Below are 144,179 nucleotides of genomic sequence, written 5' to 3' on the forward strand. Positions count from 1 at the left end.
ACGTCCTTATTCGAAACCGCGTTATTCGGGGGACTGCTGTATTACATAGGCATGCATATGTATTGATGATAACTACCATAGTGTTATAAAAGCTGAATTATGTTCCGAAGGCGAGTCTAATTCTAACTCAAATGACAAATGAGATGGTATAACAAAGGTTCCTTTCACCACTAGGTGGAATAAATCGTTTTTTTAATTAGGCCATTACAAATATTTTATAAAGTTTTGTCCTTCCGGTGTTCGGCCACTGAAGGGGGGGGGCGAAAAAAAACAAAGTGAATTTTTTAATCGAGCAAAAAAAACATGGATTTTAAGAATTTTTATTTAAGGTTTAAACGTGAAAACCGAATCTATTCTTGCTTATCATATACGTTATTATTTTCTATGTAAAAATATACGAAAAAAGACAAAAACGAAGGAAATTTTTTTTGGACGATTTTCGGAAATTCCATTGTTCGAATTTCCATTTCTGTTTCGTGCTAGAAGCGTTAATTCAACTCGGAGACTCATTTTTCGAGTTTTTCATACTGTAGAGCCCACAGACAATTGATTTTTTAAAAAGAAATTCGACTCATATCCTACAAATTATTTTTTTGCACCCCGATTTTTCAAGCCAATTGCCAAGGGGGGGGGGGGGGGGGGTGGTAACTTTAAATATGATTTGCAATGCCCTTATTTAAAAAAGCAAAAGTTCGTATCACCCCAATAGGTGAATTCGCGGTCACCTATATTGTATTATTAAACTTCTCCGAAGACACCATCCTTGAAAAATTACGCACTTTTTACCCAATTGCTAATGTCCGCGTTTTTTTCGAAATTTGACCACTGTGCAGCCTGATCCATAAAGGGTTAAAACGTCTGAAACACTCGTTTGGTTGTTCATATGACCTCAAATTGGGATTGTGCAACGTTTGGAGAAGATTTGGAATGAAATACCGTGCGTGCCAGCTGTAACGCTCTTCAACGACGATTGCGGCTGGTAATTAAAGAAAAGACAGAAAGATTAGAACTGTACTCATTCAAGACAAATGTTATGGATATATACTTTACACGAAATATACTCTAAATTAAAATTTAAGCAAGCGTCTTATTTTGTGACCATTTTCCTTACTGACAGTTATTATTGCTCACCCTGTAAATCTTGAGTGCAACATTTTCCACTAATATACATATTTGGGAACCTGAGCCTGAACATTGAACTTAAACCACAAAAGTGAATGTTATATCTATTTTGGCTTTAATTATATTACCCAATGCCCATTGCTAAATCGCACGCAACAAATGTTGACAAAGAGAATGTCTCACGATAGCAATGCGCATGCAAAAAAACCGAACTTATACTGTACAGAAATCGTTAACTTACCTAATTGTACTTTCTTTTCCCATTCCCGTTGCAGCCAGGACAGCCGTGACTCGTTCTCGTCCGGTTGGGACCTATCGAGTTCATGCGATAGCCACTACTGTGACCAGGGACACTATCACGGCTACGAGATGGGCGCCGGAACGTACGCTTCGATGATGGGCTCCGGTCCGGGACTGCTTCGACGGCGATACTCCGTACCAGAAATCATTATGCGAAAGTAAGTTGAATCGGACCTTCATTTTTTTCCTAAAATATCAATTTATGTTGACTCGATTTTAATTCGATTGACTTTGTTCATCTTATAACAGTAGCAAAAATACTACGGTCTCATAGCAAGCATCAAACAATTCCAGCGGAACGTGTTCTAATCGGTTGATTTCTTTGTTTTTTCCATTCTGACTGTTTCTCCCCCTCCCCGGTTACATTTCTTTCGACCTTCCCCATCGCAGGCATACCTTGGCCCAGCAGAAATCGTACGATGAGCCGCACGACACCAACCACAACAGCATTAGCATGAGCAACAAAAACTGCTACTACTCCTCGCCGTATCACAGTCCGACGCCGCCAACGCCACAGTTCCACCACCAGCAGCAGCAACAAGAAAGTCCGCATCGGCGAGGTGGGCCAATGACACGTGCTAGAAGCAGAGAATCCCCGGTACCCTGCCGTAAGCAGCCCGAATCGCCGCTGGCAGCTCCGGTTCTAGTTCACCGGAAATCGATTACGCGAGCGGCCAACAGCGTAGAGAGCGCACCGAGCAATAATGGGAACCATTTTCAGACGCTGGCTTCCACCGGGTCCGAGTCCAACTTGGCCACGATGGGCCAGCGGCAGGCGTCTTTAGGTGGTATTAGTCGTAGCCAAAAATGTAGTAGTGTTATTGGTATAAATAGTAGCACTAATAACAATAATAATAACTATATTGGTCCTGTCGGTAGCAATGGGGTGGTCAACGGGGTGGGTGCAGGTGCCCTGGGAGCGGGTTGCGTGCTGGGTGTGGGTGGTGCCGCTGCCGATTTTTCGATGAGAAAATCCACTCTGCTGCGAAGAATGTGGAGTAAAGAAATGCGACGTTACGACCGGTCCGGCAGTTGGTCACCACCGCTAAGACGGACGCCGCGACGTATCTACAGTATTGAGAGCATTATTCCGCCCGACGGGCTGGGTGGTGCTGGTAGTGGTGATGGCAGTGGCGCTAGCAGTGAGGGTGGTGGCAGCAGCAATATGACAACCTCGGCGACCTCCTGTAAGGAATGTGCGAAGTTGGAAAGTCAGTACGCTAACAGCGCTAGAGGTGGAAAGTTAACCGAAGAGTCTCCGAAAAGGCTGCGGCTGGTGACCTCCGTGAAAAATAATAACCTTCAGAAAGAGGTTGACGGCGGTAGAAATTTGCTGTCCAGTGAGGGTTTAGTGGATGACAGTGCGGCAGGTTCGAAGTCGGAGATTTCTGTTGGCAGCGGGACTACCAACTCCCCGATATTACCACGTAAGGAGGGAACAGTGAATGGCCGGAACAGGCGAAACTGCGTCTTCATGAATGGTTTATCGGATAATCCTACCAGTGCCGCCAATGACATTGAGCTAGACGAAGCGGATCTTTCCAGTAGTGCATCATCTGTGGTGTCCCAGGCGTGTGCCCTGCCAAATCGTTCGGCTGGCAACGCTGGCATTATCCTTGAAGGCAGCGAGGAAGGTACGTTAATCGATAACGAACCAGAGGTCGAACCCGACGACGAAGACGCCAGCAGTACGAATTTGAACGTGCAGGATAACGAAAGTGATCTCAGTGAGTTTCTGAAGGAAGAAGCATATGCCCGCACAGAGGATGCTGGCGAAACTCGTCGGGAAGCTGCTGCTCAGCGTGGGGGTGATCCTAATGTTGATGTATATCCTGGAGAACGTGCTGCGATTGCTGCTGGTGGTGCGCCACCAGGAGCTCGTGCTGTGAAGGTCAGTGAAAAACAATCGAATGGGGAGGAACACTTTCCGCTGAAGAAACAAATTGTGCGGCGTGGTAGCAACGCGAGTAGCAGTGCGCTAAGCATTTCCGGTGAAAGTACCGATAGTGAAAGTGTGACAAATGACACCAACGAGAAATGTGTGCGGGAAATGAAACAGTTGACAGCTCTCACGGGAGCTGATTATTTGAAGAAGGAAGAACAATTGGATGAGTACATTTCTAGTCTGTTGGTGGACAATTTAAACAATCTGCTCTGCACGAAAGAAGTGTACGCGAACAGTGCTGCCAAATGGACGACGACAACGAATGGTGACCAAACGAATAATAATCAGCCGCAAGAAAAGGGTCAGACTTTTGATGAAGGTGACAGCAAAATTGCGAATAGTAACGAAATGAAACAAAAACTGCCGGAGAAATATATTAACGGTGGTGGTGGAGTGGTTTGTAATTCACCGCCCGCACCGGGGAGTAAACACCAGCTCGGCAGGCAGCAGGATAAAGAGAACGAGAAAGAGAATGAAGATTGTGTGAATAATAATGCTTCGGAGGGTGGCGGCAAACTTGCAATCAATTATATACGTAAGAAAAATGGCGAAAAAATACACAATGCCAACGGTTTCTATTTGGTGCCGAAAAATGGTTCTCGAGAGTCGGATGGGCAGTCGGAAATAGATCTCAATGGAAAGTATTATTTCCCCGCGTACGGTTTGGAAACGGATCCATCGGATCACACGGACATTGCTTCGGAACCGGAGATGCAGATTATCGGCAAAATTGGGACGGGATCAACGTACCATGGGAATGCTAATCCGAGGTCGATCATAGTGTCCCGTATATCGGCTTTTCCCCGGACGGAATCGATGGAAGTTCAACCTTCGAACACCTCAGCGGAAGAAGAATTTGATGATCTACTGGGCAACAATGGTTCCGATTCGGACACTCCAAGCCTGGTCGACAGTTTGGATGAAGTCGAAATAACCCCACGAAGACGTCATGACCGGAAAAAGAATCAACATTCACCGGCATCGGTGGGCACGGTAGTAGCTGAAAGTGTGACTAAATCGGAAAATACACTCTCGGAAAAGTCACCGCGGCATGAAAAGGGAGAAGCTTTCTTCGTACCTATACAGGACACCAACGTGATAATCAACGAACACATTGTCGTTGCTGATACGATGCCGTTACTGATCAAGGAACGACTAAACAGCCGCCATCGATTGATGGTCTGGAAACGAGAACAGGAAAACCTCAAGCGCCATCGCAAAATGATGAGAATGATCGAGCAGAAAAAATTCTACGGAGAACCAGCGATCCAGGTCATCAGCACAATCGACCGAGCGCTAGGTCGTAAAGAAATCATTGCACCGGAAGACAAAAAACGTATTTTCGGCCAATCTTCCGGATCTTATGCCGCAAGACTACCGAAAACCAAAAAGAAAACCAGCGCTCTTCGAACAGAGCTGGGCTTGCTGGAATCCTACAAGATCGATGCCAGGGGAAATATGCAAATTCAAAATCCAGCTGGTGGAGGCGGCTCCAGTGGAAGTACGTCAAGCGCGAAGAAAGTCGCCAAAAGTCCCTGGGGCCAGGCTGCGGAAAGAAGACAAGCTCGTGCAACCGCGGAAGCACCACCAACAACGTCGACGAAATCCTCCGGCGGACAGTCGATCACAATGACAACAACAGCATCGTCCAGGACACCACGAAAAACAACCATCGAGTCGAGAAAAAAGCAAGCCCCAAAAGATATTCAACATATGACTCTCTACCAGCAAGCGGATTTAACACCGGATATCGAAGGTGGCCCAAGGCGAATGTATCAGAAGACGGAGATCCAAGAGGGAGATAAGCATATCGAAATCCTGGAGATTGTGGAATGTGGCGATAGTGCTCCTCGAGGTAGTGGTCCCCGACACCGGCAACGAGCAAAAAGTGCTGGAAATCGATCCGGTCACAAAAAATCACTCATTCCTATACCGATCTACCGATGGGGTCGGAACAGAAGGAGTAATTATTCCCGGGAAAGTAGCCCCCTTTCGACCGCCGGCGGTACACCGAAAGTCGATCGCATGATTGCTGATTACTTACTAGAGGCGCTATCGAATCCGGACGATGTAGGAGTAACATTCATCAAAACCCCAGAAGAGCTCAAAGACAAGGGCAAGCGTTCGCCGAACGTTCGGAAAAATAATCCCGCCAACAGTAGCACCCCGAAACGATCGGCCAACAGCGGAAAATACACCCAACGATTCGAAGTGATCCCCGAAGAGCGCAGCTCGGTTTCGGTTGGATCGTCTTCCGAAGAACTTTCCACCGGCAAAAAGAAACATTCGTCGCCGCGCCGGGTAAGCTTCGACGAGCATCATAAAATTCTCAATGTCGATGAGTTCGAACCGGGCAAGCTGGCGCCGAAAGTGGCCTCGGTATCCCCCCGGCCCTCACCGAAGCCATCGCCGAAGAAAGTGAACGCCACGACGTCGTCGGTTTCCGCATCGGCACCCTCACCCAAGGCACCTGCACTGAAAAAGAACACCACCATCAGCCGCGGAAAGGCGGCCATCCAGAGCGATGTGGTCGAGGAGAAGGGCTGGATCGGGTTCACCACCCAGCACGAGGATCTGGCCACTCCGGTCGGCGGCGACAAAGACGAAGGTATTTATTAGCGTACGTTCTTTGGTTGATTGCGATTTTCGTGTTGCTTAACTCTGTCATCATCGGTACCTACTGGTTTTCGGTTGAAATAAGCTTTCACATTTCCATGTTTATCCTCTCAAAAATGTTCAAAATATGCTAATCTTGCTCCTGATACTATTGCATTTAAAATTTTTAGGGTGCACTTTAAAGTTTGTGTGTTCTTTTGCATGCTTTCTTACTTTGCTTTGTAATGTAATCTCCCATTTACATATTTTGATTCCAGCGTAGCTATTCGGCACTGTGTGAAGTTGAAGCAGCTATAATAACCCACAAATTGCCACCGAAAATAATTACATTCTGTAGTATCCGTGTTTTATAATAAGAATGGTATCAAAAGGTTATCATCAAAAGGTTTACCCATTTCACACCTAAAATTTCGTATTCTACCGTTGACTGGGGGAACATAAAACATTTTCAAGCTCGCAAATGAGTGCTTGTTTTTTGTTTAAAATAGTACTGAAACCAATCTGATTTATTTATTCAATGAAGCATAAAATTTTAATTTTCGATTTGATTGAAGATCACCTTCAATCACGTTAAGATTCACCTCCAATCTATGCTCAAAAATTTTTTTAGGATTTTTAATTGAGTGATTAACAAAGTGAAAATAATACAAAATTCGTAACTAAAGTTTTGCAAATACTGCAAAAAGCTAGTAAAAATATGTGGACAACAAAACCTTGCGGTAATTGATCCATACTGTTACACACGTAAAATCAAGCCAGCAATAAGGAAGGTTAGCCCAAGTCACTCCAATCGAACGTAGGTTCCCAACGAGAGTCAATCGCTTTAGGACCATTGCCATGCGGTTCTTCTGTGTTACAGAAAACCTGCTGTGAGAATCGACGATCATCGTCACGAACCAGTCATGTTTTATAATCCATACGAACTGATTTTATTTTCAACTGCTTTATCCGGGCTTTACTACCATGTTGCCGGCCGATTATTTGCTTCCACTTCCTTCTTCCTCGTAGGTAAGCAACCATGCGTCGCAGTTCGATTATTCGTCCATATAGGCGCATGGTACCTACTTCTATTGAGGTGAAAATGAAACTTGTTGAATTAGCCAGAGGGGAATTTTTGAGTCCCAGTTTGACAAAAAGAAGCAGAATTGTTCAGAGATACTGTATTAACAGCTGAAAACCCGAAAATCTAAAGAATGTCAGGTATCATTCGGCTCACAAGGAAACAACACCATCGGTAACAGGCTTTGACTCAACCATATTATTTATGGTTGCTACCACATAGTGCAGTCCTGTCGATCCACAACTTCACTACCCATACAGGTGTAGCCTGAGCAACTTTTTTGAGAAAACTTTACTTAAAATTTGTATGAAAATACATTTTCACACATGTCAATGGAGACGCATGGTGCATGATAATAGTATTGAAGAACAGAAATAGCACAGCAAAATGTCTGGGATACCGATTTGATAACGCGACCAATGTTTCACAATCTTCACTTTTATCTACCTAAAATGGTTATTAACGCATTTCCCTGGTTCGACAGTGACCGCTGAAAGCGACGTCGACGGGCAGCAGCAAGTTGAGTCATCACGCAATGTGTCAAACGACTCGGTTCTGCTTGCACGCCGACTGTTTACGGAGGTTTCAATTAATTGGGCGCTCAGCTCCTTTGAATCAATGAAATCTCCAGGTCCGGATGGCATACTACCCATCTTCTTAAAAAAGCGGACGTGATTATAATGTCCGAGCACATCAACCTCTTTCGAGCCAGCTTTACGTTGGGACATATCCCGGCAAGCTAACGGAAAGTCAGGGTGGTGTTCATAGCTAAAGCAGGCAAAAAAGATAAAACCATGCCAAAAGTTTTCAGACCAATTAGTCTGACATCAATACTTCTCAAGTTGATGGAAAAAATCACGGATAATCACATCCGTAATGAGTTTTTAAAGAACTGCTCTCTGCATGGCAATCAACATGCATACCAACGCGGTGGATCTACAGAAACCGCACTGCACTGCCTAGTGACGCTGAATGAAAAGTCACTCCAATACCAGGAGACGGCACTTTGTGCTTTTCTTGACATTGAAGGCGCTTTCGACAACACGTCCTTCGATTCATTTAATACCAGTGTTGCGAAGCCCATACTCGTGTGGTCTAATTTTCTCACACACACGCGTACTCATTCGAACGAACGCGCCGGCATAAGCGTCCCTTTCGGACTCTCGCTCGTACTTATTCATGCATTGCGACGAGTTTTTGCGAGCGTGTGTTTAGCTGACAGCTACGGTCGTCACTCGTTCTTCGTTGCAGCCCAGGCTGCTGAACGCGATTACTCGCGGGGATTACCACTCCCGCCCGTGAGTAGAATCGATGGCGAGAAAGAAGGTGAAAAGAAAAAGTAATGCTTAACTTGTATACCAGTGCGCCACTATGCCTCACGGGCAGTTGATTTTTTACTTACTTACTTATGTGTCCATGTCCGCGGGTCCGGCGGAACAAAGGGATGAAATCAGAGATCTCCACTGCTGACGGTTACCCGCCATGGCTTTTACCTGTCGCCAGGACAGGTTCTCGTCTACGGCCCGGATGTCGTTGGCTAAGCTCCGTCGCCATGAGCCTCTGGATCTGCCTCTTCTACGCTGTCCTTGTGGATTCCAGTCGAGTACTGCTCTGCAAACCTCATTCGCTCCTTTCCTCAAGGTGTGTCCGATCCACTTCCACCTACGTTCACGAATTTCTGTGGCTATCGGCCGTTGATGACACCGACGATGGAGTTCCTCATTGGATATCCAGTTATCAGGCCACCAGGCACGAATGATGTATCGCAGGCACCGGTTAATGAATACCTGCAGTTTTTGTGTTGTCTCCGCTGAGACTCACCACGTTTCGCAGGCATACAACAGTACGGATATAACGTTTGAATTAAAGATTCGGGTTTTCGTACGTAGAGTGATCTGGTTTGAGCGCCAAATGTTTCGCAGACCTGCAAAGGCACCCCTGGCCTTCCTGATCCGTGTGGCAACTGTAAGACCTGCTGCCTGGGAGCTCTCGGAGAGGTCGTCTAATTTGCTCTGCATATCGTTTTGGCGTTGTGCGAGTAAGACAATGTCGTCGGCTAGGTCGAGGTCATTTAGCTGCTCCATCGTTAGAGGATTCCGAGGCAATCCTCGATTTGGTCTACTGTCAATTGCTCCAACTAATATCTCATCCATAACGATGAGAAACAGAAGCGGTGCTAAAATGCAGCCCAGTCTCACGCCAGCAATAACCCTTATGGGGTCGGACAAGACGCCGTCGTGCAAAACCTTGCACGAGAACGCCTCGTACTGAGCCTCAATGAGATGGACTAGCTTATCTGGAACTCCTCTACGCCTAAGTGCGCCCCAGATGTTTTCGTGATTGAGTCGGTCGAACGCCTTTTCGAAGTCAACGAACACCAGCAGAAGAGAGTCCTGGAATTCGTTGATCTGCTCCAATATAATGCGGAGCTTTGTGATATGGTCTACACATGATCGGCCAGCACGGAATCCAGCTTGCTGCCGCCGGAGAGTAGCATAGATCTTCTCCTGGATCCGATTGAGGATTACCTTACAGAGTACTTTGAGAGTAATACAGAGCAACGTGATGCCACGCCAGTTACCGCATTCCATTAGGTCTCCTTTCTTAGGGACTTTAACCAATATGCCCTGCATCCAGTCCACCGGAAAAGTTACGGTTTCCCAAATATTGCTGAAAAGCTGATGCATCATCTGGACTAACAAAGATGGGTCAGCTTTGAGCATTTCTGCTGAAATACGATCTATCCCTGGCGCTCTATTGGATTTCATACTCTTGATGGCTGCTACAATTTCATCCAGCGATGGTGCCTCCGAGTTCACGCGATTTATTCAACGAACTGTAGGCGTCGTACGCTGCTGGTTTTGTTAGTCTCTGACATTTGAAACTCGGAAGAGTTGTTCAAAATGTTCAGCCCATCGCTTGAGCTGTTCTGTACGGTCAGTCAATAGCTGACCAGCTCTGTCCTTTAGCGGCATCTTTGTATTCATCCTGGCACCACTAAGGCGGCGAGAAATTTCGTACAGCAAACGGATATCACCATTGGCGGCGGCGGTTTCTCTTTGTTCGGCTAGGGAGTTAGTCCAGGCTCTCTTGTCCCGCCTACAAGCACGCTTAACAGCCCTCTCCAGTTCGGCGTATCGTTGACGGGCAGCTGTCTTAGCCGATCTGGTCCGCGCTCGCTCAATGCCGACTTTCGTCTCTCTCCGCTCGTCGATCTTCCTCCAAGTTTCATCCGAAATCCACTCCCTCCGCCCGCTGCGCGCTTTGCCGAGCGTTTCATCACTGGTCGTGATGGAGGCGTTCTTGATCCCGGTCCATTGCTCGGTTCCACCAGGTGGCAACTCCGAGGCTCGACATTCAAGTTGTTCGACGGAGGCCCTTTTCACCTCAGAATTCTCCAATCGGCGGACGTCGTAGCGGCATCCAACTTTTTCCTTCCGTCGTTGGACACGTGCGACGCACAAACGTATCTCAGCGATAACAAGATGATGGTCGGATGCAATATCAACGCTGCGTTTGTTGCGTACATCAAGAAGGCTCTTCCTCCATTTCCGGCTGATGCAGATGTGGTCGATTTGGTTTTCTGTTCGGCCGTCGCGGGAAACCCACGTGACTTTATGTACTGGTCTATGGGGGAAGAGCGAGCCACCAAGGACCATGTCGTTATTACCACAGAATTCTGTAAACAGCTCCCCGTTTTCGCTCATCTCTCCTAGGCCATGGCGTCCCATGACGCGTTCAAGGTCCGCGTTGTTTGAGCCAATCTTCGCGTTGAAGTCGCCCAAGTGATTTTGGATGTCCTCCTTCGGGATTTTCTCAACCACGCTGTTTAGCTGGCTGTAAAAACTCGCTTTCTCCTGCAGGTCGGCAGCATCTGTTGGCGCATAGCACTGGATTGTCGTAAGGTTCCTAGCCCGTGTTCTGAATCTGGCAACAATTATTCGCTCATTTATCGGTTCCCACTTCATCAGGGCCGCATGTGCCCCTGGTCTCAGTAGAAATCCAACTGCTTTTCCTCGAGTAGCGTTTTCACCTCGTATGCTAGAGTAGAGCAAGACTTGACCGGATGGTGTCTTGTGTTCGCCAGTACCCGGCCAGCGGACCTCGCTCAGCCCCAGGATCTCAAACTTCAGGCGGCTAGCTTCCCTTGCAAGTTTAGCCAGCTTACCTTGCTGGGCAAGGGTCAGTATATTCCATGTTCCGATTCGTGTGCGTGTTTTCATGCTAAAGGTCGTTGCCAATAATCCACAGAGATTTCTTCTTTCGTTTTCGGTAACTTTTTTATGTTCTGGTACAGTAGGCTGTTAACCTAAGGTCCTTATCCCGCTGATGGGGCTGCCATCTTAATGTGGGCGGGAGCCACTGTGCCTCCTTTCCTGTTAACATACGACAACCGAAGTTGCGTGCCCCAGCCAGCACCTCGTTGAGTAGGAATAGGAGTTAATGAACAGAGGTTATGGAATGTACATGTTCACCCTTTGCCAGCCGGGCAGTTGATTGCTCAGGAGTTTTTTTACTCGCGAATAAGCTATGCAGAAAGACGATTTGGGGATGTGCATGGGCGAGTGTGTAGGTAGCAGAATGTCTACACACAGCAACGGTGGCTGTTTTGTTTAACGCTAGCGTCTGCGCCGTAAGCGTTAAATTCTATGCTTCTCATACTCACTCGCGTGAGAGTAGACAACATTTATTTATTTATTTTCTATTTGATGGGGCTTTCAACCGTTGCGTTGGTTGGTTCGCCCCAATGTAGACAACATTTTCCTCTCGCTCGATTCGCAACATTGATTAACACGGCTCTCCTTAATAACGGAACTGATCGGCTGACAATGAGCTGGATTCAAGCAATGTTGTCAAGCAGGGAAATCACATCCTCATTGGGAGATACGTCGATCACAATCTCAGCGATCAAAGGATGTCCTCAAGGAGGAGTTCTCTCCCTCTTGTTTTGATCACTGGTGGTTGAGGCACTCTTCCACAAGCTGTCACAGCATGGTTATGAGGTCATGGCGTATGCCGACGACGTAGTACTTATTGTCAGAGGTAAATTTGAAGCAGTGCTGTCTAGTCGTATACCAGGAGCTCTAAACAAAATAAAAAAAAATTACTTTCCCCTACCATCCCTTCATCAATTGTAGAAGCACCGTTTCAAAAAAGGTTCATAAACTTCACTTTCCAAAAAAATATCATGGATTTTAAATACCTTGTGGCGAAGCTATTCCCGATGTCTCACTGTTCCTGTTGTCTCATTGTTGACCACTCTTTCCCTACACATTTAAATAATCAATTTAACAAGAAAAATACACAATTTAGTATGAATACGATAACTGAATCAGTAAAAGAATTGTCCGAATTATATTGTTCTTATGTTATCAAATATCTGAACTCAGAGAACCTTGGTCTATCTCGTTTCATGTAAATTTTTAGGACAAAGGTGGCGAAATATGGGCCCGTCACCCTATTTACCGACTCTTTCGCCAAACTAGGTACACTCAAAAAATCAGCACGTCCAATTTGCGTGGAAACATAGGTAACTCTCAACCATCGCACTTTTCATGATACGCTCACGTAAATTGTTGGTAGCTTGCACTAACCGGTTTACGAGCGATCCCAGTAAATTTTATCAATTTTCCTATTAACTAGCACCTGAAGTCCACATAAATTGCTGTGCACAAGTTTACATGATTTTACACGTGGATGACATGTGTCGATTTTTTTAGAGTGTATGGTAACTTCCGTTCAGCAATTAACGTTTCGAATGTAAAACACTGTTCTCTGACTGGACAAAAACGTGGCGTGTACCACTTGGTTCGACTGCTAATTTGGGTCAAACTTCTACGGCGAATCACGGGGGGCCGGAGGGAAGAAGTTGAGGTGAAAAAACTCGCAAAATACTCCTCTGCACACCTCGGGGGGTGGAAAGGTCAGACGAAAACCACAAATTTTCATTAAAACTTGTGGCTTTCGTCAAACCGCTCCCAGCTTGCTGCTCCACGAATGGAATGCAGGTCAACGAGGATTCCGAATGTAAAATATGCTACTTTCGTGTTTGACATACACTTCGTATGCCACTAATCGCAGTAGCTTCCGACCGACGATTGTCTCATTTCGTGGGTTGCTTGGTTTTTGGGGCAGGTTTTTAATGTGCGGTTTTTATAGCGAGCTCACAATCGACAACCATTAGACGTTGTTAAGTGCTGATCCAGTTTGTGCTTTTGCATGCCGTAAAGCTTCGCTGTTTAATGTAGTTTTAGTTTTGAAGTTCTCTTACTTTAGTTTTGTTTTATTTTCACAGGTCTAACACTCTTTCGTGTTTTGCACTGTGCCGGTGCACTTCTGTTTCGTTTTCTACTTTCAGTATTATCGATTTTTTAACCTCAAAAGTTGAATTTACTGTCGTTAATAATTGCACATGTCATAACGTTTGCAGTTCGGGATTGCTGTTGTTGTTCTGTTTGCATACTTAATTTACGAGTTGTTGTTTTTAGTGTAGTTTGATGCCGTAAATCATACGTTACTCCTTTGTATTTCAGGGACGTACTAAATACATACAGATTGATTTCCAAGTTCTTGTTGTTGAATTGTAAAAAACTGACCCTGACCTCGTTTAACCGAGTGTGATAGCTGATATGTGTAGAAGTTGCATAATAAAGTTAGAATGTTTATTAGATTTGTTTGACTTTAAGTTTCCCACCAATCACAATCCTTGAATGCAAAACACTCATCACAATCATTTTCAGACGTTGACCATATTCCACTAGCAGAGCAGAAAGCACTGAATGCCAATGGCCACCATCATCATTTGCGTTTACCCGTCACTCCTAAGCATGATCGCAAAAGCATTGTAAAAACCATCACTACTGGCAACATTGCACGCCACGACAGTGGTAGCAAACCAATGCGGCACCAAGACACCAGTTCAATTTCCACCCGGCTTCAAACTGTCGATCATATTCGCCATCATCAAAGTGTAAACATCAGCGTAAATCATAGCGATTCTGTGCCAGTGGTGTCTGTCGATCACGTACGATCAACCGTAGCTACCGTCGGATCGAATAGTAGCTGCAACGGCACGGCTGGCTCCGAGAGCATTGTATCGATGTTCGGTCGATCAATGCGAAGTGGAACCGTTAACCATCTAGCGATCGCCACTGCAACTCCCCGTAAACTGACCAGCGGTGAATTTTCAGACGAATCATGCTTCACCGATAGTCTTAACGGAAAACCATCACCCAAACGACACAACGAGTTGACCAACTTTCGAGAACTGGCCATCCCAGTGCCACTGGAACAAGATTTGAAATCATCCCGACACGGAGGTCACAGTGTCAATGAGTTGAAATCTACGAACGAATCCGTTAAAGAGGTAAACGTAGCGAACTTTTGCGACTGTAGTGAATCATTATATCCCTATCGGCAGATCCGAGAAGAGAATGCTTGGCATGTTTACGAGACAGCCGACTGCAAAGTAATTCAATCGAAGATTGAATACTACGAAACATCAATTCATAGAACCCCATTGACGGAGAACCATTCTAATGTGTTCGGACATCTTGATGAACGGACTCCCGATTCTCTGCGAGCGGCCATTGTCAAGAACACTCTCGACAACCACGCCATTGTGCGCCATGAGCTAAAGCCAGATGATCGATCAAATCTTACATCGTCGGATACACTTGATAGTCACCATATCCCATTAATCCATGCGTACAGAACCACAACAATAGGCGAGGATCCCCCTAAAACAGCGGATACCTGCAGCAGTTGCTGCTTCTGCAATCCCGAGTTACACAAAAACTCTTGTAAACCCTCGGACAGTTGCTTCTACTGCCAGGCAAAAGCTCAAACGCCCAGTAAATTATTTCCCAATCCTCCCACTCCACCCAACATACAAATGTCACCCATACCGCCATCTCCGAAAACGCCAATAATGGAACTAACACCAACTCCGACTCTTCAGGAAATTTCTCTTCCTCCTAAGAAATTGCCTCAACCAGAAAAACCTCAAGAGAATCCAAAGCCCACGTCAACTTCACCGGAACTCGGCAAAAAACCTGCACCAGAAAAATCAAACCTTGGCGCACCACCACCAACCGACACCAATGGCAGTTCCGGTTCCACCTCAATCAATGGACTCTACACGGAAACAACCAAAAAGACTGACCATACCCACACGAAGACCAAAACGAAGGACTCCGATACCGTCAGTACAAAGTGTTCCACGACGAACGAGAAAATCAAACGCTCCTACGTGCCATCGACGGCGGACTCGGACAAACTGGAGGAACTTTCCAAAAAATCAACCCACAAAAAGTCCGAAACCTCCGTACTGAACCGACCGAAAAATGTCAACAATCTCAACCGAAGCGCTGCCACCGTGCACTCGGTGCAGAAAGAGGTAAAGAACGAACTCAAAACACCCATCAAGGTACTGCCGAAAACCGCCAAAGAGCTAAGCAACCGCAAGGAACGTGACAGAAAAATCGATTTGAATCTACCGCTGGAAAACCCCGTCAGTCATTCACCGCGCAAGAATGCCGAGAAAGCAAAAACGACGCTCGGTTTCGAGAACTTATCGAAACCTCTCGGTGGATCGACGCAAAGCTACGACGAAACGACGTCCTCGTCGAGCTCCACGGACAGCAGCCCGAACTCGAGTCCGTTCAAGAAATGCGCCGCTGCCCTGCCGCCGGCTGCGCGCTGGAAGCACAACAGCGAACGGAACCTGACGCAGCTAACGATGCAGAAGATCACAACGGCCAGCAAGTGGGGCAACAAGTGGCGAAAGGCCGCTCGCCAACACGAACACTCACCGGCACCGGAGCACGTTGGGCTAAGCCCAGCCCGGCGGATTCCGGTCAACGGGGACGAACCACCGGCCCCGTTGACAATGGATAGGATCAATGGAACCGGCATCATTACGGCGAGCTCCGCGATAACCGCCACGAGTACGACCAACGCTGCTACTGCTGCTGCTGCCGCGTCTATCGTTCCTAGCTTGGTCAGTGGAACCAGCCAGAGCATGGCGACCAATCAAGGTACAGTATAAAATAGGAAAGCCACTTTACATTTACATTTCATTGTTTAGTTGTCATTCTATATGCTGACGGTATTCGATCTAGTACAGTGGCACCTGCTTTGTTACGATTATTGCCGCCGCTTTTAGCAAATCACTGTTCTTTTCTGTACTTTTTGATGTTATATTCATTCATATTAGTTGAAAAATGATTTTTGTCGTCGAAATACTGGTGGATTTGTATGTGTTCAAGTAAATTTTACAAACCAGCAACCGAAGAGATTTTTTTCGTCGCTGACAAAAAAAAATAAATGCACCAAGGGATACTCCAACTTTATAACTCTTCTGTAATAGAGAAATTTCGGAGTAACAAACTAAAAAGTGTATGAATCAACGTGAAAGTTTGGATCAATTTTTAATTACTTCTACTACGTTAGTTCCAAACTTGCTAGTTGATTAGTGGATTCTGCTGGATGGCTCGTAAAATTTACAGTTATTTCTAAATGTTAATGGTCTTAATTTTTTTTGGCAGGCTGCTATTGAAATTTTCGATATTACCGGACGTTTGTTATTTCAATTCTTTATAGTGAACTACCGAAACCATCCGTTCCTATTTCCAGTCGTGAGCCACCTTTTGATTTCATGTTCCAATAGTTTTCATTAATATGCCAAGCATGGGCGTAGCGACGGGGGGGGTTTTGGGGGTTCACGCACGTTGAGTCTCTCTGTGCCGGTGTCGGTGGGGTTGTTGTATAGAACCGTTTTCCTTACGACGTGACTGGTTCACTGTAGTTCACCGACTTTCGCCAAATGTACGATGGCAATCTTCCCAAGCAGGGAAGGTTGTCCTTGATTCATGTACCTCCGCTGCTTTTCGCTTTCAGCTTGTACTTCGTCAAATGTCATCCGTAAAGGCGCATAAGTCCTCCGTGAGCATGGCCCATCGGTCTAATTGGGGGTTTGTACATTGTCAGGTTCCTAAGGTGGCTTATGCCTCTTAATCGCAGCGTTTAGCGAAGCTCAAAGTAGGCCCGTTGCACCTGCGTTGCAGTAGTAGTGCGCTTTACATGAGCAGAGCTAAATTTTTTGACAAGACATGCTTATCTCCTACTGAAATTTGGTCTGCTAATCCCGGGAAGGTTATCGGTTTCATAAACCATATTATACCTGACTGGGAATGTGGAATTGCATGGCACGTACGGTAAACAGGTATATACTACAAAAGTTCAAATTAATGGACAAAGTAGTCAAATCCCCTTCAAAAAAAGGCCCGTTACGCTTGAATATGTCGCTGGATGTCCTTATTTGTGCTGTTGTCCGCGGCTAACAGCTATCCTACATACACGAGCTCATCTACTACTTCTGGTTCGTCGCCGTCAACGATTACCGTCCGCGAAAAAAGCACGTTCGTCATTTGGTCCGCGTTAAATCAGACCAGACCGAATCGCAAAATTTAAAAGAATGAGTTAATGACAGCAAACGATCAAGAATTTTCTAATAATCTAATAATTTTCTATAATTACTCTAATAAGACTACATAAATGTTGCAAACAGCCAGTGTTATGAGATAATTTCGAACAATTGATAGCTACAAACCATTCAGAGCAGTAAATTTTGAACGCGTTTTTCTCGAAATAAGATTTTTTTTACTCGGCTCGGTCTGATTTAACGACGACCAATTATTGAGTTATTATCATTCCTGCATTTGGTCTTCAACGCGTTGATTTAAAGCCCAATCCTGCTAACCTTCAGTCTAGCATAGATGGCCTTCGTCGTGGCAAAGTTTCTGTCACCGGATTAGCCACCTGGCAAAGTCATCTGCTTAGCCAAGAAGTTTGCTACATTTACTGAGAATCAAACCTCTCTTTTCGAAATTTGATCGTCGGATCACCTTAAGAGCGATGTTGAGAATCATATAGGATAAGTTGTTCTTAAGCACCCTCGCTGCGTCTCGAAGAGACTCAGTTCTATGAACTTTAACAGCCTCTCCCAGCCGAGATTCGAGCATACAACGTACCTCAATGCCTGCTGGGAAGCCATAACTGTAACTTTGTTATTTAAGCTTGATTTTTTGTTTGATGAGCAAAGCAAAGCCGTGGGATTAAACGTCCTTCTAAGACTTGACCCTTCTTCAGCGACAGACTTCGCAGTCGGCTACTAGAGTACAGGACAGTTACGACAGGGCTAGTGTAAAAATCCTACTGACTTTATCTTGCAGCATCGTCTAGCCGAGATTCGAACATGCGACGACTGGCTTGTTAGACCAGCATCGTACCTCGAAACCAACTAAGCGGCATTTGTCTGAAGAAGAACACTCAATTTCAACCAAAATAGTTTCTAACTGAAAATAATTCCCCATTTCCTGAATAAACTGCTTACGGTTAGGCTATGTCAGATTTGTTCTTGTAAACCCCCCCCCCCCCCCTCCCAAGGAAATTTTCTGGCTACGCCCGTGATGCCAAGGTATTCGAATTCTTAGACGAAGATATATTACACTCTCTATCAGTCGCCATGTATTTCGTTTTGACCCAATCCTCAGAGCTTACCTTTTATTATGCGTTTAAGCCTCTTGCACAGTTTTGCGGTTAACACCGATGATAAAGCTGTCGTACGCAAAACCTAGAAATGTGTGAGACTTCGACATGATGGTTGCACTCCTCTGTGCTTCAAATGGCAAATTCGATTATCCTTCATCTTACTTCAAGCCTCTGAGCTCGAAAGCGAGTCCAATATCTCAGGAGTTATTCTAACGTTTGACGTTGAACTATCAAGGAAGGTATGAATCCCGCTTCGTCAGAAAACTATGTTAAACCATAAGCCGTCATTTTTTTCCGCTCAACTTAATCGTACTTCGCTTTAAAGTCCATAAATGGATGGTGTGTCTGCAAATTTAATTCTCGGAATTTATCGTAGATAGGTTACAAGGTGAACCTTTAGCTATTGTTTATTTAAGCGTCTAGGGGGAATACCTGAAACGATAGGAAAGAAAACGAAAATTATTGATATTCTTTAATTCTACTAGCATGTTTAAGTTTAACCCTAAATACGTATTTTGGTTTCGACGTGAAACCTTCTTCAGTATCTAACTAACTTAGGCTGTCTGAATAAGCACCTCAGTGGACCTGAAACTGGACTTGAAATTGGACTTTACATTCGACTTAGTATTGGATTACAATTCGTTTTAAATTTAAACTTGGATTCGAACTTAAACTTGGACTTGAAATTGGAATTGAAATTAGACTTCGGGTCAATTTAGGCTTGAAACTTGGTCTCAAATAAATTTAGAAATTGGACTTTAATTGGACTTGAAAATTGGACTTGAATTTGAACTTTAAACTCGAATTGAAATCAGACATGCAATAATACTAGAAGCGGGACTTACAATTGGATATGCAATAGGACATAAATAGGTTTTGAAATAACACTTGACAATGTCAAGTAGACATTGATCCTAAAATCGGAACTGAAATAAATTGAAATAAACTAAAAGTTAAGGTGAAATTTTACTTGAAGCTGGACTTGAAAATTGTTCCAGCTTAATAGGACTTAAAATTTTACTTAAAAGCAGCTCGAAAAAAGAGTTAAACTCAAGTTAAAATTTTAAGTCAGAATTTTTAAATTTTACTTGAAATGACACACACTTGAAAAAGAACTTGAATGTGGCCGTGAACTGGGACCTAACATTGATCTCCAATTTGATTTGAATTGGAAACTGAAATTTGTGTTGGGATTAAACTTGTAATTAAATACACAATAGGACTTGAAATTTGACATGACATTGTACTTGAAACAGGGCTTAAAATTGGCCTTGAAATCGATATTAAATAAAGCTTGATATTGGACTTAAAATTAAACTTGATTTTTTGCTTGAAATTAAACATAGAATTAGACTTTACTTTGGCATGAAATTGGACTTAATTTTGAACGTGATTTTCAACTAAAGGTGAACTTTAAATTGAACTTAAAATTAAACTCAAAGTTGGACTTTAATTTGGACTTTAGATTCGACTTCAAAATAAACAGAAAACTAGACTTAAAATTGGCATAAAATTTGGCATGCGATTGGACTAAATTTTAGACTAATTAAGATTTGAAACTTTACTTCACAATTCGCATTGAACTTATTGAGAATGAGGAAAAAACTGGAATAAAAAAAAATGAATGAAAAACATGGCAAAATGGAAAGAAAAACGGGACAGAAATAGTGAAAAAAAACGAAATAGGTGAAAAAAGAGGCACAAATGGAGGACAGAAAAAGAAGGAGAACGGAAGAAAAAAGAAGAAACCCAAGAGAGAACAAATGATAAAGAAAACGAGAAAAATGAGGCCGAAACTGACGAAAACTAAGAAAAAATAGGATACAACACGAAGAGAAGAAAGAGAGAAAATGCGGAAGCAAGAGAAACTAGAACGGAAAAGAAGAAAATGAGGAGAAATGAGAAAAGAGGAAGCACTGACAAAACCGAAAAGGATTCAAAAAAAGACACTAAACAAAACAGGAAATGACAAAAAAACAAAAAAGGAAAAGAGGACATAAAAAAGAAAAAAACGAAAGAAAAGGAGGCGAACAGAAGGACGACGGAACGGAAAAAAGCGAGACAGAAAAGGCTAAAAAACGGGAGTTAAAAAGAGGGAAAACCAGACAAGAAAGAGAATGCGAAACAGAAAGCAGATGGAACCAAACGAAAAAAGAAAAAGTGGTCAAATGGAATATAAGAGTAAGAGAAAAAGATGACCTGAAAATGGACGAGAAACAGAACAAAAAACTGAAAATTAAATTGCACAACTGAAAATTTTCGAAGGAACCAAAGGAAAAAGTACCACGGGGAAAAAGAGGAAAACGGGAGACAAAAAGAAAAAAGGGAGTCAAAAATAGCATAAACGTGACAGAAAAGGAGGAACAGACAAAGACGAAAAATGAAAAAGAAAGGAAATAAAGAGTTAGAAAAGGACGAAAACTGGAAAAGAAAACACGGAAAACAGGAAAACTGACAAATAACAAGTGAACATGAGCTAAAACAGGGCTGAAAAACGCATTAAACATAGTGACAAACAGGATACAAAAAGAGGAAAACGGAAGGAAAAGCGAAGTGGAAGCAAAACTCGGTAAAAAAGAACGGTAAATAAAAGGAGAAAAAACGGCATAAACTTGAAAGAGAAGAAAGAAAAAACTACGAGAAAAAGAATTCCTGCCGGAAGAATGGAACAAACGAAAATGAGAAGAATGGCGCTAAACGGGAAAAAGAGGGCAAACTGGATGTAAAAGCAGAAATATGAGACAAAAAACGGAAAAATGGGACAGAAAAAAAGGAAATTTTTCAAGGAGCTGAAGAAAATTGTAAAACGGGAGAAAAACCGGACGATGAAAAAGGAAAAAAGAGAACCCAAAACAGAATAATCGTGTCATGAAAGCCGAAACACGTGAAGAAAAGAAAATAAGGAGTCAAAAACTGGAAATGAAAAAAAGCAAAAAGTTATGTGAACACGCGAAAAACGAGAAAGAAAACAACAAGAAACGAAGAAAAAACAGGATTGAAAATAAGAAAAAGTTGACAGTAAACGAAGAAAACCGGACCAACGAAACTGGAATTACGGGACAGCAAAAGTAAAAACGATAGGAATTGAGAAAAAACGGAAGAAAGAGAAAGAAAAATGAAACCAAAAACAAACAAAACACGGTACAGGAAAGGTACAGGAGAAAAAACGGCATAAAGAGTGAAAATCCGAGAGTGGAAAAAAGTAAAAACAGAACAGAACGCAAAAACGCAAGCATAAAGGCCCAGACACAATGAATACGGATTTTATTACGTTGCGGAAATTTGCCAGAAAACCCATGGAAAAACTGTCAAGTTGCCGCAACGTAGTAAAAGCCGTATTCATTGTGTCTGGGCCTTAAGTGTCACGTTTATGTCGAACGACGTTCGTCCAACGTCATACGAAAATTTTTTAATGAGGTAAAAAGTGTGAGAGAATGAGCCGAAAAATGACAATCCCAACTTTAAGTTAAACTTCGTATCTAATTTCGTGTTCATGTCCAATACCAAGTCTAATTAAAGTTCAATTTTAGGCTCAATTTCAAGTCAAATTTGAATTCTTATTTTAAGTTTATTTTCCAATGGAATTCCAAGTTTATTCTGAAGACCTGGCGTGCCAAGAACTTTCAAAAGCATGTTTTGGACAGAAACCATTTCCAAGTAATCGTAGGATAGCGGATAATCCATTTTGACCAGGTGCTTCTTCACCGTTTAGCCGGTTGCTCCGATCTCCCAGCCGCGGTACGATGAGGCGACCTTACGTCCTCATCTGCTTCTGCTGCACTTTACGATCGCGACACAGTCGGGCGGCCGAAGCCAGGTTTCCGTTTGACGCTCCTGCCTTTCTTCAGAAAAAAGAGGATCATGCGAATGCTGAATCGGCTGCATCCAGCAGACACGAAATGCCTCACGATGTCCAACTCCTTCGTCCTGGGGTGGCTCTTGCTGTATCAAGAATTCCTCGGTCGTGGGCTACTCGTCATCATTTCGGTCCTGGGCTACTCGTCATCAATTCGTTGCGCGTCTCGTCACACGCAAGTCAGTTTTAACCTGGCCGAGCCAGCTAGCTCGTTAGGCCCCTCTATTCCTGGCGTCGGTGGGGTTGATGAAGAGAACGGATTTCATTGCACAGTCGTTCGGCATCCTTGCGACGTGGCCGGCCCACCGTAGTCTCCCAATTTTCGCCAGGTGTACGATGGGGATCTCTCCAAGAAGTGCCTGTAGCTCGTGAGCCATACGCCTCCTCCACTCTCCGCTTTCCGTTTGTATTCCACCAACAATAGTCCACCTTAGCAACACCTTTCGTCCAAATACGACAAGTGCACGAATATCTTCCGTAAGCAAAGTTACTGTCTCAAGTCTGTAGAGGACTACCGGCCTAATTAGCGTATTGTTCATCGTCAGGTTTGTTCGACGGCGTAAGCTCCTTAATCGAAGCGTCTTGCGGAGGGGACAGTACGCTCGATGCGTCTTTGGATCTCCTAACTCGCATTATTGTCGGAGGTGATTGGAGATCCCACACACGAATTCCCAATACACGAATTCATCAACCACTTCCAGTTCATGGCCTTCAATAGCCACCGTCCGTGGAAGGTAAACGTTGCTTTTTCTAGAGCCTCTTCCTACCATATATTTGGTTTTCGACGCATTGATTTGTAATACTATCCTCCTAGCATCCGTTTTTAGCCTAACGTAGATTGCCTCCGCCATCCCAAGGTTTCTAGTAATGATGTCGAGGTCGTCTGCGAAGGCTAGGAGTTGGCTACTCTTGCTGAAAATCGTTCCTCTCGTTTTGATGCCCGCTCGCCGGATCTCACCTTCAATAGCGATATTGAATAACATACAGGACAGTCCATCCCCTTTCCGCAACCCTCTGCGCGATTCGAAAGGACTCGATTGTCCCTGAAACATCACTCACTCCAGAGTAGCTTTGATCAGCCGCATCAGTTTGTCCGGAAAACCGTACTCGTGCATTATCTGCCATAGCCGTTCGCGTTCAACTGTATCGTATGCTGCTCTAAAATTCACGAAAATATGATGCGTGGACTCGTTGTACTCTCGATATTTCTGGAAGATTTGTCGGAGAGTAAAAATTTGATCAGTAGTAGCACGGGCCCACCTGCCCTACGAATTCTCTGGCTATTGGGGATAGACGACGCAACAAAATCTGTAAGAGCACCTTGTAGGCGGCGTTGACCAACGTGATGCCACGATAATTGCGGCAATCTAGCCGGTCGCCCTTTTTGTAGATGGGACGGGGTACACCTTGCATCCACTCCTCCGGTAGTTTCTCCTCCTTCCAAATCCTAGAAATTATCCAATGAAGTGCCGTTGCTAGCGGTTCTTAGGCATTTTTGTATAGCTCAGTCGGTAGTCGGTACAAAAAAAATATTATTGTCGTCGAGGAGTGTGTCTGGTGCGTAGATTGATAGAACTGGGAGAATTGAACGAAATTGGATATTAGAATACTTAATATAAGGATGAGGTAATAGTTTAGTTAGTAAAACATTCGGATACCAAACGGAAAAACGTGGGTGCGAGCCGCACCTGCTATTGAACGACCCAATATATTTTTGGCTGAATCGAAATTTTCTAGTTCATCCAGTTTATCATTCTTCGCACTAGACAATTCCTCACTCCTATTATACCCGAGGGTCCACTATAGGTTGGTGAAATACGATCTAATTTCTACGGTAGAAAATTGCTATTCAAAGTGTCCAGCGACATTTCAGTCATTTGACAAGTCTTTTAATTTCTGATTATTATTAAATTTAATACAAAAATTCTCAACACCCACTTGATATGATTGTAAAAAAAAAGAATGTTCTTCGAACATCAAGTATTAAATCTCATGACAAATCGCACGCTGAATAACCGCTAACTCACATCAAATTTGTATTCTTATTCACAGGATGGACAGTGACGGTGGCCGGTAACTACAATCCGGACATGGCTCCGGACGTCGAGATGCGCTTGAGCTTTCCTAAGCAACCGACCTCTGCATCGACTGCTAAGCCCTTGGTCAGTGGGATGTCCGCCAGTGGCAAGCGCACCAACAACAGCACTAACAATTCCGCCATCTTGAATGGACACGACAGCAGCTATCAATCGAGCGGCAGCCGAAAGCAATACATCGAAGATGTGCACCAAATTCCAGGTCGCACTGGACAGAACTACGCCCTGCCGGAAAACGACAGCTACGGTGGTAGTCAAGGTACATCCCGCGCTGCTCTCCCGACTACGAATGGATTAAACCCGAAACGCTCACTGTCGCGATCCGATGGAATCGGTAATAATCATTTCTATGTGCGAAATTCAACATCAAATGACACCATTTCCGTGTTTTCAGCTGGCGGCAAAGAGCATCGTCTTCCCAATGTTGGCTCAATGAACAACGTTCCGGCAAGACAAAACCCGAAGAAGGCAGTCAAGGTATCTGAGAAGGTTAATAGTCAAACACGCAGTTCGAAGTGAAGCTCGTCAGCAAAACGAAAAAAAAAATCAATCTACGTCCGTCCAACAAAATCGTTTAAACTTTCAAAAATTCAAAACAATACATTTTCACAGAGACCAACTACTAGGTATGATCAAATAGGTAATTTGGCATATTGACCTTTCGTAATATTAATTGTGGACTGTGATTGAGATTGCTAAAGCGCGTGCATAACTATGTGATTGCCTGTATGTGAGCAGTGTTTTCTATCTACTAACAAAGGGTTAAAAAGTTTCATTACGCTTTCGCTTGCTTTTTATGACAAAAATCTAAATACCTACAAATCATCATCCATCTCCATCAAATTCAATTTCATGGAGAACCCCACTCTTACAAACTACTATACACGATTAATCAAACAAGGAAATCAATTCCTACGTAATTCTAAAACATGTACAAAATTAACAAAGAAAACGCTTGCCGCCGTTACATCACCATTTTTCGTGTAAATTTTCGCTTCGAACATTACAACACTCTTCGGAACGTGCTGCGTGTTTGCGCCTTAAACCGCCTTTTCGCTTATCATGTGTTATCCCACCGGTGAACCGCCGTTTCTATCCTGCACTTTTTCCTACTCCACTATTTTTAGCAAACCATGCAGTGTAGTGTCGTAACATCCGCCACCTCGAAAACGATTGCCAACAAATATCACATGCTCTCGCATCAGCAACAGTTACTGCACGAGCAAACCCGCTATCAGCCGCCTCATCATCTCAACACGTCTTCCTCACAACATCATCAGCAAGGCGCACCATCGACCACCGAACTGCTAGCCGGAGCCGGAGGTGGTGGTGGAATCCGTGGCTCCCGTCGCCAGCGCACCATGTCCATTCAATCACTGCATCATCAAGCTTCCACGCTACATCATGGTGGCGGGGCCGGTGGTGGTGGTGGTGGTGGCAAGTTCTCTTCATCCAACCTGCATCATCAGACAAGCTATCATGATCCATCATCGCTAGGCAATGGGTAATAAATCCAGTTTATTTTCAATGGTAGTATCATAAATCATGAAACATATTACGCTCACGAATAGTTCGACCATAATTATCGTTATTTATCGTACCTTGTCTAACAAGGATATCTAATTTTCGGTACAATGCTTGAATGACCTTTGTTCGTGTGTGCAAAAAATTGAGTAAATTAAAAATGTTACAAAAAGGTTGCCTTCTCCGTTTTTGCAGAACTAACGTGTATAACAACGGCTACCGGCGTGTTTCGCTCGAGAGCATCTACAGTGGGCCCCACCTGGACAACCTCTCGGTGATGGGTAACGCAATCGCACCGGAGCACAAACCTCGGGTACCAACCATGAGTGAACGAGATCTGAAACGAAAGCACCATCCGTGCTACGTGCGGACACAACCATACTTTTCGTAGACGTAAAAACTGAGCTCAAGCAAGTCACTCCTAGTGTCACTAGCGTTGATCGCGCGTTTCGTTTTTGAAACAATCTGCTAAACCTTTTAGTTTCTCTCGTTATTCTGACAGTTGTGTTTGAAATGACTCGGATGGTTAAAGTAGTAAAGCATTTATTTATGGTTCTTTCGAAATATCACTAGTTATGTTCGGATTTTTTTAAGTAGTACGTAACATTTGTTAGTGTTAGTTAACTGTAAGAAAGTTGAAAAACAAAGTATTAACTCATATAACCAATATTGTAAATTATGTATCACCATCAAAAACGTGTCGATTATTTATTCCGAAATTAGATTACCTTGGAATAAAGCACTTGAAGGATACTTGAAGAACATGCCACTTCATTTGAGCTCTCGCACTCTTCTCTGTATGCCAGAATGGAACTTGTGAGTTCAAAATGCCATGGAGTCATGGAGATTGTCTTTTGTAGCTGGCCCCGATTGCTGTAGGTATACAGTTTACGAATTGCTCATATCCAAGAAATTGAGTCAGATTGTTGTAAAACTGTGCCCCAATACGTGTAATATTGGATCTCTGTGAGGTAACATGACTGGACTTTTCTACGATCTCATTTTACGTTCAGGACATCAATTTGGTCCAGTTTCAATGTTCAAATGGTAAAGTTGATTGAAGGGACAACAGGATTGAAAGGAATGTTTCACAACATTGTTTACTTTCAGGACCTAAAATATGCTCTGCATCAGAACTAGTAATATTATTTCTTTTATATAAATTCAGCCTAAAATCTAGTACCGCGTTATCAACAAAATCATTACTCTCGTAATTAATATTTTTATTTTGGCATATGTGTCTAGAAAGGCTACATCTTCCTTATCGCTGCACGGTATTGTACTTTGCACATCGTTAAACTTATGGTTTAAAACGTCACGACTAAACGAAAAGAATTTCAAAAAAATTAAATCACAGCGACCGTAAATACATTGTATCCGATAGTTATTTGGTATGCGATGGTCATTTTTTAGATGATAGAGATATGTTGCAATCGTACTGAAATATTTTGTACACATTCCTCCATTCTTTGCGATTTCAATGGAACTTTGATTATCATATCTAATCTCGATAGGTTTTGCAGATCCAAAGAGATGAATAATGTTGTGCCATCAAGAAGCTTCTTGTACAGTAGCGGACGATTGATAATGCCTCTGCTTCACATGTTGAAAGTGCAAATGATGGTTGTTTCTTGCAAGACCACGAAATTGCTCTTCCAGAAGCCAAGAATACGTGTCCACTCGTAGACTAATCAGGATCCGAGCCAAAATCAGCACCGCAATAACCGATAGGTAACATCCATTTTAACATCTTAATCGTATTTCAACTTGTGTATCGAAGTTCCTCTAACGTGCTTTACGGCAATCCAATGCTCTTGTCCTGGATTGTTGTTGAATCGATTAAGGGCATCTTCTACGATGATCTTAATTCTGGTTTTAATCCAAATATTTAGACCAAGTAGAAAAATGTATTGGCACCGGTGTTGTAAATCTAATTTTATACTGGAGCGAAGTTGTAAATTTTGACGTAGAACTACGTCTTATCGCAGGGTGTCAATCCAAAATTTGGATTCAATCCAGCGTCACCAAAGAATGAAAGATTTTGAACGCTAATAACTCAGCCAATTCTGAATGGATTTTCATGGTTTAGATACCTATCGACTCATAAAAGTTGTAGCATTTATGTGAATTCTATTGAAACATTCTTTTTCAATCACTAATTAGTAAAAATTACCGAATAGTTTCAAGGTCAAATTATCCCATATATTTTCTTTGTGATCGCCTTGCTCCACAGGCAGGGACGACAGTTAAATACACCATCTTTTTACTGTGATTTCGATTACCTTATGTTTAGAAAAAAGCAACAAAACCCCCTCGTCCCAATAGGTCGAAGATTCTTTACGACGTTTAGACTTATACTAATTTGGAATCTGTGCTTGGGAAGTATGCCAGAAAGAGTGATAAAGTCCTCTCGTCCTAACAAGATTTCTTAGGACTGCGACAAACCTAGTCCAGTTTGATGTCTTGAAAGTAAACTATTTTGTTAAAGCATAAAACCACCCCTTCCTTTCAACCTAGTTTATTTTTAAACACTGAATCTAGTCCAAATTGATGTCCTGAAGGTAAAACGACACAGAAAAGTGAGCTGCAGTCCTTTCCTTTTTCTAGATTATATCCACAACTACGAAGTTGCTAATATTTGTGTGGTTTTTGCGTGAGAAAAAAGTGAAGGTAGTATTTTTGCTTTTGCTTTCACGCAAGTTTTAACAATGGGATCGAACAGTTGTTTATCTTACAACTAGGTTGACCCGACGTGGCTAGCCACGATACTTTGGTATCCTTGAAAATTGTATTATTCATGTATTTACAATTCAATAGTGCGTATTAAAATTGATTATTGATTCTATTAATTAAAACACGTGTAAACCACAAACGAAGCAAACGGGGCTTAGATAAAAGGGCAAAAATCTACGAATTGTTAAGAACGTGCTGCTCGAGGGAGAACATTTTGAAAAAGTACTCAATTCTAGAGCCGATACAAAATTTAAAATCAGTCCCGCCTGTACTATGATTGCAAAAAATATTGATTGCATTATACCGGGCAGACGCTTGCTATCTAATTCGCTACCCCTCGTTGGACCACACGGCCGGACAAACTTTTGGATTAGTTATTTGCCTGAAATCGAACCAATACAATACAAAATCCTTGGATATTTCAGATCTAAACGGCTTTTTTGCGGCCCAGTCTCATAAAAAATTAAAATACTTTTGAAAAGAAAATATCTAATGCTACTTCTATTAAATTCTTAAAGTTAGAACCTAAATATTTATATTACTTTATATTGAGATATTTCAGGTCGCGTTCGTAAATCAACTTAACAACAAAATCAGGGAACAATATGTTCCACATAAACCACATTTGGATTAATTCTGGCTTTTTTATTATCAAAGTTTCAATGTGGTCGGTGACAAATCAGACCGGATCAAGTCGTAAAATTTAAAAAAATGAGTTAATGATAGCAAACACTCAAGAATTTTCTAAGCTCTATTTTACTCTAACCAGACCACCTAAATGTTTCAAACAGCTAAAGTTATAAGATGATTTCGAACGATTGATAGCTATAAATCATACAGAACAGCAAAGTTTGAACACGTTTTTCTAGAAATCATGGTTTTGTCACTTGGTTCAATCTGACTAAATACCAACCATGTGTCCTTGATTAAACATCAGACTATTAAGAAAACGCGCTACATCACCTCTGTGTGATTCACCTGAATCAGGAAGGGTTTTAGCAGAGGTGGGCACCGCTAACCGAAATTTTAGCTTCGCTAACAGCTAATCCGCTAAATCAAAACGTTAGCTTCGATAACCGCTAACCGCTAAATCAACCAACAATTTAGCGGAAGCTAACGCTAACCGCTAACAGCTAAATTTGTTAGCACTGTAGAATCAGCATTACTTTGATAAGCGCTGATTTCGGCAATAAAAGAAAATTTTTGTTTCAAAGGTCTAAGAAAAAATTCCTGAGATAATTCCGTGCAAAGAATTGCAGGCATTCATGACAAATGTTTAAAGAACATTATCACTTCGCATATTATCACATTAAAAGGGTACAAAACATTTCCATGTTCCATGACATAGATTCCTCGATTTTTTATTGGAGTTTTCCATTGCTGTGAAAATTTATGTAAATGCTTTCCAAATAATATTTTCTCTTAAGTTTTTAGTAAAAATACAATGAAATCAAAATAAAAGGAATCAGAATCAGAAGGTAGAAAATTTGTAAAAATATATTTTGTAGATAATAATTTTCCTTGGTTGTTGTGAAAAATTTATTGCGTTGAAATTTGGCCGAGCACTTATGCATTTATAAAACGAGTGATGTCCGAGAAAATCGAAAAATCTCCCTTGATGTTTTCAGTGAATGTAAGAGGCCTCGAAGTTTTTAAATATCGATTTATTTGAGTCCGCGTACAAAAGTAGTCCTCTACGGACTTGAGACAACAACTTTGTTTACGGAAGTGCACTTGCCGTATTTGAACGAAAGATGTTGCGGACTATTTTTGGCGGAGTACAAAAGGATAGCGGAGAGTGGCATAGACGTATGAGTTGTAGTCACTATTTGGGAAAAAGTTGGGAGACTACGGTGGGCCGGTCACATCGCAAGGATACCGAACGTAAAATCCGTTCTCTTCAAGAGCTCCACCGGCAACAGGAATAGAGGGGCCAACCGAGTTAGATGGTTTGACCAGGTTGAAACCAACTTGCATGTGCCGAGACGCGTAACAAATTGGAAACGAGTAGCCTAGGACCCAGAAGTACAATGGAGAGGAATTCTTGATACGGCAAGAGCCACCCCGGCTCTTGGCTGGTAAAGTACATACAAAAGTTTGGAATTTGGAATCTTTCGACCGAAGCCTGTGCGATATTTCTTACAAATTTTCCTTCTGCAAAAAAAAAGTTAGCGGTTTATTTAGCGGTATACAAATTTAGCGGAAGCTAACAAAAACGCTAACGGTTATAAAAATTAGCGAAAACGCTAACCGCTAACCAAAATGTTAGCTGAGCTAATTAGCTGTTAGCGGATTAGCGGAAATATGCCCACCTCTGGGTTTTAGTTACTATTCTCGTAAGGAACTCCGGAAGAAGTAAATGTAGATATAAAAATACTCAACGGGATATGCGTTTTCGCGCTTTATATTGATTATTTATTGATTATGCGCTACCTTGGCAGCTTGATTAAATCGTTGGCTATCCTTATTACTATGTGCCAAATCCATTGTTTAGATTGCTCCATCAATCTCAAACGGTTGACGTTTACTTCGAAAATTTGTTTTAAAATCAAATGTTTTATTTAAGCGCAGGACCTGTTGAAATCAGTATCGCATTATGTGGCAGCCCATCAAATTGCCTATTTCACCCACCCACCCACTGACTGAAATCATTGTTACCTTCACAACGCGTGTTGATATCTAGAAAATTTTTTATTCAACAGTTTGCTTGGATCTAACGTTACAGTCAGACACAAGGAAACTATATTACTATAAAATAATATATAGTTTCTTTGTATAGTAATATTTCATCACACATCAGTTGGAGAAAAGTAGATGATTAAATTTTATTGCCAATTATGTTGAGATATGAGCCCATTATATCCCAGCAAACAAGCGTATGTAACAAACGCTATAACGAGCGCTTCCGCCATTTCCGCAGCCTAGTTTTAGGAGTTTATACAACACGTGATTATATGTAAATTTGCTGGTTGCGTTTAACGCCTAGCTGTGCAAACTTGGTGCGTTTTGTCCACGGGCTTTGGCGTTTTGCCCCGCATAATGATTTTGACTCTTGCCAAAAATCGTCAAAAATAACACAAAATACTGGTTTTTGTTAGGAAATCTCACCAGAAGTAAGTGTAAGAAAGATCCCAAATTCTTCTAGAAGTTCAAAAACGTGAACAAACACGCCGTTGCTCTGCAAAATGATGTTTTGCTTAAGCGGTGCATTCTGCACCACTTTACCCTGCCTACACACTTAAAAAAAAGCGCCGAAGTCGGCTAAATTTTGCCGAGATTTGGACAGCCGAGCGTTCGGTAAAATTTCGGTTTTGCAAATCGACGTTTACGGATATTTACTAACGTTTGGCATCATAAAAAATTTTACCGAACGCTCGGCTGTCCAAATCTCGGCAAAATTTAGCCGACTTCGGCGTTTCTTTTTAAGTGTGTAGTACAAAAAGATATCGCAGTGAACTATAATGAACAACAGGAGCGTATGTTTCGTCGTAGGACACCCCCTTTCGAAAAGAATAATCTTTGATGACAAGCCGCGCCTTATAACGTTGCACTTGTCCATTGGTATTAAACCTTGCCTTGAAAATTCATTTGCATTTTTAATGAATTTGCGTCCCTTCGGGAGATCAGTAAGCGTGCAGGCATTATTATCGATGAACGCGTTGAACTTCTCCTGCATTGCACGTTTCCAGCACCCGCTATCATCTCGTTTTAAAGCTTCTTGATACGTATGAAGATCATCCGAATAAATACCACCAAATTCAGTCACCATTGCTACGCAGCCTTCGTTTGTTACATCGTAAACGCCGTCGTCGAAACCTTGGAACTCCTCGGAACTAGTTTCGGAAATGGATACCTGTGGAGTTTTCAAACTAGGAATACCAGCTGACTTAATAGAGCAATCTTTGTACTTGGCCTAGTAACACGTTCTCCCGTCCACTGCGCCTCAACACCTTTGGCCGAGGTTTACTTACTTACTTATGTGTCCGTGTTCGGCAGGACAAATGAATGAAATCAGAGATCTCCACTGTTGACGGTTACCCGCCATAGCTTTCGCCTGTCGCCAGGACAGGTTCTCGTCTACAGCCTGGATGTCGTTGGCTAAGCTGCGTCGCCATGAGCCTCTGGGTCTGCCTCTTCTACGCTGTTCTTGCGGATTCTAATCGAGTGGTTCTCTGCAGATCTCGTTCGCGCCTTTCCTCAAGGTATGATCGATCCACTTCCACATACGTTCACGAATTTCTGTTGCTCTCGGCCGTTGATGGCATCGACGATGAAGTTGCTCATTGAATATCCAGTTGTCAGGCCACCAGGCACGAATCTTGTATATCAAAAGCACCGGTTAATAAATACCTGCAGTTTTCGCGTTGTCTCCGCTGAGGCGCACCGCGTTTCGTAGGCATGCAGCAGTACGGATTTAACGTTTGAATTAAAAATTCGAGTTTTCGTACGTAGAGTGATCTGGTTTGAGCGCCAAATGTTTCGCAGGCCTGCAAAGGTACCCCTATAGTCAACCAAAAAAGTATTCGGACAGCAGCGCATAAATTTTTCTTTTAGTAATTTTGCGCAGTATTTTTGCAAAGAATGGTAACACATATTTTTTAAAACAATGTTTAACTAAAGCATATTTAGATGCACAACAAAAATTCGGGGAAAAGCTTTCCGTTTTGAAGATAGAGTACATATAATTTGAATTGCCTAAAAATGCAGCCAAAAAAGTATTCGGACAGTTAACTATTAGTTGAACTCAATGCCATATGTTTCGCAGACCTGCAAAGGCACCCCTGGCCTTCCTGAACCGTGTGGCTATATCGGTCTTGGTACCACCATCGGGCGTTGTATGGCTACCAAGATATTGAAAGGCGTCTACCTGCTCAACTTGTTGTCTCGCTACTGTGAAGTTGGTGGAATTGTCAATGTTCACTACCATAGACTTAGTTTTTGCTACATTGACTGTCATGCCTGCTGCCTGGGAGCTCTCGGAGAGGTCATCCAACTTGCTCTGCATATCGTTTCGGCGTTGTGCGAGCAAGACAATGTCGTCGAGGTCGTTTAGCTGCTCCATCGTCGGCATGTCGTCGGCTAGGTCGAGGTCGTTTAGCTGCTCCATCGTTAGAAGATTCCAAGGCAATCCTCGATTTGGTCTACTGTCAATTGACCCAAACTAATAGCTCAGCCATAACGATGAGAAACAGAAGCGGTGATAAAATGCAGCCCTGTTTCGCACCAGTAGCCCTTATAGGGTCGGACATGACGGCGTTTTGCAAAACCTTGCACGAGAACGCCTTGTACTGAGCCTCTATGAGATGGACTAGCTTATCTGGAACTCCTCTACGCCTAAGTGCGCCCCAGATGTTTTCGTGGTTGAGTCGGTCGAACGCTTTTTCGAGGTCAACGAACACCAGCAAAAGAGAGTCCTGGAACTCGTTGATCTGCCCCAATATAATGCGGAGCGTTGTGATATGATCTACACGTGATCGGCCAGCACAGAATCCAGCTTGCTGCCGCCGGAGAGTAGCGTCAATCTTCTCCTGGATCCGGCTGAGGATTACCTGACAGAGTACTTTGAGAGTAATACAGAGCAAGGTGATGCCACGCCAGTTACCACATTCAGTTAATAAATTAATAAAGGTCTCCTCTTTTAGGGACTTTGATCAATATGCCCTGCATCCAGTCCACCGGAAAAGTTGCGGTTTCCCACATATTGCTGAAAACCTGATGCATCATTTGGGTTGACAAAGATGAGTCAGCTTTGAGCATCTCGTCTGAAATACAGTCTATCTCTGGCGCTCTATTGGATTTCATACTCTTGTAACCGTTGCACGTTACAGCAATATAGAGTTATATTTAGTTTAGCTATTTAATTTGAATGGTTTTGTTGATCAAACCATAAATTGGCGAATATAACAGTTTCCGATCTTGCATCGATAAATATAGCAGATGCAATATTCACCACTCCTAAATTGACCGGTTGGGGTGTTTGTCCAAGCTAATAGCAGCCATGCGTCCGTGTCGATGAAGCGCGAACCCTTAGGCAACCGAAGCGAAATATATAACGTGGCCCGAATGAGATTGCTTCGAACGCGAGTTCAAAAGGAACCGTTCGAGTCAAGTTGAAGAAAAGGGAAGGCTAGATGACTTGCGTAGGCCAAAACGAACTGAAAGATTGAGTTAACGAACTAGCGATCAATCCCGAAGAGTTTTCGGCCAGGTACTTCCGTAAGTACCTAGATTCCTGGCTTTATCTGAGGACGAAACTTGCAATCACTTCATTCCCAACCGCCAAGTTAAGTGGAAGTGATTGTGCGCGATTCCGTTATTTTTGCATAAAGGTAGCCATTAGTGATAGGGAAGTGTTACATGTGCTAAAGTTTCTATATTCGCAGGAGATAGAAAGATAGGCAACGTGCGAGTGCTTAGTGTGCGAAACCCGATTCGGGTAAAGCCTAGAAGAAAGATAGGTAAGAAATGTGCGAAGGCAATGACCTGTGCGTAGGGCTAACGACCTTTTTCTTTCGAGCCAGACGGCTCAAATTTCTTAGCGTACGAATCGGAGAAACCACACGAGAGCGTGTTCTCCGCACGTTTGCCCCGCCGCTTGTCAGCAACCGCTACAGCGCCCAGCCGGCACCGGCAGGAAGCCGACCCGCTCAACCGTCATTCCGGGAGATTGTCCCGGCCGTTTCGATATCCGCCGGACCGAATCAACCCTTTTCGGCCGGCATTTGCAGTTTTCGTCCAGGGCGGCAAATGCCGCAGAATTAGCACGTGATCGAGTTGGAAATCGATCCCTACCAGCCAACACCATCGCCTGCTAGAGCATCGAATGATCGGTGAATGATTGAGTTGTAACCGCTTGCCAACCAACTCCGTCAGCAGCAGCTACTTCTTCGCATCGCATCGATCAGAGCAGAGAGCCGGTGAGTCCTTTCCGTTTTTCGTCCGCATGCAGTGAAGAAAGTGCCGACCATTGAAAACGCCACGCGGTTAAAGTGACGCCGCTAGGCGGCCATTTTGTTCGAATCCCGCTTGGGTCGAGTGCACCCGCTTAGACTCACCGACTAAAGTGAGCTTAGTCAAATAGTGATTGTTACCGCATTCTCGGTCGTCCCCCAAAACGTTCTGCGTTCGCTCCCGAGAGTGCAAGATTTGCCATGTGACACTTGACTCTCGGGATGATTCATTGATAAAGTAAAGGTCATGCCCGCACAGTGAAGACAGATTGAAGAGAAACGTTTGAGAGATAAAGACAGCTAAGGAGAGAATTCGCACACTAGATAGGAAGAGAGTTTAGCCTACAAACATGCTGGAAGCAAATGTATATAAATGTACAAATTAGAATTATGAACTAACCCAAAAACTGAATACAAAATTAACCGGTTTATATAGAACAAAACTTTTTGATCTCTCCTGAGTTATGTAGGACTTTAGTAGTGAAATATTTCCCTAGTCACCTTTAGTCGATCTTGTCCGCTTCGTTTGGTATGACTATGTTGAATACATACTTTCGTTCAGTTTCGCGTAACTTAGCGCAGTCTGGTGGTGAGTATTGAAAGTTCCCATGATGAGGAAAGCTTAAGTGATAGGAACTTTATGCTGGGGATTCTTGCAGGAAAACTCGTTTAGTTCGTTAAGTTATCTTTCTAGGGTGTTTGCACCTGTTTGGTCACAACCTTGTGTACCTAGCTGACCGATTCGGATTCTTTTCTTAGAAAGGATTCCAACTGGACTTGCACAGCAAGCAGTCTCATCCGGGCAAATAAATCTTGGCGGTAGCCTCCGTAAGGAGTGGCGCTTAAGCTACACGCTTCATCAGAATCGGTCCGCGACGGCTACACTCTTGATGGCTGCTTCAATTTCATCCAGCGATGGAGCCTCCGAGTTGACACGATTAACGACGTGCTGTTGGCGTCATACGATGCTAGTTTGGTTGATCTCTGACATTTGAAACTCGGAAGAATTGTTCAAAATGTTCAGTACTTCGCTTAAGCTATTCTGTACGGTCAGTCAGTAGTTGACCAGCTCTGCCCTTTAGCGGTATCTTTGTATTCATCCTGGCACTAAGGCGGCGAGAAATATCGTACAACAAACAGATATCACCATTGGCGGCGGTGGTTTCCCCTTGTTCGGCTAGGGAGTTAGACCCGACTCTCTTGTCCCGCCTACAAGCTCGTTTAACAACCCTCTCCAGTTCGGTATATCGTTGACGGACAGCTGTCTAAGCCGATCTGGTTCGCGCTCGCTCAACGCCAGCTTTCGCCTCTCTCCGCTCGTGGATCATCCACCAAGTTTCATCCGATATCCACTCCCTCCACCCGCTGCACGCTTTGCCGAGGGTTCCATCACTGGTCGTGATGAAGGCGTTCTTGATGCCGCTCCTCGACGGTTCCACCAGGTGGCAACTCCGAGGCTTGGGATTTAAGTTGTTCGACAAAGGCCTTTTTCCCCTCAGGATTCTCCAATCGGCGGACGTCATAACGGCACCCAACCCTCTCTTCCCGTCGTTGGACACGTGCGACGTTCAAACGTATTTCAGCGATAACAAGATGATGGTCGGATGCAATACCAGCGCTGCGTTTGTTGCGCACATCAAGAAGGCTCCTTCGCCATTTTCGGCTGATGCAGATGTGGTCGATTTGGTTTTCTGTTCCACCAATGACCATGCTGTTGTTATCACAGAATTCTGTAAACAGCTCCCCGTTTTCGCTCATCTCTCCTAGGCCATGGTGTCCCATGACGCGTTCAAGGTCCGCGTTGTTTGAGCCAATCTTCGCGTTGAAGTCGCCCATGTGGATTTGGATGGCCCCTTCGGGATTTTCTCAACCACGCTGTTCAGCTGGCTCTAGAAACTCTTTTACTCCTGCAGGTCAGCAGCATCTATTGGCGCATAGCACTGGATTGCTGTAAGGTTTCTAACCCGTGATCTGAATCTGGCAACGATTATTCTTTCGTTTATCGGTTCCCTCTTCATCAGGGCCGCATGTGCCCCTGGGCTCAGTAGGAATCTAACTCCTCTTTCACGAGTAGCATTTTCACCTCGTATGCCAGAGTAAAGCAAGATTTGCCCGGATAATGTCTTGTGTTCGCCAGTACCTGGCCAGCGGACTTCGCTCAGCCCCAGGTTTTCAGGCTTCACGCGGCTAGCTTCCCTTGCAAGTTGTGCCAGCTTGCCCTGCCGGGCAAGGGTCAGTACATTCCATGTTCCGATTCGTGTCCGTGTTTTCATGCTAAAGGTCGTTACCAATAATCCAAATAGATTCCTTCTTCCAATTTCATTAACTTTTTGTTTTCCGGTACAGTAGGCTGTTAAGTTAAGGTCCGTATCTCGATGACGGGGCTGCCATCTTAAGATGGGCGGAATCCACTGTGCCCCCTTCCCTGTTAGCGTACGACAACCGAGGTTGCGTACCCCAGCTGGCACCACGTGGAGGTAGGGATAGGAGTTGGTGAACAGAGGTTAAATGGAATGCACATGTTCACCCTTTACCAGACCTTAGCATTACTTTACCATTTTCTTCGACGATCGCCACGATTCTACAGAAACATCCCGACTGACGTGTGTTATAGCATACGTTGTATTCCAATCGAAGCGCAATTTCTGATCGAATCTGTGTCTGATCGGTATGTAGAATAGAGGCGGATTTCAACCGAGTTTTGTTTTGCGTCGAATCGAAAATTCAATCTTCGATTTCTCCCAAATCAAACGTGGTTAAAACTGTCTAGAACGTTTCGCTCTTCCTCGTCTACGTACAGTCCCTTACGATATGCCCGTATCAATAACATTTCCTGCATTTTGGACCTTTGGCAAGAGTAGGCTGTTGTTTTTGCTTACCGTTGCTGGTTGCGAAGGCTTGATTGTTTTTTTGCGTTTCCATGGTAATCTTTCTCTTACAGAAGTTTACTGCCCATAAATGGAAGACAGTCACATCTGCAAAAACGTGCAATTACGAAAAACGCTGTTGAAGCCACGACAATTTTTCTTTAATATTGAATCGATTTTGGAAACAAATCTCCAGATCGTCATAAAATCACTTGAATGTACATATCAGAATACTTTTACAAGCAATTTGTTCACAAGTGACATAAAATTTGTTCCAAAACTTAGAAAAACTGCCGAAGTTACTGATATGCGTTTATTTGTGCTTGAATAAGAAAGAATAAACGCATAACAGTCACAGCCACAGCATGCCTTGATCCTTGCGTTGTCGGTGACTCGGCAGTACTTTTAAGACCACGTGTCGTTGTTGTTTTGATAATTCACGTGCTCGTTCAATTCAATTGTTCAAAATGTCCTTTTTGACTCAAATCTCTTCCTGGCCTTTTCTCCTTTTTATTGTAATTTGTTATCTTGAGTTTACAGTGAGGTCCCATAACGTGTCCAAGTATGACCAATGTGATCCTGGACACTATATGTGACAACAAATGAACTATTTCAAACTAGTTTTGCAATTTAGAGTACCGACTTAGAGAAGTCACATGTTGCATTTTAGTTAAATTCAGAAACTGATCCCCGTAGAGGTATCTGTAACATTCACGGACATGTTTAGATGCGGCCAATGACGTCTTTAACACTTTATACGACTACCAATAGCCTAGATTTGCAAATCCGTGTATTTATAGGTGTCACATGATGGGTTTGTTGTGATTCATGGTGCTTCTATGTTCAAGTCCCATGTATTCCGGAACTTGTTCCCACTATAACTTCGGAATCGTACATCCGATCCAAATTCTCCTCAATTGTGTTCTTCTAGGCCATAAAATCTTCCGTTTGGTAGTTGCTGCAGTCGAATCGGTTCAGGCATTTCCAAAAAACAGATACTTATTGATATATTTTTACTACTGTGACTGTTATGCGTTTATTTGTAATATGGGACTGACATAGTTTGATATTTTTTTCAACATTTTGAGAACAAACATAACTTTTTTGTTTGAAATATTGAAAGAACAGTTAATTTAAAGATGATTCCCAGGTTTATCTCAAAAGTGGTGAAAAGTCAGATGGGACTGTTATGCATTTATGGGCAGTTTAGTTTTCACATAATTTCCGGTGATTACTACTACACCAGAATTTTCCAAGGCCATGACCATGAAACATTCCGGAAGACCAGCCAAAAGTATTACTCCAGTATTACTCAGCTGATTAGAAGTTGACATAGCATCGTTGACATACTCTTCTATATTGCAGCAACTTTCCAAGGTTAACCGTAGTAATTTGTGCAAGAGACTTTTGCCTGGACAGTTCTTTGTCTTTGAAAGCTTGTTCTAGTCGTTGCCATATTTCTCGAGATGATTCCGCATCTTCAACGTTAACATACATATGCCATGAATATTAGGCAGCAAGTTGTCTTAAATAAACGCCGCAACTGTTATTATAGCTACCACTGCAGATAGACGCATTTGTATAACTCTTTACAGGTTATGGGCCTATCGCACTTATTACAAAACTGGAAGGTGCAAGCACCAGTTCTGAAACTAGCAGAAGTGAAATCGCTGGAATTTCGTAGCCGGTTCAAGTCTGCCTTCGTTGGAAAGAGGTTAATCTATAAGGGAGAGTCTATTGGTCATCCTGAAAGTTTGCAGCGAAAACTTTTCTTCAGCTGGAATGACTTTGGAACACAGTGAAACCGGCAAAGAATCCTGATGGAATTCTCAAAGGATCTAAAAGCGAAGCTGCTGAATCTCTCAATTATGTATGCGCACGTTTGCCGTTTTATTGGAAGAGTAGTAAAAAGAGAATGAATCTGTCATCAGTGCAAGCAAAAGAGCTGTGATTTTCACTTTTCTTCTGTTAAAAATGTATTTCTTTGAAATTACGAAATAATAGTTCAGTTGAGTCCAGTAATAATTATAGTTGATTAAGTGTATCAGATAATAACCACTGCGAATAGACACCTTTACAGGAAAACGTGTTTCGTTCGTTTGATATTTCAACTTTCAACCATTTCTTCGACTACTACTTTGCTGTATTTAAGTCTGCACGTTTTATTTTGCCGAATGGTATTGCCATACATTAATAATTTTCGAAACTAGAAGAGGATGCTAAATCGTCCAAGTTGATAACCCTTGCTTTAGTCGTAAATTTGCAAAAAAAAAACTAACAAGGAAACATAAATCCCAATTAATCGATAGGTTTCAAGTTAATCAAAGAAAACTAAGCTTACTAATTCGAAAAAATTAACAAACTTAATAGAAAACGAGAGCGATGCAACATAATAGGAATAACAAAATTGAAGCTATCGTTGTACGAGGTTTACGTTAAAGCGCAGCAAATATCGACATCGATGATTAAGATCGGTGAGAATTTTTCTTAAAATTTCGAGTTAAGTTGCTCAACGTGAACGGACCCGAGCTATTATAGTTCGTCTTAGACTTTTTATACACCCTCTCCCTTCGTTATTTTTTTTTTTTTTGTTTTCAAAACTGAACCTAGATCTACCTACATGTTGTTGATGCTGCTAAAGAACTTTGCGTTTAATGCTAGAATAGTTTACGATTTTAACCGTATATATGATAAATATATATATAAATTTATTTATATAGTTGCATTTATATCGAATATATAAATGGTTCAATCACATTAAAACGCGGGCGTGTTTAATTTTTTCCTTTCGTTCAATTACAAACAGAGAAAAAGTATCAGGCTAACGCGTGTTTATTTTTTTTCCTTGTGTGCACACACAAGTTTGCAGTTGTATTCGTTATTATAATAGCGTTTAGCCGAGTGTCACGGCTACCGGCATCCCAGCAAGGAGCAATCCAAGTATAGTTTGGAATTCATATTTAATGCCAAAAACGCAAATAAATCAACATATTTACAGACAAAAGGAGCGGAATGAATTAATGCGTTAAACAGAGTCTAATAATCGATTGTAAACTTCCTTTGCTGCTATTGTTTCGCTGTGCTTCATCGCTCTATCACTGGTTTAATTATTTCATTCATTCTTTAACATACACTCCATGTTTGCATGGTCGTTTAGACAAATCCAAAGTTTTTCGTTTTAATCGCCAGTAATAGCTTATGTCGGAGGACAGCCTTGCTGGAATATAGCGGGATGTACAGTCTGGATATACACGTGTTGGCCGTAGGCAGATGGGCATCGTCAGCCGGACGAATCGTAACGGATGGCATCGGTTGGAAACCTTCTTCCGAGGCTGGCAGCGCAGGCGAACCGGTCCAGAAGTAGACCTAGATAAAAAATTACAACTTATGGTTGGATACCATGATAAAAATTAATTTAAAGGTTATCCCTTACCAAATCCTGACGCTCCAGATTGCTCATTTTTTCCACAACACTCCAGAGCCAACGTTTGAATTTAAGCAACTTATCGCTGCTTTCATTCGATTCATCGTTAAACGACGTGTACGAGATGAGAGTTCCCACGTGTATATCTCCAACGCCGTTAAGCAGTAGCCGTAAATCCTCTGCCGTCAATTGATCCAGTGCGGTATCTGGCAGGACATCAAACACGCCCGAACGAAGTGCCTGCAAACGAACCAACAAAAAAAAAATAACAAATTAGAAAACGTTCACACTTTGCTCGACGACAATCGCTTACATCCAAAGCCTTCTCCTGAGTTTTTATCATGCGATATACAGCATATTTGCGCACGTAATCGAAAACATTTGTCTCGTTAACTTGAATGTCACGACCGCCAGGAACCAACTCGATGGTGCCAGAACCTTCCTCGGGTATTAAATCGATGCTGTGACAAAAAAAATCGAATAGAATGAGAATATTACCCTTTCACAAAAGACGGTTTCTCTGATACTCACACAAAATTTAACTCCAAGCTCTGCAGAATGGTAATTCCACTTTTGGTTTGAGAATCCTTCACCAGTTGCCGCAGCGAGTCGTACACCACCGGGTCGAAAAATGCTAGATCATGGAAACGAATCTGACGGCCCAGGATGTACTTGAGCACGTGGCGTTGCAGAAACAGCGGGAACAGTTCGTTTTGCAGTAAACACAACCCTACCAATCTGCAAAAAAAAATACAATCTTTACCCACCATCAAAAGGCCGTGAAACCCGAAACTAATTTACCTTCCAACGTTTCTAAATGCATTGAGTCGTTCGCTCGAGGGATAACCCTGGCGGGGGCTGTAGAAACCGCGCTTACCGGGCGAGTAGAAAAGCGGAGCATCCAGCTGACAGTCTTCCAAAATCAATACTGGCCCGCTCTTCTTAGACAGTCCAGAGCTAGGGCTTTGTGTGTACACGGTACTGGCAGCAGACTGTTGATCTCCCGATCCGCTACCGACCGACACCGATACGGACGAACCTCCGGCACCAGCTACACTAAGATTGTCTATCTCTAGACGCTGACGGCTGAGTATAATTTCTAGCGCTTCATTAGCCTTTTGCCGTAGACTTTCTTCCGATGCTAACAGCATGAGAATTTGTGTGGCAGGAAGATCCAACAACATGCCGGTGATTTTTGGGGCGTTGTTCGGGTACAGGGCTTGAACTTTCGGATAGAGACGCTCGCCCAGCTGCTGCTGATGGGCCGGTAAACTGTCGTTGATGTGTAGGAAAGGAGGACTGTTGTTGCCTCCAACCCCGCCAGCAGCGTTCGAAGATCCTTGAACCTGTTCGCCAGCCGGTCGGAATGGTCTGGCATCATAGTTGAGCGTTTTTCTCGAATCGCGATTGGGTCTCCACAAAGGTTGCTTACTAGACAGACCACGTCGGACGTTTGAATCTCGATTGACACTGCTACTGCCCCCGGGAGCCGCTGACGAGCCACTCCCACTCGTGCTTATAGCGCTACGATGTCGTTGCAGCATGCTGTTGAAAGGAACAGATGTGTATTTGGCTGCGCCAGTTTGCGCAGCGTCTAGGTTCGGTAGTTTCTCATTAGCCAATAGAGCTTCCGCGATCGAGGTGTAGAAACTACGGGCAACGCCAGAACCTTCGCCCGGTTCATCCTTAAACGTCACCTTTACACGGCTAAACGCCAGCGGTGATTGCAATCTTCTGTTGTTGTAGTGCGTGTTGAGCTCTTTGAATGTTTGCGTCAGTAGCGAAGCCCTGTTCCGTTCCATTTTAGACAGTGTGAGATCCTTCTGTTGGGCGTTACGTAACTTTTCCATATATCGTCGAAATTTTGCCTCTTTCACAGGGAATCCGTTCAGTTCGTAGATAACGCTGCCCGGTTCAATTCCAACATCCTCGAGAAATACACGCCCGAAGAGGATCAACGACAGACGCCAGCGGCCTAGCAGTATGTCCGAAAGAATCGAGGAATTCATTTGGTTGCCCGAGCGTAAATAAATGCCACGTGGGGGCAGCTCCGGCTGCACGGTCTGCTGAACGTTTGGCGTCGTTTCGACGGTTACGTGGGCGGAAATTTCCTGCAAATCCATGGCCTCGGCGTGCTGGATGACTTCCGTAGTGGTACTGGCTGACGACGAAAAGGACTGTAACGATGGGAAAAAATAATTGATTAGGGTTACCGTATGGTCGCCATCTACCGCTCATTTAAAAAACGATTCTAGCTTAGTTTGTCCATTGCAAATCTAAATTGAAATCCGTCAAATCCCAATTTGCGTCATAAGATACAGAAAACAATTGTGTTTACAAAAAAAAATTACTTGGTTTCTAAATATTTCATAATTAAAAAAAAAGGAATGCAATCTCATGACCCCTTTTACCGCTCACTTGAAATATGATGATCCATTCACCGCCCATATAGGTGCCATTTACCGCTCATATTTTTTGCTGTTGCCAAATAAATAAAACCCGCGTCTGAACCCTTGTTTTGGGATTGGCATTTATAGCCGAATAGAACGCTAATATAAATACTGTTAACTTATTTCATGTTATTTAGAAGAATAGTTTCTAAATAACCAACAAGTTCGCTTGAGCCAATAATTAATTTAGTCATTTGCGCTCGGTCTTGATAAAAACGCGATCAAAAACGGCACATTTCGCTCCTCACTATAAAGATTATTTATTTTGGAAATGAGCTTTTATGAATATAGTGTAAATTTAAGTTTAATTCGTATCATTAAATATACAACATTATAAGCATTTTTTGTTTGAAATGAGCGGTAAATGGAGCTGAGCGGTAAATGGCGACCTTATGGTATTTTTAAAATAAATTAAATGCACTTGTACGCACTCAAATATATAAAGGTTAATGAATGTTTACATGGAGAACCATCGATCACTCTAATGTTTATAACGGGTGGCAACTAAGATTTTGGAATTTTTTTCTCAAGCTGTCAAAAAAAAACAAAGATACATGAAGAAGATCTGATTTACCGAAATTAAGGATACATTATCCATTGTTGAAAAAAATTAGTGTACATTTGAAAACGGTCGGTAAGCGGCTGTTCGGCGAAGCTTTCATTTGACGTCAAAACAGGAGCGTTGTACGGCCGTCATGTCAACTTTGCATCTCTTGATTCTACCAATCAACTGTTTGCAATTCGTGGCTCTCCAGTCATTTTTGTACACCAAAGAACTCAGAATCCCTTCGATTGGGCGCACTGAGACAGATTTTTCGGGTCGTGGTTTTTGTGTAAAAATGGGATCGAATGGGTATTCAGAAACGATTGTGTTTTTTTGGCGTAATGCGATGATGCTCTATCCGGCCAAAACACGTATTGTCCATCTGCATGATGTTTTTGTAGAAACGGAATCAAAATTTTCTTCAAACATTCGTCTGGTGCATCTTAATTGATAGCCAAACCAGAGGGTCAAACCAGAGGGGACAAAAAATATCAACAAAAAGAGGAGAGAGAAAGCTAACACATACATACTCTCATTTCTCTCTGAGCTCGTTTGTTGTTGAGCATAAGCCACCCGTTATGTTTGTAAATAAAGTTTGCAATTATAATGTATTAGCTACGCACAAGACAGATTACCTACGAATGGCTGAAATACAAACGACCCTTTCACGAGTGGCCGAAGCACAAATGGCCAAAATAACATTTGACATAATAGATCTAATAATCAAAATCAAACAAATAGCCGAAACACGAATGGTCGAATCACAAATGACAGAATCAACAATATATTGTAAAAAATCACACAAGGCCGCCTTCGGTCGATTCGACCGCCTGGTAATGCATTCTGTCCTTACCCACTGTCACTCGTTCGGACTTAATTGAGCGCTTAGGTAGAATAAACCTAAGTTAGTTTGCATGCACTAGGTCGCCGCTTCCGAAGGATCTCCCATATTGAGCCTTTCCAAAATTTAGCCAAGTAGGAGTTCGGCTTATCGTGTTTCGGCTAATGCAGCCTTTTGTAATTCGGCCAAATAGGTGTTCGATCTTCGGGTTTGGACAAATACAAAATTTAGGTCTTCTTTCACAGTTGTTGAAATCCATTTGGATTTCGGCTATTTGTTATTCAGCTACTTGTGTTTCGGCCATTCAGTTACCAGCCCGAACAAGACACCTGCTGTAGAAGGAAAAATCAATCTTCACTGCTTGGTGGTCCAAATCGGACTGAAAATATTATTTATTCCGTATTAGTTACAGTGAGTCAAGGATACCTAATGCTATACAATTTACTACGATCCTACACCTGCGACCGCGCTGGTTTCTAATATACCTAGATATAACAATAACAATTTAAGGCGTACTATAATTTGACCATTACCAATCCAGTGCCGAACGTAATATAGTTTTCCAGTATCGCCAGTCTTGGTCATCCATTTTTCAATAACTTTGAACAACAGCTAATCGTGCATCTTTTTCGAGAGCGCTCAACATTCGAGTACGGGATCTATACCGCAGTCGACGACGTTTCCCTGGTTTTTTGCTGAAAATAGACGGTTCAATAATAAACACCGAAGGAGCGGGAATAACTTGTCAATTCTGAAGCTGCTGAAGCGCATCGCAATCCAGGCTACTTCGAGCAACTTTCAATATTTTGACGTCATCTGCATAGAGCTTCCAGCAACCATCCGGAAGTAGTAGCGATATATCATTGATGAACAACGTAAAGACCGGTGGTCCAAAGTTGCTACCTTGCGGTACTTCTGAGGCATTTGTAAACTGTGCTGAGAGTACGGTTGTGTTAACTGTGCGCACAAAGAGTGCGGTTCGTTAGGTAAGATCGGAACCAGATCGGCAGAATTTCGCGGTCGAAAACAGCTTTCAGGTTGGTGTACACCGCATCAATTTGAGCACCAGCACTCATGTTCAGCAAGCAGGTTGAGCATAAGTGCACTAAGTTAGTGTTTGTCGAACGTTTAGGCTAGAACCCATGTTGCTCCGACGAGATGCAATGTTTGCAGCTAATGAATAGCTCGTCTGTCATGATTTTAAAAAAAAATTCGAGCACACACAAAGTGATGTAATGGCTCCGTAATTCTGCACATCATGTTTGTCGCGTCTATTGCGTCTAAGATTATTCTTCATTCGGAAGGTGTACTGCTTGTAGACGTATTGGTTATATTTTCGGTGGATGCTGCTAGCACGGTTGAAGTGCTGCTTAAAAATTGGGCATCGCAGTTTACAGTATTTTCGCAGAGCCAAGGAGCGCTGTCTGTTTAACTGCCAGAGATGCTAATTAAGGAACAAAACTTGCGATTACTGGCATAATAGCCAAGTTGAAGTATTCCAGGGCTTCAACAGGCGGGGAGGACTCCAGAAACTGCCAGTCACTTTGAGAAACGGCAACGCTCAGTGACTGAAAATCAGCTCTGCGGAAATCCGAACTCCAAACGTCTGGGATACCCACGAATTGTGCCGGCTCTGGTTAGACTGACAGAAATGTCAAGCGCTGAGTAGTTAGAATCGAGCAGTAGCAGTGGTTTACTCGCCTCAAACACTCCACGTAAAGCTGCGTCATTAACGAGTGCCCAATCGAGCAGGCGACCGTTGCTATTGGTTATATGGTCAATTTGCGTTAGGTTGTGTAAATTGATCCCATTCAACAACGTGGAACATGCTGCAGATATGTTGGACTGTGGAAAATCAGTCCAGAATCCGAGAATATTCGCGAAATCACCACCGTTTTAAATTTTCAATTGAGATAAAATCAGATCTACGATCGGGTGGTAGGTAGCTACCGCCTAAAGTAATGCAGCGAGGATGGGCTGAAATATTAACCCACAGCTGCTCTAGTGTGCCTTCCAATTGACCAAGAGGTATGAATGATGCTGGACTAATAAGCCAGTCGTCATATGTTTGAATCCTGACTTGGAGAGTCAATAGGATCATAGTAACTGGCCCTGCAATTGTCCTATACTCTAACAACTGGCTGCGAAGTCTGTCGTATAAAAACAGAAGGTCACGTTTCGATAACGGAATGTTGTACCTAGGCTTTGCTTTGCTTAGCTGTTTTAGTGTATCACAAATTGGCGTGGGATCAGCATAGCTGATTAAATCTCTGAAGACTACAATCAAGATTCCTCCGCCGCGTGTGATGATGGCGTGATCACTACGGTAAACGGTTAAAATATTACCAAAAAGCTACACGGAATTAACACAACTGGCCAGCCCGGTTTCGGTCAATACAACAACGTCGTAGTCACATTAATTCGGTGGTCGTCAGTCCGTTAGTCCGAAGTCTACGAACGTTTTGGTAGTATATCCGAAGTCTAGTAGTCGGTGCGCCGTCAGTAAGGTTTCGCTCTATAGAGACTGACAATGGATCATCAAGTTGCGCAGTACTAGTAGCACGGTACGAGTCAGTGGGCGAATGGGAGATAGCAAATATGTGCTGGATGGATGGAGAGTGTTTTGGAAACCCCGTTCCGCACACCCACACGTAGGACCACGATAACTATTGAACGCTGGCAGTTGTGGCATGACTACGGTGGGAGAATGGAGGGCATCCATGATAACAACAACGGTGCGTCCCAGTGTTAGGTCGCCTGGATGGCGGTAGCGTTGGGGTGGCAGCAGTCGGCAAGTTGGATCAATGAGCATCTCCCAAATTATGGTCCATCTACTGCAGGAATCTGCTCTAGACCCGAAGTCGATGGGTCACCACCATTGGAGTGATCAATGATGCCAGAATTAGCGCGAGGACCAACCGATGGAGTACTAGCAGGAGCAGGGTCAATAGGAGGCAGCCATACCGCGAATTCAGCGCTCCCTGAATACAAACCTTGTGGCCAAGCCTCAGGGTTCAAAGGTCGAAGTTTTGAACGCCCGAGGAAATACAACTTTGAGCGAAACGAAGTTGAGCGATAGAAGGTCGGTTCCCTTGTTCACCAGTGAAACAACACTCTCTCTCTATGACGTCAGAAGTCACGGTGGGGTGGAACTGCCAGAGATACACCCAGAATAATTTGGCCGGGAAGCTGGCCACAAGCTCTTCATGGCTCTCGACAGGTCTAATGTCGGTAACCGCAAGGTTGTCGAACGCGGCGAATGCTCGCACTGAGAGAACGCTACGTTTCAACTTAATCTACTTAATCAACGAATCACAGAACAGCAGGAAGAAAGGGAAGATATAAGTAAGTATAAGGGCTGTGGAGAAACCTCAATATTGCCATTGAAACAACTGCGGAAGATGTGGTAGACACGACGTGTGGGAGACAGCGTAATAGCTGATGAGGGTCGCTCCACGACCACGGATCAGATGTTTACCCTGCGTCAGTTACTAGACAAGGTCCAGTGTGCAAGTCTAGTCCAGTCCAGTGGAGTGCAACTTGTAGACTCATCATCTGTTTGTGGACTTTAAGGTGACGTACGATTCAGTCAAACGAAATGAGCTTTGGCAGATAATGCTAGAACCTAGTTTTCTGACGAAACTAATTACACAGATTCATGCGATGCTGGATGGGTCAAAATCATGCAATAGAATAGCGGGTGAGGCTTCAGTCGCTATCGGGATGTACTGAAGCAAGGGGATGCACTCTCACACCTGCTATTCAACATTGCCTTGGAAGGTGCAATACGAAAAGCAAACGTAGAAAGGAACGGGACTAGCATCCCGAAATCTCACATGCTTCTTGCTTTTACGGACGACGTCGATATCATCGAAATCAACCGTAGAACAGTGGAAGAGGCCTTTAGGCCTTTTAAACAGAAAGCAGTGAGATTGGGACTTACCAGTAACACCGCTAAAACGAAGTGCACGGTTGCTGTCAGAAAACGTGGGAGTCCAAACCGTGTTGGTTCCGAGGTGGAGCTAGAAGGGGAACGATATGAAGCAGTTGAGGAATTCATATACTTTAGAACGCTCGTGACATGTGCCAACGATGTAATCCGCGAAGTGAAACGATGAATTGCAGCCGCGAATCGGGCTTTCTGCGAAATACGTAGCCAGCTAAGGTCCCTTAGTTTGCATATTTGCACAAAACTGGCGCTCTACAGAACACTAATCCTTCCTGTGGCTCTGTATGGACATGGACATGAAATGACATGTATGACATGAAAGCTGACCGACGAGTGGTTGGCGTTTTTGGGCGTCGTGAAATTGTGCGATCAATACCAGTGGCAAAATGGAAAACGGAGTGTAGCGCAGACGCATGAACCACGAGCTGTAGCAAGTATACAGATATGCTGATATAGTGAAGGTAATACAATATGGCATGCTGTGCTGGGCTAGGCATGTGAACAGAATACCCGATGAAAGAGTAACCAAAACTGTTTTCAGCAGAGAACCAGAAAGAGGCCGTTGACTTCGGTGCACTCGATGAATGTGCGCTGTCGAGGACGGCGCACGGGAATTGGAGTGCGGTAGCCTAGAACCGGTTCCATAAACGGTTCCACTAACTCCGCTTAACTGAATCGTATGCCGCCTTTAAATCTATAAACAGACGGTGTGCATGCAGAATGAATTCTCGAAATTTGTCAAGTGTCTACCACAAGCCACAAGAAAAACAATTAATATTCCGGAAGGATTCGTCTTTAAAAACAGAGTTTGGTCCCAAAAACTGCTTCCGAAATCGGCCTTTCTGACGAAAAGTTAATGACTGTTCGTTTCCCGTTAAAGCAACTGTTCGCTTCGTATCTGTCCTCGAAGAGAAGCTAACATCATTCGAAGTCATCAGAAAGCGATGATTTTAATCTACGAGCAACGTAGTGAGAGGTATCGCAAATACTTCATGGCATCCTCTGTATCAAAGTGCTCATCAAACAATCGAAATAGAGGTCCAACTTTCAGCTAGAGTTAAAACACTTACCGTCGAAGGTCCAGCGCGCACGATTACGCTTTTGCCGGGTGAACTACTGCTTGCTGCAGCAGCTGATCCAGATCCTCCCGTGGCTACCGTCACCTGATTTCCGGTGGTTGTGTACGTAACGAACGAAGCAATTGTGCCCGGTTGATCGGAGAGTGACGATGCCGATCCAGTTGGCGCCGTAATAACTGCTGCCGAATTGCCATCCGAGCCTGTTGAGCAAAGTTGAGTAGTTAGATTTGACTTGCGGTGTTGAGTATATTTAAACTTCACTTACCATTACCGGCTGATGATTGTTGCGACGACTCCATGGGCACCTTACGCCGGGTAACGATAATCGGTGGTCGAATGGTGGAAGCTGAGGTGGATTCTTGCACTACCACCGTACCATCGTTCGACACGCTTTCGTCTAGCTTTTGGCGCTTGATAATCTGACGTGAATCTTCGGAATCGGACTCGGAGAGTTCATCATGGTCCTGATCGGTATCGCCGTCCAATTTAAGCGACGACTGGGACAGATCTTGCGGTTCGTCGGAGCTTATGCTTATGTCGTCAACGTCCACGTCGGACTCCTCATTGTATTTGTTGTTTTTAATGTAGAATAGACGATTTTTCTTGTAGTAAACTTCACCGGATGCGTTTGAACCAGTCGCTATCGGAGGCGGTGGCGGTGGTGGTTTTGGAGACTGTGATTGCTCGCCAGACGGACCTGCCTTGGGTTCCACTTCGGAATTGTTAACTGCTATTTCTTTTACCGGTGAGACTGTTTCACCTTTTTCATTGACTACGATGGTAGTTTTGTGCTGCTTCGAATCCTGATAGATACTGACAGGGATTGTTAATTCGACCGTGCCACTAGTGCCAGCTGTTTGTTTATTATCCTGTGAAGACTCATCTTGGTAAATCTCCATTGCGACTGTTTCGACATTGCCAACAGCTCCATCCCCACTGGGAGCAACGGATGGCTCATCTCTAATGTTAGAAGACAAACTAAGTCGAACCGGAGGTATTTCCAGATTGACAGTACCGTCAGCGGTCTGCTGGGAATTGGCCGCTAGTGTTATGGGACGTTTGGGCATTCCAAACAACTCCTCTCGGCGAGCATTTGGTTGCAAAAGGTGCGGTTGGTCTGCCAATGGTAACGCTTCTGCCAGTGCGTTATTGAACGGATCCGGCGCCGGACAGCCAAGGCACAGTGTCGACTCGGATCGTTGGAAAAACGAATGCCGGCGACCTAGCGACGGGCGCATGAGGTCGTCATCGACCGAATCCGTATCCATGACAATCGAAGTGGATATATCCTCCTCAGCGTCTTCGTTCTCATTCTCATCCTGGTCGTCCCAAACATTCGACCCGGTAGTGGTACGATCGATGTCACAATCGTTCGTGGCTCGCATGTAGAACAGAATGGCATCGAGCACATATGCAACGTGGCGCAAGGCGGTCACATCCAACACCGGCAAGAAATCACGATGTTCCGAGTTGTGGGCTCGCATGAGCGATAGGCAATAAGTTAGGAAGTCCCGTCGACTTGAAGCTGCGTCCGAGGACGAGGTACCTAATGAAGAGATTGGAACTGTTGAGACCAAGTTTTTTATCCACTCGGTTATACGATATATACAATTTACCGAAGAATTTTAAAACCCCAGAAATTTAGAACAAACTGGGCCTTACATTTGACGAGACCCATAAAATTTAGCATTCTCTCAATTCTTCATAGTGCAGTGGCAAAATAAATTGAAATATTTGTTATGTTATCAAAGAAGAAATAAAAGAGCACGTTGCAGCAAATGCCTTAACTAAGTACTACAAACTAGCCAAAGCATACGGTTCATGTGTTTTTGACATGAATCATCATGACCATCCATTCTTTTCAAATTTGACATCAACACTGTTGGAGCGTTGGATAACGGTATCCATTGATTCCAACTATTATTCGTGGTAGTCGTGAAATTATCGCCAACTTTCCAACACACTTACTACACATACAACGGAATATAAACATAACAAAACCTACCATCGCGCGTGCTTCGCTCGTTATTGCTACTATCGCTAAATCCGAGACTTCGCGCGGTGGTTGCGCCCAGCGTAGTGATGGCTGTTCGGTTTCTACTGCCTGCTGGAAGTATTAAAAAAGGAACGTTTCGGTGACAATTTCTCAGACCGGAGTTTCGGTACCCGCCGGACCAAAACAAATGTGAACAAAAATGTGTATCGGTGGTAGTAAATTTTCATGCAAGGTATGCATCGAGTTTGTGTTTCTGTTGTTTCCTTCCCAAACTGGGGGAGGCAAATTTTTGGTCAAGTGTGGAAGTGTGAAGTGGCCGAAATGTGAACAACTTTCCGCACAAAGCGATGTTTTTTCTGTCGTAAAGCGACTGAAAGTCCTATCTACTGGGGGTTGAGGTATTCCGATACTTACCGAGGACTCCCATCATACCAGTGGAATTGGTGGCGGTGGTTGCAGATGAACTCGGTGTATTTAACGGATGTAGCGGATGCGTTGGGTCGGTTGAATCGGTTAGCGATGCTCCGAAACGAAGCTGGGCCTCTGTAGCTTCCATTACTGTCAAAATCCATTCCCAGGTTGGTCGAAGACGCTTTTCCACGTACATCTATTCAAATGAAAAGAAAGTAAAATGAAATTTTTGCTCCGTAGATACCGTAAAATGGGGCGAATACAAACAAGTTCTTGTGAACTGTAAACTTGATAAACGGATATGTTCTTCCGCTTTCGTTGGATGGAGTCAATGTTATGTTAGTCTCTTCCAGTTCGGAATTGCCTGGGGATTTTATCCGTGAGAATAGTTGTATTTCCAGTCACTCTTTGTCCAGGTAACGCTCGGAACTTAGTTCGCTTTTCCCTGGTGTTAGACACTCTTGTTGGCCTATACCAAGCGTCACGCAACGAAACTTTCGTCAATTTTTTGCCTGCGAACTTGATCTTCTGCCGGATTTGGCACTGCAGGTAACTTCCGTAAAACGAGAGATTTATCCGGACAACTCCGCATTTTTTTAATTCCCGCTCCACAATAGTGCAAAATAATGGACGCAGTGGTAAGAGTACCCAACAGAAAAGAGAATTCCGCTCGAACGTTTTTCGGATCATGGACTTTATTGTCCTCCATTAGGCGTTTTAAAAGCCTGGAAAATCTGTTTTTGGGAAAAAATGGTTTATGTTTACCTTGCGAAAATTTCCATTTTCAAGGATATTATGCCAGGCTGCCTTGAGAGGGCGGAAAATGCCACGTCTAACGGTAGTGTTAGGCTGGTAAACGGCTGAATAATGCGTACCGTCGGTGCCTTGTGCACGTGTAGGCATAAAATAGACCCTACAGTGGTTCATAGCCTCTTATTCAGCAACTCCTATTCCTACCGCCTCGTGGTACCAGCCGGGATACGAGCAACTTTGGTGGAGATCGGGTAACCAACCCCGGTGGAAGCCAAGGTCGTATGCTGACAGGAAAGGAGGGCTCTTTCGAGCTTCGTTCGCCCTCCGGCGAAACAGGAGGCTGGTGTAGCAGGCTTTGCGAGCCGTCACCACCAAAAACACTAAAGCACGGAACGAAGAACAAATATATTCTTACTGGAACAATCGGAATAGACCCACGCGACGAAAAAGGACTATGGATTGGAAACTCGGGACGTGGAACTGCCGATCTCTCAACTTCCAAGGGAGCACTCGAGTGCTCTCCGACGTATTGAAGAGCCCCAAGTTCGACGTCGTAGCGCTGCAGGAGGTGTGCTGGAAGAGCTCAACGGTACATACGTTCAGAGATGGACATACCATCTACCAGAGCTGCGACAACACACACGAGCTGGGTACAGCTTTCATAGTGATGGGCGAGATGCGAAAACGGGTGATTGGGTGGTGGCCAATCAATCCTCGAATGTGCAGGTTGAGAATCAAGGGCCGACTCTTCAATATAAGCATCATCAACGTGCACAGCCCTCACCTCAGAAGTACCGATGACAACAAGGATGAATTTTACGCGCAGTTGGAGAGTGAATACGACCGCTGCCCAAAACATGATATCAAGATCGTCATCGGGGATTTTAATGCTCAGGTCGGCCAGGAGGAGGAATACAAACCGGTGATTGGAAGGTTCAGTGCACACCAGCGGACCAATGAAATGGGCCTAAGACTTATCGACTTTGCCTCCTCCAAGCATATGGCTGTACGTAGTACCTTTTTCCAGCACAGAATCCATCACAAGTACACCTGGAGGTCACCAAATCAGTCAGAGTCACTCGGACAGTTGACTCGGACCACTACCTAGTAATGGCTAAGATGCGCCCAAGACACTCCGTTGTGAACAACATTCGGTACCGACGCCAGCCTCGGTTAGACCTCGCGCGGCTGAAGCAGCCAGACGTCGCCGCAAACTACGCGCATTCACTCGAAGCTGCGCTGCCGGAAGAATCCTCTCGAGGATTGTTGGAACACTATCAAAACAGCCATCAGCAGTGTAGCGGAGAGCTCCTTCGGGCATGTGGCCCGGAATCAGCGGAACGATTGGTTTGACGATGAATGTAGGAGGGTGATGGATGAAGAGAACGCTGTGCGGCCGGCCAAGATGCGCAGTGCCACACGTCAGAACGTGGAAAGACACAAACAGAAGAAGATGCAGCGAAACCAAATCTTTCGGGAGAAAAAGCGCTACCTGGAAGAGCAGGAATATGCAGAGTTGGAGCGGCTGCATCATTCTCAGGAAACGCGAAAGTTCTACCAGAAACTGAACGGATCCCGCAAAGGCTTTGTGCCGCGAGCCGAAATGTGTCGGGATAAGACTGGCAGTATTCTGACGGACGATCGTGAGTTGACCGATAGGTGGAAGCAGCACTTCGACGAACACCTGAATGGCGCCCAGGCGGAGAACCATGGTGACGGGGAAAGCGATTTCGACGGTGCAACAAACGGGGAAGAGGTTCCAGCCCTAACGATAGGCGAAGTTAAGGAGGCCATCATGCAGCTAAAGAACAACAAGTCAGCTGGAAAAGATGGCATCGGAGCGGAGCTTATTAAAATGGGACCAGAAAAGCTGGCCGTTTGTCTACACCGACTAATTGTTAGAATTTTGGAATTACGGAACAGCTACCGGAGGAGTGGAAAGAAGGGGTTATCTGCCCGATCTATAAAAATGGCGACAAGTTGGACTGTGAGAACTATCGAGTGATCACCGTTCTCATTGCCGCCTATAAAGTGCAGTCCCAAATCATTTTCCGCCGTCTATCACCAATTGCGAATAGATTTGTGGGAACTTATCAAGCCGGCTTCGTCGAAGGTCGGTGTACAACGGATCAAATATTTACACTGCGGTAAATCCTCCAAAAGGGCCGCGAATACAGAGTTCCCACGCATCATTTATTCGTTGACTTCAAAGCCGCATATGATACCATCAACCGGAAAGAGCTATGGAAAATCATGGATGAGAACAACTTCCCCAGGAAGCTCATCAAACTGATTAAATCTACGATAGGTGGCACACAGTGCTGTGTTCGGATTTCGGGTGGATTGTCAAGTTCATTCGAATTACACAGAGGGCTTCGTCAAGGTGATGGTCTTTCATGCCTGCTGTTCAACATAGCGCTACAAGGTGTTAGGAACCGAGCGGATATCAACACGCGGGGCACAATATTCAACAAATCTAGTCAATCCGTCTGCTTTGCCGATGACATAGATATTATCGGCAGAACATCTGTGGCGGTGGCTGAACAGTACACCAGACTAAAGCGCGAAGCAGAAAAGATTGGGTTAAAGGTAAATACGTCTAAAACACAGTACATGCTGGCCAGCGGAACCGAGGCCGAACGACACCGCTTGGGCCAAGCATGGAAAAATTCATATCAAACAGCATTCATTTTGAAATCATCGACGAACCTGCTCATCGTAAGGTTTCAATCGCACTGACCATCTCTGTACAAAATTGCACACTCCTACGAACGAAGAAGATCCAGCAAAGCAAAGGAAAATATGCGACAGCGTTCGTTGGTGGTTTTGTTCACGCGATGGATCTTTCGTGCGGTGTGTTAATTGTACTACGAACGCTCGGCAAAAGATTCAGTCGCAAAGAATGTTCACAAAACAATCGTTTGAATCTTTCTTGTGCGATCGTTCGAATGTTTCTTGAGCGTTCGTTATTAACCCCTCTATGCGGTCGGCGCGGTGCGGTCAATGAAATAATCATAATTTTTCATGTTTTCCAATATTGTTTCACCAAATTTAGAGATTTTCTCTTCATAATCCCTACAGATTGTGACCATATGTCATTCGGTTCTGGATAGGGTTGGGATAGCGGCCGTACCGGAACCGGGAAAACCGCTAATACCGGCTGATTTTCCAATACCGAAATACCGGTACCGACACGGGAGAATACAGGTTGTTTCGGCACCGACCAATAATGCAATTTTTCTAACATTCGCCCACAAAACCGAAGTGGTCGAACATGAGGAACGAGATTGGCGAAATTGTTGGGAAGGCACCGCCGAGCGTTGGTTATGCGAGTAGAACTAAAGGAAAAATTTGAAAGGACTGTAGAAGTACAAGGCAGTGGCAACTTGAAGGGGCTCGACTAGTCCCGTATTCCAAAAAAAAATATGAATTTACTTACTTCGAAACTAGACATTTGAAGGCAAGTATTTGACTATGCTTATGATACCCTGTGTACAGTCTGTCCTATGATGATAGATTTCGAGAGGAGATTTTGGGTGTCGAGCAATTTTGTTACAAAGGCTTATTGTCACATGGAGGATTTGAAATGCATTGAATATTCTGTGCAGTTTAAAGTCAAATTTTGAAACCGCTAATTTGATTACGAGCCTGTTGTCTTATCTACACCGGTACCTAGTATTATTTCTGGACACTGTGCTGTTAACTTTACCTAGAGTTAGTAGAACATTTTCTTTTTCTTCAATTTTTCCATGAAATAAGTTCATATAGGCTATCGAAACTATGTATTATGAAAAGCATTAAGTTATTTTTATAACCAGGAGGTTCCATTTGTACCGGAGGTACAGTGGAGTTTCGAATTTGGCATGGTTCGATTTTATCATGCCTTGATTTTGGCAACACAAAATATTTCCCTTACAACAATATGCTTATATATCAATCAGTTTCCGCACACATGCTTCAAATGACGCAAAAATGATGTCCCCAGAGTGTTCATGAAAAAAAGTTTGCTGTTACAGAATGTTTCGAATAATATTTGTATTGCCGTAGGACTACGTCTTACCGCAAGTTACCAAAAACTTACTTGCACCGGACAGATAACTCTTGGCGGACTTTTCAAACATAAAACTGTTGCAATCGTTGATTAATAATATTTACTCAATTTCTAACGCATTTACATTCAATTTATCATATCAAAAAAAGGTCTCGATTTAGGCACCGTTTCGATTTTGGTTTCGATTGCCCAACATAGGCGACACGCATTTGTTGCCAAATTCGAAATTCCACTTAACGCATGAGGAACGCTAACTTTATCTCGGTATATGTTGGAATTCAGGCAATACAAAACGTTACTGTTTTCAGCAAAATTAATCAGTAGAGCAAGATCTTAAGATCGGTGAACAAAGTTTTATAAGTTTGTCACCAGGCAACATTATTATTTGCGTGGATTATGCGAGCATGTCCGTTAATCGAAGTTGGTATGTGTATCGAAAGCTTGAAAACTCTTGGGTACTGGTATTACTGGTATTATTGATGTTTCCAGTACCGAAATACCGGTTTTCGAAAAATACTGTCGGCACTCCCGACCCTAATCAGCGCTCAGTTCAGGTTTGAACCGCATTAAACATCTCTTGAAATATGATTTAAAGGCAAAGTTTTCTGTTTTGTTTTGCTACATAACTAAAAACCTAGATAATTTCATATCTATAATGAGAAATCAGTCGGTTTGTAATCAAAATGTCTTAACGGGAAATGAGCAGTTATTAACTTTTCGTCAGAAAGCCCAATTTCGGAAGCAGTTTTTGGGCCAAAAACAGGAGTTTGTTTCTTAAAAATATATTCACTGCATTTTTCTTGCCAATCGGAACATAGAGATATATTTTCATGTACAAAATTTTTGTTTCAAACAAAAAACTGCTTTTGAAATTTACAGAATCAACGACGGCTCATTTCACCTTAAACCGAGCTCTTGTATAAAAAGGGTCAGCAATTCACACAGGAATATTTGAGAAATTGGTTAAACGGACCGATATGACTACAGTCAATGATTTGTTAAAAAAAAATATCAGGCAAATTTTAGAAATTCGACAAAAAATTGTTAAAAGCTACATGTTAACGACCATCGGAATAATTCTGGGCCGAATAGCATGTGGCTTAGGTCTGCAGGAAAATGCAATTAGGAAAAGCATTTCAAAAAAAATTCCCAAAATGAGTAAAAAGTTAAACTCTTGTACCGGAAAGTTGTCTGTATGGTTTTATACAGGCATGCTTAATCATTTTTGTAAACATGCTAAAAAAGCGCAAAATCAGGTTGAATTTAAGGAGAAATGACTCGTCATTGATCCTGTAAATTTCAAAAGCTTTTTATTTGAAACAAAAATTCGCAGTGTTCAGATTGGCAAAAAGAATACAGTGAAAAACGAAGCGAAAAACTACAAGGTATACAGCCCTAAGGGTTGTACGAAAGGGTGACGTAGGACTATATCAAATCATCAGATCCAAGACTAATGTAAACTGCATTTCTGCCATATGTATGTTTACAAGAATCTGTGAGTGCCATTGTTTAAGTGAATGTTTAAAAGGGAAGAGCGAAATATTCAGATTCAATTCTTCATTGAATACAATGGTGGCTATCAAAATACGTGGACGGGGTTTCATAAGTACAATGCAGGCAACCTTTGTGACGCAGAGATCAAAAAATCACTTGTGTGGATCATAAAGGTTGAAATGGTATTGATCACTGTCTTTTGCTCCGAGAAGGTTTTACTAGTTTACTTTCACAGCTTACCGCTTGTTACATAGCAGAAAATATGGCACATACGCAAAAATTTCTGTTTTATTTGTATGAGAGTCCTCATCCTCCTACCACAGGGGTGAGGGGTCTCAAACCATCATAAAATAAATAAATTCATGCCTCTAAAAACCCCCACATGCCAAATTTGTTACCATTTGCTTAATTAGTTCTCGAGTTCTGCGGAAATTTTTGTTTCCTTTGTATTGGAGCCCCCCCCCCCACTTACGCCCTCCTTAAAATTGCTCTCTTACCACCCTATAAAATTGCCTGTCATTTTATCTATCCAACGACATATGAGTTATTCAGTTTCGTTCAGTAGTTTAGTAGTTATTACCATTTGAAATCTTTCATTCAAACGTTATACTTCTATTTTCATTTTCTCAAAGTGCTACCCAGTCCCAGTATAGTAAACAAAGACGTAGTCCTACGTCAAAAGTTAATCGACCCGATCCCCAATCAATTAACCGTTCCGAGAGTCTACTGTACATCTAACCATCACTGATATTCAGCAAAAATCACTTTGAAAATATTTTATTTGATGCCATACGTGACCAATCATTTCATTTTTATTGAGCCTGTTAATAATGAGCGATACCTAAATACATAAAACAAAAATGGCAGGATTATTCCGTCAATACCATTACAAAATCTGCTAAAATATAAGTTTCAGTCAGTGCCTTAGTTTAAAAACTACATTGAATATTCCTTGCATAGCTACGCATTGGGGGTTTGCGCTTTACCAACCCAACAGCAAACATTCTTTTATTTCGTTCAGTAAGAAGATCGTTGAACGCAATCATTTGGATTCGCAATCATGGTTCGCAGATGATTCTTTCCAACACGATCTTTTGATTCAAACGATTCTTAATGAACCTCGATACAACAGTTCCGATCTTGTTTGAATCATTCGCATTCTCTCTGCTGTTGGTCGGCAATTCATCGGTGAATTCACTTTGTAGGGTTCTGTTCGAGAGCTTGCATGTGAGCGAGAATGATTGAAAGCAATACTTCGAAGCAAGCAATATATTCACCAAAAATAATGTGAGTGAATGAACTTTTCCATGCTTGGCTTGGGCAGTAGTATATTGATCGACGCCGATGAGTTTGAGGTAGTCGATGAATTTGTCTACCTTGGCTCACTGGTAACGGCGGACAATGATACCAGCCGTGAGATTCGGAGGCGTATTATCAGCGGAAGTCGTGCTTACTATGGACTCCACAAGCAATTGCGGTCGAGCAGACTAAGTCCACGTAAAAGGTGCACCCTGTACAAAACACTTATTAGACCGGTTGTTCTCTAGGGGCATGAAACATGGACAATTCTCGAGGAGGACCTGCGAGTGCTAGGAGTTTTCGAACGATCTTCGGTGGTGTACAGGAGAACGGAGTATGGAGGCGGAGGATGAACCATGAACTCGCACAGCTTTATGGCGAACCCAGTATCCAGAAGGTGGCTAAAGCTGGACAGATACAATGGGCAGGACATGTTGCAAGAATGCCGGACAACTACCCTGCAAAGATGGTGTTCGCCTCAAATCCGGTAGGAACAAGACGACCAGGAGCGCAGCGAGCACGATGGTTAGACCAGGTGGAGCGAGATCTGGCGGAGAGTACTCGGTGTCCGAGGAATTGGAGAGCGGTAGCCCTCAACCGAGTTACATGGAGAGTTACTTTGTTCAACATGCTTTGTCTTAGGACGGCAAGCCACCTAAGTAAGTAAGTAAGTAACCGAGGATTACCCTGGAACCCTTTAACAATGGAGTAATCAAATGACCGCGACCTGGCCGACGACATTCTCTAGCACTGCAAAAAAAGTTTGATGGTGTCTGCGGCAACTCCTAGGCAGCAGGGCTCATACTCAACGTCGCAGAGACTCAGTCAGTGGGAATGAACATCAACAATCCGTCCAGTTTCAAAGTAGGCTAAGGAGGTGGAAATTTTTCGATATATTGATAGCTAGATGGCGAATCAGGATGGCCAGCGGTGACTTTTTGGAACTATAGATTGTTTGACGCTCAAATCAGATTATTTTACAGACCCTAACACGAATTTTCAGTTGAGTAGCCACCCTATGATGTTGTTTTCGGTGCACAACTCCATTACTTTCAGCGTTAAATTAAAATGCGATGCAAGATTGGCACCAATCAAGATTTTCTTCCCTTTTTGCTTCTTTGAATAAGGTATTACCAAAGTACTCAACCAGCCTTCGAAAGACGAACTCTCAAACCCTCCCGTCTTAGAACAGTTATATCTAGCCTGTTGCGGTCCACCTTCTGTCCACGAATCGTACAAATGAGTAGCCTTGTAAACTATCAAGCGGAGATAATATGGTACCATCTCCTGAAGCACTAAACATCACACAAACAGATGCTGTGCAATTCTTTCTTATCGTATCCGCATATTCCTTTCCGTTGGAATGTAACATTGTGGTAATTGGGCTTCCCCATTCGGAACAGTTTCAGTCTTTGTACCAACAAAGCTTCATCGGACTCAGATAGGCATGTCTGCCCGTCCCGAGGTTTCATGGCACTGAACAGCCGCTTGGCGTAAGGACATATTTTTGTTTAAAGCATCATCAACGGCTTGTTTTAAAATGTGCGGGTCCGATTTTTTGCATATCTTTCAACCTTTTGGTTTGTAGTTCCTGACCATAATTTAGCTGAAAATATACAATGGCCATTTTTGATGTCAAATACATCAAAACCGTGGCCTTTGTTGTAATCAATTTAATCAATGTAATCAATGCCTTGAAATCAATTTATGCAGGAAATTTAGCAAGGAAATTGTTTCTATTCGCCACGCTAAAGTGTGAATAACGTTTCATACTGGAATATAAGTATAGAAAAAGAAAAATCCCTATAAATGATCCTCAATTTCACTGTAAAACTTAAGAAAATTTATGTAATCACTGAATCAATCACATGGACAAGTTGTGAATCGAACACAATGGTTTCCACAATTGATGTTTTTAGGGTTTTTAGTTACAGTTACTCACAAACCCTTGTTGTAACATGAAACTACATTTTGTGAATATCCTACAAAAATGTAAGGAGTGTTGCCAATCTAATAACTGCTTAACGAGACTCGCATGATTTTTGAAGAAAATAACAGACTTATTAGAATATTTCTCAGTGCGGAAAGTTTTGTTTCTGTTCGCCCCGTTTTACGGTAGTTAAATATGAGTAGAAATACCTGAAGCTGAACAGCTTCCTGATGAGTAACATCCAATGCCGATGACGCTCCAGTAAAGCTCGTCGGTAACATACCGATTAGGTCAGAAATTTGTCGTAACACAATCCCAAACGTTCGTGCTAGAGCACTGGCCGTTGTAGTCATAGTGGGTGCTTCCTGTTGTTGAGCAGCAGTAACTGCAGCACTGGCAGCCGTAGTTCGACGCAACGCATTTGGATCGATGAACACCAGATTAGAACCGCCGGTAGTTAGGCGAACTCTTTCTGTGTCCCGACTGCGAATAGCCCATTGCATCGATTGCGGAGCAAGATTGGTACGCTGATTGCCACTGCTAGTCTGCCGGCGCTCAAGCTGTTCATCGCCCAGATTGAAATCTTCATGTGAGTGATCGTCACTTTCCCCATCTTCGGATCCCTCGTCATCCGGTTGGCTGGAATCGCCCGAATCGTCTTCGTTGTCAAACAGCAAAGCCAGACCTGAAAATTGTAGCCAAATTTAACTTCCGTTAGAGTCGTCAAACAGACGTTGATCGTCACCTGTGTCCGAGCCGGCGGTGGCACCTGTCTGCACACTTCGTTGAGCGTCCTGAGTGCTTTGGTTATCGTCAGAATCCGATTCAGTTTCAGCTTCATGAAAGTTGAATTCGGTGTCACTCTCGCCTTGAGCTGCCTCTTCGTTTCTTAGCGGATCTTGCGATTCCTCCTCGGAGGCATTGATAGCCGCCGCACTCGCAACCGCTCTCACACCGGAGCTTCGCCTAGGCGGCGGTTGATCCCTTTCGGACATTTCCTCCTGCTCGGAAGTTTCCCCATCATCCTGAACCATTGCATCGGCGTCGTTATTATCCTCTATATCACGCAGACGCAGATTGATGCGAGACATAAATCCCGAATTGGAGCTGCGCTCGTTCTCGACTGGCTCGCCTCGCGAGCTGCCAGTGGCTATATCGACTATGTTCGAGGCACGATTCGTTGGCGGCGCCAACGGTTCCACCGAGAAAAGGTCATCCGTACTCTGTAAAAGTAAAGTAATCGTATTAAAATATCACAGCACCGTTTTGGCAATCAACCGATACTCACATCAATGCTACTAGAAGACAGCGAGAAGGGTGCCGTCGGTTTGACCACTCCCAGCCGCACCGGCGTGATCAGCGCATCGGAAATCTCGATCAACTCTTCGATCGCAAACTTGAACAGCGTCGTAAACACCCGCCGGTAGGCCTGCAGATGTTTGGCCTGGGTCGTCGAGTTGCGCGTCTTTTCAGGATTGTGAAAACGTTCGATGCTGAAGATGACGAAAACTCGAGCAACGGACCGAACGAATCGTCGTGCTACCTTTTGCGCCTCCTCGATGCGACTCGGTATGGTTTCGTTCTGCAGTTCATTTACCAGTGTGACCAGCAGCTTTTCCAGTGGATCATTGCTGCACCGTACAATTAGACTGTGGGTAAATTTATCCAGCAGTGTGGTTCCGCTCTGCGACTGCAAGTAGACCTGCTGGTTGTCGTCGTCATAGAATGGTTGATTCGGATTGGGAACCACCGGTTTTTCCAGCTCGGCACCAGTCATTATCATGGCACGCACAGCTGGCCAATCATTCAGCAGCCTATCGAGAGCCTTTCTAGCAAAGCGGGGCGGCTCAAGATCGTGCTCTGGCATATCGCTATCGGTTTCGAGGGAAGGAGTTTTCCTGCTAGCACTTCCCGAAGAATTGCGCACTCTGGAAGTGGCTCGGTATTGCCGCTGCTCGACCATCTGTCGACCAACGGTCTGAATCAAAAACAGTAGAATCGATTCTCCTCGGGAGTTGAATTTCGTCACCAAATCCGTATCGGTGGCCATTTTACAGAGCAATTCGTAGCGTTTAGTTTGATTGCCAGCGATCAAAGCTTTACATTTGCATTTTTCCCAACAATCACAATAGGCCGTCGGGGATGTTCGTTTCAGTTTACAGTCGTGTCCTTTGTGGCAAACCTTTGCACACTCGGTACAGCAGCAAAGAGATCCTGTTAGACCGCAGGTGCGACACTCGAAAATGTCTTGATTAATATGATCGGCACCCGTCCAGGTGAAGGAGCAAGTGTCATTACAGCATAGGGTTCCCAACGGGGACTGATCAGGAGCACTGCCTGACGGGAATATCATCGAGTCTCGAATGCTGGCATCTCCATTAGCTATCTTGAGAATAGCATTAAAAACTATGATTCCAGCCTGATAGGCGCGACAGGTTACAGCCAGCATGAAAGGAGTTTGTCCTTGAGCATCCTTTGCGCTCAGTAGTTGTCTTAGATGTGGTTGAAGAACTGAGCTCTCGCACAAAAGCTGTACAATCTGCAGAGCATTTGCGCGCCGCTCGTTCGGATCTGAAATGTAGGTTTCGTTTAGGCCTTTTTGCGACAACGGAGCATTCAAACCGCTCATGCTGTCCTCATCACCGCTTGTAGGATCATATTCTGGCGGCCAATAGACAACTGGCAGCGATCCGCCCGGTGCCTCATCGCTTCCCGGAGGAAGCGGAGCGCTGTTTGAATTCGAAGCTTCCAGCTCACGATTCACACTGCGACGCATAATTTCCCGAATACTGACCGGTCGGTTGCCAATCATAGTATTTGTGATCACGTTGATGCACTCTAGGCCGGCAGAATTGGAACCGGGACCGGCCGAACCTCCGTTTGCATTGGAATTAGATCCGGATGCTCCTTGTGCCAGCAGATCTTGGTCCGAATCTTTATTCGAAGTGGGCGAACACATACTAATACAAGCATGAATAATGTTTCTATTACGGTCTGTATGCTCAGAAATAACCGACGATAGCTGGCTTTTCAGCTCGTCTCCAAGCTGAGCTAGCACGTGACGAACACCTTCCAGATCGCAACGTAAAATTCGCGACATTAGCTGTTGATGTTCGGGTGCCAGCACTACCAGTGCCACCTGAGACTTTAGATTCACACCAACGGAAGGAAGTGTCAATGAAGCCGCCGCAATGCACTTAATCGGTGGTAAGTCCAACCAGCTCGGATCACGAATCGCGTCAACACAGTCCTTAGCCATAGGATAAATTGTATTATTTCCATCCCGCAATAAAAGCACACTTTCCGAACAATCGCCGGCACAAGTGAGCGCAACATTCAGAGCGGATGCACCCAGGAACGAAGCTATATCCGTCGGAAAAACACTATCCTGCTCCTGCCTACCGGTGTTTAAGTTAAACAGACAATAGTGCAGCTTACTGCCGGTTTTCATAATCGCATGGATTCCCTTCGAATCAACGGCAATCGCCAGCAGCTGCGAGCTAGTTTCTCCACTCGGCAGATGTGGATTCAGCACGATCCGCCGCGGTATCTTCTGAAAGCAATCAGGCACCCGCGATGTTGTAGCCGATTTAATCACTTGCAGGTCATCTTTCCGCAACAAACGACAATCCTGCCAGGCTTCGATGCTGTCGTCAAATTTGTCCTTACTATTACCGCCACTAGTGCCGGCAGCACTGCCACTAGCTATACCACTGCCCGACGAGCTGCCAGCTCCAGCCGATAGAAGTGTCGGGAATTTTACCGCCGCGTAATCACCATCGACTTTCAGAACGCGACCAATGGGGACCGATCGAACGTCTTCCACGAAAATTACATCCCTAAAATTAGAAGAATTTTAAAAATTACAAACCAATTTTACATGAATGGAAACCTACTTTAACAACCACTGCTCTTCATCCTTCTTGGGGTCGGGGTCTTCCTTCGGGGCTAACCGTTTCTGTCGTTTGTGGGAGTTGCTTACACTGCCTGTATCGCTGCAAGTACTGGATGCTGGCGAAGGCGGCGGTGGCATGTCCAACCGGTCGGCTGTTTCCTTGTTGCTTCCGCTACCGGAGCTTTGCTTGCTGCTGCTTCCTGCAGAACTGGGTGCTTTCTCTTTAATCTCCACCGGAGGTTGCGGAGCGGTGATTCCACTGCCGGAGGCTCCCGTTGAAGTATTCCCAGATACTAGGCCAAGCTGTTGAGATAGTGTCGACATCGATAGCAGTTTGAAGCGGCAAATGTTGGTTAAATCCCAAGCGGCATTCAGCAACTGACCTACTTTCGGTACACCGTTTGATATCGTGAATCCTATTGCACCGTGCTGGTACATGGGACTATTTTTCATGCACACCTGTGCGCCGACGGTCACCTCCGGCGTGTTCAAGCTTGGTCGAACAGGTTTTTTAGCCTTGGCCTTGTATTTATCCCAAAGACGCTTCCGTTGACCGAAAGGTAAAACGCCCCACCAGAACAGTTCTCCGCTTTCGGTGCGAGCCACAGTGTACAACGTACACGTGTGCAGAGAGACTATCTTATCCAGAGCAAATTCCGGATAACTTGTGGCGGCATGTTCCAGCTTATTGCCTGCATAACCCAACAGTTCGTCCATCCAGGTGGCAATCCTTCCGCTCTCCGTTGAGACGGAACAACGGATCGACGTAGCTGAAATATGCGTTACCTTCTCGTAGAGTAAGTTCAGTGGAACCGTCTTCGGGTGGAATATATTTATCGACTCGCTACTCCTGTACGGTTCAACATCCGCCCAACGCCACTGGTGCAGCTCGCCTTTAGCGGTCACACCGATAAATTCCGAATATAGGGAAGCAATCTCAGTAAACCGAATGGGCTGCTCCTTCTCCGGCCAAGCTTCCAACTCGTCCGACACCCACAGCGGATAACCGGAGCCATAGTCCTTCTTCTTCGGATCTAGAGTGTAGTAAAGTTTAACTATTAGATACATAGTAAATGCAGTTTGTCTTCGTAACAATGTCGATTTCGTAAAAGGGGGGCATCGTACACGAGTGATCTGTTATGCTAACTAAGGACGACTGCTTGTATGATCAGTATCAAGAAACAGCTCAACAATAGCGTCTATTCTTTCAACACGCTCAGCCTTTCCGATTCCCCCCGTACTTTCGCGTTTTACTCACCACTTTCCTTGTCCCAACCATCCTCTCGACCGCTTTGGAACCACCTGCGAGGGCCAAAGTACTGCCGGTCGCGCCAGCGACCAAACCCTTCGCGTTCGGTACTGTTCAAACCAACGGCAGCAGTACCTCCGCTAGATCCGGCACTGACTCCAGTTGACCCTCCAGCGACTCCTACGGTGGCGACGCCCGTTCCGTTTCCACCGGCAACTCCAACACCGGCCGAACCAGCACTGCTCTGTCTCACAGCGCTACCGGTGCTCGCGTCTGCTGACCCTGGTGCACTGGAGGTGCCACCCGAGCCTCCGGTTCCTCCGCCGGCACTGCTGCTGCTACCACCGCCTCCACCACCGCCGCTGCTGCCGCCGCCACCTCCACCAGCGGAACCGTTTCCGGAACCACCGGCAGACGAGGAGCTATTCTGATTTCGTTCACTACGAGCACGACTGTATAACATCAAACTTGTTTCAGAAATTGAAACAATTTGATAATTTGTTAGTTCATGAAAGCGAAATGAAAATAATGAAAATGATATCGGGAAAGGTTGCGGGTTTTGGGCGCGGGTGTGGAACTCGCTGGTCTCATGCTGCGTAATACAGTGATCGCTGTTTTTGAAAGATATTGCATCGATAAAAATAGTTGAGTAATTCTCGTTGAAACGGGGCCACTATTGACACGAGGTCTTCAAATATTGGAAATTTTGTACTTGATTAGTTGAACAGGGTGGCAACCCGTTATGAAAAACAAAATTCCCTGATTTTTCCAGGCTTTTCCTTGAGTGTTTAATAAAATTCCAGGTTTCAGCTGCTGGTGCACTTTCCTCCGCATTCTGGTTGTAACAAATTTCGTTGTCTTCAATGACCATTGATTGTGTGTTTTTGCGTTTAATACAAGGGATTTTAGAATATTTTAAAATTTTCTCCGTGTGCCAACCATCCTGCTGAACTTGTCAAGAGCAACTCTCGTATATTTTCTCCATACAGCCGGTCTTAACCCAACTTACCGAAAGGGGAAATTTCCCCACCTACTCTATTTCCCTAGGCGGATTCCCCAGTCCCCAATCGCTTTCTCCTATTCTGTCGCTCGCACTCTCATCTTCAGCGAGCCCATTACTACTAACTCTAGAACTCGCCGTGGTTCTTTTTCTGCAAGCCACGCGGACGACATGTTCATATGTTTGATTTTCGTTCTCCGAGCCACAAGCTATGCGGAAAAAGCTGTTTAATTGAGTTCGTGTTTAATTTCAATTTGGCCGCGCGCCCTTGGCAAACTGGGCCGCGCATTCTTAGAAATATTTTTGTTACTTTATATCACCATTTGCCGTTCAACTTTCTGACCAATACGACTTATTTTACTTTGCACTGATTGATAACCTTTTACTCCTCCGGGTCCAAGCCGGATCCTAAAATTCGTAACGTGGTAGAATCGCTACACCCGTATTTCGGTTACAACTTGTAACCTTCATCAGCCAGTTTGAGACCTGCCGCAAGTCAGAGGAACTTCTCCTACATAGTAGAATTGAATTGGATAATTTTTCTTTTTATTCAATTTCCAGGTTTCGTATTCTACTAAGACGCTCCAATAACTACTTTGATGAGGTTGTGGGGTCTGATCTGCGACGAGAGCTACGTGAAAAGCCAAATTTTGCTGCGCTGCCACCCGCAATTACTTCAATGTTCTGCAAATCGAGTGACATGCCGCAAAAGGTCCGTCCTAAAACTCTAATGCCATTCGACTTGACTAACGCCGAACGAAACGCGGGTGGCAGCAAATAAAAATTTGCCGAATCTTTGTACATCACAGAGCTAATTACCAATGATCTAATCTATCGCTTGGGCGTCGTACTTCTTTATCGATTTCGAAGAGAACTTGGCTACTCAATGAATCGATCATTACGGTTGTTTGAAAAATGCCCTGATTATTCCAGGTAATTTCACATTCCCTGACAATTCCTGGTATTCCAGGTAGTTGCCACCCTGTCAAACTATATGTGCAGTGGCATTAACTAAATGAAACAATTAATTATCAATATCAAGGTTTATAATTCTCTCTCTCTCTCTCTGCTCTCTCTTCTCTTCCTATCCTTGTGTCTCTTCTTCTCTTTCTATCCTTTTAACTCTCCTTTTCTTTCTATCCTTTTGTCTCTCTTCCTTCCCTCTCCTATTTTTTCTTCTGTTTCTTTTTCTTTTAAATTTCTCGCCCTTTCCTTTTATGACGATATCCCTGCAAACACGTATAATCACTCCGAGATTTTTGGAGCCCAGAAAGACCGCACATCTGTAATGACTATGAATCTGTGTTGCAAAGCCCGCGGTCATATGGGCTAATTTTCTCACCCGCGCGTACTCGTTCTAACGAAGAGATTGACGACAAGAGTATCTCTCAGAGTCCGACGAAAATTTGTGAGTGTGTATTTCGCTGTTAGCCACGATCGTCACTTTCGTTCGTCAATGCAACCAGTTGACGACAATGCAAGCTGCCGGGCAGCTAACGAGTTGTTGGGTTCATGAGCGGGATGCGCAAAACGACGCTATTAGGCTGCGTGCGAACGAGTGCGTCTGTGACAGATTGTATGCACACGGCAACAGCGGTTGTTTGTCGTACGCATGCGATGCTATGCTTCTCACTCTCGCTCAATTTTCAGCATTCCTTGAAACTGCCGACCATCGATCAAATGGCGAGACGAAACGAAAGAAATCCCCGATAACAAACTAAATATCAAAGGCCTTCTCTAGGGCCGCGCGCACATTATAGTTATCTCGTCTACAGAACCTGGAAGTGGGTTCGAATCCGGTTCTAATTGGCTCCTATTATAGCTTGGTTTAATCTGCGGGTCCCCCAGCTTAGATAAAAAGAAGCGGTACCTACACAAGATACAACTTCTTAAGCGGTGCTTCAATGACCCTCCCTTACCCAATTTATCACTCTTTCTCGTTCACCTCTCGTTACCTTCTGTTTGCAACTTTATCAATATTTTGGTTTCATTACTCTCTTTTCCTCTACCGCCCCCAGTTAATTGTAAAAAACCACCGTTATAACATTTTAGTTATTTCATCTTCGGTCACCGAGCAGATCACCAGTCAGGGATCAGGCATGGTATAAACATCGATAGGAGCGCACAGCGGTCCAAATCGCAATAAAGCGAACATCAGCAACGGGCTACATTCTAAAAAGTCGACACGTCCCATCCACGTACAAAATCATGTAAAATCATGTACAGCAATTTAGGTATTAGTTAATGGGAAAATTGATAGAATTTCAGAACACATTAATGTAAGCAATTTTGCTCACAATGGTAACTACCTAAGAGAGAGGAACCTGACGGTTTCCCGGACAAAATGACGCAGCTGATTAAAGCTACCCTGGAGCGAGTGATGTGCTACGTGCGCGTTTCGGGGACACCCTCAAAACTATAACTAACCTCACCCTCAAATATATAGTCTTGCAGAGCACCAAGAAATATCTGGATGACAGCCGAGACGCTGAAATCTTACCCAGTATTGTCACCGGAAATATTGCATCAGCACTTCAGCAATATCTGGATTTTTCCGTGGAGTTGATGAAAGGCATCTTGACAAAAATCACCAAGAAGGAAACCGGCGTTACAACGTGAAAGGCCCTGTGCAGATTAAGCAGCGAGGCTTTTTTGTATGCCATGCTTTTTTGGAATAAAAGGCCACTGTAACAGTCCTAATGATTATCTTTTGAGGTAGGCTCCGATAGCTCTATCACAGTTTACAGACTGCTTATGCTCATTGATGGAGTTGAGCTAGATAGTTGTAATCTTGTGTCCTAAGTCGGTACTACATGGTTAATAAAATCAACAAACTTTTAGGAGTTGATTTCAACGGAATGCTTTCTTAATAGCAATATCTAGGCGGTTACTGAAGCTCAGCCTGACACCAATCAATATAGGGGAAGAAATAGCATGTGAATAGTGAATGATATAGCGACTGCTTTTGTTCGGTTTATATTAGGCCCGTCTTGTAAGCATTATAACAGTGTTTAGAGCGCCTCACAAACAACTTGACAGTACTGCGTTGAACTTTTCTCTGACGATAAGCTCTACGTTGATGGCTTAAGCAATACTCTCATGACAGTTTGATTATCAGGGAGAGAACTCCTTATGGACATCCTTTGATCACCGAAATCGTGACCGATGTATCTTCCAATGATGTTATGATTTCTCTGCTCGAAAGCATTGCTTGAATTTAGCTCATTGAGTGTGGTGAATTGCGTTTTGAAAAATAACCGTAATAATTGAAATGAACGACGTGTAATCGAAAGCTCCTTCAATATCAAGGAAAGCACAAAGTGCCATCTCCTGATATTTTAGCGATTTTCTGTAAAAAAATGGATAGAATGCCATCCGGACCTGGAGATTTCATTGGTTCAAATAATCTAAGTGCCCGAAACTGATCGAAACCTCCATAAACAATCGGCGTACAAGCTGAGCCGAGTCGTTTGGCACTTTCGTCGATTTTTTCTTGGCACTACACTCTGCAGTTAAATAAAAGAGAAAAGGAAACAATGGAAATCATGCAAATATATTCTAAATAGCCAATTGTCTTGTAAACAGCCAAGGATTGAGATGTTTTTTAACATTTTTCGCTACCGCTACCGCAAGGGTTTGCCGGTCTAAACGCCGGCTCTGAGGGAACCTATCTGAATGTGGGAACTACGGCGGTATCATGGTGCTCTGTATCACTCATTAAGTACCCTGAAAGGTGATCCTCAATCGAATCCAGAAAAAAACGATACTACTCTTCGATAGTGCACTCTAAAATGATACTACCTGTAAATAGGCCAGATTTAGTTAAAACTTAGTTGAAACTACTCAAAATGCCCTTAAATTGTACAAACTCAAATTTTGGGTAACAATTTAACCAATTTTGGCTACTTGCTACCAATAATTAAATTATTCTCTGTGATAAATAACGCACTTTTAAGTTCCTACTACCAATTTTGTGGTTAAAGAACTACTCAAAATCGGAGGTTGTACACTTTAAGGACATTTTGAGTAGTTTTAACCAAGTTTCAGCTACCAACCAATTTACGAGTAAACTCATCTATGCAAGTTGGATTCTGTGCCGGCCGATCATGTGTGGATCGGATCACGACGCTCAATATAATATTCGAGTAACTCATCGAAATCCAACGCTGTCTTCTTCTAGTGCTTGTTGATTTCAAAAAAGCATTCGACCGACTGAATCACGGAAATATCTGGGGCGCACTAAGGTGTAGAAGAGTTCCTGGTAAGCGAGTCTATCTTATCGACGCTCATTATGAGGCCTCCTGCCAGGTTGCTGCAGGAATGAGACAGGGTTACATACTTTCACCGCAACTGATCCTCGTCATTATGGACGAAAATTTAATTGGAGCCATTGATAGTAAACTTAACCGAAGATTGCCCTGGAGTCCTTTGACAAATGAGCAATTAATTGACGTCGACCTGGCCGACATTGATTGTGTCATTCTCGTCTATCGGACGCAACTTTCGACCATTAACTTTAATCCAAATGATTTTTCTAACGGGACGACGTAACTGTATCAGTAAGCATCAATAACTGCGAAACCTTACTGATACTTAGTGATATTATTGCTTACTGATAACTATCAGTAATTAATGATAGTTTTCATATCCCTACTACCAAACATTGGAAAACTAAAGAGAGGTTGTAAACATATCAGGGGTATAACGATTCGCAGCTATTGGATCGATCATCGATCCTGAAGATAATGCATTGTCAAACGAATCTTGCTATTATCTATTATCCTATTATCTTGCTCTCCCAAATGCAATATGATGTGCAGGGAAAACTTGATGATCTTTGCGATAACTCTAAGGCAGCAGGTCTCATAGTCAATGTCGCAAACATCAACAATCCCTCCTATTTCACAGTAGAGGTTGAGGAGGTGGCAGATTTTTTATATCCTGGTAGCAGATAGCCCTAGGCGGTGGTGCCAAAACTGATATAGAAACATGAATCAGGATAGCCAGCGGTAATTTTTGGATCTTGGGAATGTTTGGCGCTCGAATCAAATCATTTTACCGACTCTAACACGAATTTTCAATTTGAACGTGAAATTCGTTCTATTGCCTGCGAGATGTGATGTATTTCAGCGGACACAACCGCAGATCTTCGTCAATCGTTGCCTGGATCTGACATGTTTTGAGGAGAGTAGAGAACGAAATCTACAGAAAGACAGTCAACTGGAACCCGCAGGGACAACACAGAAGAGGTAGATCTAGAAGCTGTTGGCGGTGTAGCCTAGTCGACTGTATTCAGACTATTGATTCGAAGCGCTCCGGGTGACAGATCAAGGCCATGGCGCCATACTGTGATTATTTGGGAAATGAAACATTTTGTTCTGCCGAACTAGTGAATATAGACGCATAAGTAATTAAGTCGTCAGCAAGAATCAGAATTTTTTCCTGGTTTTGGATAAAAATTCCTGGTTTTTTCCCGGTTTTTCCTGGTGAAATCAAATTCCTGGTCTTTTCCTGGTTGAGTTGCCACCCTGCGAACCACGCTGGCTTGAGTGAATAAAACAGGGTAAGTATTTATTTGCAATGAATCTTCAAACCCCTCGCAAACCAGAGCATGCTGACTAGATTTAAATGGTACTATTTGCAAAAAAAAAAACCGATAGTTGCCATATCCCAAAAAATATTTTAATTCTAATTTTAATTTAAATTAACTACAAGGTAAAAAAGCTGTGAAATGTTACTACCTGTTTGATTATTTAGAAGATTGGATGGATTTTCTTTAAAAATTTCAAGAGATTCGGCAACATCCAGTTTCCAAATATTATTGACAGGGCGAAGAATGGGATGTTCTTCTTCGAAAATGTGCGCGACTACGTTGGATTTGAAGTGGTAAAATTGTTTCTCCTGGAGTTCTTTCCTAGCTTTTGTTACCTCTAAAACATGCTCCTTGAATCGGATTCCAAAATTTTTTTTTGTTTGTCCGATATAAATCGTATCACAGTGACTACATGCCATTTTGTAGACTCCTGCTTTGTTCAATTTACCGATAGGATCTTTTGTGGATCCTAATCGTGTTTGTAGCTGGTTATTTCTACTAGTGTAGACAATATCCATTCCATACTTTTTAAATTTAGTATAAAGCTGATGTGTTAAACCACTGTCATACTCGACAGCCACCCTTTTCAGATCTTCAGAATATGAGCGCATCTGGAAAACAAAAATTTGTGTCAACCTTTAAACCACCAAAATTACAATATTTTTTATAATGTACCCATTTGTAATTTTTGAGGGGTAGTGCCTTTGGAGAAGTTTATTATTAAAATATAGCGCATTCTTTTACACTATTAGGGTGACCGTGAATCCACCTATTATGGTGCTACAAACTTAAATTTTTCCAAATATGTACGTCAATAAAAATTTCTCTTCAGAAAAGTTTTAGACCATACTAAAATGCGCAACTTTGTCCCGTATAACAACTATCTTTCTTTTACTGGTTGCCAAATAAGATTTGTTTAAAAAAAAGCCCGTAAAATTATTTCTGCTCAATAACTTTGCACATGACTTTTTCATTGCTTTCAAATGTCATGTATGCTAAAATACGTATTTTCTGTGACAACTGTTTTTTACTAAGATTACGAGATTTTCCCTTCCTCATTTCAATCGTGTTTCGTGTTCCTACCTCTCTTAGAAGACCCCCGAATTTCACCTTTAAATTGTATTCTACCTAAAGCAGCATGAGACCAGGAAAAGGCGGACTTAATCGAAACAAAATATAAAGAGTAAATAAAATAAATTATAAAAACAAAATAAAAAACAGAACTCCTCATGGCGCATTTTCTAATAACCCTCGTAATCCAGCACCAGATAACTGAACATAGTAAGAAAAAATTGTTAATATCAAAATTTTAAATTCTACCAACTATTTACATTACAATTCGAGGGTGAGCGCCTTTATACAAAATTTTCTACTGCTGATCATTATGATTGACTTGAATTTAAAATAAAAGTTACTAGAGAAAATGTGTTACATCCAACATAAGCTCTCTATGGACAATTTCGGCTGGACAAGTCACTATTTAGTAAAAGTTAACCTTACTGGATACTGGAAGGAAACAACCAGTTTAGCTGAAATTTTACATAGGGCTTTTTGGAAGTAAACATTTTCTACAAGTTTTTCTTTAACTTCGAAATAATTATCATCTGCCCTACTCACAATGAAGTGCAGAAAGAAATACTGTCTGCAATCATTTGTTTAAAACAACCGACAAAGAAATAAAAAGCAAACAATCCAAACTAAAAAACTGGTATGTCCGCTTTAGACAAACCAAAAAAAAAACAAAAATAACGGCATATTTGAAAATAAACTTTCTATAAAAAAAAACTTAAAGAACAAAAATAACAAAATAGCACTGGAACAGAACCATCTAATTTTCCTAACCGCTTCATAAAGACAAAGAAAGAGAAGACAGGCACCCGCACGGAGCGTTCAACTTACTTCCGAATGTTCGAAAATCCAAACATATCCTCCGAGAACATGGCTTCGGCATCGATAATAACGCTGTTGTCCGCATGAAAGCCTCCGTCCAGCAGCGAAATCAGATCCTCCGCCACATAATTGTCACTGCCCTCTTCCGTATCGTCACCGCCCTCGTCGTCACGCGATAGTAAATTGTTCACCGCCAGATTCACGTCCAGATTGGTGCGCTGCAACTCGCGGATGATCAAGTTGCGGCTTTTACCTTGCAGAACCACCTGCGCCTGGGTGACCAGCTCCTCCGGAACGAACGGAGCCGGGACCGACACCAGTGATCGACTGCCGGAAGAACCACCGCCCATGATCACGCCGGTACTTCGTGAGCCCGAACCCTGCGAGCTAACGCCGCCACGAACCGAGTTGCTGGTACGCATAATACGGGCACGCGAGCGGCACTGTCGTGAGGCCGGGGAATTTTTGGAATTATTGTTCGATTGGCTTGTGGTTGTGCCACCACTGGCACCGCTTGTCTTATTCGCATCCTGTTTGCTAAGATCTAACCGTTCCGGGATTATAGAAAAGGCAACACGAAAAGCACGGCCATCCTCAAGCAGTATTCCCAAATGAGCCGGTCCGATCACGATTTGTTTGACTGGAACTTTAAGCGATTGTAATGCCGGTAGCGTTTGCACTCCATATTTATTGATTTTATCTGCCACTTCACGGATTCTGTAAAGTAGACGAAAAAACATGAGATGATTTGGCTTTTGTTCTTGTGGTTTTTTCTCGAACAAAATAAATTTACTAAATATTTTAAAAGTTTATGATTTAGTTGAGGAGCGCCGTTTTCCATATATTTTCTCAAAAGTCAAAACAATCAAATAGCAGAGTTATTTTAATTTGCATAATATTACATTATACTTTTTATTTGATCAAACATAAAAGGATTATGAAAATGGCAATAATAAATATTGTTCATCAGAAATAATTCCGTCATGAATCACATCGCTAGATATTTTGTCATTTCTCGAAATATGCTACTATACAAGTCCGGACAGAATCAATGATTCATACAATGCAATGCAATTGACATTATTGAATTCTTTATATTTCTAGTAATGTTCAATTCTAGAACATTTCCGTGCATCTTTTTAGTGTGCACTGCCGACTGCTGAGACAAGCTGTCAAAAATGCAATTAGAAAAAAAAACAGGTGTAACGCACTTGCCATCACGGAACGGAATCTGTTCGGCGGAATCCGTGAAAGATCATACTGATTCACGGTTGCAACCTTATGCAAACATAACAGAAATAAATATCGGCCATTTTTGATTGCCAATCGAGTAGCGCTAGCGCTCCCTCTACCAATCTGATGAGCATTGCTCTAAGTTTTCCTTCGTTCATCGTCGTGGCTGCCATCTTAACTTTTCCCATTTTGCTGCAAGCATAAAATAGCAAATTTCCCAATTACCTGTCGTTTAACTGGTCTTCCGTTCCTGGCAGCGGGTGCACCACAAAGTGTAACGTCGACATAATCAATTTTCATCTACTTTCAATTAGAATTTCCTCCAAAAGGGCGTTTTTTCGTTTCCGTCCGTCTACACGCACTTCAGTCAGATCTTCTTTTGTTTCTTCTTATTCACTCTTCTTCACAACGATCGTTCGCCTCGTTTTTGTGCAGTCGGGCACTGACCGAACCGTCTCCACTGCGCTTTTTCGGAAAAGATTTTTCCTTCACAAAACACAATGCGCTTCCACTCAATTTCCACTTTTGTACTGCATAAAACTGGTACACCTAAATCAATATATTCCAAAAATGAAAATCACGTTTCTAAGCATGCTTTTATTAAATATATTCAACTATCTGGCGCTGGCAATCGTGGCGAAACGACAGTGAGCAGCGAACCGAACAAAACCATAAACGACAAAAAACTGACAGGACACAGGACGACAGAACAGCGAAAAGTGAGCGGGACGTTGACGTTTCGAAAAGGATCGTAAAAATATTGCGAAACGCACCAACCCCCTCATAAAAAGTTTGACAATAATTGAAGATAGGATTAACAAAAGGGCGTATTCCGTATCCAGCTTTTTACGAGCCATAATGGCGGACGTGTTCGTAATATTTGAACAGCATTTTTGACATTTCCCTAATACATCGCACGTTTTCTTTCCGCGCGTTCACGGTAAAACTAAAGGAATGTACGGAAAGAAAACGTGCGATGTATTAGGGAAATGTCAAAAATGCTGTTCAAATATTACGAACACGTCCGCCATTATGGCTTGTAAAAAGCTGGATAGACCAACCCGCACACTTAATTTTTTTCGCCGAAATCGGCAAAAAAAATGCCGAGAATTGGACAGCTGAGCTCTCGGTAACCTTCTCGGCAAAAGTTACGTTTACTGATCACTCGGTAAGCGCAAATGATATCGAACTGTCAAAATATACTGAGAACTTCGGCAAAATATACTGACTCATTCGGCAGTTTTTTAAAGAGGATCTGGCAAATTTTACCTACGCGCTCGGTAGTTTTTTGACGAGATCTGGTAAAACATGCCGACACACTCGGTAGCTTTTAACCGAGATCCGCTGTATTTTTAAATTAAGTTTGCCGATTTTGTCAGTTAATTTTGCTGAATGATCAGTATTATTTACTGCCGATATTCGGAAAAAACTAAAACCACTTTTTTGAAAATAGCATAAAACCTCAACGCATGTAATAATAACGGAATAAATATTATCGCTTAGCCGCTAACCTCGAACGATGCGACCGATGTCTTCGACGCCAGCTCCGGATCGGTGTCCTCTCGCTTCATTCGATTCATTTGCGAGTGCAGCTCGGCCTGCCGCATGGCATCCGTTTCCGACAGGATGTCGAACCCGTTCAACCGGACCGGCTTGAAAACGAACTTTTTCGCCCGAATATCCGAGATGGTACGAAGCAGGGTATCGAAACAGCGCGGCATTATGCCGCGGTACTGAATAACCCCGGTCATGGTATACGTTTTCCCTTTGCCTGTTACTCCATAGGTGAAGACTTCATACGGATCAGCGCTTCAATCAACGGTTGAGCCACCGTCGAGTACTGTTCATGCTGCGTTGCGCCCGATTCGAATGCGTGCCGGTACAGGTACATATTAGGGTGGGTGTGAAATCTTATAGTTGATCACAATTTCGGGCGGTGTTAAGACAACCATATTGTGAGCGGCCTCCCGCAGACAGGAAAGATCAGATTCGCACGGCAATGGAAATAGATCAGATTCACACGGTGCTGGTTTTCAAATATTCTGAAAAAAAAGTATTACAATAAGTACAAAAAACTTAATATACTTCCAAATTTCTTACGCACCTTCACACGACGAAAACGAAATCGCTAGCGAAATGCCAAACAAAAATATTGAAATGCGCTGGCTGACGAAGTGACGAACGAAAAAAACGTTTGACATTTCTCGCTGTCATGTTGCCGCCAAAAAACTGGTGGAACAAAAAAATATCCCATGCATTTGCCGATTTATGGCAAAGCAAGATGCTGTTTTACCGAGAAATGGTATTTGAAATTGCTGATTCCGGTAAAATAAAGTAAACCGCAATGTTCGTCACATTTTATTAACGATTATCGGCATTTTGAAAATAATTACTGAAGTACGTGAAACCAAATTGCCGAGATGATGTAAAATGTTATTTTTTTAACGAGATATCGTTAAAAATAATTTTTACCGTTGAATTCGGCATGAAATTTTACCGAGAGCAAAAATCAAAATTAAGTGTGCGGTAAACCACTCGTGAAATGCCTTTGTAGTTCTTTATCCAGCTTTTTACGAGCCATAATGGCGGACGTGTTCGTAATATTTGAACGGCATCTTTGACATGTCACTATAATACATCGCACGTCTTGTTTCCGCGCGTTCACGGTAAAACTAAAGGAATGTACGGAAAGAAAACGTGCGATGTATTAGGGAAATGTCAAAAATGCTGTTAAAATGTTACGAACACGTCCGCCATTATGGCTCGTAAAAAGGTGGATACAAAAATAAAGCTTTGTGACGATAAATCTTAACGTTTAATTTTCAATAATATCGATACGAATATTTGAACTTCTTCATAGATCGATACTCGCATTTAAAACATTTTCTTTGTCAGTAATTTGATAAAAATCTTTAAAGATATTACACTAAATTTTGTTCAGTATGAAAGTATCGCAAAAACGTCAATTTTCTTCGCAGATATTTATCTAAAACTACTGATAATGAAGAATGGCATCGATGCGTATACATGTGCATAAATGATGTATGTTCAACTCGAAATTAACAATATGTTGGGCAAATTATTTGAACTGAGCACTGAACCCAAACATCTTCTTCTGCGTTTCGCCAAATTAGTTCGCGACTCTCGTAAATAGACGAATTCGCCAATATGTTAATATACATGCATGGGGTCCTTTAGAATATGATTGCCATTTTAATCTAAGCTCCTCAAGATTCTTCTTCTTCTTCTTCTTCAGCAGCATAGAGCCGGGGTGGCTCGTGCTGTTTCAAGCACTCGTCTCCATTCAACTCGGTCTTGGGCCACTCGTCGCCAATTTCCTACTGTTTTACCTGACTCACTGCGAATATGCGTATTATTGGAATAAAACGTAACCATACGTTTTATTCGTTTATAACGCATATGCAGGCAATATCGATAACAATCGATTTTTTATAAGTTGTGCTTTTGTTATAGCATTTAATTTGTAAAAAGTTGCATAAATAACAATTCAGTTTCACAATACAATTATTGCGTACTACTCGCACTTGAAATATAACGTTTAAGTACGTTATTTTTAGTGATCAAAATTAACGATATTTTCGATGCAAAGGCGATATTTTTCGAAACCTTTCGAACCAACACGATCCCGCGAACACAACGCATATTCGCAGTGAGTCAGGTAACACAGTAGTCGTCTCAGAAGTCGCAAATCGCTTTCGACCTGGTCGAGCCATCGTGCACGTTGGGCCCCCCTGTTCCTGGTGCCGGTGGGGTTGTTGAAGAGGACCGTTTTCGTCGCACTGTCGTCCGGCATCCTTACGACGTGTCCGGCCCACCGTAGCCTGCTAACTTTCGCTAGATGTACGATGGGAGTCTCCCCAAGCAGTGCCTGTAGCTCGTGATTCATACGCCTCCGCCACTCTCCGCTTTCAGTTTGTACTCCGCCAAATATCGTCCGCAGCACTTTCCGCTCAAACACGGCAAGGGCGCGTATGTCCTCCGTAAGCAGCGTCACGGCTTCAAGTCCATAAAGAACTACCGGTCTAATAATGGTTTTGTACATTGTTAGCTTCGTGCGGCGGCGTATGCTTCCTGATCGTAGCGTTTTACGAAGGGCAAAGTAGGCCCGATTTCCCGCTTGGATGCGCCGCTGGATCTCCTTACTAGTGTTGTTGTCCGCGGTCACCAGCGATCCCAAATACACGAACTCTTCTACCACTTCTAGTTCGTCGCCGTCAACGGTTACCGTCCGTGGGAGGCGCGCATTTGTTTCCTTTGAGCCTCTTCCTTTCATGTATTTGGTCTTCGACGCATTTATTTTTAGCCCAATTCTCCTAGACTCCGCTTTCAGTCTGGCGTAGATTGCCTCCGCCGTCGCAAAGTTCCTGGCTATGATATCGAAGTCATCTGCAAAGCCTAGAAGTTGGCTACTCTTGGTAAAAATCGTGCCTCTCGTTTCAATGCCCGCTCGTCGGATCACCCCCTCAAGAGCGATGTTGAACAGCATGCAGGATAGACCGTCACCTTGTCTCAACCCTCGTCGCGTCTCAAAGGGACTCGAGAGTGTCCCAGAGATGCGTACGAAACACATCACTCGATCCAATGTAGCTCTGATCAGTCGCGTCAGTTTGTCCGGAAAACCGTATTCGTGCATTATCTGCCATAGCTTGTCTCGATCGACTGTATCGTATGCTGCTTTGAAATCGATAAAGATGTGATGCGTGGGCACGTTGTACTCCCGACATTTCTGCAAGATCTGTCGGATAGTAAATATTTGGTCCGTAGTTGCGCGAGCCCCCATGAAACCCGCCTGATAATTCCCTACGAAACCTTGTGCTATCGGTGACAGCCGGCGTAACAGGATCTGGGAGAGTACCTTGTAGGCGGCGTTTACCAACGTAATACCACGATAGTTGCAGCAGTCTAGCCGATCACCCTTTTTGTAGATGGGACAAACCACTCCTTCCATCCATTCCTCCGGTAGCTTTTCCTCCTCCCAAATCCTCGAAATAACCCAGTGTAGAGCCTTTGCTAGCGTTTCCCCGCCATGTTTATAAAGCTCTGCCGGTAGGCGGTCCTTCCCAGCGGCTTTATTGGTCTTCAGCAACCTGATTTCTCGTTTGACTTCTTGGAGATCAGGTGCTAGGACATCACTATCTTCCATGGGCGCTCCTAGGTTAATTTCCGTTCCGCCTCCTTCTGCGACTTCGCCATTTAGGTGTTCATCGAAGAACTGCTTCCACCTGTCGACCACCTCGCGCTCGTTTGTAATTAGATTCCCTCCCTCGTCCCTACACATGTCAGGTTTCGGTGTGTAGCCCTTCCGAGTTTGGTTCACCTTCTCATAAAACTTGCGCGTGTCATTAGCTCGGAATAGTTGTTCTAATTCTTCACGATCTCTGTCCTCCTTTTGGCGCTTTTTTCTCCTCAGGATCGTGGTCAACTGGTTCCTAGCTCGTCGGTACTTGGCCAGGTTCTCTCTAGTGGCAATACTTAGATAATTTTTCCAAGCGTTTTTTTTCTCCTCCACCGCTTGTTGGCATTCCCCATCAAACCAATCATTTTGTGTACTCCGAGGCTTAATACCTAGTGCCGCGGTAGCGGCCTCTCCGATGGCCGAGCGTATTCTGCCCCAACCGTCTTCGAGGTTTGAAGCACCTAACTCTTCGGAAGAAGGCAGTGCCTCATTCAGTACTCGCGCGTAGTTCTCGGCAGCTTGTGGGTTATCTAGCTGCCTGATGTTCAGCCGAGGAGGGCGGCTTTGACGTGTCCGGTATACGGTGGACAGCTTTGAGCGCACATGTACTGCTACTAGGTAATGGTCAGAATCGATATCCGCACCCCGACGGGAGCGTACGTTCGTGATGTTAGAGAAGAACCGGCCCTCTATGAGAACGTGGTCAATTTGGTTCATTGTACGTTGGTCAGGTGATCTCCAGGTGGCTTTGTGGATATCCTTGCGCGGGAAAAAGGTACTTCGGATCACCAGGCCTCGGGAAGCTGCGAAGTTTATACATCGTTGGCCGTTATCGTTTGTGTCGGTGTGCAGGCTATGGGGTCCTACCACCGGTCTATACATTTCTTCCCTACCGACCTGGGCGTTCATATCCCCGATGACGATCTTGATGTCCCGTGACGAGCAGCTGTCGTACGTAGCCTCCAGCCTCGCGTAGAACGCTTCTTTCTCATCGTCGGGTCTACCTTCGTGCGGGCAGTGCACGTTAATGATGCTATAATTGAAGAAACGGCCCTTTATCCTCAATACACACATTCTCTCGTTGATCGCCTTCCAATCTATCACGCGATCCTGCATTCCGCCCAGCACTACAAAGCCCGTTCCCAGTTCGTTGGTAGCGCCACCGCTCTGGTAAAACTGGGCCTTTCCGCCACGTATCTTCCATACCTTCTCTCCTTTGCGACAGATTTCCTGCAGAGCTACGATGCCGAGTTTGCGGGGTTCCAGCTGTTCAATCAGCACCCGCTCGCAACCTGCGAAATTTAGCGATCTGCAGTTCCAAGTCCCGAGTCTCCATTCGTCGTCCTTATTTCGTCGCCTAGGTCGATGCCGAATATTCCGCTCCGAATATGCTTGAATGTTGTTAGTTTGTGTTGTTTAGGTGTGTAGCCGTACTGGGGCAACACAACCGAGTCTCGTGATGGGGCTGCCATCTTATAGTGCCGAGACTCACTACCTCCTTCCCGGTTAGTATACGACCTTAGTTTCCACCGGGGTTGGTTACCCGATCTCCGCTAAGGTTGCTCGTATTCCGGCTGGTACCACGAGGAGGTCGGGATCGGAGTTGCTGGATAAGAGGCTAGCGACCACTATGGGGTCTATATTCCGCATTATCTAGCCGTTTACCAACCTCCTCAAGCGCTGAGAGAGATTCGCGAAGAGGAAAAATTCTAACGTCAAATGCAGCCAGTACGATCTGTCAAATGCAGCCAGTCGTTATCGTTGTCCCAAAATGGAAAAGTATTGTTAATTCTCATAAGTTTTCTGCCGGTGTTTTTGTGAAAAACACATTCGGAATTGAATTAGTCTTGTTTGTCTCAATTGTAAATTAACATTTTTGCAAAAACTGAAATGCCCGTGTGACAATTAACACCAAAATATGTTATTATAAAATGCACACTTCACACGTCCAATGAGATGTTCACGCACAAGTTTCATTTATTTGCCCGAAAATGAAAGCAAACGTAATAGGAAGAAGAACAGCCAAAGCATAAGAAAAAGAAGACCGTCTCCGCGACTCTCTCTCAGCTCAAGAGTAGTCGTAGATCTGAGGATTAGTGGTACAGTTTAGAAATTGCATGGGTTCGAAACTTGCCCGAGCCAAAAATAAAACCAAAAAAAAATTTACGTAAAGATTAATAACGAATTGGCGACAGAAATTGATATTTATTTTCGAAGATGACGGTTGATATCGATATTTTGGTGAAGATCTTTATAAAATAAACTTTAATTTTCTATTAAGTATGTAGAAATTTCTTTTAGAAATGGTAACGATCGCCATCGATTTTCTCTATTGGTGTCTTTAAAGACTGATATATCGAAAAATGAAGAAACATGAAGAAATGGTTGCCCGGGAAATCAAAGTGACGTCATCTGGCAGATACTGGCGCCCTTGTTTACAAACAGACCGCAGAGTCCAAAAAAGTTTCAGCTGTTAAACGGCAAGTTTGTTGTTTTAAACAGCATTAGGATAAATTTAAAACGCCATTATGCCTTTAAAATGTTAAAACACACGCTACATTCGCTATAAACGAAAAGGAAAATTTTCCAAAATGTAAACAAGGGCGCCAGTATCTGTCAATTGATGGTATGATGATTTGGTCTATTGTACCTTGCAGCAATTTTACGAGTCCTACGCAAATTAGTTATTTAATAATTACCGTGTACCCCCGTTGGTATGACCTTCTTTAATCTGAACATTTTTAATCTGTACCCCGGTGGTATGAATGCGTTCACATTAAAAACCGATCAAGCGTCACACACAATTGACGTTAAAGTGAACCGGTAAATTAAAAAAAAAGCAAAAAATCTTAATGCGTTTCCTCTTGATCATGAGCTTTGGCAATATAGCTCATATGCAACTATATCTCTCCAGCACTCAAAATAGACCATTTTAGTCGAAACTGCCGGGCCAATTTCGTATTATACAAACCGAACCTTTAGAATTCGCGCATGTTTGAGATGTTTTCAAAACGTTTGTTTTCGTCAAATCAAAACAACAAGTTCTTAGGGTGCGCGTCTTGTGCGTGTGTGAAAATGAATAGAGTTACCAAATATTCAGATTAAAAATGAACTCGCCCAATCTGAACGAGCTGTTTTTCGTATTAGCGGGAGTTGAGTGTACTATCCTGTACCACAGACAAACAGACGAGACACTTGCGTTAATTCCATCGTCCGATCAAAAACCACTCATTTTTCAAAAAAGCATGTTTTGCAATATGACCACACCGCGGCGCGCGAGTGGCGTATATGTACCAAAGTGGAGGCGATATACGTGCGAAAATTTTGACATCTATTTGTAATTCTATTTTGCGCAGTTTTAATAACATGCAACTAAATACTACTGAATATATGATATAGATATAATCAAATATTGCAATTGTCTATCCTGCTTTATAATTCACAGTCTTGAACTGTATACGAAGACACGCACGACTGCAAAACAACTTATTGTTCACTTCGATTTGACATACTCTAATCATTATACAACTCTAATATGAAATTGACATGAAAACGATTTAATGTGAACTTTCTATTACGATTTTGTGTTATCTGGGATTATGTAAAGTACCAAAACGTTTCCGTGGTAATGACAATAGCAGCATAACTGGTTCTTCTGTCATAATAACATGCTCTATTTGGTTCTGTCATGTAACAGAGTGTTTTTTGTACAACTGCAACGATCTCTATTGCTTGGATTGACTCTTGAATTTTGCTTAACTTGTTCTGTTAACGACAAAATCGATCCAGCAATCATGAAAGAGCATTTCATTTTGCATTGCGCAGCGGATAACTTTCAATGAAACACGCAATATTGAAATACTTTACATTAGACAACTCGTACACAAGAGTGACAATCTTGTAATAAATATCGATTTTTATCTTGTAAACAAATCAATCAAACAACCCACCAAGAATTCAAGCAGTTTTACCGAAAACATGAAATAATCAATACGCACTTTTCAAATCGTTGTCCAGACAGCTTTTTGCGTTCACATTTCTAGATAGAATTAACAAAAGGGCGAATGTCGCAAATGTAAACAAAACGAGTGAGAGTTATTTTTTGCTGGACCACCATAGGAAAATCAACCCTCACTCGGTTTGCTTACGCTTGCGACATTCGCCCTTCTATCTTCATTTAACGTAACGAAAATTAACATTTCCTTTGGAAATCGAATGTGCGTCAATTTTGAACGGCACGTAAAAACGATCGTCGCGACATTTTTGACACTGGCGGGTGTTATGGGAAACTGTCAATAACTATATTTTTTTGAAACGATGGTTCTACAATTGATGAAGGGACGGTAGGGGAACGAAATGAAAATTTTTTGGTGAAGGAGGGGGAAGAGCGGAAAGGAAGGGGGGATGGGTGGTTCAAAGGTACAGGTACCAGCGAACCACATGCCCTGGAGGGTGTTGTGGGTTCGAATTCGGTTATAATCTCAGATTACAGCTTGGTTCGACTCATGTACCTTCCAGCATTGGACAAAAGGTAGGAGTCAAAATGACTACTTGTCAAGCATAGCTACCAATACCCCCCCCCCTTCCTTTCCGCTCTTCCCCCTCCTTCACCAAAAAATTTTCATTTCTTTCCCCTACCGTCCCTTCATCAATTGTAGAACCATCGTTTCAAAAAAATATTAATATATGTATGACCTCATTCCAAGGTCAAGACTTTAAAAAAACTTGAGATTAGTCTATGTTAATAACTGTCACTTTGTTACGGCGATATCGCACTTTGGATGGTACAATTTTCCTTGCAATTGACAATAATTTGTTTGATAATTATTAACGATACACACATAAATGATATAAAATCGTTTCATGGATTAAACTTCTAGCAGATTTGTTTTATTGCAAAATTGAGGTGTCCAGATTTTGTCGCGCACAAGCTTCAAACATTGAAGTCCTCAATTTGTTTCGCACGTGGTAAAAGTTTCTTCCATTCATAATGTTGAAAATTGCGTTGGGTTGTTAAGGAAACATAGGAAAGTTTTAGACGCTGCAAACAATCACTTGGAGATGAATGGGGAAAAAGCTATTTGTTTGTTTCATCGAACTTATCAACTTCACAAAAAAAGCTGGTCGCGGAGTAGCAAGCCTTGTTTATTTTAGTCGTGCGCTTACCCTACCCTACTCTCACAATATTCTGCACATAACTAATAGTGAATTTCCATATGATTATCATGTGCCGCATATCGACCTTTTCGCGTGCGTAATGGCGGTTAGTGGGTATAACTTCCGGAGAACGTTAGCAGGCCTTTGGAAACTTTAGTCACGTCGAGTTGATATTTCCAGCCTTAATTGTTGTTGTAGAACTTTCAAGCATACGTGAGCGGAGTTCCCAAAAGCAAATAAACATTGTCGAAAACTGCACCCACCGGCCGCCATTAGGCGCACGAAAATGTGGATTCGAAAAGTTTTCTCAGTGTAAATATCGATTTATTTTTATGTTTTTTTAACTAGTTTTGTTCGGCACTTCTGTGGCAGAGTGTAGGCATAAAAAAAACGTCAAATGCCATAATTATTATTTCAGCTGCTGTCAGTTCCAGTGTTTAGCAGCGGCCGTAGTTAAGAATATTTATTAAAGTCGGCACTTGCGGTTCAAAATCTAGTATTTTGAACATTTTGCAGTTTCTGACGGTTTCAGGTGTGCGAAAACTTGTCGGGAGACAAGTTTTCCCATGACTATCTAGTGACTTTGCATCATAAAATCTGTTCAAGAGTTAGTACCGGGAGCGGCAGAGCGAAGGTAGGCAAGTTTCAAGTTATTTTTTCTGCGCCTCAGTTGCCAACACAATCACTATTTGGTACGGCCCGATAGATATCGGGAATTTTTAAAATACTGTGGACTGGTGATTCTTTGGGTCTACGGGACCTGGAGTTTATAGTCGTTTGCAAGCGCTTTTACTTAATAAAGGTGTAACTATGATTTCCCATTACAGCACGCTGTTGCGCTCGTTAACCTTGAAACTTTTCCGAAAAGAGAAAAACTACATATCTAGACTAGTATAATGGCAATAAACTGTTTTTACAGTCTATGCCTTTGAGTTTTGCCGAATTCAAAACTGAGGAAATACGGATTTCAATAGCACTTGAAATTGTAGATGAAGTCGTGTATGGCTGGACAGCCTCTCTGCCCGAACACTAGCGTTTTCTCAAATACAAAGAATGATAAAACTATTTGGAAAGAATAGAACAATAGTACCAGTGAAGTACTATTGTTCCATTCCTACCAAATATTTCCATCATTCTTTATTTTTGAGAAATCGCTAGTCCGGGCATAGAAGCCGTCCGGCCACACAAGACTTCCGCCTATAATAGTTATAAATCACACTAAGGTTGTACAGGATTTTATCTTTATTTTTTAATACAATTGGTCATCGTTTTTAGTTCAAAAATATATCGACCAACTTTAATCGCGGCGTTTTACAACAAAACTGCAAGCTATCAGGCAGGGTCTATGAGACAATTTTTTTTTTTGGCTGTCTGCAGTAGGAAATAACACCAGTTCCAGTATTGAAATATCGCATGTTTAGATGTATTTTAGCAATATTCTTTTCATAAGAAACAATAATTTTTCTTCATCCTATTTTAATTGATCATCATGAATTGTGCCTTTAACGACAATTATCCATCATGAGTTTTAAAAGTTTATTGAACATTCGAAAAATTCCGGTAAAATTTGAAATTTTATTCTAATTGACCCATTATGAATAAAGATTTTATTTAAAAGCTATTCTGCGTGTTAGGGCTACATATAAAAATTACTTAATAATAATAAACTGTACTCAACATTTTAAACCCTCTGTGTCTCAAGGTTATTTGGGTAGTTTACAAAAAAAAGGTATTAATAAACAATTCTAAAATAGAAATATTCAAATTTAGATGCCATAACAATTTATTCGACTGATTTTAGTGTCGGAAATCATTGATCACCTGTGCTACCTTGGGGCAGAGAGGGTTATACCGTGATTTTTTTAAGAGCATAACTTTTCTGCATGTGTTAATAGTTTTCGAATTACAAAATAAGACATGTTGCTGTATTCAATTCCTCAACAAACAAAAAAAATGCGAGCTATCCAAAATCTCACACAATGCCGTCATTCATGTCTTATCTGTTGTTTCGACCACAGTACATATTGGAATTGCTTCGTTGTCGGTAGTGTTTAACCGAGTATCCCAGCCCAAGTCAAGAAAACTCTAAACGTGTTCACTAAAGAGGTCGTTACAGGCAGCGGAACTATGCCTAACACGGTTCGTGATCATCCAATCATCAAGCATAAGCTTGCGAAACGGTTTAGCCGTTCTAAAGGTATTTATTTCGATCGGGAAGTAGAGCGAGTTTTAGATTTTGTAAATTACATTGACATGTACAACTCACAGTGTACCCTTAAAAGCTTACTAGTTCTTCCCTTTGCCTGCTAACTGTTTTGATAGTTCCATTAATTTTAACAACGAACAACTAAATCCTTTTATATCATATAAACTCAATTATGTTATTGAGTAGTTGTGAATATTTATTTTCACAATTATTCATTCTTGTGTGATCTTACGATTGAGATTAATTTAATAGGACTGGTAGTACAATTTTAACTCACTAATTTTGTATTAATTAAGCATCAATCTAATACGAACGTATCGCGTGATGACAACTGCGGAACGAAAAAAGACCCTTATACCGTCCGGTAGAAGCAAAAATTGGAGTATCATTATTGTGTTTACCAGATAACGGTACGCTACACTGCCTCATATCTTATCAGACGTTAACAATCAACGATTCTTTGAGCTCAATTGTCGTCAGCATATTGTGACGTATAGATCACTCGCTCAATACAACAAGCATGTAGAAATCAGCCACCAACTGAGAAAGCTAAGCCGCCTCTAACAAAAAAAATGTAAACATTACGTTGTGGTAAAAGCATTTGCACGTGCAGTAGTTCTAATAATAAAGCGCAACTTATTTCAAGTGTGATTTATTATTTACTTATATTACTCATTGTTTCATTCACCTTTACTTTTTAGTGTTAAACATAATAGAGCTAGCCATAATGGACAAAATGAAGGACACAACCACAACAACAGTAGCTGGTGGCGTTCCGGTTGGCGGAAGTAGTGAAGGCGGCGGCGGTGGAGGTGTATTACCGGCTGCTGGAGATGAGTTTCACAGTGAGTTCTATAATACGGGGAGAATCGGCCGACGCAATGCCTTGCCGGATATACTTGGTTCGCACTGCACCACCACAACGGCCGATCTACCGACACAGATGGGAGCGCTGTCTACCTCCGGTGAGTTTTTGTTTTGCTTGCCATTATCGCGTGGTTCTGAGAACCAAAATTTGGAACATACATAATTAAGGTATAGGTGCTGAAAACTTTACTCATTGCTACGAGATTAGACCCTATCCAACAAAAACCTGCAGAATTCTGAATATTCTATTCTGAGATAGCTATTCTAGAAATAATTTTTTGTCGGTTCCGGGGATTTAGACGGCCAGTCCATCTAATACAACCGGTGCATTTTATGGTTATCCCAGTTGTTTCGAATTTCCGCGTAGCTATTTTTGAGTTTGAAATTTTTGAAGAGAGTTCGACGGGGCACATTTATATTGATTTCGTCCAAGAGATAACATTGTCCATTATACGATATGATTAGTCTCTGAGATGTTCGTCTTCTGTCGCTAAGCGTATTCAGTTTTATCAATCGACACCAATTTTCGTAAGCTGGAACCTGTAGAAGATCCTGCCATGGTACCTAAACAACGCAGAGCAAAACGGATAAAAGAACTTTGAACCTTTTCAATTTTTTTTAATCTGTCTTGTTTGGTACGGCTCTCATTATGGTTCTGCATATTCCAAGATACTGCGGACCACGGAGCAGTAGAGCATTTTTGAAGCATATAGACATCACTGAAATCCGAAGCGTTCTGTCGAATAAAGTCAAGCACAGCATATGCTTTTGATGTTTGTACTGATGTGTTCATCGAACATTAATTTACTGTTAAGTGTAACACCCCAATCTTTGACAGAGCTGGAACGTTTTAATTCACTTCCGCTCATGACATACGTGAAATGTAGAGGATAACACTGGCTGTAGAAAGTGATAACGCTACATTAATTATGTTTAGCTGCATTTCGTTTATATGACACCAATGTACGACAACACGAAGCGAAAGATTTTCAAATCATCGATATATAACAATTTTTCTGACTCCAGGCTATCACAGAGGTCGTCTACAAAAAGCACAAAAATTAATTATCTTAAATTGCTGCCTTGAGGGACCCCAGAAGTTATATCAAAACAGTACAGTTTGGTTCAAAAATAGCAGTGCGGCCTGTTATGTACGATAACAGTCAATTCAATTCAATCGATAAAAAATTTCGAGACATAGCACTTGACACGGGTACATGGCCACATGGCATACTATTTCGCGAGTTTGAAGGCACTAGCACAAAAAACTATTGGGCTCCACCCTCAGGCCGGAGATTACCAATCACTTCACGTATCGAGCTAACCCCAGCGAGCGAAACTCTACCCCCGGAACAGAACCTACAACAAATGGAGTCTTAGTTCAACTAGTCGGTACTGATACCTGTGCAATACCATCTTCGGATTGGACACTGGGACGCAACGACTTAAGTATTATGGAAGCCTCTGACTCCTCCGCCGTAGTCGTGCCACCGCCGCCAGCGCTCAACAGTCGTCCCGGTCCTACGTGTGTGTACGGAGAACGAGGCTTCCAGCACACTCTTCCCGGCAAGTACAATTACGCTTACCTCATTCCGCTCACTCACCCATGCCGTGTTCTCAGTACTATGGATGCCGCGGACCAGCCCTCAAGATATTGCAACAACGACTCTGCAATAGTTGCGCCACCCTCTAATCGTATCACCAGCTCAATTTCAACAACGGAACGCACTGTAGATAGCATGATGGAAACCCTCAGCCTGCCCGTCACAGTCGAGCGCTGCCTAAACTTCGATCATACAATTAGTTCCTGCCATCAGAGCCGTTCCGTTCCTGTGCTCGGTGCCGGTGATGGGGGTTTCCAACTTGCTTCCTTGGGCAAGTACCAGCATAATTCCAGTACATCTTCGTTTTTTGAAAGTTTGCCCGTTCGTAGTAACGATTCTTGCGACGATGGTTTACCGTACACTTCTCACCCGAAACCGAACAACTTCAACGATGCTAAACACCCGTTTCACCGCCCGAGTTACCTTTGTTCATCTCCGGGACGCTCATCAGATTGCATTTTGGAAGCTCCTGGTTCCTCTAGCCCAGTCCTGCCGTTTCCCGCAAGTATTCAGCTAAGTCGTCCCGGAACTGTGGCTAGATGTGGATCAGGAGTCTTCCAACTTGCTTCCTCTGGCAAGTATACTCGAGAATCAGCTCATTCGCTGTCTGATGTCAATCCAATTCACAGCACTGCGGGCAACGTTTATGTCAGCGTAGACAGCTCCGTCTCAGCCCGGCCTTCTACTGAGGCGAGGATAACGCAGCCTAACGACGGCGACGGGGGCTCCTCCAGCTCCGCTAATGGACAGCATTCTTCCGACACATTCGTAATTATCGAGGAAAATGGTACTCCGACCCCAAGTCGCAAACAAGATGTCCTAGTCTTCTATCAAAACGCCGGTGGAATGAATTCCGATATTGAAGACTACCGACTAGTCGTATCGGATTGCTGCTATGATATTATTGTCATTTGCGAAACGTGGCTTAACTCTCAGACGATTTCCATGCAAGTCTTTGGTTCCGAGTACGAAGTTTTCCGTTGCGATCGAAACCCTAACAACAGCTGCAAATCCACTGGCGGTGGTGCTCTGATAGCTGTTCGACGTGGATTGAAAGCAAGAGCAATTGAGAAGGACTCATGGAACTGCGTAGAACAGGTTTGGACGGCCATCAAGCTGAGTGATCGCTTCCTCTTTTTGTGTGCCTTATACATCCCACCTGATCGTGTCCGGGACAACGATCTAATTGACGCTCATTGCCAGTCAGTTTACTCAGTTATGAGGGACGCTACGCCGCTCGATGAGATAGTTATTTTGGGCGACTTCAATTTGCCAGATATATCGTGGAAACCTGCCCATAGCGGTTTCCTCTACCCTGATTCTGAAAATTCTAGGATCCATGCCGGTGCAATTAATCTTCTTGACAACTATAGTGCTGCAATGCTTCATCAAGTTAATCATGTCGTCAACGAGAACAACCGTTCGTTAGACCTCTGCTTCGTGAGCGCACAGGACAAGGCCCCATTCATCTCAGCGGCTCCGTGTCCGTTAATCAAGAGAGTTCCACACCATCCTCCTCTGATCGTCTGTATAGAAGATAAACTCCTTCAGGACTTCGATGAATGTCCAGTTGCTATCTCATATAATTTCCGTAAAGCTGACCAACAAAGCATCAATGATTTGTTGTCTAGTATTGACTGGGCAAACACACTAGATCCCGATGACGTCGAAGCCGCTGCGCAGACCTTCACTCATGTCCTGATATATGCTATTGATCGACACGTACCCAAAAGTAGTCTCCGCAGTACATCTCATCCCTCTTGGCACACGAATGAGCTACGCAGGCTGAAGTCATACAAAAGAGCAGCATTAAGACGATTCACGAAATTTCGTACACTTTCACTAAAACTCCACTATACGAGGATAAACAATTTATACAGGCAAGTCAGTCGCCAATGCTTTTCGCAGTATCAACGCAGTATTCAACGAAGATTGAAGCATCACCCGAAGTCTTTCTGGAATTACGTAAACGAGCAACGCAAAGAGTCCGGGCTCCCATCATCAATGGAATACAACGGGGAAGTTGCTGCCACTCCTCAGGATACATGCCGTTTCTTTTCCAGGAAGTTTGCAAGTGTTTTCTCCAACGAGGTATTGAGCGCGGACCGTATTGCCCTAGCAGCCAACAACGTTCCAATATATGGTCAAACGCTGGGTGCCATCGACATCAATGTTGAGATGATTTCAAAGGCTGCGAACATGCTCAAGTTGTCCTTTAACCCTGGACCCGATGGACTACCTTCCGTATTCCTGAAGAGACACATAGACTGCTTACTGACACCGTTGCTTCGTTTATTTCGAATGTCCATTTCCAGTGGGATTTTCCCGTCGTGTTGGAAATTTGCACATATGTTCCCTGTACACAAAAAAGGAAGTAAACGAGATGTAGACAACTATCGAGGCATCACATCGTTGAGCGCAGTCTCGAAACTATTCGAGCTGGTGGTCATGGAACCTCTGCTTTCCCACTGTAAGCAATATCTAAGTGCTGATCAACATGGCTTCACATTCCAGCGTTCTACCACTACTAATCTGCTGTGTCTTACATCATACATAACGGAGGGTATGGCACAACGAGCGCAAACAGATGTTTTGTACACAGACCTGTCGGCAGCCTTTGACAAGATAAACCACGCCATCACAATTGCCAAACTACATAGACTGGGTGTTAGCGGTAGCCTTTTGCAATGGTTTCAGTCGTATCTCACTGACCGACAGCTGGTGGTTGCCGTTGGAGATTGTCGATCCGATAGCTATCCAGCTTCATCAGGTATACCTCAAGGAAGCCATCTAGGTCCTCTGATTTTTCTGCTCTATTTCAACGACGTTAATTTGGTCATTAAGGGCCCACGACTCTCGTATGCAGATGATCTTAAAATGTACATCCGGATCCGCTCGACTGACGACTGTCACTTTCTTCAAAATCAACTCGAGGCCTTTGCCACTTGGTGCGACGTGAACTGTATGATAGTGAACCCGGAGAAGTGCTCAGCAATCACATTTTCCCGTAAGAAAGATCCGATCCTGTTTCGATATACGCTCGAGGGCACAGTAATTGAACGTGTTTCGCATATTAAAGACTTGGGCGTTGTCTTAGATTCGCAGTTAACGTACAAGCATCATATCTCGTATGTTGTCGCTAAAGCCTCAAGGTCCTTAGGCTTTATCTTTAGGATCGCGAAAACTTTTTCTGACATATACTGCCTCAAATCGCTATACTGTTCGCTGGTGCGGTCAGTTCTGGAATACTGTTCGTCTGTTTGGAACCCTAACTACAACAACAGCGCTGAAAGAATCGAGTCCGTTCAGCGTCGATTTCTTAGATTCGCCTTGCGAAAATTGCCATGGAGAAACCCGTTCCGTCTTCCCAGCTATGAAAGCCGCTGTCAACTGATCGATCTAGAACCTCTCCGTGTTCGTCGGGCTAGCTCCAGAGCACTGTTTATCGCGGATAGCTTACAAGGGAGAATTGACTGCCCCGCGCTGCTGGAACAAATTAACATAAATGTTCAACCACGAGCGTTGCGGAACAATGCAATGTTGAGATTGCCACCTCGTCGCACTAACTACAGTATGAACGGCGCTATCGGCGGTCTACAGCGGGCCTTTAATCAAGTATCGTCGTTATTCGACTTTCATCTGCCACGACGGATACTACAGGGCAGTTTCATTCGCTTTTTTCGGGAGAGGTAAACCTCGAAGATACAGTTATTTTAAAATCTGTTTGTATACGTTTGATAGAATCTTACTCAATTCGACTTGACTATTTTTATGTTAACCTGACAATCATTGGGGCCAAATCGAGCCCGTTGATTAATAATAATAAATAAGTAGTCTATTCTGGTACGCCAATGTGCTTTATTTTCTCGATTGCTAATAGGTGCGGGCCACTGTCGAAAGCGTAGGAAAAGTCTATGCATATTTCATCTATTTGTTGCCGCTTCTCTATGCGTTTTGAAATATTAGTTATGAAACTCATCAGATTGGAGACCGTCGATCGGTTTCTAGCAAATCCGTGTTGGTAGTCAGTGAATATATTGCGAACAGCTGCATAAAACGAATGGTGTGCAATTTTCTTAAAAACTTTTGATATGCTGTTCAAAAGCGAGATACGAGCGCCTCACACTTCATTGTTCGATAGTGTCATAGGAGGAAGAAAGCAGTTAAACATTTGTATATCGCTGATCGCTTCTCGCCGAGTTGTCGGAGGGTCGTTGACAGTTTGAAAGAAATCAGCAAGCAGGTTCACTGAATAAAAAAAAGGTTTGAAGGAATTCCAATTGAACGTTTGCGGCCATTGGCAAAATGGGTCTCGTTTTATCTGAGATTCAGTTACTTATCCTGGCGATGTCTCCTAGGATTTCACCTGCATAATAGTGTTCCGCCAACAAACTCGGTCCATGTCCCAACATGTCCCGCCCATTACACCCTTCCAGCTTTTGCAACTTTCTGGATACTGGGTTCACCGGAGAGTTGCGCCAGCTCGTAGTGCATCCTGCTCCTCCGTACAACTTTTTCACATACACCGCCAAAGATAGTCCTAAGCACACGACGTTCAAAAATGGCCAGTGCTTTCAAGTCTCTGTCGAGCATTGTTCATGTTTCGTACCTGTAGAGGACTACCGGTCTTATTAGCGTTTTGTACATAGTACATTTGGTATGAGCGTGAAGTTGCGCGGACTCGATCGCGTTCGCTTCCTCCTCCTACCATGTACTTGGTTTTAGACGTATTCATCACTAATCCAACCTTCATTGCTTCACGTTTCAGTTTGGTATACTGCTCGGTAACTGCCTGGAACATCTTTCCGATAATGTCCACGTCGTCATCGAAACAGATAAATTGGCTAGATTTACTGAAGATCATTCCCGCATGTTAAAATTCAAACAGACTTGATAACGCGCCCGATATCCTCATACAGCACGATACAGTATTCATCGTGGCCTTAATCAGTCTTGTCAGCTTTGCGGGAAAGCCGTTTTCGTCCAGAATTCTCTTTACAGTTGATAGTATCGTACGCGGCCTTGAAATCCATGAAAAAGTGGTGCGTAGGGACTTGGTATTCGTGAAACTGTTGGAAGATCTGTCGCAGTACAAAGATTTGGTCCGTTGTCGATCGCCCACAAAACCGGCTTGATAACTAAAGATGATCTGAGCAAGCACTTTATAGGCGGCATTGAGAATGGTGGTCGCTCGATAGTTCTCACATTCCAACTTGTCGGTGCAGACAGGTAGCCAACCTATCAGGGCCCATCTTGTTAAGCTCCGCTGCGATAGCATCTTTGCCAGCTGCCTTGTTGTTCTTCAGCTGCTTGATGGCTTGATCATTCACTTCATCTATTGTGGGAGTCGGCGCTTCACTATCATCCGCCGTACTGGTGTAGTCATTCCTCCTGCTGTCTTGGTATTTCGTCTCCGCACCATTCAGGTGCTCATTGTAGTGCCGGTTCCACCTTTCGATCTACTCATGCCCATCCGCCAGGATCTTTATCTCGACATGCTTCGGCTCGCGGCACACAGCCTTTGCGGGATTGTGTAAGAATTGTAGATTGTAGAGTTTTTTGTAGAATTTTCGCGTTTCCTTAGAGCGATGCAGCTGTTCCATGTCCTCGCACTCCATTTCTTCTAGGCATCTCATCTCGGAAAAGCTGGGTTTTGAGGCAACGTAGCGTCACGGCATTACGCGTACTCAGTAGCGACCTCAGGTAACTGGAGTCGTTCCAGATTGTACCGTGGTGGGCGACGGTACGGAATGTTTATAACAACCGATAGTCTTTGGTGCACTTTAATCATCAAAAGGTAGTGGTTCTAACGTCGATGATATCCAATAGTTGCCTTCCATCAATCAAAACTCGGTCGACTTGCGTGTCCGTCTGTTGTGGCGATCTCCAGGTGTACCGATATGGGAGACTGCCGGAATTAAGTACTTCGTATGGCCATATTTTTGTAGAAGGCGAAATCAATGAGTCGATGGTCGTTTTCGTTCACATGTGGGTTTGCACTGAACTTTCCAATAAGCGGTTTGAATTCGTTCTCCTGGTCGACCTGAGCATTGGAGTCTCCGATACCAATTTCGACGTCATGTCTTGGGCAGTTGTCGTATTCACGCTGTGCGTGAAAAGCATCCTTCTCGTCCTCGTCACTTCCTAGGTGTGACCACCACCTAATCACGCGCTTTTGCATTCCGCCCATCACGATAAAAGCTGTACCCAGCTCGTGTGTATTGCCGCAGCACTGGTAAATGGTATCAGGGGTAAGTCCTCCAGCGCCGGACAGCTCCCAATACCGGACACTTTTATAGTTCAAATGGTGCACCTTAGTAGCTACTATGATAAAAAAAACACAAGGAAACCAGTTGATGATCAGTTTTTCGAAGAAAACAAGAGCTACATTACTTACTTACTTTAGTGGCAATGGTCCGTTACCGTACCGTCGGTCCTGGGTTGCCGTTCTCCAATCCCCACGAACACCAGCTGAACGTGCATCGTCTTCGATAGCACACACCCACCGGGTGCGGGGTCTGCCTCGGAGTCTACGGCCTCTTCCTGGTTCTCTGCTGAAAACAGTTTTGACTACTCTTTCATCGGGCATTCTGGTCACGTGTCCAGCCCACCGCAGCCTGCCACATTGCACTACCTTCACTATATCAGCATATTTGTATACTTGGTACAGCTCGTGATTCATGCGTCTGCGCCACACTCCATTTTCCATTTGGCCACCAAGTATAGATCGCAGAATTTTACGCTCAAAAACTCCAAGCACTCGCCGATCAGCTTCCTTTAGCGTCCATGATTCGTGTCCGTAAAGGGCCACCGGGAGGATTAGTGTTCTGTAGAGCGCCAGTTTTGTGCGAATTTGCAAACTACGTGACTTCAGCTGGTTACGTAATCCGTAGAAAATCCGATTCGTGGCTGCAACTCGTCGTTTCACTTCGCGGCTTACATCGTTGTCACATGTCACGAGTGTACCAAGGTATATAAATTCCTCCACTACTTCATATCGTTCCCCATCTAACTCCACCTCGGCACCAACACCACTTGGGCTCCCACGTTCCCTACCAGCAACCATGTACTTCGTTTTGGCGGTGTTAATGGTAAGTTCCAATCTCGCAGCTTCCCTTTTAAAGGGCCTGAAGGCCTCTTCCATTGCTCTACGGTTGATTCCAATGATATCGACGTGATCCGCAAAACCAAGAAGCATGTGAGATTTCGTGATGATAGTTCCATTCCTTTCCATCACGTTTGCCCTTCGTAATGCACCTTCTAAGGCAATGTTGAATAGCAGGTTAGAGAGTGCATCCCCTTGCTTCAGTCCATCCAACGTCACGAAAGCAGCAGAGGTCTCACCCGCTATTCTGACGCATGACTTGGATCCGTCCAGCGTCACACGAATCAGCGTAACTAGTTTCGTCGGAAAACCATGTTCTAGCATAGTCTGCCACAGCTCATTTCGTTTAATTGAATCGTACACCGCTTTAAAGTCCACAAACAGATGGTGTGTCTGCAAGTTGTACTCCCGGAACTTGTCTAGCAACTGACGCAGGGTAAACATCTGATCCGTCGTGGAGCGACCCTCACGAAAACCAGCTTGGTACTCGCCGACGAAGGACTCCGCTAACGGTCTCAGTCTGCAGAACAGGATACGGGAAAGCACCTTGTACGCAGAATTGGGCAATGTAATTCCTCGATAATTTTTACACTCCATTCGATGTTCCTTTTTGAAAATTGGGCAAATGAGGCCATCCAACCACTCCGGCATTTGTTCTTCCTCCCAGATCCTGACAATGATCCGGAGGATTGCTTCGTACAGCCGCTCGCTCCCCGCTTTTAGAAGTTCAGCCGGGATACCGTCCTTCCCAGCAGGCTTACCGTTTTTCAGCTCACTGATTGCCTTCTTAACCTCCTCCTGTGTTGGTGGCTCCACAGCTTGACCATCGCGTACAATTTCTATCCTGTCCCTGCTGATCTCCGCATTTACCTCTCCATTCAATAGTGGCTGAAAGTGCTCCTTCCACCTGGCTGCTACCGCCGTTTTGTCGGTAAGCAGGTTGCCAGCACTATCATTGCACATCACAGGCATGGCAAAATTCGTGCATCTCACCGTTTTATAGAAACTCCGTGTATCGTTGCTGGCGTATCGCTTCTCTGCGCCTGCGAGCACGTGCTCCTCGTACTCGCGTTTCTTTAGACAATGGATTCTTTTTTCCGCAGCTCTAGTCTCTCTGTATCTCTCTCTGTTTTGACGCGTTGCCGCAGTGAGCATGCGACTCCTGGCCTGGTTCTTTTCATCTGTCACTCTCTGGCATTCGACATCAAACCAGCTGTTACGCTGTCTTCCACGCGTTGTGCCTACCACCTCTCTCGCTGCTGTTTGGATGGCCCCATGGATGTTCCTCCACAGCCCATTTATATCTTCTTCTTCTACCTGCTGCTCTGCGATTCGCTGGTCAAGCTTCCTGGCGTATTCCACTGCTACGCCGTCTGCCGTTAACCGCAGGATGTTGAAACGCAGCGTCCTCTCAGTGCGAGCTTTCGCCGTGTTCGGCAGCCTTGCGCGAATCTTACTCACTACGAGATAGTGGTCAGAGTCGATATTTGGTCCACGAAAAGACCGTACATCGATAACATCCGAAAAGTGTCGACCGTCAATCAAGACATGATCGATCTGAGAGCTAGAGTCTCCATTTGGATGCCTCCAGGTGTGTTTCCGAATATTCAAACGTGGCAAGTAGGTGCTACAAATGGCCATCCCTCTGGCCGCGGCAAAATTTATGAGCCTCAGACCGTTATCATTGGTCGACAGATGCAGGCTATGTCTTCCAATAACTGGACGGAAGAATTCCTCCCTCCCGATCTGCTCGTTTGCATCTCCGATGATGATTTTCACGTCGTGTTTTGGGCACTCTCCATAGATCCTCTCAAGCCTGTCGTAAAACTCGTCTTTAGCATCAATGGATCGGAAGAGCTACACTACACTTGGGGGACTTCCCTCTATCCATTTCTACGCGAATGTACCTTAGACCCCTTCCAGCATACCTCCTGCAGCACTACAATGTCGAACTAGCGGGCCCTCAATAAGTCGGGAAGGATGCGGGTACTCCCCAAAAAATTGAGAGACTTGTAGTTCCACTAGTACCAGTATATTTTACGGATTGGCTAAGGCCTGCACAAACCTCTGTGTCGCCGGAGGACTATCGTGACAGTACTGTTTTGCATCCCACACTGACACGATGATTCCCTCTTTACTGTCAGCATACGACACTAGTTTCTATCGGGGTTGGTTACCGGTTCTCCTCAAAGGTTGCTCGTTGGTACCACGATGAGGTAGGGATAGGAGTCTGGATAAGAGGCTGAGAACCACTATGGGGGTTGTTTCACGCGTTATATCTGAGATTCAAGCCTAACTTTACACTCCCGGTAATAAGCATTCCGATGGGACTCGTATTATTGCTTGAGTTGACGAAGAGCTTTTTTGTTCTGGTCTGGTCTGTGCTTGAAAAAAAAAACCGTTTGCGAGCTTTTTCTAATTGGTTGCAGGAATGAGTGAACTCTGAGCTCCACCACGGTTAACAATTGTTGGACGATTTGCGCTGTTTGTTGAGTGAAACATGCTCGTCGAACAAAAGGCTGATAGTTTTGTGAAGGTGCGCGTCAATTCTTAATATAGTTCATGGCGGCTCAATGATTTCGCAGTAATTCACGTTACTTACAAAAGCCAAGTCAAGCAGCATTCCATTTTATTCTATATTAGTCCTTTTCTATATCTTATATATATATATATATATATATATATATATATATATATATATATATATATATATATATATATATATATATATATATATATATATATATATATATATATATATATATATATATATATATATATATATATATACATATATATATATATATATATATATATATATATATATATATCCCTACCTCATCGTGGTACCAACGAGCAACCTTTGAGGAGAACCGGTAACCAACCCCGATAGAAACTAGTGTCGTATGCTGACAGTAAAGAGGGAATCATCGTGTCAGTGTGGGATGCAAAACAGTACTGTCACGATAGTCCTCCGGCGACACAGAGGTTTGTGCAGGCCTTAGCCAATCCGTAAAATATACTGGTACTAGTGGAACTACAAGTCTCTCAATTTTTTGGGGAGTACCCGCATCCTTCCCGACTTATTGAGGGCCCGCTAGTTCGACATTGTAGTGCTGCATATATATATATATATATATATATATATATATATATATATATATATATATATATATATATATATATATATATATATATATATATATATATATATATATATATATATATATATATATATATATATATTCTATTCTATATCTATATTAGTCCTTTTCGTAGCAATGTTAGAGTGGCTTCCTTTTCTGAAGATACAGAAAGACGTGCAAGATTACTTTGAGGTCTTTTTCAACTGAAAAAAATGAATGTGTACATCCTGAAACGAGATCTTTGCACTGGGAATTTTCTCCACCTGTAGTAAGCACGAGCTGCATACTGGGCGTAACTGATGTCGAAGATCCGTGTTTTATAGAGGAACTAGCTGACCCGACAAACTTCGTATTGCCACAAATTATACGGTATTATTAAAATTCGTATTGCTTTTGACGGCGGGTCGCCGGCAACACTTGCGTCTCGCCCTAAATCATCTAATGTTACTATAGATAGTTTTTAGTGGTCTTGTAATTGACTAATATTTTATGAGAGTCTAAAATTTATTAACTCCGATTACTTTTTGAGTTACGCAAAAATTTCTGTTTTATTTGTATGAGAGTTCTTATCCCCCTACCACAGGGGTGAGAGGTGTTAAACCATCATAAAATAAATTCATGCCTCCAAAATCCCCCACATGCCAAATCTGGTTCACTTGGTTGATCAGTTCTCGAGTTATGAGGAAATTTGTGTTTCATTTGTTTGAGAGCCCCCCCCCCCCTCTTAAAGGGGGGAGGGGTTCTAATTCATGATAGAAAAAATGCTCGCCTTCAAGATTCACAGCATACCAAATTTGGTTCCATTTGCTTGATTAGTTCTCGAGATATAAAGAAATTTGTATTTCATTTGCATGGGAGCCTTCCTCTTAAAGGGAAGAGTGGTCATAATTCTCCATAGAAAAAAATTCTGCCTCCTTAGACCCCAACATGCTAAATTTGGCTCCATTTGCTTGATTAGCTCTCGAGTAATGAGGAAATTCGTATTTCATTTGTATGGGAGCCCCCCTCCTAAAGAGGGGAGTGGTCTCAATTTACCATAGAAAAAAATCTTACCTTCGAAAACACCCACATGCCAAATGTGGTTCCATTTGCTTAATTAATTTAAGTTAAGCAGAAATTTGTGTTTTATTTGTATGGGAGCCCCCTCTTAGGGGGGAGGGATCTCTAAGTGTCATAAGAACCTTCCCCGGCCCCAAAAACCCTTACATGCAAATTTTCACGCTGATCGGTTCAGCAGTTTCCGAGTCTATAAGGAACATACAGACAGACAGACAGGCAGAAATTCATTTTTATTGGTATAGATCTATGTTTTCGTGCAAGATATCGTCAATAACGCATGCTTTTGCTACATTACGTCTCTCCTTTAGTTTCAAACTAATAAGCAACCATTTGTTTTTGAAACCAGTGCCCTTCTGGCATACAAATAAAAAAAATTGTTTTTATAGCTATATATATAGGTAGGTTTAACGGAGCCGTTCACCTGAGATGACGTAAAATGAAACGGATGAGAATAGTCTCAATACGTTGATTTTCGTTCTATTGATAGGAAGACCAGACAACAAACGCATATTCTAGGACAGGGCGCACAATTGTCCAATATAGTGTTTCCAAACAGTAGACATCCTTAAATTTCTTTGTACAGGCTTTCGATAGGACGTAGCCATATGATTCTTAAAGGTTAATTTAGTGTCGATTAGAATCCCCAAATCCTTGACTATTGTTTTATGTTTCAACTGCACAGCTGAGAAGGACGTAGACGATGTGTGATTTCGCGCCATCCAGCAAAAGCTACCAGTTGTTTTTGCAGATAAACTGTATCTTGTGGTTGCGTGACAGCCAATTTGAAATGTTCACACAGCAAGAATAAAACCATCCCAAGTTGGCTTCCTTGTGGAACGCCTATTTTAACGGACATACTTCAACCTCTTAAGTAGTATTGGAGCCAGAGCAGCAAGCAGCAGCATCAGCTCATGCCTAGTTTATCAAATTTAGGTATCGCAATTTGATGATTGATATGCAGTCTTGGGCTCAAGTAATCGAAACTTCTAACACAAAATTTTTTAGAGTTTGTGCTATTGTTGATGCTTTCATCAAGTTCTTCTCCATCCTGAAACATACCAATCCACGCTTTTTACTAACCTTAGCTAATACCTTATTCCGAAACAAAATTTACAATCTGCACCGTAACATTTGGCACCGTGTATTTTTAGAATGTTCCAACAAACCCCCCAACAACAGCAAGACACCGACCGGCAATGGTACCGCGATGATAACCAGCAACCCAACGAATTCATCCACCGGCGGAGGAGGTTCATAAAATATGAAAGCAACCACCACAACAGGTAGGAAACAGCCCGAACGTAGAAGATGAGGCAGAAGAAGAACAACAGAAACAAAAAAAAAACAACAACAAATGTTAGTCTTAAGGCACTTTGATTCAACTTTACAAAGTCTGCTCTCTGGATGGATGGCCGTGCTGCTGCTACGGCGTGTGGCGAAATCAATTTCTACATAAATTATTTAGTAATCGCCAAGAAGAGCCTTTCAAACCCAGTGGAAAAGTAAAACATGATTGAATCACTATTCCGTTCTCGAAATAGAAGGTGGATTGTTCGTCGTTGGATAACACAGGAGGCATCAAGTGCAGTTAATCAGTAGTAAATTAATGGAAAGGATACACAAACCGCAGCAGGTATTTCGCTTAGAGTTGGATTGTTTTTTTCTCGTTTTGGTATTATAGGAGTTAGCTGTTCTTCGCAAGACATGTAGGACGATCAATACGATAAACCAAATTGGCCATTGTCTTTAAAAATTATGTTTAGTTTTGAATGTGATTCCCAAGGGTTGAGATGAAAGAGATTACTTTGAACTGTATTAGATACGAAACAAACCTGTAGATCTTAGTTTAGATTATAGCATATGATATGCCGCACACTTTGCGATATCCGTAATTTTACTCGTATATTCTTTAAAGTACAAATATTCTTCGTACTCCGGTCGCTTTGTTATGCCTACGTTTGCGATGGTGACAAAATGCCAACAACATGCTACATCACGAAATTCACCGGGTCGGGTGTCCACCGATAGAATCTGCAGTAGGCATAAACCGTCGGGCAGTGATGTGATCTGAAATGGATTGGTGATAAATCAAGGTTTACTCTTAGTAAGCAGTGCTGTTTTACGTTTAACGTTAGTAATTTCGCTCGTCCCGCCGACTGCGCCCCGTAATGTTCCTTAAATTGTAGTACTTTCGTCACGCTAAGTTAACCTTAAAATCTCGTTTAATCAATAATAATCGTACATGGCAATTGCACAGCAATTTTTTTATTATCTAGAATTTTAATTAGGACTAAACTGTATATTTATATTGACGATGAACCTATCACGGTAGAATTCTGTCGAGCTCCCAACGAGCCAGCATGTAAGCTGACTGATGTCTTTTATTATTGGGTAAAAAACAAAAAAAAAAAGCAAAACCACAGATAACTTTGCTGTGAGCTGTCATTTTCGGTGCATAACTACTGAAAGCATGCCAAAATCTAGGGCCAAAATTGCGTTCTTTCACTTCATGACCAACGATACTGCTGCGGTCAAATCACAACCGGTTGATTTCGTTTGTTAAGTAGAATTTCAATTTGTCTTCAAAATAAAAAAAAGTAAGTCGTCAAAAGCTATATTGCTTATGGGGTCTGTTTTAATCATAATTTCGCCTGACGTAATTTTTTCCTTGATGAATAGCAAACTAAAACAAGCTGTTTGAGTAAAGTATAGAGCACTTGTGGCAACTTTAGCGGGTTATTAGGTGCGCAACTAAGTTCTGGTTGTTTTTTTATTGGGAAAATGTAAATGCAACTCTAAAAACCTCTTCGATTGCTTTACGGGAGTTTTCGTGATAATAGTCTCATTCCTTTCCACGGCACCTTCCAAGGCAATGCTGGATAGCAGGTTAGAGAGTGCATCCCCTTGCTTCATTCCATCAAACGTCACGAAAGCGGCTAAAGTCTTACTCGTTGTTCTGACGCATGATTTTGGCCCAGCCAGCGTCGCATGAATCAACGTAATTAGTTTCGTCAGCAAACCATGTTCTAGCATTATCTGCTACAGCTCGTTTTATTAAACTGAATCGTACACCGCCTTAAAGTCCATAAACAGATGATGATGAGTCTACAAGTTGTACTCCAGGAACTTGTCTCCGTGGTACTCCCGCAACTGGAAGGACTTCGCTAATGGCCTCCGAGATTGTCGAACCGAGGACGCAGAATTACAGCAGTAGAGCAATTGTCCACAGACGAAAAACGATATTCAATGCCCTTGGCTTTTAAATTATAAGGAACCCAAGTTCCTTATTTGTGAATCAATTCCAATGCAGATAATGACTTGGAAATGACAATCTATTAACAAACAGCGAGAATTTTGTTGCGCATCTAATAAATATGTTCCCTGTTCATCATAAATTTAATTTTTTTTTGCTAAAATTCAAGAAGCTTCGATCGGTCATTTGAATAGAAAATTTCCAATTTAGTCATTTTGAGACGGACTCAAACGAGCTGTAAAGAACTACTTATCGACAGAACTTTGAAAGCAAATCAGAACTGTACAATCTGGAGTTAAAATTAGAGATAAAAATGATCAAATCTTTGATCTGTCAGGACATACAAAACTGATCCACTATAGTGCGCTCTGCACCTTTCCCTTATGCAGTCTATTTCATCAACTCAGGGACCATAAGCCGACTTTACTATCGAAAAATTACAGTATACATAGCTAACCGTGTAGTTAATCCAAAGTAAAAGCTCCACCCCGTTTGGAATATGAGATTAGCTGGTTGCTTGCTAAAAAAACAACAACACACTTATGTGTCTTTTTTCAACGATTAATAAATTTAACGAGCATCGAAAGCGCATTTCAGCTAGTAAAACTGTTTTTTTATTCTGATTCCATCGCAGGATAGGGGATGATTTGCTCTAAAAAATTTTCTGTGAAAAGTGTAGATAAATAAAATAATAATAATACAAAATTGGAATGAAAAACACAATAAAATGATTTACGAAATGTTACCTTCTTTGGTTCCAATTTTTTTTCGTTTCAAAAATTCCTATTGCTTTCTTTTGTGATCCGCAACAAAACTTTCTTTTGTTGAACAACAAAAACTTCGAATATCAAAATGATGTTATGCCTAACAAAATTATGCGTTTTTTTTTGTTTTGTTTTTCACTGTGTCGGACATTATGTTTATTGTAAGTCAATTGCTTCAGTCTTACTTCTTGCTCCATAGCTCGAACGTTTTCACAAGTTTTTTCCCACCAAAAAGGTAGTCTAATTCCATTTTCGCACCTTCTCGTCGCTGGCAAAAAGTGGTCCTTTAACTCAATGTCTCCGAATGCCGTTGGGTTACATTCAACCTTTTGATGTTAAAAGAAAGATATTTTTGAGGGGTTTCCTATGGTGCGGTCCTTGCTCAGGACACGCGTCTGTTTCTAACAGTTTCGGTCAAATAAAAGGCATTTTACCCTACTTTTGTTGGAGTACGGAAATGTGATTAATTATTGATTTACCTTAATTTTCTAAGTCAGCGTCGTGAAAATTATGGCAGCATGATATTTATTCGGCCAAAACCACAAGAAATAAACAGGGACTGTGAATAAACACCAAACTACTGGAACGCATATAACAATATTTTTCTTTTGGTGTAAAAAGATTGAATCTAGCCCAGCAGAAACCAGAGATATTCACCTTTCCATTGATAATATTAGGGTAAAATACCGTTTAGTTGACCAAAATCTTAGAACTTCACATCTCATATCCCATTCCCAAGTAACAATTTTAATTTTTATTACGTTTCTCTAGTGGGTTTTCATGACCAATTTCATAAAATCGCTAAAAAAAACATGAACTCCACCAGAACTTTCGGATCATCGCTATAAAACTGCCTTCCGACCAAGTGGCTCACTCTTTAGAAGCTTTTTATAACCTCCATTAAAAACAGCTTATAAGCTCAAGTAGTCTTATCAGGCTCTGCTGAAAGTAGCAATAAAACCGATTATGCTTTTCGTTGGTTGACCACTGGTGCCATAGTTTAAAGAAGCTTTTCGTTTTGGTAAAAAGCTAAATCAGTCCGCCAGCTTTGTTAACTTGAAAATACATCCCTGAGGAGAAAAGTTGAAGTTTTACAGCCTGATCAGCCTGATCGATTTGGTTTATAGCGAGCATAATAAAATATCCCATGAGATAAATATTAAAGCAGTCTCCGAAGTTGTGCAGCATATGCGCATTAAATTTTATCGTGCCTATTGGTGTGCTAGACAGATAAAATCAACACCTCATCGATATTTTGCAATTTTTTAAACCTAGTTAGGCCATTGCAAATCATATTTAAAGTTTTTGTCCCCCCCCCCTTGGAAATTGGCTTGAAAAATCGGGGGGCAAAAAAATAATTTGTAGGATATGAGTCAAATTTCTTTTTATAAAATCAATTGTCTGTGGGCTCTACAGTCTGAAAAACTCGAAAAATGAGTCTCCGAGTTGAATTAACGCTTCTAGCACGAAACAGAAATGGAAATTCGAACAATGGAATTTCCGAAAATCGTCCAAAAAAATTTTCCTTCGTTTTTGTCTTTATATATTATGTCGTATATTTTTGCATAGAAAATAATAACAGGGTGGCAACTACCTGGAAAAACCTGGAAAACCTGGAATTGTCAGGGAATGTGAAATTACCTGGAAACCCCTGGAATAATCAGAGAATTTTTCAAACAACCCCAATAATCGATTGATTGAGTAGTCAAGAACACTTAGAAATAGATAAAGAACGGCACACAAGCGATAGATTGGGTTATCGGTAATTAGCTCAGTGTTTTGCAAAGGGCCAGAACATTAAAGTAAATGCCAGTGGCACCGCAGCGAAATTTGGTTTTCGAGAGAAATGCGGGTGTAGCGACCCTACCTTCCACGTTACAAATTTTTGGCTCTAGCTTGGACCCAGAAGAGTAAATCCCGATCAATCCATGCATAGTGAAATAAGCCGCGTTGGTTAGAAAGTGGAACAGCCACCAGTGGTAAAGCGAAATTAAAAATTAGCTCAATTAAACTGCTATTTTGCATGACTTATGGCTCGGAGAACGAAAATTAAACATATGAACCTGGCAGGACATATGGCTGGCAGGAAGAGCACCACGGCGGGTTCGAGAGCTAGCCGCAAAGGGCACTAAAACTCCGCTTGCGCCTGAGTTTGCGAATAAACTTGCGCGGGAAAAAGAATAGATAAGGAATTCACGGGAGGAATGTAATTTGCTGGTCGGCAGAATAAGAGAAAGTGATTGAAGAATTGCCTTGGGAAATATAGTAGGTGGGGAAATTTTTCTCAACACCTCGTAGATTGATAAACAATTCAAATATCAATGATCGAAACACATTTTCAGTTAAAATTATATCGTAATATGAAATCTAGAATTTTATTAAACACCGGGAAAAACCTGGAAAAATCAGGGAATTTGGTTTTTCGTATCCAGTTGCCACCCTGAAAAACGTATATATTATAAGCAAGAATAGATTCGGTTTTCACGTTTAAACCTTAAATAAAAATTCGTAATATCCATGTTTTTTTTTTGCTCGATTAAAAAATTCACTTTGTTTTTTTCGCCCCCCCCCTTCAGTGGCCGAACAGCGGAAGGACAAAAACTTTATAAAATATTTGTAATGGCCTTATTTTAACAAAATAAATATATTCAATTGGTCAATCTTAATTTCTAGCAAAATCATTTCAGTTGCTTCCTGTGACATGAAAACCAATTGATAATAACTTTCTCTCTGTAACAGATATATTACAAGCAACCGCAACAAGATCGATTTTGTTTGGTTCACCATATTGTGTTGCTGAGCCCCCCCCCCCCCCCCCCCGTATAATAAATTTATAAGAAATGTGGTGCAGCCAACTAGTTTTGTTGTGGTATTTTAAGAAACCACAATAAATTGGCTTCATTAACGGTTTTATTATGGTTTTATAACTAGCTATAAGTGATATTGAACAATACCATGATAAAATCGGAGGTAATGATTAATACCCGAAATAAAATTCAAATAAAACCAACCGGATTTAGAATGGTCACTTGGGATCTCTCCATATCGATAAAACTAAGGTAAAATACCCTTCCTTCGACAAAAACTGCTAGAAACAGACGCGTGCCGTGAACAGGCACCACACCATTTGAATTCTTATAAAAATATCTTTCTTTTGACATCAAAAAATTAAATCTAACTCAGTGACATTTTGCGATACAGAAACAAGGAACCTGTTTTCCAACCAATCTGCACTGAACACTGCTTGTTCGACTTTGAATAGTGACAGATTGCCAAGTCTGGTAAAAAAACCAGCAACACCTTCTGATGACACTCGTGTTGATGAGTTCCAGAAGTTACGAAAACATCGCTTTTAATCCCGCAGCTACAGTTGGCTTACCAAACAGGGAACTTTTTTGTGGAAACTTCGAACCCCTTTTTTGCAGTCTTCCGAGCCAGTCTGTCAGCACTAAATTCTTGCTTGGCCAGGAGTTTTTTTTCGAAACGACGCAATCTTATTCTTTCAACAAATTCTTGTATAACTTTACTGAGTATTTCCTTGCCTTCAAATTTCGCTTCGCGTTACGGTCCTGTGGTCCTGAGTGTCTTTAAACTTTTTTGCTTCCTGGACATTGGATCGCAGCTTTGGGTTTCTTTTGAAATGAGCCACCACCTTTAAATGTGTTTTAGAATTAGTTATCTTTGCTTTTCTGCAATTTTCGAGTTTTCAGTCGATGGTCAGATGTTCTGCAAATCTTAAATTCTGACCAGTAGTACGAAACCCGTGGATGCAGTTCTTCGATAAGCTTCTCGATCGTGATATAACAGAAGGATGCGGAACGAAAGATGGTTTGGGAATTCCCCAGGAACGAACGATCATAGCGTCTCAGCTCTCGCGTTCGAAGAGAACCATCGAGCTATCGGACAGCTGAGCCGACAGTAGAGCCGCCGAAAAGAACCGGCTTCCGGCAGAACTCTACAAAAATGGTTAGGAATCACTAGCAACGGTAAACCTACCGCAGAAGTGGATGGAAGATATGGTTTGTCCCATCTACAAAAATTGCTGATCAACGTCGCTGACAAGGTGTTCTTCCAGATATTGTTACGTCGTCTATCCCCTATATAAAGGGGTTTTGTAGGGCAGTACCAGCCCGACAGGTCAAATTTTTACACCCTGACACTGCTGACCTCCAGAAATATCGAGAGTACTACGTAACCACGCATAATATTATCGTGGATTTCAAGGCAGCAAACCATACAGTCGAGCGCAAAGAGCTTTGGCAGTTAATGCATGATAACGGGTTTCTAGGTGCTACGTGTGTGTTTCGGGGGCACTCTCGAGCACTTTCGAATCGTGCAGAGGGTTGCGGCAAGGGATGGTCGTCCTTTTTTTGTTTTTTGGCTATCCTTTTTATGTTATTTACCACCGCTATAGAAAGTGTTATCCCCAGCTTTCGCAGACGACCTTGACGCATTACTAAAACTTCGGGACGGTGGAGGTAATCTAACTAAAAACAGAGACTAGGAGAATTCGGCAACAAGTCTATACGTCGCATTCAAGTCGTAAGGATGCCGATCGACTGCAGTGAAATCTGTTCTCTTCAAAAACCCCTCCTGTGCTAGGAACAGAGTGGCTCTACGTGCTAGATAGCTGGACCAGGTTTAAACCTATTTGAGATTGTCGACGCTCGACGAAGTCCCATGACGGGGCTTTAATGTTTGAGCCAACACGCATGAATGCCACCTTCTCTGTCGGTATATCACCTTAGTTTCCACCGGGGTTACCCTTGTCCAATTAGGCTGCTCGTATCCCGGCTGTTACCACGTGAAAGTTGAGATTGGAGTTGTAACTCAAGTGAATAGACACAACGGATCACAAAACTCTCTCTGGAACATAAAAGTGGGACTGTCGCAGTAATTGTGGTGAATCGATTTCTGTAGTGATGAACTTAGCCGCGAAGAGAGTTAGTGCAATAAATCTACTACGTTTTAGGGTATCAATTCTAAGTAGCCGACAGCCACAGCGAAAACAAACGGGGTCCAAGAGTACTCCCCTGAGGAACGTTAGAAACATTAATAAAGATTTCAGAATGAGAAGCTCCAGTCTTAACGCAAAAAGATGGGTAGGTCAGATCTGAACTAGACTGTTAACGATCGGTAGACTCCGAGTTTCTCTACTTTGCTCAACGGAATTCCGTGACATCTTCTGTCAAATGCTGCCTTGAAATCAGTATATGCTGTCATCAATTTGTCCTCCATTGCCCATTGTGCGAACGCAGAGTGACGCAAATTCGATCAGATTTGTCGCAACGGATTACTTTGTGTAGAATCCATGCTGAACAATTGAAATTTAATTATTACATGAGTAGAACAGCTTCTTTCTGTTAATGATTTCAAAAACTTTTGAACTACAGCTTAAGAAGGTAATGCCTTTATAATTGCGGACGCCTCACTCGTCACCTTTTTTGTGAACAGGGAACATAACTCAGGATTCCCACAGTTCTAATTTCGTGAATGGAGCAAGCAACGCTCCCAGACAGAGCTTCAGAATGGATGCCATCTCGATTAGCAGCATAAGAAAGTTTTAACTTTTTGAGGACTATCATGAAGTGTTCTGCAAAATGACCGAAGTTCTCAAGTTCAGAGTTAGCAAATTGAAGTTAAACCCCTGTTTTGTAGAGTCAGACAAACTGACGCGACTGATCAGAGCTACATTGGATCGAGTAATGTGTTTCGTACGCATCTCTGGGACACTCTCGAGTCCCTTCGATACGCGGCGAGGGTTGAGACAAAGTAACGGTTTATCCTGCATGTTGTTCAACATCGCACGCACGATTTTTACCAAGAGTAGCCAACTTCTAGGCTTTGCAGATGACTTCGATATCATTGCCAGGAACTTTGCGACGACGGAGGCAATCTACGCCAGACTGAAAGCGGAGTCTAGGAGAATTGGGCTAAAAATAAATGCGTCGAAGACCAAATACATGAAAGGAAGAGGCTCAAAGGAAACAAACGCGCGCCGCACACGGACGGTAACCGTTGACGGCGGCGAACTAGAAGTGGTAGAGGAGTTCGTGTATTTGGGATCGCTGGTGACCGCGCAGATTCAGCGGCGCATCCAAGCGGGAAATCGGGCCTACTTTGCCCTTCGTAAAACGCTACGATCAAGAAGCATACGCCGCCGCACGAAGCTAACAATGTACAAAACCCTTATTAGACCGGTAGTTCTTTATGGACTTGAAGCCGTGACGCTGCTTACGGAGGACATACGCGCCCATGCCGTGTTTGAGCGGAAAGTTCTGCGGACGATATTCGGTGGAGTACAAACTAGAAGCGGAGAGTGGCGGAGGCGTATAAACCACGAGCTACAGGCACTGCTGGGGGAGACTCCCATCGTAGCGAAAGTTAGCAGGCTACGGTGGGCCGAACACGTCATAAGGATGCCGGACGACAATGCGACGAAACTAGTCCTGTTCAACAACCCCACCGGCACCACGAACAGGGGGGCCCAACGTGCACGATGGCTCGACCAGGTCGAAAGCGATTTGCGACTTCTGAGACGACTAGGAAATTGGCGACGAGTGGCCCATCTGGCTGATCTTCTCGTAGAGTTCTATCTCTGAGCCGTTTCAGTTTGCGTAGGTGATTGTTGGACCACGGAGGATTGTGACGGAGTTGGATGAAGTTCGGGATTTTTCGCTGAAAATATTCGACGGCATCGTCTATACAATTAGTAGAGTCAACTGTCTGCCAGTCAAAGCGAGAAATAGCGCGGAACGAACGAATGGTCTACGTCGAGAGTAATTGGAGGCTCGCTGACTTTCGAAAGGGTGCAGAGGTTGATGTTGCGGCTTCGGTAGGTGGGACCAAATCAAGAAGTCGAGTGTTTCTATTGCTTATTGCCATTGACCTGCATTAACCCATGTGTAGAAAAAAGCCTTCGATAATTGTAGAACTGGCGACAGAACAAGCTGTCTGGGGCTCTTTCTAAAAAGTAAAGTCTCACCATTCGACTTACACCACCGAACCTGAGGATGATTGTAGTCCCCAAACTGTAGCACGGAGTCGCTGAATCTCAAGATAGAAACAGTATTAGCAATACAGTTGTATCATATTATCCTCCCACCCCTTTCCAATAATAAATAGATCACACTCACACTCGCAGCTTATTGAGGCATAGCAGTTGAAAACCCTAGCTGCTCTAGACCCTAGATTATCGGAAACAGGCTGTTTCAGCGAGTTGAGATAGCTGTCAGAGTACCTCCACCAGGGGTTTTACAGTGTTCGAGGAATTACGATCGATGCGCTGGACAGCAAAGTCATCGCGGTGCGTGCTCGGTTAATATAATAATATCGTAGGTCACCTATAGGCAGAAGGAATAGAACTACCTTTGTCCGTAATCCTTGTACGTTTTGGTAGTATAAGCGCATGAGGAAATTATCTTCCACGTTGCTAGATGCAACAGTTATTCATTTCATATTTTTTGCAACAGAATCTATTTCAACTCTGAAGCTAAGGTACATGGTGTGATTGATAGCAGCATGAGAGAGTGCTGGGATCGGCGGCTCGACATCCAGGGATGTCACCACGCAGAAGCCATTCCTACGGGCAGAAAGATTTTCAGCAAGCGAAAATAAACTATCGGACACCATCCTTGAAAGATTTGCGCAATAGTAAATCATCGCGTTTTCGCGGTTTGGTCCCATTGTGCAGTGGTGTGAAGACGAGATTTATACTTGCCTTGTCATGAGTTGCTATTACTTTCCCATGTTAGCAAACTACATTCACTGCATTCTGGTAAAATGTCTTTGATGAGATGAGAAATCAGCTGTTCTGAAATGTGTTATAAAATGATTTATTATTTTTACCATTTTCCTTGTTTTTTAATGGTTCGAAATTTGACAACACTCTTTGCACCAATCGGAATGACAATTGAGTAAATTAGAACAGATCATAGTTGTTGTCAGTTGAAAATAGATGTTCCTGTAATGAAGGCGGTGTTAAATTTCTTGTGAAAACCGCTTTTAGGCAGCACTAGACACTACAGAGTTAAAAGGCATCTTGTGGACAGAATCTGGTGGGGCTTCTGTTGATCATGTGATCCGATAAAACAATCGGTAAATCCTCAGGAATTCAATGCAGATAAAAGTTTCAACAAATATCTCCTTACATTGGCTTAAATTATTCATAATTTTTGAAATTCACAGTTCGGTATCTTAATTAAAACATTGCCAAAGATTTTTTTTTCGGTCCAAGTAAATTCTGATAATCTTTTTTGAGACGAAATCCTGTTCTGTAGCGTAGCAATTAAAAAACTTAGGGATTTAAAGACAAACTCGTGTAAATTGATTTTCTCGGAAACTCACCTTATAGTCATATCTAATGACGTAAATTCTTGGATCAAAATATTAAATATTTTATTAAATATTTTATTCGACTAAAGCACATAGACCAACCTGTTTTTGTCAGGTCAGGCTGTGAGGTCAGGCATTTAATTAATTTTTTTAACTGTTTTTTTTTTATATTTCGAAATATATGGGGTTCAAATATGAATTTTGAAATAATCCAATTTCCTTTCCAAAACATTAATTTCTCTACATATTTTGATTTGCAAAGTATCACCCGACTGCTAATGGATTGATTTTATACTTTCGTATTTATCGAAAAAGTGAAAAATTTAGAGAAACAAAATGTACCTTACGACGGATCCCAACGATTGTTATTTGCTCGATATAAGGCAATCCCTGTTAACTTCCAAAAACAAAAATTCAAGTTTATTTTACGTATATTCCAAAACTGTCTTTTCTAAAATCAACCAGTTTCAAAATTACAGACGCAAATTTAATTCAAACAAACACAAAGAAATTAACCGTTAGGTATTTTGGGCCGCCAGCTACAATAACAAATAGTTTGATATTTATTCCTAAAAAGCTGAAACCAGCGCAACGGAAGCTTTGTTACGAACCTAAAGTTAACGACAACTCAATAGTTTTGTCAGTAGAAGTGAAACTCCGTTTAGAGATGAAGAAGGACACACAATAAAATCAAATGCTATATTCACATTTTTAAGGTAACTTACTTTATAGCTAGTCGCCACAGTAGCGATCAATAATCAAATTCACCATATTTATATTTCTTAAAAAAAAATGAAGAATGAGCCAACAGTATTGGATGGTGTCAATGTTGAAACCATTGTTAGTGTAATCGTGGACCTTACTAACATATAGCATTAAATTAAATCAAAAGTTAGATGTTGGAAACCAAGCCTGTTCTCGAAATTATTACGATTTGATACCTTCTAAAACTAGCTTTAATTTGTCTCGACGCTGCTGAAACAAAAATGCGAATCGGTGCTTTCTAGCACTGGACAGGGTACAGGTTTAAAAACTTCCGGCCTTATGCTTGAAAACGAAACTATTGGTATTGAAATTCCATAACCTGTTTTATTTACAGGCGTAGGTATATGATGATGGGTTTTCATGAATCGTCAATTGCTAAGGGTCTTGTTTGAAAATGTTTCTCAATACAGCCCGACCCAGTTGGATAAATCAAAACAATGCACTAGACGTGGTTCGTTGCGTATATAAGAAAATATTCACATAGTTCTGCAGTATTTGAAAACAATTATAATACCGATGCTGCTAATACGATCCGCACAGAACAAATCTATATAGTGTGTCAATTCAAGTAATAATAAAGAAAACATAACATTAAACCAGAAACATAATATACCTGTAAAATGCTAATTTCAATTCACTGTAAACCGACTCTAGATGTAAGAGGTTGATAGTGTTAAGGTAAACAAAACAGAGACAAATTACCAAAATTTACAAATATGTAGATCTACTTAAACATACAGATCAAATCATAGGCATGTACGAGCATTTTTACGTGCACACTTAACCAAAGTGACGCCAGACGTACAGTTATTGCGTTTTTTGTCATTCTTATTATATATTTAGATATCCATTACTTATTTATTGCCGGAACAATAAAAGAAACATTAATATTTAAAGTTACCAGTAGGGTGAAAAAATGGTAAACAGAGTGAACAGCCTAGCTTTTTCGGAGAACTATGTGCCACTTATCTGAGAGTCATTTGCACACACAGTGTCCACACTGCATGGAATCGATCTCGTCGTACTGAAACCTAATTTTGGATAATTGTTCATTTTTGGGTGAGAGTACTGATTAAAATATCCTATCCCTTATCGTACGCATCGGAGCAGCAAACTATCTCCATGCTTTATTAAAGGCTTTTCCATCATCCATCATCATCATCATCGTAACTGCCAGCTGAAATCTATCGGTGTATATTTAGCTGTATTTCTTTCCATTTTTCTTTGAAAAACATGGGATAAAGTTGGAGAACTAAGGATACTGCCCAGCTGTACGGATTTAATTTCTACTAGTAAAAATGAATCAAGATCCGTGCAGTACTAATTATGATGAATAAAAATTATTTCAATGTTATAATGAATAGAATATAGCTGTACAATAATGAGCCCCTAACTTTCGAATCGATTTTCGGTATTCGAAACAGGAAAATCACTTCAAGTACGCTTTGCACGTCATTTCATTGAATGCAAATTGCATACAACACAGCCAATTGACCAGGAAATCCGAAAGGCACTTACGTTTTAATTTTTATTAGCTGTATTTCATGGCACACTGCCTAAGTTTTGGACATTGACGTGATGCTCGAGTCTAGACCTGTTAGGATTAATATTTTGCATTGTTTTACTACATATTAGCCAAGCAAATTCTATTAAGTGTACGGAATTCGAAGCTGTACAGAATTCGATACCGCATGATACTTAGCCGTGGAAAGTTAAAATTGTATTTGCATAAACTCCAACATGGTTTAGTCAACTACATCTAAAACCTAATTGTTTAGTATCACATCAGAATGTTTTGCTTAATTCTGCTCCTCCTGCAAGCAAGCTTACCCTTAGTAAGCATTTCCGTCCGCTTCTTCTCCCGCGACTACGTCCGATTTAATGGCAATCACCTTAGCGGTATCGTTACAGTTTGTTTTCCACGACAGATACGTGTTCCAGAAAACAGCCACAAACTGCACCAACAGCACTTGGTAGTTGAGTGGCACGAGATAAAAATTCGTCAGCTGAACCCACGGCCAAATGTAGTAGTTGGTCAGCAGAATGTCCTTGTACTCATTTTTCAGTTTTCGCTCGATTTCCTCCCGGTTATGGCCTTGCAGCAAACCGATCGTCCCAATGAGCATACCAAGGAAGACTGGAGCGAATAGCAGCTGATCCAGAGCTACCTTCTTGAATGTGGTCAGCGCTTTGTTACTACCGGTGATGCGTTTATCCAAAACACCGTACCATTTGCGTAGACCTGGGCCCTTCAGAAAATATTGCGTTACGAAATTTGTGACCGTACTATAACAGCAAGCAGGATACTTACCCCAATACAAAATCCAATGCCGAAAAACCGGAAAGCTCGCATACCGTCAATACCGGTGAGTTTACGTTTTTCGATCAGCGTCTGCGCGATAATATCGCCTGATCCCATCAAAATTCCCGACTGCACAGATTGCACCAGCAGTGGATACTTCACCAGGGCACGTTTATACAAGGTAGAGAGCGACATCCTTTTCGTCAATCACCGAATCCGAGCTCTACAATTAATCGAATGGTGTGATAATGATAACTTAAACGTGATTTAATTTTAGTTTCACTCACCCAAACAAATCAATCAAATGACGATGTTTATCACTGCTTACAATCTCTGCTGTAGCGAACCGAACGATGACGTTCCGGGAAGCAAACAAGGTCTCAAGCTCACCAAGGAATAGAACACGATGTAACAGTACTATACACCAGCATCGAACTAATTACACGCACAGTCGATCGATACTGTCAATCAGGAGGTTCCTATTTTGTTCATGGTTTGCCGTAGAATAAATTCCTCGCTTTGTCGTATGTTTTCACGCTGGTGGTCGAAAAACATGCACCCAAAATAAAAACAAACCTCACTTTCTCATTCGCCGTAAATAGGGTGAAGGTATGAATTATTACCTCTGAATCGGGTTCGTTTGGAAAAAAGAGCGATTTTACTGATAGTAACGTAATGATTTCCGTGTAGGGTGATAATATTACAAGGACGAAATTATACATTTCGTGTTTAAAGTTTTGCTACTATCAAATATATAAGTCCAGAGTTTTATTCGGATGCACGGAATTGCTTACATTGGTTACTAACAATCTTGAGTGTCCGAAATCAATGCCTATACCTTATAGCGTTTTTCACACGATCACCAGTGCGCATGCGGCGCATGCCTCCAAAACACGAGATGTAAACTGTCACTTACCGCAAGACAGTCCCATCTACATTTACAATCATTTTTCGTTTATCTTTTTTTCATGTTTTTCACAAAATTTTGTAGTAGAATCAATATATTATATTATCAATATATATATATATTGATTATACTAATTTTGTACATTAGATTAGTTAATGGAATTATGAAAGAAAACAATACAAAGGGTAAAAAGCCAATAATCGCAGAATTAGGGTAGTTGATCCAATAGTTGTGGTAGTACCAATAGCTGCGCTACTATTCATTATTAATGCATATTTTCGTCACCGTAGCATTTTAGATAAAACAATTACATTCATTATATAATACAGGTTTTTAGAAGTATTGGTAGTTAGACTACACCATTTAAAATTAAAGCATTATTTGCTAAAATGCCAATTTTCCAAAATCTAACGCGCAGTTGAAGCGCACAACTATAGGCGCTCATCTATAGTTTTGCTACGATGTTTTTTTCACTTAGCAACCTAGCAATGTATATGGAATACCACAATTAAAGGAACATCAAACTTAATTAAAGAAACATTAGCGCAACTGTTGGTACAATATAATTGAATCGGAAAATTCATTTTTTCTTTATAAATCTTCTCGTACAACGAAAGCAATTGTCTTGCCTTGTGACAAATACCTTGTATTTAATAAATTTAAATCCCACAAGCATTAATTGAAGCATATACCTCAATAAACAAGCAAAATGAAGTTATATTGTGCTTAGTGGCGCAACTAATGGATCATCTACCCTAAGTCACTCAATTTTGAATTTTAATTATTTTTTGTAAAAAAATATTTACAAATAGACAGAATGGGGTCAGTCCCGGTGTAGTGGTTAGCATTCACGCTTCTCACGTCGAGGAACCGGGTTTAAATCCCAGCCCCGCAGAAGTCACGAATGACATAAGCTATTAAAGTGACTATAATCTAACAAAAAAAAAGAATGGAATTATAAAAATCTGAAGCAAATGTAAAATATGTTCGCATTACATGGTCATTTTCGTCGAATAAATAAGCTTTTTGTGGGAAAATATGCGATTTTTTAACAACGTTTGAAAGCCCAAAGGGCCATCCAGAGCAAGTACCACATGGACAGAAAAATACTAATTTTCACCTAGCACCGCGGTTGCGGCATAGATCATTTTGCGATGACGTCATTTTGCCGTCAAATGACACCACTTGGTGGTTTGTTTACATGTTTTTGTCACATCCAGCAGCTTCGATTTGAAATTTTGTGAAGGATTACTGCATCAATTTCTGTAAAATGCATGTAAGGCACTTTCTCTTCAATAAAAACTATAAATTTCTATCATTATCTGCCGGACAAAGATAGAAAACTCAATTCAAAATTTAACACCACGTAAACAAACCACCAAGTGCTGTCAAAAAAGTGTGGTTAGGAGCTCCCGTGTAATGATCTATTATTGACGGCCGAGCGTATCCTATACTCCATTGGCCTTCGAGGGTCGAAACATCTCTTCAGAATAGAGTTCTGAATTGAGAGATTGGCCATGGCAACTCAGTAGCTCGCGAGAACTTCTCATCATTAAACCCGCAACACATGTTTTACGTAATCAGTGAGTGTCGTTGGTTTAATGATGCGAGTTTTTGACTGACATGGCCAGTTTCTCAATTCAGAACTCTATGCAGAGTCAAAGTAAATTGATATATACCAGGTATGTGACCATCGAGGGTTGCATTAGTGTGTGTAGAAAGAAGAAGAAATAGTTCTGAAATATGGTGGAACTTGCATGAAAATTAAAACTAAATTAATTGTAATTAATGAATGCAGCTATATTATTCCAGAGAAATATTTGAACATGTACAATGAAATGTAAGGAATATATTTTTAAGTCATTTGCACTTGTAGCTTTCTTTAATTATGCGGAAAAAATTTGAGAACATGGGTGACTAACTATTTCGATGTACAATTGAAAAATGAATTAATGTTTCTAATACTTCACGATCAATACGGTATACGGTTGCTTAAATTAAAACACGTTCCGTCCAACATTTTGCTTGCATGATGCTCTTGAATATCTGCCTCTGATGTCTTCTTTTAAAAAATAGTTTTATTCGAATAGATGCACGGAGCGAAAAAGCTCCAGTTTGTTTCAAACAAAATGATTGTTGCTTTAAGCCTCAATAATATATTTTTATAACAACCTGAAAATATTGTTGTTTCAAAACGAGGTTCTGTTTGAATCAAGAAAATAACAGTTTTGAATTAAATGTAAAGTATTTTTAAATTTGAAGTTAACATTGATATAGCAATAAATATTTTCATTTCAATCATACATTTCAGTTTGAAACAAAACGAATTTTTTGTTTATGCGTAAAACAACCATAAATATGGTTGAAACTATATTTTTATTCTCCGTGTGCTTGTGCTACTGCTTGAAAATCCTTAAGTTGAAGTCACTATTCCAAGATGATACCTTTTTATCATAAATTTGCCCGCTCACGTTGTTTGATATATATGCTCTTGTCTCAACACTACATAGAAAACCATAAAAAGTAATCTTAGATTGCTACAAAACAGTCTTAGATGCTAATTAACACTTTAAAAGCTTACCAGAAATCAGACGAAAAATATCGCGGGCGGATTACAATGTTGCTCATGCTGCTTATTGAACAATCATGTCCGAGCATTTTAAAGAATTTCTTTTTTGTTTTACTACTTGTAGGAAAGCGATATAAGGACATTTCTTTGAGATATCTTGATGCCGCTTTGACGAAAAAATTTCCGCTTGCAATTTGGAATGTTGTACTTCATTGTATTCATGAAAATACATACTAGAAATAATGTTCTAAGCATAAACATAAAAGCTGTAAGAAGAAAAAGACAAATCTTGCGTATCCAACGATTTTTTTAAAAAATTAACTAATTTTCCATACAAAATGCTCGAAATCTCGGAACTAGTGTAGATGTGTTAGTGCAAAGTGTATATGACAGCTCGCATTGTCATATACCTGGTATATATCAATTTACTTTGATGCAGAGTGAATCTCGACCTCGACCCGTGAGTAGAGAGTTGAAGCCATATCTTCGTTTGTCGACTCACAGCAAGGGCAAATTACTGTGAAGGGCGCCCTGGTACTTCACAGGCTCTGTTGCGGCGAGAGAATTTATAGAACCCCCTCCGCCATTCATCCCTCGGTACGGGTCGCGTCACACCTTGGATTAGGGGTTTATCCATTCAAGTTTTTACATAATAGCTATAGATAACAGTTTTTAAAACCATCCTCCTTTAGGGTAGGGTTGCCAGGTGGCCGGTTTTTGGCCGGCCCGACCGGTTTTTCACTTGCAAAGCCGGTGGCCGGTCAATCCAGCAAAAAGGCCGGTTTTCTGACGTATAAAGCCGGATTTGTACTTTTTGCTGAATTTATTACCAATCCTGAACATTGGATCATTGAAGATAGCTAGTTTTGCAGTGATAATACCTTGCTTCTGGCGGTAATATACATTAAATTGTCCACTAGCGCCAGAAGCAAGTAGCTGTCACTCAAAAAACTAGCTATCTTCAATAATTTACACAGGAAACTGTCTAACGCACGTTACACATTACAGCTAAATCCTCTAATATGCTGCCACAACTCCCCCCCGCATTTTTGAAGGCAGGATCGACCGGCCGGTTTTTGTAATTTTCAGACTTGGCCACCCTACTTTAGGGGCTTTGGACCCTCTGCTTTGGTTCTTAGTAGTCATATCTCCTACAAGATCCGTCTTACAGGCGGAAAGTTTACACTCAGCCTTCGCATGAGTGCCCCCTTCTCTGCTCGCATACGACCCTAGTTTCCACCGGTTGTCCGATTTCCACTAAGGAGCGTATCCCGGATGGTACCACGAGGAGGTAAAGATAGGAGTTGCTGACTAAGTGGCTGTGAAACTTCGTGGTAGTTCTAGAGCGCATTATTCAACCATTTACAATCCAGTAAAATGCAAATGTGTAAATAAATAAATAAGAATCAGATTATAACCTTAAGCAGTCTCTGTTCCACTGCTTGACAGCTGCCGCTATAATTTAATGAAGCTTTTCGCTACAAAGCTATGAATCATACAGTTTGCTCTGGTAAGAAGCCAAATCATTCCGCCAGCTTTGTTAACTTGAAAGTACATCCGTGAGCAGAAAAATAAAAGTGTTACTGTTAGATCATCCTGATCGATTTAGTTTATGGCGACCATAACAATATATCCCATAGGATCTATACATATAAAAATGAATTTACGTCTGTATGTTCCTTATAGATTTGGGAACTATTGAACCGATTGGCGTGAAAATTTGTATGCAGGGGTTTTTGGGGCCAAGAAAGGTTGTTATGATGGTTTAAGACCACTCCCCCTCTGGGAAGGGAAAATCCCATACAAATGATACATAAATTAACTCGAGAATTAATAACTCGACTCGAGAGCTCGAGCATAACTCGAGAATTAATTAAGTAAATGGAAGATGGAACCAAATTTGGCATGTCTGGTTTTTGGAGGAAGGATTTTTTTATGGTGAATTGAGACCCCTCCCTCTTCTAAGAGGGGGGGGGACAAATTTCCTCATAACTCGAGAACTAATCAAGGAAACGGAACTAAATTTGGCATGTGGGAGTTTTTGGAGGCAGGGAGCTCTATTATCACCGTCACCTCACCTAACGTCAGAGCACAATATTCGCGATTCTGGGAATTACTGTTACCAACTGTACAAATCAAATGGGGCCTGTAAGGTGAGGTAAGGTTAACCTATGAAAAGGGCCTGTGAGAGAAGTGAGATGAGTCTTGTGACTGTGAGAATAGGACCCAGGATTTTTTTCTACGGTGGTTTAAGACCCCTCCTCCTCTTGAAGATGGGGCTCTCATACAAAAAACACATAATTTTTTGTATAACTCAAAAACTAATCAAACTCGAGAAATTTTAGACTTTTCCATAAAACATTAGTCAATAACAATACCAACTAAAAATACCTATAATAACACCAACGATTCAAGGCGAGACGGCCACAAGCCGCGAGGGTTTCAGGCGACCCACCGTCGGTGGCGCCGAGCACTGCGAGAGGGGGGGGGGCATTTACCAACCAGGAATACTTATGTGTATGGTCCTTTTTCATCCACTTCCCGCGATCAGGAACATTACAAAGTTACTACCAAATAAGCGGAAAAGTGTGTAGAATAGAATTCTGAATAAAAATTGTGTTTTTTTCAAAATTTGTAATCGTTTAGGTCCTGTTAATGTGCTTAAACCTTAGCATTTTGTCTAAGAAAATATATTATGGGCCCTATTCTGTAAGCCACGTCGAGTATCACTTTGCTCGGCTAACCCACTTTTAGTATTATGTAAGTCACATGCGTCACGATCTTGTCGACTTAACTCGACTGAGTCGAGCGCTAAAAAGCTAGTGAGTGAATTACCAGACACCTTAGCTTGCTTTATTTTGGTTATTCATCGAGTCGCTATGCTGCCCGTTCTTTCCGCATTTGACACTCGACAACGACTGAGTCGAATCGAGTTGCTCGTTGTGACTTACATAACAGGGCCCTATAGTGGTGTTTTTCGCTAGCCGCTGCAGAATGATATTTATTTTGAAGTGCATGGCGTATCAACACCAGTAACTTTTAATAATTGACACATAACTACATAGCACAACATCTGTGTATCTGAGTATTAGAGATGCCAGAAGTGAAGACATGTCTTCATTTTGAAGACATTTTTGTTACAAAAAGGTGAAATGTCTTCACTTGAAGACATGTGAAGACATGTCTTCACCATGCAGTTTAAATGGGCGGAAAGCCGAAGGAAGGCAAATGAAGACATTTTTCCTTGATTCGTGAAGACTTTTCAAAAAATCACCTGGCATCCCTTGAGTTTGGTTTTGATTCAATTTCATAAACAACGACTATTTTGGTTCAAAAGTAGGAGCTGATTGGAATTGTGTGCGGCTACGGTACTATGTTGCCCTGCTTTACGCAATGAAAATTTTCAAAAGTCATGTCAGCGTATTAAATCGTGTCATCAAATGATAGTAACTACACGGTGCCTGAAGTGAAGTGTAACGACTTTATTTTGAAATAAATAATTCATTCAATTATTTTCTTTACGATAATTACGACCTAAAGCTTAAAGCAAAACCTACTAAAGCATACTGAGTTAGAGCAATTTCGACCACCAGGACTTGTTTTTCTCACGGAGAATGACCACCTTCAGCGGGATGGGTTTTTCCACATACACCGGCCGTTCCATGTACACTGGATAAGGCTTTTCGACATGAACTGCGACTGGTTTTGGAATGTGAACCACGTTGATGTCTTTATACATTGGCTGTTCCGTGTGCTGCAGCATCACTGCTGCAGGGTAGGGCATGGGTCGTGCCACTTTGTAGGGCACTTGACTCGGCACATGTGCAGGAACATGATGCTGTTGCTGCTGCTCGTGGTGCACTACTGGATACCTGTGCTGTTGACTTTCTACCGGAAAACGAACTTCCTTTGTGAGCTCCTTTGGAGCTTCATAGACGTACTGCTGCTGGGGTTGATGATGGTAATGATGATGTTGTTGTTGTTGCTGTTGCTGTTGTTGTTGTTCTTGTGGTTGATGAGAGTAGTGGTAGGCCACTTGATTATTGTGACCAAGCTCCTGATGAGATACAGAATCATGCTGGTTATGTTGGCTAGGGTAGTGATACTCGATGTTATTGGCCTGGATCGGCTTTTCATAATGGTTGTTGTCCTGGATTGGCTTCTCATAGGTGTCCGCTTCGTAGTGATTTTGTTCATGCTGTTGAGGATGATGTTGTACTTCCTGCCCGCGAACTGATGTGTGCAGTTTGAATGATTCATAATCTGGTTGATGCTGTACGGCGTGTTGTTCATATTGTTGTTGACCATTCAGCAGTTCGTCAGGTTGTGACCAGTGCTGTTGAGACGAATGATGTTCCTCGTACTGGCTGTAATGGTCTTGCACAACAGGAGCACTATACTGATGAGCACGCTGCTGCTGTTGCTGGAGGACGTGATTGTTGTATCCTCCTAGTTGCGACCCATGCTCTGCGACACTACGTTTCTCCTTCGTACTGTCAGCTGATATCCTTGGTACTATGACCAATAGTGTGAGGATGATTGCCGTAAACGCCTTAAATGATAAAAAATTTCAATAGCAATAATTAAAATTTGAATCGGTTTTCAAACCTTAATCTTTAACTTACCTTCATATCGACCTTTCCTAGGTTTGATTGAAACAAGTGATCACGATCGAATGATGCTTTTGCCTGCCGTTTCGGATGGTTTTATACATCCTTTCTCTCGGTTTGTCTTCGGTAGCGCACGAATGTCAGCAAAGATGTCGGTACCGTCTTTCATTTACCAAAGTGACCACCTAGTACAATTTTGGACCTCTCTCTAAGAGCAAAAACTTCCGAACCGTGTCATTCGAGCGCACCTTTTTTTTCGTCGGATACACGTGCTTGAACGGTGCCATATCTTGGTTCGCAATTTTGTGGGACAAAACGCACCACCGAGCGAGAAGCTTTGATATAACAAATGTAACACTCCCTGCATAACACGTGCCACGGTCCATTGACAGTAAGCTCATACACGTCGCTTAGATGCACATTGACACACTCTGTAAAACAATTAAATATTTGATGGGATAGTTTTGATAGCTAGCTAAAATAATACTTGTTCAACAGGTTGAATCATATCGTGTGAGCTCAGCGCAGAAGACCAATTAATGCAGTCGATTTTCACCGCGTCTGTCGAAAGGTACCGAGATTTCGCTTTTACTTGCGTCGTTGCTGTATTGAAAACTGTCTAATAAGTTCCTATATTGAGGTAGTTATTTCAGTATATTAGATCAGGATTTTTTGTTTTGAAAGACGGGTTTGAACCAATCTTTCATTCATCCTGGCCCTTAAGAAAAGTGCATGATAATAATCGCAAAACGGGTTAAAAAGTGCCTAAAGACTAGTAAGCAATTAGTATAAAATAAACTGAGTAATCAAACTTGTCAATCAAGTATTGAGGAAACCATTAGGTAATTATTCGATCTGGAATTTTCATAAAAATGGTCATTGAATATCAAAGTGGATAATGTGAATTAGGAAAGTAAAATTGATAATTTCCAGTTGAGCACCGTATGTTTGTTTAGAAGATCGGTGACATCTGTAAAAAAAGACCAATGCATAGTGGGGATTTTTTTTTGCAAAAAGTTCCTTTATCTCAATATCTCTAAGCGCCGCTGGGCTACATTCATTCTTTCGAAGTCAAAAGAAACATGCTTTTATAGTTCTTCCAATGCACAGTGGTATCGTTAAAACGCGATCATTAGCTATTGCGTAAAATATAATATGTATGCGTAATTTTTCAAGGGTGGTGTCTCTCCAGAAGTTTATTGATAATATATAGCGCATCTTTTTACACTATTAGAGTGACCATTAATTCACCTATAACGTATTTTGTTTTTACCATGTTGGCTATTGTTATCACTGTGACCATTTGCTTGATCAATTGTGAAATATCCCCCTTTTTATTATACCTATGTTGTCAAGATGACGCACCACTATCAGAAGCGATCGTCATTGTTTGACTAATATCATTTAACCAGCCCGGTGTTGCACTTCGGATGAAGTAGTTCTGCGCTGGAAGTAGTTCTCCATATATCAGAGAGTTCTAACAGCTCTCTGTCGAAGAACCTTAATCTTTTATTAAAAATTTCCAGACATCGGCATAACAGGTTTTCCGAGTTTTCTTTTTTATGCCATAGAAGCGGTATATATCATTTTGAAGTTTTCTCATAAGCTTCAGATGATAGCGGCTCGGACTTGTCCTTTTATAAGACCAGTATAAATGCTTAGATCTTTTTTCGAAAACTTCAGATTTAACGAGTGAATAAATGTCTGAAGAGATAAACTGTTTTTACTGCCTAGCAATGATAGTGCTCTTCCAATTTGATTCCACTTTTGTACATTCGCATGATTTTAGCTCCATATTTAAAGGAGAAGCAGATAAGCCATAAAAGGGCTCAGGTCGTACGAATTGATGAGATGATCCGAGTCTTGCAAGCGCATCAACTCTTTCAATTCCATCAGTGCAACAGTGACCAGGAACCCAGTACAAGTTGACTTGGTTGACTGCTCTATTCGACAGATTAACTCGACTGCACAACTGGACGCCCGACTCAACTACTCGACTGAACTCCTCGACTCTGCTGCTCGACAGGATTGTTCGACTGGAAATATAACTAATTAATTCACCTACTAAAGATGTACGTCATATTATTACACAAAATAATGTTATAATACACTCAAGCCTCTTTTTACACGGTTTATTTTTGAATAACGCGGTTTTATCAGCGTTTTTTTTTAATTCGAGTGGATTTTTCGGTTTTTTTAATTAACGCGGTTTTTACGACGATTTTTGAATTAACGCGGTTTTTTACAACATTTTTTGGAATAACGCGGTTTCCTTTTAAACGGTTTATTTCACGCGCCACGTATTCTCTGTGTAAAAAAAGACTTGAGTGTATAACAATAATAAACAAAGGATAATTATTACTATGCTATTTGGGCTACTTTACGCTGTTTTGTTTTACATGGGTCATTGCAAGTGAAAAAAGTGTTATTTATATTCAAGCTTTCATCACAAAACCCGCATAACATTACATAACATAACAACGCACTGGGTTGTTAGACCAGCATCGTACCTCGAAGCTAACTGGGCGGCAAAGTCAAAAGATTCCAGGGTAATCCTCGGTCTGGTTCACTGTCAATGGTTCCAATTAAAATCTTGTCCATCACAACGAGGAGCAGTTGCGGTGACAGTACATATGTATCCTAATGTCACTCCTGCAGTAACACATATACGGACCGACAGGAGGCCATCGTGCAGCCATTTGCATTAAAACAATGAGATAGACTACTTTATCAGGAACTCATCTACGCCTTAGTACGCCCCAGATGTTTTCGTGTGTCGGTCGAATGCCTTCTCGAAATCAACAAGTACCAGAAGAAAACAGGGGTGACATTGCGCATCTCGTTTCGAGTGATTTTCGTTCGTTTCGACCACGTTAAACAAATGGGCGTCTCGAAGGAAAATCACTCGAAACGAGATGCGCAATGTCACCCCAGGTCAGAATTTCGATGACTTGCTCCAACATAATACGAAGAGTCGTATTATGATCCACACATCGATTGGCAGGAAATCTAGTTTGCTATTGCTGGAGAGCAGCGTCGATTTTCTCCCGGATCTGGATGAGGATTACCTTACAGAGTACTTTGAGAGTAATGCAAAGTAACGTGATGCCACGCCAGTTACCGCATTCAGTTAGGTCTCCTTTCTAAGGGACATTGACCAATATGCCCTGCATCCAGTCCATCGGAAAAGTTGCGGTTTCCTTATTACTAATATATTGCTAAAAAGCTGATGCATCATTTGGGCTAACAAAGATGGGTTGCCCAGGCTTCATTTTGCTCATCTTGCGCATACAGAGGCAGAGTAATCTGCTTCTCACAACGATCAAATTGCTTTCGTTTTCTGTTCAACGTTTCCTCTCCCTCCGAGCGATGCCTAAATACTGTTTACTCTTACGGCCACTCATCTTGCGCAAAAGGCGCACAATGACAAGCAGAGCTAATCTTTTCTTTGCACACTGGAGACACGAGTCCGTGTCCCAAAGAGAATATGCGTTAGGCAGTTATATGGACTGGAACGATTTGTTCCGTGGCCTTGAGAGCATGCATTCGATAGCGTTCCGGCAGAAAAAGAAAGATGAAACCAAACTGATGCTCACTCGCCGGCAGAGCAAAGCAGTAAAGCATTGCAAAAGCAAAACAAAACTCGGCGCGTCGGAGAAGGTAACATCCGACTGAGAGAGCAGATCGATTCGTCTTCTGAGCTTTGCCAGGAAAACGCCGAGAATAGAGATATTTTACAGAGCACGACAGAAGCTTGCGAAAATTTGCCACTAGCGGAAGGCTGTATTGCTGTAAAAAGTAACGTCGTCATTCATCAGCTAGATACTTGACCCTGGCTCTCTAGTCCTGCTTGCAAGACTTCTTAACAGCCCTTCCCAGCTTGGCGTATCATTGACGGACTGCTGTCTGAGCTGATCCTTGTTTCGCTAGGCTGTCAGCAAGCTCATTACTCTCGTTTCCACAGTGTCCAGGCGCCCTGAATAATGAAACTTTGTTTTGGCGGGAAAGTTCCCTTAATTGTGCTGCATGCTTAAACTAATTTGGATGCACACTTAGTGGGCTTGAAAGCCAGTCGTGCCCCAGCTGTCCATAAAGATACCTGATTTTCGGCTACTACATTATTTGAACTTCCACTTCTGTTTCGTGGCAGAATCGACGAGTGCACTCCGTAGACTCATAGTAGAGTGATAGTTTCGATCCTTGAGTTCTGCTCTGCAAACTGCAATATACACAGCATATGTTACCTTTATATTATAACGGAAAAATGAAGGAAGTTTCTGTCGGGAAAAACTTGAATCCGATCGGGAAAATATCGGGAAAAAGTCGGGAATTTTTTTCAAGAAGTTCTGTGGCTACCATGTACTTGGCTGTCGGACATGATGCTTATATTTGAATGTTTATAGTTTCTGCCCAAGCACACAGTCGAACATTCTAAGTGTGTAGGGCGCTATATCTCTGCATATTAGCGTTGGTAAGGGGAAATGCTTATCAACTTAGGGACTGTATTGGCTCGTTTCATAATGCCTAATTTTTATTTTCAGGTATAATAAATTCAAGTTTGTCACGTGGTTCCGTAAATCTTGCATGTGCATATTATTTTTCGATATAAATTAAATTACGGTTTATGACCATTCATTATATTCAATTTATAAAAAAGGTATATTTTATATCTTAATTTTCGTAATTATTACTTAACAAGAAAATTTTCGAAAATCTCAAGTAATTGGCGATTACATACTAAGTGTCGTTTCGTATAGCAATTTAGCATTGTTCGTTTTCGTGCCTCGCTCATTGCATTTTTCCGACAGCGGTGGTTTTTGAAGATTAAATTGAATTAAATTAACTTGGCAACACTTAATAATGACTTGTTTACAAACCAGAACATATATTGAAGCGTTTTAAACGACATTATATCATAATCGAATATCAAAAACTTGATAGCTTTTGAACAACTCCCTGATAAAGTAATCAGGGTTGTTAGGTATTTTTTATGATCGAAGGATGCGAAAAGATAACTCGCGTAACCATAGTTTTCGATGTAATTGTCAAATTGATACGTTGGTCTCAGGACGGCTTTCGGGCATTGCAACAAATGTCTATCGGTATCTAATAACTGCTCGCGCTTTTTCGGACAAATCGAATAGGTTAATAGCACTTAAGCTTTGGTATCGGTGAACTGATGTCTCATAGTTTTTTTATGTCAATATTTCGGATTTCTTAAAATTGAAAAGCATAATGGAACCACTCCAAATATTAAAAAAAAACAAAATAGAAAGCATCGTAGAGTTTATACATAATTATGATCCAGTAACAGAATTATAACACAAAAAGATCAAAAAAGAATAAATAATAGTACATGACAAAAAACGGGTTCTATGGACTAGAGCACTCACATTGAAAATATTTATATTAAATATATCCACAATCATAGGCTGGTAAACGGCTGAATAATGCGTACCGTCGGTGCCTTGTGCACGTGTAGGCATAAAATAGACCCTACAGTGGTTCATAGCCTCTTATTCAGCAACTCCTATTCCTACCGCCTCGTGGTACCAGCCGGGATACGAGCAACTTTGGTGGAGATCGGGTAACCAACCCCGGTGGAAGCCAAGGTCGTATGCTGACAGGAAAGGAGGGCTCTTTCGAGCTTCGTTGGCCCTCCGGCGAAACAGGGGGTTGGTGTAGCAGGCTTTGCAAGCCGTCACCACGAAAAATATTAAAGCATGGAACGAAGAACAAATATATTCTTACTGGAACAATCGGAATAGACCCACGCGACGAAAAAGGACTATGGATTGGAAACTCGGGACGTGGAACTGCCGATCTCTCAATTTCCAAGGGAGCACTCGAGTGCTCTCCGACGTATTAAAGAGCCGCAAGTTCGACGTCGTAGCGCTGCAGGAGGTGTGCTGGAAGAGCTCAACGGTACGTACGTTCAGAGATGGACATACCATCTACCAGAGCTGCGGCAACACACACGAGCTGGGTACAGCTTTCATAGTGATGGGCGAGATGCGGAAACGGGTGATTGGGTGGTGGCCAATCAATCCTCGAATGTGCAGGTTGAGAATCAAGGGCCGATTCTTCAACATAAGCATCATCAACGTGCACAGCCCTCACCTCAGAAGTACCGATGACGACAAGGATGAATTCTACGCGCAGTTGGAGAGTGAATACGACCGCTGCCCAAAACATGATATCAAGATCGTCATCGGGGATTTCAATGCTCAGGTCGGCCAGGAGGAGGAATACAAACCGGTGATTGGAAGGTTCAGTGCACACCAGCGAACCAATGAAATGGGCCTAAGACTTATCGACTTTGCCGCCTCCAAGAATATGGCCGTACGTAGTACCTTTTTCCAGCACAGAATCCACCATAAGTACACCTGGAGGTCACCAAATCAGACAGAATCACAGATCGACCACGTTTTGATCGACAGTCGGCACTTCTCAGACATTATCGACGTCAGATCCTATCGAAGCGCTAACGTTGACTCGGACCACTACCTAGTGATGGTTAAGATGCGCCCAAGACTCTCCGTTGTGAACAACATTCGGTACCGACGCCAGCCTCGGTTAGATCTCGCGCGGCTGAAGCAGCCAGACGTCGCCGCAAACTACGCGCATTCACTCGAAGCTGCACTGCCGGAAGAGGACGAGCTGGACGGAGCCCCTCTCGAGGACTGTTGGAACACTATCAAAACAACCATCAGCAGTGTAGCGGAGAGCTCCATCGGGCATGTGGCCCGGAATCAGCGGAACGATTGGTTTGACGATGAATGTAGGAGGGTGATGGATGAGGAGAACGCTGCGCGGGCGGCCAAGTTGCGCAGTGCCACACGTCAGAACGTGGAAAGACACAAACAGAAGAAGATGCAGCGAAACCAAATCTTTCGGGAGAAAAAGCGCAACCTGGAAGAGCAGGAATATGCGGAGTTGGAGCGGCTGCATCGTTCTCAGGAAACACGGAAGTTCTACCAGAAACTGAACGGATCCCGCAAAGGCTTTGTGCCGCGAGCCGAAATGTGTCGGGATAAGACTGGCAGTATTCTGACGGACGATCGTGAGGTGACGGATAGGTGGAAGCAGCACTTCGACGAACACCTGAATGGCGCCCAGGCGGAAAACCATGGCGGCGGGGAAAGCGATTTCGACGGTGCAGCAAACGGGGAAGAGGTGCCAGCCCCAACGATAGGCGAAGTTAAGGAGGCCATCATGCAGCTAAAGAACAACAAGTCAGCTGGAAAAGATGGCATCGGAGCGGAGCTTATTAAAATGGGACCAGAAAAGCTGGCCGTTTGTATGCACCGACTAATTGTTAGAATTTGGGATACGGAACAGCTACCGGAGGAGTGGAAAGATGGGGTTATCTGCCCGATCTATAAAAAGGGCGACAAGTTGGACTGTGAGAACTATCGAGCGATCACCGTTCTCAATGCCGCCTATAAAGTGCTGTCCCAAATCATTTTCCGCCGTCTATCACCAATTGCGAATAGATTTGTGGGAACTTATCAAGCCGGCTTCGTCGAAGGTCGGTCTACAACGGATCAAATATTTACACTGCGGCAAATCCTCCAAAAGGGCCGTGAATACAGAGTTCCCACGCATCATTTATTCGTTGACTTCAAAGCCGCATATGATACCATCGACCGGAAAGAGCTATGGAAAATCATGGACGAGAACAGCTTCCCCAGGAAGCTCATCAAACTGATTAAATCTACGATGGATGGTACGCAGTGCTGTGTTCGGACTTCGGGTGGATTGTCAAGTTCATTCGAATCACACAGAGGGCTTCGTCAAGGTGATGGTCTTTCATGCCTGCTGTTCAACATAGCGCTACAAGGTGTTATGAACCGAGCGGATATCAACACGCGGGGCACGATATTCAACAAATCTAGTCAATTCGTCTGCTTTGCCGATGACATGGATATTATCGGCAGAACATCTGTGGCGGTGGCTGAACAGTACACCAGACTAAAGCGCGAAGCAGAAAAGATTGGGTTAAAGGTAAATACGTCTAAAACAAAGTACATGCTGGCCAGCGGAACCGAGGCCGAACGACACCGCTTGGGCAGTAGTATATTGATCGACGGCGATGAGTTTGAGGTAGTCGATGAATTTGTCTACCTTGGCTCACTGGTAACGGCGGACAATGATACCAGCCGTGAGATTCGGAGGCGTATTATCAGCGGAAGTCGTGCTTACTATGGGCTCCACAAGCAATTGCGGTCGAGCAGACTAAGTCCCCGTACAAAGTGCACCCTGTACAAGACGCTTATTAGACCGGTTGTTCTCTACGGGCATGAAACATGGACAATGCTCGAGGAGGACCTGCGAGTGCTCGGAGTTTTCGAACGACGAGTGCTAAGAACGATCTTCGGCGGCGTACAGGAGAACGGAGTATGGAGGCGGAGGATGAACCATGAACTCGCACAGCTCTATGGCGAACCCAGTATCCAGAAGGTGGCTAAAGCTGGACGGATGCGATGGGCAGGGCATGTTGCAAGAATGCCGGACAACTGCCCTGCAAAGATGGTGTTCGCCTCAAATCCGGTAGGAACAAGACGACCAGGAGCGCAGCGAGCAAGATGGTTAGACCAGGTGGAGCGAGATCTGGCGGAGAGTACTCGGTGTCCGAGGAATTGGAGAGCGGTAGCCCTCAACCGAGTTACATGGAGAAATTTTGTTCAACAGGCTTTGTCTTAGGACGGCAAGCCACCTAAGTAAGTAAGTATATCCACAATCTAAGAAAGCATACAACTAAGACCTATAACCCAAAGACAATAAATAAGTGCAATGACAGGAATAATTAAAGAAAATTACCTTAAAATTATATCTTTAAAGTACACAAAAACAATAACATCAATGAATGGGAGGGTCCATCAGGGTACTTGTTTGAAGCAATGTGCTTAGGGAGAGTGAAGTGGTCAACTTCCTTAGGTTAACCTTGGCCCGGCTAACAACACATTGTTCCCCACCTATTGGGGCCATTCTGCATTGGGAGGGCTTACTCAACGATTGACTCATGTGACCTAGTTTCTGTAAGGAGATTCTTAAATACCCTTGGTACGTGCAAGTGATGTTGCTTGCCGACCGATTCCCTTTTGGCCCTTCATATAGGAACTGGTAAACGTGCCCAATCGTTATGTTTGTACGATTTCCCTTGTCAAGATATGCCCATTGCTATAAACAGTTGTTCTGCTGCTAAGATAGGTGGTAGTTCCCATACATACATACATACAAGCACACAGTCGAACATTCTAGAATGGGTGCGCGTCGTAAGGCATACGGACGATAGGCACAAGGGCATTAAGCATAGTGGACGTTAGGTATAACGAACGGTGGGCATAATGGATGATAGGCATAATGGACGGTAGACATAATTTACAAAATTTCACTTTCATACGAATATGCACTTGAGTCAATCATCGTTGCGTCACAATACAATGAGAACCGAGGCCGCCCATTTAACATAAATTCATTTAGCATTATGCTGCTTGGCCTAAAGTCGTTTGCCATAAAAACATCGGCATTGACATAAGGGACCGTTTGGCAGCAAACCATATGGCATATCGGCTGTTTGGTACAATTCCGTAAAAAATGGTTTATGACTTTTCACAAACGATTCAAGGCTAGACATGCGCTAGCCGCGTGGATTGTCAGCGACCCGCCGTCCGCACGTCCCCACAGAAATCACATGTGTCTAGATTTATTCGTTTTCCTAGGTCTGCCAGCTCTTATTAGTTTTCCATAGCCCTCGCATCGGCTCACCGAGTTGTTCCGAATGGTCGAATAACAACCGAAATCCAAACGACCGAACTTCAACAGTTGTCACCGAAGGCCGAAGTTGTATTTGGCCGTATTAGAAAAGGCCGAACTCCTATTTGGCCGAATCATAACAGCCGAAACATAGATGAATGATATTTCTTTCTGTCTCCTAAGCGCAAATGAGTTACGCTCGTTACCGTGTCTAGCAAACGTTTTTTCGACGATTGCAGGCGAGGCGGCCGTAGGCCGCGAGTGTTCTCCGGCAACCCGCTGCAGAAATCAGCTCTATTTAGGTGCACGCATTTTCCTAAGTTTACCAGCTAGTTAGTAGGGGTTATTCATTAGTTCAGTCAGGCTCAGGCAGCGAATTAGGGACAGTAGGGTAACCAATTTGTTCAGGTGAGTTTCAGCCAATCGTAATACGGTAATACGTAATAAGTAATACGGCCACTTGCGTTTCGGCCATTCGTATGTAATCTGACTCATACTACATGCATTACACTTTTAAACTGAGTTGATTAGATCGCTTGCAAGCCGTTACGCGTACTATACATAATGTCTTCCGCAGGTCCATTCCCTATCGTCCCTGCAGATCTACCACAATAGATCTAAGTGCTGGTCGCAGTTGCCATGTCTTCTATAAACAAAAAAAATCGTCCATTATGTCTATCGGCCATTATGCCTAACGTTCGTATGCCTGTCGTCCTACACTCTTCTACAATTGCTTGAATTTCAGCTTGGAATACAGTTGGTCATGTACCCATAGGAATTGACATCTGAATTACTCCTGCTCTCACTTAGTTGTCCATTTTTGAACGATCTGTGTAGAAAATAATCGAGCCTGGATGAAGATCAAAACCACCTTCTTCCCAAGAATCACGTCTAGGCTCAAATACATGAAATATTCGAATAAAATTGTCTTTCTTAAGACTTGGCCCTTCTTTATCGACAGATTTCACAGCCGGTTATTAGAGTATAGGACAGTTACGGGGCTAGTGCAACAATCCTACTTGCTTGTTGTACGGCGACTAGCTTGTTAGACCAGCATCGTACCTCGAAACCAATTAAGCGGTTTTTTTCGTCATCCACTCCTCATTATTGATAACCAGAGGTCGAAGTGGAGCTATCGACTGTTGATGATTCCAAACTTTATGTTTTCAGCAGGACAGTCAATCGGCAAAGCAAAACGACAATTATTTATTCTATGCCCGACGTTTCGATGTATTTGACATCTTTCTCAAGGAGTTCTACAACATAAAATAACATAGTTAACATCATTTCTAGGATATAACAATAGAAAGTCATACCGAACCACGTATCGTATTTTGTCTGGTGGATCACTCAACACGCACAGCATATAAAGTAAGGCATCCAATGCCTTTGATGCTGCTTATTGCACCTGTTTTTCATCTTGTAGATGGTATGATAGTAGTTTTATTAGCATTAATGTTGAGGTCATGCCTATCGCATCACGATGAAATCAACCTTAGAGCAATTTACATTTGAAGCCAATTATAGGGCTGTTAACTTTTGAAGAAGATCATCAATTAGTAAAGAGCACAGTCGAGTCGATTCCAAGGACCAATCTAAAGCTGCTGGGTTTTATTGAATTGTTTAAAGATTTTATTGTGGAATAACGATTACCTAAAGCTTTATAGTGGTCATCGCCATTCTCAAGACGAACGAGTCGTATGTAGTACTGATAGCTGACAATTTAACTATTTATAAATCAGAAACACATATTTTTTGCGATTGCTTATATTACCCCTAGTGTGACCGCCCAGTCGGGAAAACCGGGAAAAAGCGCCGGGAACCACTAACAGTTGGGAAAAACCAGGAGATGTTGGGAATTTCACAAATAACCCGGAAATTAGGCAATTTGCCAGTAATTGCGCCCCTAACGTAGGTACTTTAAGTTTTTCTTATCTCGCGGGGAAATTTATTACGTTATTTATGTCAAAATTTGCCCTGTAAGCAAAATGACCTTTCAGTAAAACGTTTTATTTGATTTCATGGCCCGAAATATTGCATATATTATTCAATTTGAGTTTTTGTCCAACAGCATACAGACCCAATTGTTGCCCACTTGATTAACGTCATTGGCCTAATATTGCACATGTTCAACCCGATTGTTGCACGGCAAAGAGAAAACGAAATTAGGAAAATTATCAAGTACAGAATATTGACATATAAAGGAGAACTCATTAGAAACATATTTACTAATAATCAGTACCGTACCGCAACCGTTTTGTCACATTTTTCAATTCAATCATCACCCAAAAATGGTTTGCTTGAATAAGTGCAATTTATTGCATTAATTAATATAACTTCATTTTCCAGTATCTTTCCTGACCTTTCCTTTTCCAATTAAGCGGTTTTTTTCGTCATCCACTCCTCATTATTGATAACCAGAGGTCGAAGTGGAGCTATCGACTGTTGATGATTCCAAACTTTATGTTTTCAGCAGGACAGTCAATCGGCAAAGCAAAACGACAATTATTTATTCTATGCCCGACGTTTCGATGTATTTGACATCTTTCTCAAGGAGTTCTACAACATAAAATAACATAGTTAACATCATTTCTAGGATATAACAATAGAAAGTCATACCGAACCACGTATCGTATTTTGTCTGGTGGATCACTCAACACGCACAGCATATAAAGTAAGGCATCCAATGCCTTTGATGCTGCTTATTGCACCTGTTTTTCATCTTGTAGATGGTATGATAGTAGTTTTATTAGCATTAATGTTGAGGTCATGCCTATCGCATCACGATGAAATCAACCTTAGAGCAATTTACATTTGAAGCCAATTATAGGGCTGTTAACTTTTGAAGAAGATCATCAATTAGTAAAGAGCACAGTCGAGTCGATTCCAAGGACCAATCTAAAGCTGCTGGGTTTTATTGAATTGTTTAAAGATTTTATTGTGGAATAACGATTACCTAAAGCTTTATAGTGGTCATCGCCATTCTCAAGACGAACGAGTCGTATGTAGTACTGATAGCTGACAATTTAACTATTTATAAATCAGAAACACATATTTTTTGCGATTGCTTATATTACCCCTAGTGTGACCGCCCAGTCGGGAAAACCGGGAAAAAGCGCCGGGAACCACTAACAGTTGGGAAAAACCAGGAGATGTTGGGAATTTCACAAATAACCCGGAAATTAGGCAATTTGCCAGTAATTGCGCCCCTAACGTAGGTACTTTAAGTTTTTCTTATCTCGCGGGGAAATTTATTACGTTATTTATGTCAAAATTTGCCCTGTAAGCAAAATGACCTTTCAGTAAAACGTTTTATTTGATTTCATGGCCCGAAATATTGCATATATTATTCAATTTGAGTTTTTGTCCAACAGCATACAGACCCAATTGTTGCCCACTTGATTAACGTCATTGGCCTAATATTGCACATGTTCAACCCGATTGTTGCACGGCAAAGAGAAAACGAAATTAGGAAAATTATCAAGTACAGAATATTGACATATAAAGGAGAACTCATTAGAAACATATTTACTAATAATCAGTACCGTACCGCAACCGTTTTGTCACATTTTTCAATTCAATCATCACCCAAAAATGGTTTGCTTGAATAAGTGCAATTTATTGCATTAATTAATATAACTTCATTTTCCAGTATCTTTCCTTTTTAAAATTTAGACGCTGTAACTATTTCTGTTCTTGACATTTCTTCTGTAGTATGCGTTTGTGGTTGAGATTTTGCTTTTTTAAAAGAAAAGCTTTTGTTTTTTTTTTTCATTCGAGCATACAAGGGAAGCCTCGCCCACTACACAACTTTCTCCTTTTCCTTTAATAGAGGCTGAGGCATTATTTTGCGCTTTAATTTTTGTTTCTCAAGAATTTCTTATGTAAAACCTCCGCACACTTTTTTCCGCTAATCGATTGTGGATTACGGATGCGAAAATTATTTCCTATTCACGAAAATATCATTATCACTACGTCGGTAATACCATTAGGCTTTTATGGGTTTTGTCTTCAGGGAAATTGATAATTATTGATATTCTTTTAATCAGACATCTAAATAGTGGTAAAATTTTAAAAAGAATCCGATTAAGTAAGAATAGTGAAGCAAGGCCTCACTTAGCAGCATTTGCGGATGGTGTGCAGGAAATGGACAAAATTCTAATATTGTTCCAATTATTAACCAATATGCATTAGAACACAAAAATAGGAAATTATAGTTATTTATTTAATCAAACATTATGAATGCAACTATTTTGAGAGGAATAGAGAGTAATATGAGAATAATTTGCTTTTCGTTGAGGTCTAAAAGTTTTAATTTGATGAGTGGTTTCTTAAACTAAACTGTAAGTTTTCGGCGTATTTTGGCTTTACTAAGAGTCGGATTTTATGAGGTAATTTTTCGATGCCAAATATGTGTTAGCCAACAATAATGTTTACACATGTATGAAAATATGATAATTCAAAATCTTACCACGCAGTTTCCGGTCGACAGTTCCACTTCGATGATTAGCTTGAGGCTTCGGAATCCTCGACAATGTTTCCTTATACTGTTTGATAACGCGATAACATGTGTTTGATAACATGTGGTATTTCTTGGCAATTGCAGCTGTTTAGCTAGCCTAGATGCAGACCCGTGGGCGTAGCCAGAAATGTTTCCTGGGGGGGGGGGGGGGTTTACAAAAAAAAATCTGACAGACCGTAAGGAGGAGTAAGGTTTATTCAGGAAATGGGGAATTATTTTCAGTTAAAAGCTATTTTGGTTGAAATTGAGTGTTCTTTTGACTAAAAAGATAATATTGAAATAATAGAAACCAAATGTTAAAATTTTGCCTCCCAGTTGGCATTGAGATACGTAAAAGAGCGAAGCCATGGGTTTTTACCGTCTTTAGACATTACCCTTCTTTATCGACAGACTTCGCAGCCGGCTGTTAGAGTACAGGAAAATTACGGGGCCAGTGCAACGATCCTATTGACTCTAACTAGCAAGCACAGCTAGCCGAGATTCGAACATACGACGACTAGCTTGTTAGACCAGCATCGTACCTTGAAGCTAACTGGGCGGGCTAGATACGTCGTATGTTCGAATCTCGGCTGGGAGAGGCTGTTAGAGTCAATCGGATCGAGTCTCTTCGAGACGCAGTGAAGGTGCTGCTGACAACTTATCTTGCAAGATTTTAAACTTCGCTCTTGAAGTGATCCGCCGAGCAGATTTCGAAACCGGTGGTTTGATTTTCAGAAAAGGCAGCAAACTTCTTGGCTACGCAGGTGACTTTGATATTAAAACCAGAAACTTTGCCACTGCAGCGGCCATTTGCGCTAAACTGAAAGCGGTGGCTAGGAGGATTCGGCCTAAAATAAACGCGTCGAAGATTAAATACATGAATGACAGAAGCTCAAACGAAACGAACGTGCTTTTTTCGCGGACGGTAATCGTTGACGGCGACGAACCAAAAGTGGTAGTTCGCGTATGTGGGATGGCTGATAGCCGTGGACAACACAAATAAGAAGATCCAGCGATGTTGCTGCTCACCAATTACGGACAGCACATATCCGCAGACGAAAGTACGATACCCACTATCTTTGAACTTATCCTGTGGGCCATAAGACGAATAGTATCAGCTTTCAATGGACAGCGAAACAGGACAAATTTTCGGCAGAATAAAACACCGCATGATCGTACTTGACCATCTATATTACGCAACTAAACTATCTCGGACAACAGTATTCTATTTATACGGACGTTACATTATTCTAATCTTCTTACATTTAACAAAGCTATTTGTCTCGCAGAGAATCCAGTAATAGATTGCGTCGCACTCAAGCTCAGATAAAACAAGCGGCGTATTCAAACAGGACATCGAAACTGCTTTGCCCTTCGCAAAACGCTACGATCAAAAGGCAAAAGCCGCCGTACGAACCCCCTACTAGACCGATAGTTTTTATAGATTTGACAATACTGATGCAGGGCACACGCGCCTTTGCGGACGGCATTTGGAGGAGTACAAGCTGAAAGCTAAGAGCAGCGGAGGTGCATGAATCAAGGGTAATAGATACTGCTTTTGGGTTGAAAGTCTCATATAAAAAAGTTAATAAATAAATAGATACTGCTTGGGGAGACGTGCATTTGGAGAAAATCGATAAGCCACGGTGCACCGGACAGGTCGCAAGGAAAACAGTTTTTCACAACAACCCCACCGGCGCGGCACCCAGAACAGAGGAACTGAACGTGCGAGATGGCTCGTTCGGTTCTAAAGTGACATTTTTTATTTTTTAAGTAAAATAAACTGCGACTTCAGAGACGCCTGGGAAATGAGCGACAAGTAACCCAAGATCGAGCTGAATAGAGCTTAAAACAGTAAGAACTAACCCGGCTCTAAGCTGCTGCTGACGACGACGAGGATCGTACAACATGGCCCGTAAATATTCCTGTGCTCTAAACAGCTGGCAATGAAATTTCAAGCTAAAAAGTATAGAACAAATTTTCGTCTGGGGGGGTTTGAACCCCCAACTTTCGGCTTCGGGAGTTTGTTTACAAAATACAGTCGTTTTGCGGAATGTCAAAAATACATAGGTGAAGCTAACAAAATTTCCAAATCCGTCCACCAAGAGCGCCACAATATGAGCAAAAGTTTGTTCCAATTCTAAATGAAGTAAGCTTTAACAGCTGGCTGCAAAGTCGTATAAAAACAGAAGGTCATATTTCGTTAACGGAATGTAGCACCTAGGCTTTGCTTTGCTGCATTGTTTTAAACAAAATCTTCATTGAGTTTTTTAGGTTTTTTTATCTCGATCTACAGTTATTTCAGTTTGACTTCAGCTCCCTTCATTCGTGATTTCTTCGGGATTGTAATTTGAACCCGAATCCTCCAAAA

General features: G+C 42.5%; 5 protein-coding genes across 9 annotated transcripts; 2 read left to right on the forward strand and 3 right to left on the reverse strand.

Annotated features, from left to right (window-relative positions):
- The first annotated feature begins 1,296 nt into the window (after positions 1-1,296).
- On the forward strand, positions 1,297-26,463 carry LOC128739701 (uncharacterized). Its single transcript, XM_053835199.1, has 7 exons — positions 1,297-1,580; positions 1,813-5,975; positions 13,784-16,081; positions 24,505-24,882; positions 24,943-25,025; positions 25,676-26,052; positions 26,268-26,463. The coding sequence occupies exons 1-7, from the start codon at positions 1,297-1,299 to the stop codon at positions 26,461-26,463; spliced, it is 7,779 nt and encodes a 2,592-aa protein (XP_053691174.1).
- A 14,117-nt stretch (positions 26,464-40,580) lies between these two features.
- On the reverse strand, positions 40,581-78,362 carry LOC128744163 (E3 ubiquitin-protein ligase hyd). Of its 5 annotated transcripts, none has more exons than XM_053840971.1 (16): positions 77,929-78,362; positions 76,480-77,187; positions 67,997-68,439; positions 66,740-67,793; positions 64,132-66,682; positions 63,589-64,066; positions 63,053-63,528; positions 53,320-53,512; positions 52,915-53,016; positions 51,175-52,455; positions 50,901-51,109; positions 42,848-44,223; positions 42,578-42,784; positions 42,360-42,507; positions 42,056-42,286; positions 40,581-41,988 (listed from the first exon to the last, which is right to left on the reverse strand). In XM_053840971.1, exons 1-16 carry the CDS (start codon positions 77,988-77,990, stop codon positions 41,776-41,778), a joined length of 9,732 nt encoding a protein of 3,243 aa, XP_053696946.1. In that variant the 5' UTR covers positions 77,991-78,362; the 3' UTR covers positions 40,581-41,775. The 5 variants fall into 5 exon arrangements, with proteins under 5 accessions (XP_053696946.1, XP_053696947.1, XP_053696949.1 ...); XM_053840972.1 differs by having other exon boundaries at positions 66,740-67,772; positions 67,997-68,454; XM_053840974.1 differs by having other exon boundaries at positions 63,053-63,501; positions 67,997-68,454.
- Positions 78,363-90,971: 12,609 nt separating this feature from the next.
- LOC128744587 (cAMP-dependent protein kinase inhibitor beta-like) lies at positions 90,972-107,968 on the forward strand. The gene is made up of 2 exons (XM_053841711.1): positions 90,972-91,228; positions 105,196-107,968. Exons 1-2 carry the CDS (start codon positions 90,991-90,993, stop codon positions 105,300-105,302), a joined length of 345 nt encoding a protein of 114 aa, XP_053697686.1. The 5' UTR covers positions 90,972-90,990; the 3' UTR covers positions 105,303-107,968.
- A 10,626-nt stretch (positions 107,969-118,594) lies between these two features.
- On the reverse strand, positions 118,595-120,005 carry LOC128744586 (protein Mpv17). The gene is made up of 3 exons (XM_053841710.1): positions 119,750-120,005; positions 119,472-119,685; positions 118,595-119,409 (listed from the first exon to the last, which is right to left on the reverse strand). Exons 2-3 carry the CDS (start codon positions 119,655-119,657, stop codon positions 118,993-118,995), a joined length of 603 nt encoding a protein of 200 aa, XP_053697685.1. The 5' UTR covers positions 119,658-119,685; positions 119,750-120,005; the 3' UTR covers positions 118,595-118,992.
- A 6,504-nt stretch (positions 120,006-126,509) lies between these two features.
- Positions 126,510-127,569, reverse strand: LOC128739702 (sex-determining region Y protein-like). Its single transcript, XM_053835200.1, has 3 exons — positions 127,564-127,569; positions 126,975-127,490; positions 126,510-126,884 (listed from the first exon to the last, which is right to left on the reverse strand). The coding sequence occupies exons 1-3, from the start codon at positions 127,567-127,569 to the stop codon at positions 126,510-126,512; spliced, it is 897 nt and encodes a 298-aa protein (XP_053691175.1).
- Between the last annotated feature and the right edge of the window lie 16,610 nt (positions 127,570-144,179).

Source organism: Sabethes cyaneus, chromosome 3 (genome assembly GCF_943734655.1).
Source record: "Sabethes cyaneus chromosome 3, idSabCyanKW18_F2, whole genome shotgun sequence".
NCBI classification, from domain to species: domain Eukaryota; kingdom Metazoa; phylum Arthropoda; class Insecta; order Diptera; family Culicidae; genus Sabethes; species Sabethes cyaneus.

Bases quoted from the DNA above. Each gene is read 5' to 3' on its own strand.
- LOC128739701 (XM_053835199.1), top strand. From the start codon at position 1,297: ATGTCTCACGATAGCAATGCGCATGCAAAAAAACCGAACTTATACTGT. The intron at 1,581-1,812 runs GTAAGTTGAATC...TCCCCATCGCAG, and splicing joins CCAGAAATCATTATGCGAAA to GCATACCTTGGCCCAGCAGA. The intron at 5,976-13,783 runs GTATTTATTAGC...AATCATTTTCAG, and splicing joins CGGCGGCGACAAAGACGAAG to ACGTTGACCATATTCCACTA.
- LOC128744163 (XM_053840969.1), bottom strand. From the start codon at position 77,990: ATGTCGACGTTACACTTTGTGGTGCACCCGCTGCCAGGAACGGAAGAC. The intron at 77,188-77,928 runs GTAATTGGGAAA...TCTACTTTACAG, and splicing joins GAAGACCAGTTAAACGACAG to AATCCGTGAAGTGGCAGATA. The intron at 53,017-53,319 runs GTAAGTATCGGA...TAATACTTCCAG, and splicing joins TGGTATGATGGGAGTCCTCG to CAGGCAGTAGAAACCGAACA.
- LOC128744587 (XM_053841711.1), top strand. From the start codon at position 90,991: ATGGACAAAATGAAGGACACAACCACAACAACAGTAGCTGGTGGCGTT. The intron at 91,229-105,195 runs GTGAGTTTTTGT...GTGTATTTTTAG, and splicing joins GGGAGCGCTGTCTACCTCCG to AATGTTCCAACAAACCCCCC.
- LOC128744586 (XM_053841710.1), bottom strand. From the start codon at position 119,657: ATGTCGCTCTCTACCTTGTATAAACGTGCCCTGGTGAAGTATCCACTG. The intron at 119,410-119,471 runs GTAAGTATCCTG...TATTTTCTGAAG, and splicing joins GCATTGGATTTTGTATTGGG to GGCCCAGGTCTACGCAAATG.
- LOC128739702 (XM_053835200.1), bottom strand. The intron at 126,885-126,974 runs GTGGCCTACCAC...CATCAACCCCAG, and splicing joins AGCTTGGTCACAATAATCAA to CAGCAGTACGTCTATGAAGC.